Genomic DNA, 144,179 nt, shown 5'->3' on the forward strand with positions numbered 1-144,179 from the left:
TGCTGAACTTTTACCCACAGCTACGTAACTAAGTGCTGCAATTTGTTCAACACACCAACACAACTGACACAGGGATAGTGTTTTGCGACATTTCTTCACTTACACCACAACAAAGATGAGAATTTTCTCCACTGTTTTATCATTGGGGACATATGAAATTTTCCAGTAAGATGCACTATCCTTTTGGGGTTCACAGAGAGCCCTTGTTAAATTTTCTATTTTTATTTAATTACTTCTGACAAGTGTAGACCACATATGCACTACAGCATTGGTAGACCTTGAAGAAACTGCAATAGGAATTTCAGAAATTCCCATAAAGGTATTCTATTCTTACATGGAGACTTTTTATCCTCTGCAGTTTATTGAACAATGGATTATTCTGCTTCTCTCAAATAAGAGGACTTTTACAATTAGTATACTTCTGGCACTGTACTAAGCAACTTTCACTTCCATTTCTTCAACAGAAGATATTTCTTACAGAATGATATGTAGACAATGACACTACTGTACAAATTCAGGTAAATTTTTTATTCCAGTCTTTGGCATACAATTTACATTCCATCAGTGAACAAGAATCAGTGTGTGGCATCTCTCGCGCAGAGTGCCGTATCTATCACTTTGGCTTCTTTGGACCACTTTTGTTCTAGTCTTCACTTTCGGCTCGTAACTTGTACTACAGCCAAATTTGTAATGTACCAGTGATTAATAAATGCACATTCAATACTTAGCGTGTGTTATCTCCAACCGATTCTACGTCGTAACCACAGTGGTGACACTGACACCATCGTCATCTCATCGCGAGTTATTTTGGGCTTGTTTTCGTCATTTACGAACTTCGTGTGCCAGCCCACATTGTTCCACCACAACAGCTCTACCAGTGTCTTTTGGTGCAAGTGGCTAGTGAACTGATCGTAATGTCAGCTGTGAAGAAATTCCAGAAATAGGCCTTTGAAAGTATGTCATTCTTCCACAATACAACATTCCCCCTCCTTTTGGAAAATTTGAAAATTTCGTCCCTGAATTTTACATCATAGTTAGTTCTAAAGACTGCATACATGTGTGCTGGGAACAGGCTCAGTTATTTGCTACATCTATACGTTTTGGCTCCAACTGTTCTCACTGTCCTCACTTACTACTCTTACTTCAGCTATTTACACTGTCCCACAAAGTCACTGTTTAACACTAGTCCATGCAGCAATGGCACTGTGTCAAATTCCCTTGCCTTTATGCAGCAATGTCAGTGTAGGCTTGCAGAATAAAGGTAGCTTGGATTTTGACTCGTGGGGGGGGGGGGGGGGGGGGGGGGGGGGTTTCCTTCTCTACCTATAATTACAATATCTCTACATCAGCAGCAGCAACAGCACCACCACCACCACCACCACCACCACCACCACCACGAATGCTGCTGCTGCTGCTGCTGCTGCTGCTGCTGCTGCTGCTACTACTATAATATTTTATTTACTTATTTTCATTACAGCCATCTATGGGCTCCGTTTACACAACTTCCGTCACTTTCTAAAGTTCCCTTCCTTCCTCTTTCGCCAGTACTCCTTCATCCATTGGCTCACACATGCACATTCTTCTGCCGAGAACACTCTGTTCTTACTCATTTTCTCCTTGAAGAAATCCTTCACCTCCACAACCTTTTTCCTTAAGATCTGTCTGTTCACTATTTCTTCTGCCATGATCCTGCATTTTTCTAGATCCCAGTGCACCTATGGAACTAGTATCTTCCTGTTTTCCTGGAAGAGAAGAATCTTGTTGGTGAGCCTCTCTGATTCCATTCTTTTAATATGTCCATAGAAAGACAGTCTTCTTTTCTTCATGGTGGTGGTGATATTTTCAAATTGTTGATAAAGTTCTTGATTTGATCTTAGGCACAACATAAATTCATTAGATATTTTTCTGGGCCCAAGAATCTTTCTAAGGAATGTCCTTTCTTTCTTTTCCAAGTCTGAAAGTCCCTTCCTGGCCATTGTCTCTGATGCATATAAATATTCAGCTTTGATGTCTTTGCTGTAGTGTTGGAATTTGGCCTGGTATGAGAGTAATTTAGAATTGTATGTGTTCTGACACAATCTGAATGCTATTTCCATTTTTATTGCCCGTTCTTCAATTGCTACCTTTTTTTATTATTGTTTGGAGTCAAAATCTCTCCTAGGTACTTGAACTTTTGAACTCTTTCGATGTCGCCATAATTGGTCCTCATTGTCCAGTCTGGATCAGTGGCATTTATGTTCATATATTGTGTCTTCTCAAAAGATATTTGCAATCCTGCTTCCACTGCTGTTTCCTTGAGGACTTCAATCTGGTTAGTTGCAATTTGCAGATTCTCTGCGAAAAACACTATATCATCTGCAAACGCGAGGCATTCAACTGTAAGCCCAGACTGTTTGCGGCCTAGCCTGATTCCATTTGGAAAGTTGAACCGACTCATTTCTTTTTGCCATTCCCTGATAAATTGTTCTAAAACACAGTTGAACAAGATCGGAGAGAGTCTGTCTCCTTGTCTCAAACCTGTTTTGATTTCAAAGTGCTCTGACAGTTCAACTAAAAATTTAATTTGTGATTGGGTGTTGGTTAGTGTTTGCGGAATGAGCCTCATTGTCTTATTATCTATTCCAAATTCTTTCAGCAATTCTATTAATGTGTCTCTATCTATGGAGTCCATAAATGTCGTGATCACTTTCTTATCAGCTGCTAGCGTCTTTGTTTTAATTAGGTTTTGATGGTAAAGGTGTGCTCTGCACATGATCTTCCTGTCCTAAAGCTGGCTTGATATTCATCTAGTCGTTGACCTATGTGTTGTTCTATTCTATGTTTGAGAGCAATGGCAAAGATCTTGTATGCTACTGGTGGAAGTGATAGTCCTTTGTAATTATTGACATTGGATTTGTCTCCTTTCTTGTGCAATGGGTGGATGACAGCGTCTCTCCATTCTCCTAGAATCTCTCCCGTGAGCCAGATTTTTTTGAAAGAGTGTTTCAAGTCATTTCTGGAAACTGTCTCCTGCATACTTCAAAAGTTCTGCAACAATTGAATCTTTGCCAGACACTTTGTTGTTTTTCAAGCCCCTGATGATCTCTCGTATTTCCTTGGTAAATATTTGACTGGCCACTGACCTCTATCCACAATGGATCAACAGAGACTGATTACAGAATGGTAAGACAGATTTCAAAACCATATTTTAAACTGTTAAGACTTTTTCAGGGGAGGATGTGAAGTCTGATCTCAATTTATTTTTGTACTTTCAACACTGCAGCACAGTCAGCAACTGTGATAATCTAATATATAAGAAAAATATCAGCCTCAATTGCAGTAATGAAACCAACCTTTACCTATGTTTGAGCCCAAATAATTGAGCCTTCTTCAGAAGGGATACCTGAATCTATAATTTGTCTAAGAGGGCATGGTCTAGAAATAAAACTAACACAGCATGAATAGGCATAGTCACATTTTAAAAATGCGGTACATACATACTAAGTCAACACCAACACTTAACTTAAGCTCTGTCGTGTGCCTCATCTCCATGGACGCCATGCGGTGGGCCTTGGGAGCTCACGTGATTCAGGTACTACTTCTGAAGAAGGTTCAATTATTTGGGCTGAAACCTAGGTAAAGGTTGGTTTCATTACCGCAATCGAGGCTGATAGTTTTTTATGTACTCATTTATTTGTTATGAACTGTAGATTGTAACAGATGAATTTGCAAAAAGGAAGGAAATCAAGGAGATGAGACCTGGGTATGTTGAAAGAACCGGAGGTTGTTGACAGTTTCAAAGCAAGCATTATGCCATAATTGACTGAAACAGGGAAGGAATACAGTAGAAAACAAATGGGTAGCTCTGCAACATGGAGGGCACATGTCCTTGATTGACAACACATCAGTAAACAGATAACACTGTAGAGACCAAGCATAATTTGTGAAGTGTATTTCAGTTGCTGTTGATAGTTTCTCTGACAGTTGTTCACAAATACTATTTGCTCAAACTTGCATCTCATTTAATATCCATAATAATTAGCAGCTGCCTCTGTTTTATCACCCTTTGTTTACAACACAGAGAAACCTTTCTGGCACGTGCTTCCTAATAGCATCTGTATATGTGCAGCTTCCAGAGTACTGTGGAAGCCAATCAATATTTTCAATCTTGTGAAGATAAAATATGAAGAAAATGGTATGCAATCAGAATCACCTACATCTCTTTAAGACCTACATACATTATCTATTAGTTAATTTCTTGGACATTCATTCCAGTGATGTCAACATTTGATTAGAAATTGTGGTAACATTAGAAGAAGCTAGAAGTTACTCTGCCAATTCTGTGAATTGTGGGTCAGACAGTGATTATTGTGTGAAAGTCCAAACAAAAATAGAGTACATTCCAAGCCCAAAAAACAACATGTACAGTAATAGCTTTCAGTAACAAAGAAAAACTCTGTAAATTTTTTGGTTAAATGAAGGGGAGAGAGAACACTTAAGCTTAAGCAATGTACGAAGCCGGTTTCATAAAATCTGAACATGAATCGAGTAAATGGAAGACAGAGTTACACAAAGTACCATGGATGTGCCAAAATGATCCTCAAAAAATGTGAAAGAAAAATTATTCGAAAAATTTAGAGTTGCTAATGAGAGTCAATGCACCATTACCACGGGAAATCTACAATACCGGGTGCCCTGAATTTCAAGTGATATGATCATTTCTGGCATCCAGCAAATTATAAGAGGAAGTTGCAAAATTAGGAAGTTTATCCGAAGTAAATGCATACAGGAGCATCATTAATAGTAACACTGTAGAGGAATTCATGCTGAGCTGAAGCTTCTTGTTATCCTATAAATGCTGCATATAAAGCCAGCCTGTCTGGTTTCATGCAAACTGCACTTTGTCATTTCAAGTGCGAGAGGGGGAGGGGGGGGAAGGGAGAGGGGGAGAGAGAGAGAGAGAGAGAGAGAGAGAGAGAGAGAGAGAGAGAGAGAGAGAGAGAGAGAATGTGCCAGAGATAATTATCAGCAGATTTCTGTTTTTTGCAACTGTATCTCTGTTGCCAGGAACATTGCGGCAGATTAGTTTTTAAAAATAGAAAATAGAAAGGAATATACCGGTTACTTACAAAAGTCTTTTAACTGACACAGCACAATCTGAATAAAATGGGAGAGAATAATTTTGAGTGTTGCATCCAAAACATCATCTTACCATTTGCAAAGAATGATTCGTTGCTTTTGTTGAACTCCTGGCCTGGACATAACGACTTCTCTGTCTTCAGGACAACAGTGAAAATACTGTTAGTGTAATTCGGATTCCAACAGGATACAACAGTGTGATTCAGCCTTTCAATAAGAAAAATTTTTCAACAGTTTAAGACAACACAATTTCTGATAGTTCTTTGCCATTTCAGATTTATCAGCACAACAGTACTGTTAAACTTCTGTCATTTTTGCACCATCAGTTTGCATCACCACATTTCACAAATTTGAGAAACTACACCTAGTACGCAACAGAATATATAGAACAATGGTTACGACCACTTCTTATTACAATCCAATTTTGTCTGAATAAAACTAGTTAATACCGTGAAGCTCCTGAATGCATTAATTTCTCTTATCAGGTGTGCCTGGTGTAAGGAAAATGTTTGTTTTCATCATCCCACATAAGCTTCGCATTTTTGTGATGACTACACGGAATAAAAAAGGAACTATTGCATTTTGGGAATGAAAACATGGTCCAGGTAGGATGTATTCTTTATATCGAGTGCACAATTTGCCATTTTCAACCACGTATCTTAAGCTTTAAAAATGTGCTTGAAAATGACCAAGAGTTGAAACTATCCTAGTGGATGGATAATAAAAATAATACAGTGTACTTGGGCTGTGTTTTCATTCTCAAAACACACTGAGGTTGGGGACCCGATAAAAAATTTGAAGTAGTTTCACTGTTAACAAAAGATACGTTATTCAAAAATTATCATAAGAACTGTGCTACAGGGATTGTTATAAACATATTTAATGTAAACACATTAAAGTCTTGATTGATGGAAGTCATCTGTAATGTAACATCATACACTGTCTTGATTTTATTTCCTCTGCTGATCATATGTGTAAAAATTATATCTTCAACACTTTACCTGTCAATATGAGCTGCAGATTATTAAAAAAATTAATGAAATGAGCCACTTCTGGTATGGTGTAAGTGCTTAAAATTCATGAGAGTTCCTTTGTACTTTGCATTAGGAGGCACTATGTCGTCCTGTCATGGCAACGTCTGCTTATTTGCCGATTTGAGCACTCTACAAACTGCTGCTATAAGCAATTCTTCATGCATCAAAATGGACAACTTTAACTGTTTTTCAAAAATATTTGCAGTGTGCCTTAGTAAATAAATTTTGACAGTGCATTTCTTTCAGTGTATTCTATATGTGTGAAAAATTTCTGGGTAGTTTTCGATGTCACATTAAATCATTTCCTTATAAGCAAAGAAGGGAAAGGTGGAAGGAGTATATAGAAGCGCTGCACAAGAGAAATAAAATCGAAGGCAATGTTATAGGAAGGGACGAGGATGTAGATCAAGGTGAGATAGGAGATACAATACTATGAGAAGAATTTGACAAAGCACTGAAAGACCTAAGTAAAAACAAGAGCCCCAGAGTAGGTGGCATTCCCTCAGAACTACTGATGTCCTTGGGAGAGCCCGCCATGATTGAACATTTCACCTCGTATGCAATACGTATGACAGGCAAAACACCCTCAAGCTTCTAGAATTTAATAATTCCAGCTGCAAAGAAAGCAGGTGCTGACATGTGAATATTAACGAACTATCAGTTTAATATGTCATTTAAAGAAGAATTTTATAGCTTTGGTAGATTTGAAGAAAGATTTTGATAACCCCAACTAGAAAATACTCTTTGAAATTCTGAAGGTAGCTAGGGTAAAATTCAGGGAGTGAAAGGCTATATACAACTTGCACAGAAACCAGACAGCAGTTATGAGTCGAGGGACATGAAAGGGAAGCAGTGGTTGAGAAGGGAATAGGACAGGGCTGTGGCCTATCCCCCATTTTATTCGATCTGTACAACAAGCAAAAAGTAAAGGAAATCAAAGACAAAATTTGGAGAACACACTATAGTTCATGGAGAAGAAACAAAAACTTTCCAGTTTGCCAATGACATCGTCATCCTGTGCAGACAGCAAAGGACTTTGAAGAGCAGTTGAATGGAATGGACAGTGACTTGAAAGAAGGATACAAGATAAACACCACAGAAGCAAAACAAGGGTAATGGAATGTAGTCTGATTAAATCAGGCAATGCCGAGGGAATTAGATTACGAAACACATCACTGAAAGCAGTAGACAAAAGTTTTGCTGTTTGGGCAGTAAAATAATTGATGATAGCCAAAGTAGAAGGGTTAATAGAGACTAGCAACGAAAAAAAAGTGTTTCTGAACAACAAAGTGCTAAGAAGACATTTATGAAGGTATTTGTCTGGAGTGTAGCCTTCTATGGGAGTATAACATGGATGAAAAACAGTTCAAACAAGAAGGAGCTAGAAGCTTTTGAAATATGGTGCTACGGAAGAATGCTGAAGATGAAATTGGTAGATTGTGTAACTAATGAGGTGGTACTTAATAGAACTGATGAGAAAAGAAATTTTAGGAACAACTTGACTAAAAGAAGAGATTGGTTGATATGAAACATTGTTACATCAAGGGATCACCAATTTATTGTTTTTTTTTGTGTGTGTGTGTGTGTGTGTGTGTGTGTGTGTGTGTGTGTGTTTTTGGGGAGGAGGTGGGGTGTACTGCACAGTGAGAGCAAGAGATGAATGCAGTCCGTCAGTAGTCAGTTTATGTTGCAGTAGTTATTAGGAGATGATGAGGCTTGCACAGGGTAGAGTAGCATGCAGTGCTATATCAGACCGGTCTTTGAACTTATGACCACAACAATATCTGTATGTTCTATTTTAGGATAAAAAGACACTTTTGCAGGTTCAAATCCAACAGTGTTACCCAGTACCCATAATTTTTCTGCATCAAACAGTAATCAAAATTTATGCACTGGAATATTGTTTTTGTAATATTATTAACAAGGTTCTGCAAATTTTAGATTGTTTGTATCATTTAAATGATTAATGGAAAATCTCATATAAGATGTGAAACAAATACTAACAAAGAGAGAGAGGGGCTGGCCAGTACTTACCTCAGCTCAGTACAGCCGATAGATACACATAAAACAGAACTGAAAATTTACATTCCTAGCTTTCGGAACTTTGTTCCTTCATCAGGGAGGAGAGAGGGGAAAAAAGGGAAGAAGAGAAAGTGGATTCAGTTACTCACAACCCAGGTTATGAAGCAACAGGGAAAGGTAAACAGGGAGGGTAGCAAGGATGGAGGCATGGTTGTCAGAGGGAAGCCAAAGATATTCTACTGTAAGTACTGTGCCAGCTTCAAACCAAAGAGGATGCATACAGAAGTAAAGAGGTATATAGTATAAAGATAAACACAACCATGTAGGATGAAAAGATGCGTGAATGGCTAAAGAGGAAAGGGAAAGAGGAGAAGACTGAAGAGTGAATGGGAGTGAGGTTGTTTAATGTAGGTTCAGTCCAGGGGGATGGCGGGATGAAAGGATGTGTTGGAGTGCAAGTTCCCATCTCCGCATTTCAGAGGGACTGGTGTTGGGTGGGAGAAGCCAAATGGCACATACGGTGTAGCAGGTTCCTAGGTCCCTAGAATTATGCTGGAGGGCATGCTCCGCTACTGGGTATTGGGCATCTCCTAGGCGGACAGTTCGTCTGTGTCCGTTCATGCGCTCAGCCAGTTTGGTTGTTGTCATGCCGATGTAAAAGGCTGTGCAGTGCAGGCATGTCAGTTGATAAATGACATGTGTAGTTTCACACGTAGCCCTACCTTGAATTGTGTATGTTTTACCAGTAGCGGGGCTGGAGTAGGTGGTTGTGGGGGGATGCATGGGGCAAGTTTTGCAGCGGGGTCGGTTACAGGGGTAGGAACCGCTGGGTAGAGAAGGTAGTCTGGGAATATTGTAGGGTTTAACAAGGATGTTACGGAGGTTAGGGGGGCGATGAAAGGCAACTCTGGGTGGTGTGGGGAGAATTTTGTCAAGGGATGATCTCATTTCAGGGGCTGACTTGAGAAAGTCATATCCCTGGCGGAGTAATTTGTTGATGTTTTCGAGGCCAGGATAATATTGGGTGACAAGGGGGATGCTTCTGTGTGGTCTGGGGGTAAGAACATTGTTGTTGGACGGGGAGGAACGTATTGCTCGGGAAATCTGTTTGTGGACAAGGTCTGCAGGATAGTTGCGGGAGAAGAAAGCGCTGGTCAGGTTATTGGTGTAGTTGTTGAGGGATTCGTCACTGGAGCAGATACGTTTGCCACGAATACCTAGGCTGTAGGGAAGGGAGCGTTTGATGTGGAAAGGATGGCAGCTATCAAAGTGAAGGTACTGTTGTTTGTTTGTGGGTTTGATATGGACAGAGGTGTGGATGTGAGCTTCAACAAGATGAAGGTCAACATCCAGGAAGGTGGCTTGGGTTTTGGAGAAGGACCAGGTGAAATTCAGATTCAAAAAGGAGTTGAGGTTATGGAGGAAATTAAGGAGTGTTTCTTCACCATGAGTCCAGACCACAAAGATGTCATCTATAAACCTATACCAGGCCAGGGGAAGCAGCTGTTGGGTCTTCAGGAAAGCCTCCTCCATTCGGCCCATGAAGAGGTTGGCATAGGAGGGAGCCATCCTGGTTCCCATGGCCATTCCCCTGATTTGTTTGTAGGTCTGGCCTTCAAAAGTGAAGTAATTATGGGTGAGGATGAAGTTGGTAAGTGTGATAAGGAACGAGGTTTTTGGAAGATCTTCGGGTGGGTGTTGGGAGAGGTAGTGCTCAAGGGCAGAGAGACCATGGGTATGTGGGATGTTTGTGTAAAGGGATGTAGCATCTATGGTGACAAGAAAGGTTACATCAAAGACACAAACCACTTCCTAGAACCCCTCAAATCCATTCCCACTCCTCTCCCACCTAACCTCCGTAACATCCTTGTTAAACCCTACAATATTCCCAGACTACCTTCTCTACCCAGCGGTTCCTACCCCTGTAACCGACCCCGCTGCAAAACCTGCCCCATGCATACCCCACAACCACCTACTCCAGCCCCGCTACTGGTAAAACATACACAATTCAAGGCAGGGCTACGTGTGAAACTACACATGTCATTTATCAACTGACATGCCTGCACTGCACAGCCTTTTACATCGGCATGACAACAACCAAACTGGCTGAGCGCATGAACGGACACAGACGAACTGTCCGCCTAGGAGATGCCCAATACCCAGTAGCGGAGCATGCCCCTCCAGCATAATTCTAGGGACCTAGGAACCTGCTACACCGTATGTGCCATTTGGCTTCTCCCACCCAACACCAGTCCCTCTGAACTGCGGAGATGGGAACTTGCACTCCAACACATCCTTTCATCCCGCCATCCCCCTGGACTGAACCTACGTTAAACAACCTCACTCCCATTCACTCTTCAGTCTTCTCCTCTTTCATCTTTTCATCCTACATAGTTGTGTTTATCTTTATACTATATACCTCTTTACTTCTGTATGCATCCTCTTTGGTTTGAAGCTGGCACAGTACTTACAGTAGAATATCTTTGGCTTCCCTCTGACAACCATGCCTCCATCCTTGCTACCCTCCCTGTTTACCTTTCCCTGTTGCTTCATAACCTGGGTTGTGAGTAACTGAATCCACTTTCTCTCTTCTTCCCTTTTTTCCCCTCTCTCCTCCCTGATGAAGGAACAAAGTTCCGAAAGCTAGGAATGTAAATTTTCAGTTCTGTTTTTATGTGTATCTATCGGCTGTACTGAGCTGAGGTAAGTACTGGCCAGCCCCTCTATCTCTTTGTTAGTATTTGTTTGTATCATTTCCCTTTCTACAAGTGGCTTCACAAACTTCCCAGAAAACATAGGATGAATGCCCCATTTCCACTACATTAACAAATTTAAAAAAATATTACTTACATGAAACTCAATAGAAAGATCACTATCTGTACTTTGTGTGCTTATAGTATTAACTTCCTCCTCTTTCTCCTCGTGCTCCTTTACATGGATTAGGTGATTTTCAAATGTTCAGGTCAGTTAAGTGCAGCTGTCAGTTCTGTAGTCTCTCTCTGTCTTGTCCCTCTATGTGTATAGTCAAGAATTTGTTTTGGAAGCCTATTTTCAGGCATTCCATCTACCTGATCCCACCCTCTCATTCTATTTGGATTTATTTTCTCGTGCACTGAATCAACTTGTGATACATTCCTAAAGTCTCATTTCTGAAGTGATGATCTCTGATGCACCCTTCAACACAATGGACAAAATATCATTTCTGCAGCCTGGTTTCTGCTCATATCCTTTGATATGGGAACCCCAGTTCCAGATCCATAGGGCACAGGAGGTACCTGAATGGATTTTGTGAGAACTTCATCTATGTCTCTTTTGTGGCTTGCCTTTGTAGCGTACTTCTAATGATTCCATGGATGGCATTATATTTTAGGACCTTTATATCACTTTCATAATCAAAATTTTGTTCCATTTCATTGAAAACTTGAAAACTGGGGCACAATTATTATTTCTTACAACAATTAACTGCAGTTTGTCAATTAAAAGCCAATGACAATGTTAATAATATCCATGGCTTACAAGAATTCACTGACAGAACATTTCCAATTAATGTATGCTACAAAATTACAGTGTTAATATTTTTTTTTAAACTGTCTCCTATTATTTGAAATTGTGGACCTGCGCATGGCTGATGAAGTATATGAATTAAGAACAGTCACAGAACGTTCCATATGCAGAATAAACTTTTAACCTGTTTCCCTTCACAATGGTAATATTTCAGACATTCCATGTATCAAACAATGGAAACTCCAGATATGAATATCAACAATGTAGGGAAAGATAGATAGTTACTTACCATAAAAGAAAACACATTAAGTTGCAGACAGGCATTTATTGTGCCTCTCTGCAACTTGACATGTCTTCTTTACATGTAAGTTGCACTCTACATTTTCCTATATTGTACACATGCCATTTAATTTCAGATGTTTCCACAAGTATATTAAAACAGTGGGTCATGTTTCAGTATGCTTTTATAGTCGGTAAAAAACCCCATATTACTAGTATGGCAGCCTGGCAAAAATTTCATGTAATTTGTACACAACCAGACCAAATCCCTCAGTCAAGTTATTGCGGCCAGTAAAAGTAAACTGCAGACAGTTTACAACTATACTCTAATAAAATTACATGGTATTATCAGCTTCTCCAAACAACAGCATCTAAAGTTGTAGTATCCTGTAACCTTATAGAATGGGGTAACACATCCTTAGGCACTGTACAGCAAGGTATGCACTATTCAGCAGGCCTTGTTTTTAACATGCTTTCAGCAGAAATGGCAAAAATCTGTGACAAACCACAGAAATGTTTCCTTGTAGCACATTCCTATTCTGCACAAGGAGTTCCTCACAGCAGTTGAGAAATTTTCTGTGTGATGTTATTTGTTTCTATGTGTGTAGCTTTTATTATTAATTCTTTAATTTATTGTTTACATATTTTTAATGTGCATTCCAAGTTATCATCTCCCCATGCCACAGAACAGCTCTATTGCCTGTTGCTTCTGAATCATTCTCCTATGGAGATTGATAATACACTCTTTGTTACCAGTACTTGCCAAACTAAAACTGTTCTTGAAGATTGCTCAGTAATTAAGACACTACAAAGCATTTCTACATTTAAATCCTGGGAACTAGCATTCACTGTTGAGAGTCGTATATACTATTTTCTTGTAAAACCTTCCTCAAAAAACTGCTTACAGTACTCACATCATACCTTCAGCCTTTCTCCCCCCCCCCCCCCCCCCCCATTCCTTCCTTTAGTAATTACTTCTCTGTAACAACAAAACTGTGTCTACAGTAAGACTGCGACGAATTCTGCCCCTACAGTAGCCCTACCAGATTATTAACTGATCTCTATGACATAGTTTGAGAGGTTTTTAAATGGTGATATAAAGGGGAAGAGGGGGGGGCAATCTCAATCTTTCGCCCAGCAAAGGCTTGTATTGTGGGGTAAAACAACTTTATCAAAGTTCTTTTTTTAACAGGGGTTTTGCAGTGTACAAGGCAATTCCTCATATCTTATTAAAAGTCAGAGTGTGGTCCTAGCTTTTAAGCTTTTATAATAGATTTGTGATTATCTCTGACACTGTAATACAGACCCAATCCACTTTAACTTGCAATTCCAATCATGCAGTCTGTACTCTTTATTCATGTCCTCTTTCACTGACCTACTCCCTTCTTGCCTTCGCTTCCCCCTATCTTCTCTCTTTGCATCATCCCCCCCCCCCCCCCCCCAATATGGCCCACATGCTCCTGCGTAACTTTTATACACACAGTTTCACAGTTTTCTTCCAATTCTCACTCTCCTTTGGAAAGACTTCAACCATGTACACAATTAAGTGCAGCACTCATATGCCTGTTACTTTCATTTGTTAAGTAACTGGTGGCTTTTTCCATATTAAAGTTGGATATTTAGTACTCCCTTTTTTCCTTCATTATTCTATCAAGCTGAGGTAAGCTTACCTCAGCATTCTCATTTCAATGCACTATACGTCCACCAATCTCACTGAACCAGCAGAAGCATATCAGTAAATGGACATCTATTCTCATGTGCTGTCACCTAAATCGTGCAACACCAGCATCAGCAATGCAGCAGAAGTCCTGTTTCTGTTTCCCAAAGCAAATATTATATATTTTAAAACTTGTCTCAAAAGCACAGCACATGTAACAAAACAAGAGTGAAACACCTACAATGAATGAAATTTCAAGCTCACAATGAGAACTGAAAATTTACACATGAACCATGTTCCACAAAAACTACAAAAAAACCACTAAGGAGTCGAAGTTTTTCAACACTTGTCCTAACAGAAAGTGAGCATCTGTCAGCACTGTTAAAACTATGCCCTCCTACATGACATTAAGAATAATGTTAATAAAATGATACTGACTTCTAACAAATTGCACATGCTGATACTTGTTAAGAATCATAGGCGTTCTAGATAACAAGTCTTTTATTCAGCTCTCATTTTCAATTTAAGTTTTAGACTTTCATAAAAAAAGTATTATGAAGAGGAAAGATCACATTACACTCACGAAAGTCACACATGAGTAGTTCTGATTAAAATTTCATACTTCATTTTCCAACATCACTTTCAGCAGTATTTACAAGCTTTTGTTATGAAATTCACGAATCATACAGCACAAATCAAATTAACTAAGAGAGATTAAGGTGTTTCTATAACAAGAGTAGCAGTAACAACAAAAATAAAGAAAAAGACACTAGCTACACACAACAGTTTTGCAAAGAAGAGTAATCTCTGATAATATTAAAGATATATGGTGCAATATAATATTAAATTAATGGGAGTTCTCTCTCTCTCTCTCTCTCTCTCTCTCAAAACTACCCTCCCCCCCCCCCCCCCCACACACACACACACACACAATATTTATAAGGGATAAACACAAAGTCTCGTAAGATGATATAATCACTTTAAGTTTATTGATGAATATAACATGCCAAAATGCCACACAGAAAGAACTGCACTGTACTCAAGACTGTACATTTCCATGTAAACTACAGCATATAGCTTTTGTCTTGCAGTACATCTGTTTTAATGCATACATATATTCAATTATTTTAATGACCTTTTATTGGTAGCATTTTGGCATCTATATAGAAATAACAGGAACAACTAAATTTTAATTTAATTTATTAATAAAGTAGAACAAGATCACAATACAGCAAACCTATACGACTCCACAAGTGTATAATGTGAACCACCAAAAATTTATCTCTACTCATTTATACAGTTACAACCAAAGGACGAATTAATCACCAGCATTAACACACCCAAGTCCTGAAGGCAGGAGTAGATCATCTTGAGCTGAAGAGATCCAACTACCTAACATACAGTTAATGATAACACGGCACTGTAGGTTGGGCTCTTGTTCACCGGGAGCACCACACTTTTCCAAGAGAGGGTTTTGAGGTGCACAGTGAAAGGTACATCATTAAATACACAAGGAGCATACTACAGATGTGGAGCTATGTGCAGTAGGCAGGTTGTATTCCAGTTTGTGTTCAGTATGTACAAACCTATGTTTAGAACATCGTCACCTTTGTTGAAATATGACAGAAGAAAGATAAATGTACAAAGCCAAACTGAAGTTTGTGTTTTGTTGAACTGTCCACAGAAAATTTATGGAGATTTTTTGAATTTGCATCTTATAAAACGCTAATGAAACTAAAGACCAGTGTTGAAAACAGAGCAACTTTCCTTCCTGAAGTTATGAACAAGGATAATAGTTCTGTGATAGGCATAACATACTGCATCACATGGATTATGTTTCCAACAATGCACAAATTCTCCCGAAGTGTAGTAGATTACCCTGTAATGCACATGTGCTTGCAATGTGAAGTGCAATGCAGTTCACATTTATACTACACACCTCTGATTTCTGCATGCTTTTAGCATTTTAACTACAGACTAACGTGGGTAATGACATACAACTGTTTCTTTCCATTTTCTTTGCTCTTTTTCTTAAGGACTTCTCAAACAGTAAGCACAAATACTACTACTAGCATTATGCATTACAGAGATACAATCATGGACATGAAATTGTGACCTGTCAACCCCCTCCAAGCACTCTCCCTTGCCATGCTGTTTCGCGACACCAGCAATTTCCATTGACTGGATACAAATGTCAACAGCAAACACACGCCAAGACGAATGTCATCACGACTCGCCATTTCCACTGTCATCTGCATCACCATCACCGTCCGCATCACCATCCTCTTCATCATCGTCGTCATCATCGTCGTCAAGATCGTAGTCATCATCATAAAAGTCTGTCATATCGAGCACAGGTTCGGTGGCTGGCTTTGACACCTGTGTCTTGATACAATAGTCCTCTAATGTCGTAGGCACTACAACCCCATCTTTCTCTGCTTCAAGTCGGGCAGCCAACACTTGTTTCCTGGAAGTTAACAGATATTTACAAATATAAAACAGATTTGTGTATTATTCCATGGCACAAGAGATTAAGTATTTGTTTTCCGTTTTTGAGGCTGATATGTACAAAATCTCTACTGCCTGATCACTGCTTACATTGCATCCCACCACACATCACATAAAACACAAGGTATCAATATTAGTTTAGTGTAGAAGGAATAGTACATAATTTTAACTCCTCAGAACCCCCAATTTATTTATTACTTCATAACAACACAGTTTCTCCATCAAGTACAATTTGAGAAAAATTTAGGAGTTGAAAGATAGTCAGTCACAGGGAGGAGGTATGTAGTAGCAATCACCTACATGGCAGTCAGGAAACTACTAACAACAGAAACTATACCGTACAACTATTTCTTCAATCAGTGTCATTATGAACAGTGATTTACTCCCAATGTCTGAATTCTTGGAATTTGGGGAGGTTAGGGTGGCTTATAGTAACACAGTAACCTTTATCTCTTAAATGAGGACTGTAGAGAACAACTTGCCCTCATTGTAAAGTTAAGCTGAATTTATTTTTCGATCACAAGGGGTGAAAAAAAGCAACTGTATTGACAGCTATTCACTGAACTTGTAACTTGCAAATTTCAGTAAGTAATGATACAGTCACTACTGTATATCATCCAGCTACATCAGTAAACACCTATTCGTATCTTATTCCCAGCTGCAGTTCTGTCTATTTTACTAGACCAAAATTAGGTTCCACATACGACATTTGCATATGCCCTGAACCTCTGATTACCCCCATGAAATATCTACAGAGGAGTGACCCCCATGAAATATCTGAACAGGAGTGACCCACTGATTGAGCAAGCACTTGAATAATTTAATTTTTTTCCTTCGGCAGTGCTAAAGACCAATTACTGCGCCCAGAAATGAGGACCAACCAAACCACAAATTTTCCCACCCCTGCCACAACCTTATTTCACCACTCACCCCTCTCAATCTACTCCTCCACTGAGCATCGCACACCTTATCCCACTTGTGGCCAGACACAGCCCAGCAGGTACCACATTCCAATCCTGTGCATCTGCTGCCTCTGTCCCAGCTGTTTGCCACCTCTTTTCTGTATATTTTACAATATTTATATAGGCAGAATGCTCTTCATTTCTCTGGTATTATTAAGCTTACCCTGTGTATTTTAACTGAAGATTCAATGTTCTTTCTGATAATGATTCTAATTAGTTTTTCAAGCTTTCTTCTCCACGTGGATGTGAAGACTGCAGAGTGAAATACCTTCCAACAACCTTTAAACTTTTCCAGGAAACTTCAGATCCTACAATTTACATATTAGAATAAAAATATCCACAAATTCCATTACAGAAATAGAGGAAGTTAATAATAAATTGAAAGGTGGCCAACAGTAAAATCTGGCCAAACATTAGGTAGCAGTGTGGACAGATAAACAAAAACCATTTAAAATCACTTCCTACTGGGAGGAAAAACTAAAAAGAACTCTCTCTATGTGAAAAAAAGATACAGAACACTAGATAGATCTCAGTGGAATGGAATGAAGATTAAAAGCATCCACATGAAAGAATAAGAAAGTATTACAGGCAATGACAGTATAATAATATTAATAAATTTTGACAGTAACATATCATAGTTACATAAATAAATCATGACTATTAGCTCATCCGACACTAATGAAGTCCCATGGTGTGTAGTATTTACAGTTTAGGCAGCATTCAGAAAAATGCAGCAAATATTATTTGCCATGTTCAGTGAAACAGTAAATCATTAGCACTAGTGGATACAGCAGATCTCAATTTCTCCCCAGCAAACTAAAATACCTTTACAAAATTGTTAAGGCTTTCGTGGCCACTTGTTGACAAATTGGCCATTTGGTTCTATCTCTGGTTCTTAGGCCAAAGTTAGTCTGATGATTTTTCTGACTTTTGCCAGAACGAGGGGTTGTCATTGTCAAAGCTTCACTCTCCCCTGCTGGTAGCTCACTTGTGTCAAGCTTGCAGCTGCAGATCATATGAGTGTGTACTTTGTGTGTCAACATCTGGGGCTTTTCCGTGGTCACGCTGTGGTTCTCCCCTTGCTACCTGCAAAGGTCTTTCACTGCAGTGCGGGAATCCAGGATTCATTGACCTTGAGGCTTTCCTCTTTCTTGTTGAACCTATTGTCACGTCTGAGGATTTCTATAGCTTCCCTCAAGAAGTAGGGTGGTAGTTCTTCTTCACAGCAAGACCTTAAATGTCACTGAATTTTATAATGTGGTCAGGCTCACACGACTAATTTCTGCAACTGTGCCAACCGGCAATGCTGCTTATGTTCGATGATCCTGGTGTTGATTGATGATCCAGTTATTCCAACAGACTTTTACATGCATACATGGTATGTGGTGTATTCCCAACATTACATGTCTGTTTCTTTTGTACCTTGCCAATCTAAAAACACTTTACTCCTCTGTCAGTTTATAGAATGCTTTCCAGGTGTGTGTGCAGTGCTGCAGCTCACATACTCATCTTGCTTGCATTACAAACATATTGATCAATCCTGTTCCTGCACTTGTTAGTGCAGGTATTAGTCCGTGTGTGTGTGTGTGTGTGAGAGAGAGAGAGAGAGAGAGAGAGAGAGAGAGAGAGAGAGAGAGAGAGAGAGAGAGAGATGCACACTGTTTCCCAGGTTTTCACAACGCCTCGTATCCAGCATATTTAGAAGAGGTAGCTGGTAGTCCTTTTCCATCTCCATAGTAAATTTTATGTCAGCATGGAGACTATTTGGATGTCTTAGGTAGTCACCAAGCTGTTCCTCACCATCACTCCAACCAACAAAGGTATCATGACATTAACTATACCACAGCTCCGAAGTTGTTTTTTGAGAGATCAGCAGTACTAGGATTGGATGTGATGGTCCGGGAAATCTGATTTTGAACTGGGCTGATGGGGTAGTTACGTCCAATGAAGGCCGAGATGACAACGGTGGTGTATTGCTGTAAAGGGTCTGCACCTGAACAAATGTTTGCCAGAAATGCCAAGGCTGCCTGGGAGGCAATAATTGATATGAAAAGGATGGCCACTGTCAAAATGTAGGTACTGTTGTTTGATTGTAGATTTAATGTGGACAGAAACGTATAACTGGCCTTCAGTGAGGATGAGATCAGCAGCAAGAAAGTGGCATGGAATTTGAAACAGAACCATGTGAAATTTAACTTTGAGAAGGTATTTAGATAAAAGGAATTTTAATACGTCATCCTCACTGTGAGTCCATATATCAAAGACGTCATCAATGGTGTAAACCAAACCAAATGCTGAAGGCTTATGGATCCCAGGACAGCCCCCTCCAAGTAACCCACAAGAAGGCTGGCATACGAAGGAGCCATCCTGGTTCTCACAGCCATACTCCTAATCTGTTTGTATGTCTCCCCCCCCCCCCCAAAGGTGAAATACTTGTTGGTAAGTATAAAGTTGATTAAGGTAAGCAGGAAGCATGTCAAATGTCTGCCATCAGGTAGGAGCTGAATGAGGAAACGTTCAGCACCAGATGGACCATTCACGTGGGGGATGTTGGTATAGACAGTAGAAGCATCAATGGTGACAAGTAAGGTGTGTTGTGGAAGTGGGATGGGCACGGAATTCAGACAACCTGTACTATGTGGTGCAGGTGTTTATCAACTACAGCAGATATATGTTCGGTGGGGGCTTTGAAGCCAGCAACTGTAGGATGACCAGGATGATTGATTTTGTGGATCTTAAGAAGAAGGTAAAAGGTGGTTTGGGTGGGTAAGAAGTTGCATAGATTGAGATGGCAGTCCTTGTGAGGGGACTGAGTTTTTAAGGATGGACTGCAGGTCAGTTTGAATCACAGGAATGGGATCTCAATGGCAGATGATGCATGCAGAGGTGTTAGACAGCTGGCGTAAACCTTCACTAATACACTCCTGTTGGTCAAGCATGACAGTGGTAGATCCTCTGTCTGCTGGGAGGATAATGATGAAGTTATCAGCTTTTAGGGAATTCAGAGCCTGAAGTTCTACAGAGGACAAGTTAGGTCATGTTGTAGGGACCTGAGGAAAGCTTCTGAAGCAATGCTGGATGTTTGGAATTCTTGAAAGGCTTGTAAGGGATGATTCTGAAGTAGTGGTGGTGGATCAGGTCGGGATCGTGGTCTGAACTGTTCAAGGCAGGGTTCAATGTCAGGTTTCCTGTTGGAAAGGTTTTGGGATTGGATTGCAAAGTGATATTTCCAGATGATATTGTGTGTGAAGAAAAGTAGGTCCTTCACCAAAGCAGCACAGTTAAATGCAGGTGTAGAGCTGAAAGTGAGACCCTTGAATAACATGTAATTCAGGTAGGGAAAGAGCTGCAAACAAGAGGCTGAGAACATTGTAGTGTTGTGACTGGCTCTTGTGATTGAGTTATTACTGGTCTGGCAGGTAGTGGTGAAGGCTGTGGGATGTTAAGGAGGTTTGCCAAGCTCTGTTTGATAGAGAGGAGTGGTGGTTGATGGCGTGGCTGTTTAGGAAGCTGCAGAGAGACACAGGAAGGGTAACACCATAGTCGAGGTAGTTTAGGAGAATGTGGGACAGCCTTTTTAGGTGAAGTCTGGCATGTTGTTGCAGTTTGTAGTTGGCTTAGTGGATGATACAAAAAAAAATATGAGAGGGCAGATAACTGCAGGATTTTGTACAAGGAGAGAAGACTGGTGGAGTGTAAACTGGCAGATGAGGCACACAGGTGACAGATTACCAGGGTAGGTGCATGGGATTGCTGTATTGGAAACTGTAAAAGATCCTGGTGTTGAGCAGGGTTACATCCTGGAACAGGGACTTTCAATATCAGGCCTTTGGGAATAACTCCAAGGGAAAAGTAGGTTCCCAGAAACAGAATGTGTGACCTTAGTTTTCGCAGTGCGAAAGAGTGTTTTCAAAAAGATGGGATGTAATGTGTGATGAGATCATCATGGCAAGAAAGGATGATTCAGTGTGTTAGAAATGGCAGAAGTGGCAAAGAAGATAAGCAGAGCATGGTAAAGGACAGAAAAACAGAAGAACAGCAAGGAAAACTTCAGAAAAATCAGAAAAATTTGTATTAAAAAGTGAGAACAGGCAACGGTTAACAGAAGATAATGAGTGGGTGACAATTTCTCACCAGAAAACTGGACTGGAAAAGAAGAAAAGCATTGGGGAAAGTCACAAAAAGAGAAAATTTTAATTTAAAAATGGGGCACTGGGGAAGTCAGAGGAGAAAATGTAAACTACTGCTTGGAAAATAAAGAAATGTAGGAGGCAGCAGTAAAAGTTGATCAGAGTGGTTTGGCGAAAAACAAAGGCATAAAAACGTGAAAAAAAAATGACATATAAACAAGATAAGTTGAGTGGAAAAAAAAAAAAAAAAAAAAAAAAGCAGTCAAATTTACAAATAAATCAATGAAAGACAATCGCGAGAAGGCCCTCGAGTGTAGTGAACTGTAAAGAAATTGTTATCAGCAAATTTGTAAACAACAATGGACCCATCCACGTCACCGAAATCCATTGGCCTCATATTATGACTGTCAATAATTAACTGAAATACTAAAAAACTGGCAGCTGTTAGACAGGTAACCTGCAGCTGGGATTGGGTGACCATTTAGTAATGTAGATACTATTGTAACATCAATACACAATTAGATTTTCAAAGAAAAAAATTCTTCTGAAAGCAGAACTAATATCTTTGTTGACCTCATCCCATGAAAAATAATAAATCCAATAACATCAAATACATAGGTGGTTGTCGGTGGTGGTGGTGGTGGTGGTGGTGGTGGTGGTGACAATGAAGTGGCAACAACAAAGAATTCTGACACCTTAAAACAAGGACCTAATACAGGTACCCAAACTGCAACACATGCTCAAAACAACAACAACAGCATGTAATAGAAATGCCATTTGCATTCCTACATGTTGCACCGTATGTGGTGGCTTCTCAGCTGAAGTATGTGACGTACAATGTCTGTGACGTGCTATCAAAAGCTAATCAAGTGTCATCCCGTTCCCAGGGTGTGTTAGCAAAGCCTTTGGCCTCTAATCACCAACCTTTTAGATTTAACAATCTTTCAGTGACATACCAGTTACAGTCTTTACTGAATTGTGTATAGACACTGAACTGCTTATGAAAAAAACTGATAAGCCAGAACATTATGAGCACTGTACACCACGATGTTTGAGGCTTCCTGGCAGCGCTGCAGGCACATGACGCACCAACGACAGCAGAGACAGAGCAGAGGCAGACTAGGAATCACCCTAGCAAATATATGGGCTGCAAATGGGGAAATCCAATGGCATAAGTGACTTTGACGAAGTGCAGATTATTGTTACTCAGAGCCTGTGAACGAGTGTCTTGAAAACACCAAAGCTCGTCGAACATTCATGTGCTACTGTCTCGAGTCTCAAAGAGAGGTAGGGAGGATAGTGAAACTCCCACTAGGCACTAAATGGTTGGACATCAATGACTTCATGGGGATATGAAGTTCAGAGGCTTGTCTGCTCCGTAAAGTAGGAAAGAACACAATGCTGGTGCACGCTCAAGTGTTTCGGTGCACACCGCTTGTTGTACATTGTTGAACTTACAATGCCACAGTTGACCATCCCTTCGTGTTTACATCTTGACCCAACGACATCGTAATTACAACCATCTACTGTTGATCAATGGAAACTTGTCCTCAGGTCAGTCATATTTTTGCTGTACTAGATTGATGGTCATCTCCACAAACTCAGCTGTCTAGTTCAATGGCAGCTTGAAATGTGCAGCGCGGGTGGGAGCAGTATCATCCTATGGGAGACACACTCCTGCGCGTGTATGGGACCTGTGACAGTAATCGAAGACATGCTGATAGCTGTGAAACACCCACATCCCTTCATACACGATGTCTTCCTAGACAGCACTGTCATCTTTCAGCAGTATAATCGTCCATCTCTCAGAGCCAGAACAATGCTACAGTGGTTAGAAGAGATTTATAGTGAACTCATTGATGTGTAAGTCACCAAATTTGCCCGATATAAATCCTATCGAACCCATCTAGGTTGCTATTGGGCACCATCACCATGTACGAAAACCAGCCGCCCATTTACACAAATTACATGACCTGCATGTAAACATCTAATGCCGCATGCCTCCACAAATGTATCAACAAACTTTCAGATCCCTGATAAGCAGAATCAGTGATTTATTTTGTTTCAAAGACAGATGAACAAGTTATTACACAGGTTGTCATAGTGTTTTGGCTCATCAGTGTGTAATTCAGCTCAGACATTTAAAGCATTTCTCCACTGAATACTATTTTATTCTCCTTGAAAATGAGCAACCTACGTTGGTGTCAGCTGTGCAAATCAAGCACAGTGTGGCCACATAAACCACGTCAACGGTAGACAGTTGTTTGATAATACTTGTCTCATTATGATGGTCCTTATACAGCAGCTGTGATGGAAATGTGGCACCAGTGACAATTTACACTCTTGGCTTGAGAGAAAGCCTTCTCATTTCCAAACACACAAGAAGAAAACATTGTGGGGAAAGTTGATGTTTCTCTCCCACCTAACGCTGTTGCTACTCTGTGGTATAATACTGTGGCCATTAACTTAATCCCTAAAAGAAGTTATTGTGGTCACTAAAGAGGTGCAGGTTTTTACAACCTGAATAAGGATATAGGATTGAAAATGAAGAGGATGCACCATAAATGGCAGGGGGGTTTGAAGAAGTGAAAGTATTATACATAATGTGACAGTTGCTTGCATGCTGGCTTTACCTCAACACGTGACAATACTGATAGAAGAGACTACAGTGTATGCCGAGTCTCAAATTTTGGCAGCAGTATGTATGCTTCAAAGCAAGTTAAAATGTCGTTCCGAAGCCATTCATTCCAACTAGGTTGATAAACGTTTCCACTTCTTTACTAGAAAGCCTACTGAATTAGAAGCACAAAAAACAAACTTTTGTAAGCAAAAAGTGCTTTGCAATCATCATACAATGTTGCATATAGAGCTACGAAGTGCAAAAAGCGCTGTATCATTGGAGTGCAACTACTCCTACCGGTTGCTACTGATTATATGAATATTATGATCAACACCTCGCTGGGGAAAACTGAGGGCATTGTTTGACACTGGCACATGAGAGCAGAGACGCAGAATTTAAACATATGACACAGTATACCAATGCTGTTACTTGAAAAAGTAAAACAAATTCGGGTGCTGATGACCTCACTGTTTAGTGCTCTAAGCCATAAATCATCAAAACAAAATCAATATGAGTTGTAGCTCGATGAGGCTACAGACAATATTAAAGTTTCACCTTTTTTTTGTATGGTTCTCAGATGTTAATTCCATTGTGGAGGACTTTCTCTTTTGCAAAATTGTCATTACAAGTACAGAAGCTGAAGGCTTGCTTGTGACACTGAACAAATTTATGTTTGAAAGCAATTAGGAGTGGTCGTAGCGCACAAGTTTCTACTGAAGGTGGTCATGCAACTCCCCACATTTGTAGGGTTGCAGGCCTTATTCAAAACAAAATTTCAGTTTCTGTGTGGATATCTGAATTGTTCATAGAGAACCACATGCACCCAAAGCATTGGAGACCTCTACTGAACCTGGCTGTAGAGTATGTGGTGAAAGAAGTGTCATCAACATAGCGGTACCATTTAGCAGGCTTTTTACTGGCATCTGCAGTGCTCGCTGTTCGAAGATCTCCATAAATAAATTGGCAACAGTGGAAATAAGTTGTCGTCAGGCAGTGTTTAAATGAAGCCTCTATGTCAGTCGTAAAAATATCTGCTATCTATGAAATATATAGCAGATATACTGGAGGGACGGCGCAAGAAGAAAGCACAATAACTGTGTACGCTTACTTCCCTTTTTCCTGCTACGCTGCCAGGACACCGCGACAGTGCCCAAGTTTCTGAAGGTGAGGAGAATGTTTCACTCGGCGCAAGCGCACCGTATTTACAACTGAATGGAACTAGCGATGCTACGGGAACAAATTCACTAGACGCGGTGAGAACTAGCGGAAACTAGCATTAAGCTATTATATCTCCATTTATATATATCAGTAACATAATGAAGTGTTATGACTGGAATAAGGTGGACTGTCTAACGCTCAGGACCATGGAGCTCAGTGCAGAAATGGCAACTAATAGGCAGAAGAGGAAATTCGATGGCCTACAGAAAGGCAGAGGTGAAACATCAGTTGCTGGACACTCTTGAACTGTGATTAACATGTCTGGGAGAGAATTAACAAAAGAGGAACATTCAGTTTTATCGAAAGGAGGCAACTTTGCAGTCACACCACTAAAGGTTCCTACGGAGGACATTATAGAGAATGTGGAGGTAGAAATCCATTTATCATCGCATTCCGCGGATGAAATCAGGACTGAAAGAGCCAGAATTTTACACCAAGCGAAACCACCTACCAGCAATCTGTCTGAAGCGGAAAAGAGGGCATTGAGGGAGATCAATGTGGATAAGAACATTATTATACTTGCAACTGATAAAGGAAATGCTATGGTTTTGCTGAACACCGAAGATAATCACAAGAAGATTAGTGACCTTTTGGATCCCACTACATACAAAAAGCTTCAGAAGGATCCTACAACCAAAATTTTGAGAAATACCCATCAACTAGTGAAACAATCTTCGCTTTCTTCAGAAGATAAAAAACAACTCTGCAAAACGAAAGCTTCTCCACGCGGTTTTTATGGACTCCCGAAGGTACATGAACACAGAAGTCCAGAGCAACAACGGTAATCTACTGGAAACGTTTTCCTACCGTTCATTAATAAGGTCACAGACCGTATCGGGAAAGTTCTGACTGAGTATGGGATCAAAACAATCTTCAGACCCACTAAGAAGATTAAGGAATATTTAAGAACTGCAAAAGACGCCAGACATCCCCTAGCAACACCTGGGGTGTACAAAATTCCATGCAGTTGTGGACAAGTATATATTGAAACAATGAAAAGAAGTGTAAACACCCGATTAGCCGAACATAAAAAACTGTCATTTAGGACACATCGAAAAATCGGCCATAGCTGAGCATGTCTTTCGGGATGGGAATTACGAAATAAAATTTAATGAGACAAGCGTTCTAGCACGAACATCCCATTATCATGCACGCATGTATAGAGAAGCAATATAAATTCACAAACACCATAACAATTTTAATAGAAAAGAGGAAGTTTTAAAGTTGGACAAGATATGGATGTCGACGTTGTGCCAGCAGAATGACAATCGATTACTCTTAATCGAGAATGATGATGGCTTCCAAAGATAGGCATACTGTCAGCATCACGTGATGAATGGTGGTGCCCCCTATGCGCTCTATAAATGTGAGAATCAGTGGCAGTAGCCGGACGACCTCAGAAGATGTCTCCCACAGATGGAGATGAAACTTCAGGTGGAAATTTTATACATCGACCACGGCCTCTCAGCCCCGAAGTTTCAACTGAACACCAACAACACTATTGTGATTACAATTATTTGTAACTCCTTTTGAATGCAAATTTCAGTTTTATGTATTAAAGTGATCTCTGTATTAAGGTAGTCTCTAAGGATGTCAGGTTGGTTGTTAGAGAACCTGAAGGTACTATTCGGATCAGAAAACTAATTCATGAATAAAAATAAATTTATAGACATACCTGATGATATTTTCATACTCCTTGTCTTTGCCTTTTGAATCTCTCCAGCGCCTGAACATTACTGACGCATCAACATTGGCAGGACTGAATGTGTTGGGCTCATTCAGTAGAGAAATTACCGACAGCAGGATGGTCCTGTTAACAGAATTATTGTTCAGTATTTAAACCATTATACAGTTAAAGTAAAACTAGTTATCATTTAATATGAAAAGTTTAATAATTGCTGTAACAGAGGCAAATGAAGACCAGAAAACGAATTAAGAAACTGTGAAAGACACTGAATACCTTAGCTTTGGAGATTTTAAAGCTGTTATCAATGTTCGAAATATATTTCCCCTTCCCCATTTCTGATTCATTCCATGGTTCCCCGTTATTGCAAACAGGAGATTATCCTCTTTTCTCCAAAATAGTGTAACTACTCACTTTTATGTGGCACTCTGAAGTAGGGTAATACACAACTACTAAAATAAATCACATAGTATGTGTAAATATGTAAACAAATTTTACATGAAATAGATGTGTTACCTGACATTCTGTGTAGGGTTCCACATCTCACAAGGAAGTTCTCCACTCTGAGGATCATGGACTGGAGGATGCAAGATTGAAATACACAGATCACCATTCTGCAACATGAGAAAAACCATGTTTGCATGAAAGACATACAGAGAGTAATTACTTTGAACATTACAAATAACTAATATAGGCAGAAGTGTACGATTTCTCACTGCATGGATACTGAATAAAAGAAGAAAAACAGGGAAGGGTCTGACTATTTGTTGGCAAGGCTGTTGTAGACCGAGCACAAGCTCAGATGAGGAAATAAATCAATGCTGTACTTTTAAAGTGAACCATTTGTCTTTCGGAAAAAAACTGAATGCCTGGGAAGCTCAGTTACAGCGTTTCTTAAAAAGGAGGGGTCATAGTTAAATTCTCAGTTAGACACGCAGATTTAATCTGTGAGAAAGTTTACTATACTTCCTCCTTTATTTAGTTATTCTGTGATCAATAGATTAGCAGGTATCGATAAGGTGTGTGTGCGCGAAAGGGGGGGGGTATTTTATGCAGAAATGTATCACCTCGAAGAATGTTTTCTTAACATTTATTATATGCACATGTACCATCATTAAAGTTGCACATCAGTTGAAAATTAGTGGTGGCTTAAAATGAATTGAACATTTCAAATCCACCTGTGGTTACCTTCTATCCTGCAGTATCTCCTTATATGTATCCCCTACTTTTCATTAGTTCTCTTAGCAGCGTTTTCCAAAATACCAACAATCTTAGAAAATATTTACACTCTGTAGCTTTATGGATAATACAGAATACTAGATCATTAACTCACCTCATACACATTCGGATGCCATACTTTTGTAAGAAAGCGAATGCTGGGTGGTGAATATGGATAGTCAGGTGGAAACTTCATGTGTGCCTGCAACAGAGGAAAATTTTACATTAAACAATGGAGTAAAGTGGCCCATAGCTGTACATATTTTACTACAGTTATCTTTACAAAGAGCAAATATTTATCGCTCTTCAGTGACTCAACTTTTCTTTCAAATCTCATGCATTATAAAGCTGAAACTTCCTGGCAGATTAAAACTGTGTGCCCGACCGAGACTCGAACTTGGGACCTTTGCCTTTCGCGGGCAAGTGCTCTACCAACAGAGCTACCGAAGCACGACTCACGTCCGGTACTCACAGCTTTACTTCTGCCAGTACCTCGTCTCCTGCCTTCCAAACTTTACAGAAGCTCTCATTCTGGAAACATCCCCCAGGCTGTGGCTATGTCTCCGCAATATCCTTTCTTTCTGGAGTGCTAGTTCTGTAAGGTTCGCAGGGGAGCTTCTGTAAAGTTTGGAAGGCAGGAGACAAGGTACTGGCAGAAGTAAAGCTGCGAGTACCAGGCGTGAGTCGTGCTTCGGTAGCTCAGTTGGTAGAGCACTTGCCCGTGAAAGGCAAAGGTCCCAAGTTCAAATCTCGGTCGGGCACACAGTTTTAATCTGCAGGAAGTTTCATATCAGCGCACACTCCGCTGCAGAGTGAAAATCTCATTCTATTATAAAGTTATCACATACACAAAGTCCTCAGAAAACCTGCTTTGGTCATAGACCTTTTTATTTGATACTAAGGCCTTCGAAAAATACAAATATCTTTCTGTCAAAACAGCTAACTTTTCAGTCTTACAAATTAGTCTAAATGCTTACACTTGCGTAGCTTTATATTATAGAAAAGTTCTGCTTGAAACAATCCTCTTAATGGTAGTGATAATGAGCAAAATGACAAATTTGAACAATAGTTTTCTATTCTCAAAGAGGATCATACATCTCACTAGTTGTTGGCATTTGACACTGTCCTGCTTTGCCGTCTAATGAAAAAAATACAAGCTTACAGAGTATCAGAGCAGACCTGTGAATGGATTCAAGACTTTCTTGCTGACAGAACTCATCAAGTCGCTCTTAATGGAACTAAATCGACATATGTAAACGTAATATCTGGAGTACCACAGGGAAGTGTGATAGGTCCATTGCTGTTCACAATATAAGTAAATGATCAAGTAGAAAGCGTTGGATGCTCTTTAAGCCTATTCGCTGATGATGCAGTTGATTATACCAAAGTAGTAACGCCAGAAGATAGTAAGAATTTGCACAACGACCTGCACAGAACTGATAAATGGTGCAGACTATGGCAGTTGACCCTGAACATAAATAAATGTAACATATTGCGCATTCATAGGAAAAGAAATCCATTACTGTACAGCTACACTATTGATGACAAACAGCTGGAGACAAAGTCTGCCATAAAATATCTAGGCAAACTATCCAGAGCGACCTTAATGGAATGACCATATAAAAGCAGTCATAAGACTCAGATTCATAGGAAGACTCTTAAGGAAATGTAACTCATCCACGAAGGAATTGGTTTATGAGGTGCTTGTTTGCCCGATTCTTGAGTATTGTTCATCTATCTGGGATCCCTATCAGGTAGGACTGATAGAGGAGATGGAGAATATTCAATAAGGAGCAGCACGTTTCATCACAGGATCGTTTAGCTGGTGGGAGTGTGTTACGGAGATGCTAAACAAACTCCATTGGCAGACATTACAAGAGAGATGTTGCACATCACAGAGAGATTATTGCTGAAATTTTGGGACAGCACTTTTCAGGAGCAGTCAGACAACATATTACCTCCTCCCCCCCCCCCCCCCCCCCCCCCCCCCAACGTACATCTCGCGTATTGACCACGAGGAGAAAATTCGAGAAATTAGAGCCAATACAGAGGCTTAACAACCACCATTGTTCCCAAGCACGATTCGTGAGTGGAACAGGGTTGGAGGGATCAGATAGTGGTACCAAAAGTACCCTCTGCCACACATCATTAGGTGGCTTGCAGAGTATGATTTAAATGTAGATGATGTCCATTATAGTAATACATCATTTACATTGCTTTCCATAAACAAGGTTCAGAAAAAACATACACAAGCAAAAGTTGACTGTGCAGTTACAACAGCAATTCTGCACTAGTCTACAACAGATGATTCACGTGCATCATGAATATATAGATAACTATGTTTAAGAGTAGGCCAACAACTGTTGGAGACAGTAAGAGACAGCTGTCACACATAATTTGATTGAAAGGTCCAGAGTGAAGGCAGGTCAACTCAACAGAATGATGGCACGTCACTTCTAGTGTTCACCCTACTCTTGTTTACAGACAGTAAGAACAATTACTAACCTCATGTTCTTTATCTGGAAGGTTCTGCCAACAACATGTTAAGGCTGCAAAGTGCACTGAAGACGGAATGAAATTCTCACTCTGAAGCGGAGTGTGCGCTGATATGAAACTTTACAGAAGCTCTCCTGCGAGGTTCACAGGAGAGCTTCTGTAAAGTTTGGAAGGTAGGAGATGAGATACTGGCAGAAGTAAAGCTGTGAGACCGGGCATGAGTCGTGCTTCGGTAGCTCAGATGGTAGAGCACTTGCCCGCGAAAGGCAAAGGTCCCGAGTTCGAGTCTCAGTCGGGTACACAGTTTTAATCTGCCAGGAAGTTGCACTGAAGACCTTTATATGCCATTATGGGCATTAATGATTACAATCGCAATCTCATCACAGTTGACCCTTGGAGCAACCACAAGATGAGTGATGTCATCAAGCACTGCACATAAAGACTCAATGCAGCTGATGTGCACACAAGCATGACAGCCGTAAGTTTACTGCTCAATGCTTACCCAAGAAGGAGAGTTTGCAGTGGCCTTGTCATCTTCATTGACAAATTTAGTTAGCTAGCAAAATAATAACAGATGTATTTGATTTGACATAAATCTCAGACCTCTTATGATACACTGTACACCTATAAAATTGAGTCATTCATGTGAAGCAGAATGGGTACGTTTGGAGAGAAGGGTTTATACAAATCTACGAGATACCTAATAATTATACGGACACGCAAACCTACTTGTATCTGCATGTGATATGGTATAACTCCATGCACTTCTAAATGAACTGACATCCTTGATGCTTACAAACAATCTTTAAGTGTTATCAGTAGGCCTACATGATTATTAAATAATATATGACAATTGTCAACCACATGGGGCTTTTTTTCCAATGATAAAAATCTCCAAGAGCACACAATTCAGCACTTTTGAATGGCCAGCTACCTCACAATCAGAATTCCATGAGCATACCTGGCACACTACCGAGCATTTGTGGGTGTTCACAGTCCGAGCATTTGCGGGTGCTCACAGTCCTCCTTCCTGGACTCTAGAAGTGTTGAGAATAGCTTTGCAAGAATAACAACGTGTTTGAATGCAGTCTACAGATGCCACCAAAAAGCATTAACCCACTACAGCATATGCTGCATTGCTGTTATGAGGACACTTAAGTAACTCTATTAAAATTGCTTGCTTCTTCCCTTCCCATTTGCGTTTTCTCACTTCCTTGTTCTCTACATCATGCAGTTACACGGAAACGACGCGACCACAAGGTTAGTCCTTGATCCATTCTTCCATCTTTCCTTCCTAGTTTCCTTATTAAGGACTGTGCGCACTTCAAAAGGTGGTCACGGCCACAAGTATCACGACGGGGTGAACTTGGATTTCCTCATTTGGAAGCAAATAACCCCATGAGACTTGTGGTACCACTACACCTATCGACCGATTAAAATTACTTCATAGTTTACGTCCGTCACTTGCCGCTACAGTGTTGCCACATCGACTACCGGCTACCGCTTATAGTTTACACGAACACAGCGGGCCACTTGACGAAGGTTGTTAGGGTTCTAATGTGTAACGCGGAGCAATGATAGAAGTGACCGCCGCGAGGTATGTCGCAAATGCGAGATGCTCTGCCAACAGCTGGTTTAAGTGACCAGTGATTAAACTGCAGCAGACGACGTGTGTTGTAGCTCTGAATTCGAACTCTTGTCTTAAGCTAACCACAACCTCCTTACATGCAATGTACCCGAGAAGACGGCGGTCAATAATGTGCGGCATAAGTAAAATCACGATCGCTATGTTCACAGCGATTAATGCTAACCTCTACGATTAAACTCCAGACAGAAAATAATTAGTTTCAGCGCTAAAAGCAAACAATTTCACGCTATCATTGGTTACCTGAAACTATACATACGAACTGACGCGTTACCATTCGATGAGAAATCCTCGTTGGCACTTTGCAAATTATAGGCAATACTGGCAGATTCGAAACGAAACAATAATAGTAAGAAAAATAAGAGCAAAAGGAAAGTCAACACGACGATGAAATTGACGCAAAAAACTATCAGAAAAAATTATATTTAAGCCAATAACAGAATAACAATGAACACTTTTGATTATACTTAGAAATAAAGTTCCGCTACATTTAACGAGACTCGAGCCTCGGACCTCCTTCAAGTCAGCTTTATATGCTAACCATTACGTTATGCCACAACACGGTTCAGTAATTATAAATGTAGCAGTGGTCATCCAGTCACAACGATGAACTGATTGCAGCCTTCAAAAATTCGGCTTCACGCAATGTCGTGGGAAGCTTTTCAATCCAGTGTAAGCCGATCTGTGTGATTATTGTAACAGTACATGTGACGCTGAATCGCGTCTTGTGAGGAAATATCCGGTAGTGGTGTGTGTGTGTGTGTGTGTGTGTGTGATGAAATACGAAATGAAAGGGCCAGACCCAGAATGCAGGATACGAACAAAACAAGAAAAAGCCGGACAAGGTAGTGGAAGTGACCTGAACGATTGTTGTGGCAGTCTGGCTACGGCGCACGGTTCGGACGTGACTGAGCGCTCTGACTAGGCAACCAACCAGCTCCAGCGTCAACTAAGAGGTGATTTTAATCGAACTTCATTTGCTTACACGTAGCTACCTGCCCACGTCGAACGGCCCAATTGGACCGTTGTGGTTGTGAGACACCGCCAGGGTAACTTGCACGCAGATAATTTTACGTGTGCGATTTCATAGAAATTTATAAAGCTCATCAGCAGCCAAAGCCTAAGCGCATCTACAATGGACACCGTAAAGTTCCTGTTTATCGGATCAGACGATTAGCGGAATCGTTTAGAATACAATTAAGAAAGGGAAATGAATAATTTTTTTTTCTATTTCCTATCATCAGTAGGCCTATTACTCGCTAGGGAATACTTGCCACAGGCAACCTAACTGAACCCAATCTCCATTATAATATCATGGTCCAACCCGCGTCAACCTTAAATACCATGTCGCAGCTTCTACACCGAGTAACCAGCCGCTATTGATGGAAAACAATGCTGAAAACTGGAGACTAATGCGTGAAATGCAACGCATGTGAACCATTTCAAAATTTTACTGGTTGCCGTGCAACGACATAGGAACAAAATACGATCAGCAACACTGTTAAGCATATGCTTTCTGTTCCCAAAACTGCTCGGAAACATAATAGCAGCACTCTGTAATCATATTCTAACTGTTAGGACTAGATCAAGTTTTGGTATGCAACCGTAGCTTCTTTTTGTTTGCTTTAATTTTGTGTCAAACAATTTCATGCAACTGAAGCGAGTTATCTCTAAAGGATTGTACTTGTAAAGAGTATTTACACACTAACTTCTGCACGTTGGCTTTCTCAAAATTTCGTAGAACGCAGTGTATAACTAGTTTTTAAGACACAAGAAACTTTTAGATTTGACAACGTCGAAACAACACACACACACACACACACACACACACACACACACACACACACACACACACACACACACAGAGAGAGAGAGAGAGAGAGAGAGAGAGAGAGAGAGAGAGAGAGAGAGTGGGGGGGGGGGGAGGTATTTCCTATTTGTTGCACACTCCTCTCACATCAGAAAAATTTCCCCACAAGACTACTGACTCGTTATTTCTGACTCATTTCGCTTCATTTTCAAGATTTTGCTCTGCGTATTTCAAAGTTTGCAATCTGTTTCTCGCATTTCGCTGAGTATCCCCCTCCGCTATCGCATTTGGTGCAATATTCACAAAAAAATATATGTAGACGCTTGCCTGGTTCTAGCTGCTACAGAAATGAACGTGAAAATTAAGCTATTCCTGCCTTGAAAGACTCGCCCGAGTCTAGCAGGGTTGTATCGTCAAAGAGGGCCCATATTTCGGCGGACAAACGTCATTAGCATGAGTTTTGGCTATTCTACCCGGCCAGACTCGTTTGAACTTTTCACGGATGTGAATTTTTCGCAAGTTTCGTTGTTAAAGTTGCTAATCTACTCTACGTTAGCTGGGTGGGAAGCGGAGAAGATACATGTAAAACACGTTGGCGACGACGGAAGAGGGGGAGGGAGTGATCGTAGCGCCTGACCACCGCAATGCGCTTTGCCACGGTTCTCAGAATGGGACACCGATGAAGCCTTGCTTACGTAATCAATTATCAGTATACTGTCCCGCTTAAGCCACTAGCAATTGAATCGTGGCCATACTTCTCGTCATATCCTCTGGTCAATACTATTTTAATGTTAATCTCGTTCCAAAAGAATTATAAATTCACAGTTCCTTATTTGCGTAAGCTTTATTTCGTTACATGCGCTGTTGTAAAAATCTTATCTAAGGCTGAATTATTTGCTGTGTGAAAAAATAATGACTAACAAAGAAATTATTTGGCTTTCACTACTTATACAGTTCTTGTTATGGTACGCTTTCTTCGGGTGTAATTCCTATTGAATCACGAAATTTTCATTTAAGAACTCCCATCGATTTCAATTAGAAAGATAAACTATGTTGACATCTAAAATTCATTTTGATTACTCCTATCGACGGCACTCGCACGCAAATGGAAGTAAAACCCTTTTGATAGAAGACCAATTTATATTTAGTTTTTACTGTCATGACCTATTGTGCCGAGTGAAGTAGTACTATATCGTGTGGAAGAAAGTAGTGGTACATCCAGTGGACACCATGTGTCAACAATATCTAGTGTAGAATTAGGATGTTTTGTGGTGATACAAATGAAATTAACTTACGAGTTCATATTAGTCTTTGCAGATGGAAGAGTCCGAGACGACCAAGAGTGACTGATGAAGGTGCTGAACGACGTTAGAGTCTTTCATGCGTAGCCCCAAGGAATCAAGTTCCGGAAGGCTAGTCGTGAATTAGCAATTCCAGTAGCGTCTGTAAGGAGACGCAAGGATTCGCTTACGACGTTGTTGTATGCATTTGCTACAAGTTCTAAAGTACGTTTTACGTGCCAACTTTGCAAAAGAAATGTTGCTGCATGCCGCCAAAGATTTTTCTGGATCGTGTCGACTTCAGAGATGAATTGACATGTAACATAAATGGAAAGCTGAAAAAACAATGTGCGCATCTGAGCGTCAGCAAATCCCCACGAGATGGTACAATTTCAAAAACTCTCCCTAAATAGATTGATCTTAGTGATTTATTCCGGCGGAAAGTTTAGGTGCCTTTTTTTCGATAAAGCAACTGTAACTGGTGTTCTTGTCTTTACGCGCCAGAACTATGGCTCTTTCTTCAACTGGAAGAAGCTGAACTACAGCACTATTTGGCAGAAAGATGGTGCGCTGCCTCACAGCAAAACTCAATACGCGATGGGTTAAACGACGTTGCATCCGACCGGTGGATTGGCTGCAATGAGTCTGATGACAGAGCTTGTTTCGCATGGCCTCCATGTTCAGTCAATCAGACGCCATGCGATTTTTTACCTTTAGTGGTTCATACAGGATGATGATGTGCCTCCGCAACCAGCTGACCTACCCGAGTTAAGAAACAGGACTGAAGCAATTGTTACAACAGCTACGCCAGAAATAGTGATCAAGATTTGGGAAGAACTCGCCTATCGACTGTTTGTGTTGTGTGGCGAGCGGTGTTCATGATGAACACTTGTAAGAAAAACTGAGTTGTTCTTTCATTTAATGTATTATTTATAATTGTAAGTTAAACATAACATATATTACAAAGCCTTAAAACATCGATATTTATTTTGAAACACCCGGTACAGTCAGTATCTGGAAACTGTCCGTCCACGAATTTGAGAAGTAAATTACAAATGTTCTGGAAGAGATCTAAGAACTTAAATAACAACAAATTTTAAAACTTTTGACACCATTAAAACTTACGATATAAAATTGAAGTGTGCATTCATCAATATCAGTATTTCACTCAGCATTGCAATTTATTGTGAAAACAGAACTATAGACCGTACATGTGCATGTACATGACAGGAACGCTACTCCTGCCAGCCATTTCTGTCTACATTCGGGTAGTCAGTCCTTCTTATTCTATTGGTGTGTGTGTGTGTGTGTGTGTGTGTGTGTGTGTGTGTGTGTGTGTGTGTGTGTGGAGGGGGGGGGGGGGGGGCGACGACGACTCTGTTCCCTTTCTGTCTTCGCTTATTCAACTTCCTCTTGTTTGCTCGTCGTACCTCTCGACACAAAACCGTGGCGGATTTGTTGCAGATAAACGTACAGCCAGGCTGTGAATAGATGTCTTTACCTGGCTGGCATGTTCCCTACAGACGGTCAGAAGGCAAGCCTATCCATTTGGGAAAGTATCCTACGCTGAACATAGCTTATAATTTTCTAACAATACTTCCTGTTTACGAGAGGTTTTCATGTTACTTTGTTCTCTCGTATTTAGATGACAAATTTGGAAACTGCTACGTGTAAAAACATAAACCATACTATTAAAATTTATTTTTCTGTGCATTCCCTTCCGACAACTTACAGTTCTATTCACCGTATAGTCTTTTCAGAATCCCTGAGTTTTCTCCGAAATTTCCAGTAAATTCAATTTTCCTGAGCATTTCCGAGTTTTTCCAGCCAAGTCGCCAGCGTGATAAAAGCTTCCCGCTGCACTTATTTTGAGCGTTTCTGCCAGTGAATCTGTCGAGCAGGCAGACAAACAGCAGCGGAGGATACTGCGGCCCGTGGTGACCCGGGTGCACTGCCCGCGCCGTCCACGTGTTATCGACCGGAGTGCGGAGCGAAGCGGACCCCGAGCTGCTTTCGGCAGGCTCACGTTCAAATCTGACAGACGGGCAGTCCCCCCGCCAAGTGACAAACGCACAGAAATAAACGCGCAAACAAAAACTACCAACAACAAGGGTTCTTAAGGTCTTGTCGATCGTTACGGTACAAGTTGCCTTGCTACCGTTTCCTCGGGTAACCTTGCCCGTCTCTTCTGAGGCTTCGTGAGTGACGCGCGAGATTACGTAGTTGCAACAGCAGCGATACTTTTCGAATCAGCGTCAGCGTCTCTATTCCTCCCCATAATTTTAGATGAAGGTGGGCCTGTTCTTTTTCATGACTTTCCACTCTCGCTGTAACTTAATTAAATTATTGTTTGAAATGTCACACCTGAGTCTATGGTTCACCAATCCGATGACAGCATATTTCTTGTACATAGATCGCAGATGAAACGATGATCTGGAGGAATTTCGACGTCTTCGTGGGGAAGTTTTTGCTTCAGCTTATCCAACCAAGGTCCGTTGTGCCATTGAATCCGGAAAGTCTCGCCAACTAAGTCTCGCATTGGCGCATTTCTTTTAGTTGATGTGAAAGGTGTGTGTGTGTGTCTCTCTCTCCCCCCCCCCCCCCCCACTTTTCTCACATTTGGCAATGACTTATTAATATGAAAAATGCCGAGCTGCACAGTGGTTCAGAGTCCAAGTAAAAATGTTTGTTCCCCTGTAACTGGCAATATACGCTAGTTGAAAGGTCAGAGGGAGACAAGGGCATATCGTCTTCAAATGCACATTCAGTGTGACTACAGTCTTACTTTAAACCTATCACAAGTCTGTTTCATGCGTGCTGTCAAATCGCGAACGCGTCTGAAACTAAAGTTTAATACCTTGCAGTCTATTACAGAAATACAGATGATTACACCGAGATCTCTGCTATGTATTTCACAATGGTTTGATGGTTATGAATGTAGATGTTGAAACAGATCACTGCAAGCGTATGTGTGCATCACGGACCATTCCATTTTTAACCTATCTTGCTTTGCAACCTGCCATAACGAACCTGAAAGGTAACAAGACATGTTTTAAAACTAAACTAAAATCATCCCGCACAACTCTCGTTCCATGGACGAATTTCTATTTAAAAGATGGTAGCCTGTAAGAAAAAAAAGTGTAGTTGCATGAGTAAGTTTAAAAATGTGTTCAATTGCAACAATTATCATGTAGACAAACCTTGTAAACTGACTCGTTCCACATCATTTCGATAGGAGTATCGTTCACATGATCTATGGAACGTACGAGGTACGTTCAAAAAATTCCGGAACTCTGCCCACAAAATTATTCTTCGCATACGTTTTACTTATTGTGCATGGTCTCCTTCGAACTACTCTCCTCCACAATTGATACACCGTTCCCAACGTCGTTTCCACTCCTGGAAGCAGTCTTGGTACGCCTCTTGCTAGATCGCATGAAGAGCCGTCTGTGAATTTTCTTTTATCTCGTCTATCCTTCCATATCTTCGTCCTTTCAATGGTGTTTTCAACTTTTGAAATAAAAGAAGTCCGCAGGGTTCAGGTCTTGAGTGTACGGAGGATGAGGCAGCACAGAGATTTCGTTTTTTATGCAATAGTCACGCACCAGCAAGGATGAATGTGTTGGTGTGTTATCTTGAAGCAAGAGCCATGAACTATCTCGCCAGATTCCAGGCCGTTTCCATTTCACGTTTTCTAGCAGGTGTCGCAACACGTTCCGATAGTACCATCGATTAACAGTTTGTCCCTGTGGCGCGGATTCGTGATGAACTAATCCTTCGAAGTCAAAACTATCAACATGGCTTTGACGTCGTTGGACGAACTTTGCGACAACACGAAGCATTCCAAGATACACTACGTGATCAAAAGTATCGGGACACCCCCAAAAAATTACGTTTTTCATATCAGGTGCTTATGTGCTGCCACCTACTGACAGGTTCTGCCAGGTACTCCCATACCAGCGACCTCGGTAGCCATTAGACATCGTGAGAGAGCAGAAAGGGGGGGGGGGGAGGGGGCGGCTCCGCGGAACTCGCGGACTTGGAACGTGGTCAGGTGATTCGGTGTCACTTGTGTCATAAGTCTGTACGTGAGATTTCCACACAAACATCCCTAGGTCCACTGCAGTGAAGTGGAAACGTGAAGGGACACGTACAGCATAAAAGCGTACAGGCCGACCTCATTTGTTGACTGACAGAGACTGCCGACAGTTGAAGAGGGTCATAATGTGTAATATGCAGACATCTATAAACACCATCACACAGGATTCCAAACTGCATCAGAATCTGCTGCAAGTACTATGACAGCTAGGCCGAAGGTGAGAAAACGTTGATTTCATGGTCGAGCGGCTGCTCATAAGCCACACATCACGCAGTAAATGGCAAACGACGCCTCGCTTGGTGTAAGGAGCGTAAACATTGAACGATTGAACAGTGGAAAAACGTTGTGTGGAGAGACGAATCACGGTACACAATGTGGCGATACGACGGCAGGGTGTGGGTATACCGAATGCCTAGTGAACGTTATCTGCCAGCGTGTTAAGTGCCAATAGTAAAATTCAGAGGCGGTGGTGTCGTCGTGTGGTCGTGTTTTTCATGAAACGGGTTTGCACCCCCTTGTTTTGCGTGGCACTATCACAGCACCGACCTACGTTGATGGTTTAAGCACCTTCTTGCTTCCCACTGTTGAAGAGCAACACGATCGAGCACCTGTTCATAATGCACGGCCTGTGGCGGAGTGGTTACACGACAGTAACATCCCTGTAATGGACTGGCCTGCACAGAGTCCTGACCTAAATCCTATATCACACCTTTGGGATGTTTTGGAACGCCGACTTCGCGCCAGGCCTCAACGACCTACATTGATACCTCTCCTCAGTGCAGCAGTCCGTGAAGAAACCTTCCAGCACCTGATTGAACGTATGCCTGCGAGAGTGGAAGCTGTTATAAAGGTTGGGGGTGGGCCAACACCATACTGAATTCCAGCATTACCTATAGAGGGCGCCACAAACTTTTAAATCATTTTCAGCCAGGTGTCCGGATACTTTTGATCACATAGTGCACTGTGTCAGAATATCATGACATAATCCAACTGAAATGTGATATTTTTCTGCAATCCCTGATAGTCAGTCTTCGATTGGCACGCATAATTTCGTTGACATTCCTAACACAAGCGTCATCGGCAGACGTCGAAGGCGTCCTAAATGAGCGTCACCTTTAACTTCCGGCTGGCCGTTTTTAAACCGTGTGAACCATACGTAACAACGAGTACGGCTTAAGCACTCATCACCGTATGCTTCCTGCATTGTTTGCTGTGTCTGTAACGGTTTTCACGATTTTCTTGCGTTTCACGCAAAATTTAATGCAGACGCGTTGCTTCTTTAACTAATAATCTCGATATTCGCAAGCTGTGTGTGGCAACGTTCTGCTCAATACAGCATTGTACAGTAACTAACTGACCTAGAATAGAACTTTCCGTAGTTACACATTACACACAGGCGTTTGCAAGGATGCCAATCTCATCTCGCTCCAACATATCACTAGCGCGAAATTACAAATGTTCCGGATTTTTTTTTGAACAAACCTAGTATAATAAATGCGGGTATACTACACACAGGACAATTCAGCCTGATCTCAACTACCTGATATCGGTGGGAAGTCGCTCGTGGTGAAAGTAACAACCAAAGAAAGTAAACTGAATTTTCGGAATAAACATTTTCTTAAGACGACTTTAACCACGACACAGTTTGTTCTGCGGTGAGGTATCACATGTATGTTCGCGCCGGTAGCATAGTCATATGGCCGAGAAGCCTTGTTGGGTTCAACTAAGCCTTGTACAAACAAAACATTGTGGAGGACCTCACATTTAGCCAGCAGCCCCGGATCGAAGTGCAAGAAGTTCACATAACAGAGTGCGCGCCAGCAGTGTACCACATCCCTTTCTGTGTGGCACGCTTGCTTTCTCTCCCGAAATTACGTCGTTGGTCCGACAGCAGTAGTGTCAACTGCAATGACGCTATGAATACAGAAAGGGACTTGCTGGCTGATAAAATATTCTATTCCGACCAATCATTCGGGACACAAAATTGTCCCTGTTTTTAATCGAGAAACAAAATGCGTGCAATCATATTTCTCGATTAATTAAGTATGTGTGAAAAGCAAGTTTCCTAGAAGTAGAACGTTATAGAAACATATTTTCACAGTATATAGGCCTACCGAATTTGGTTTGCTGGTCATGCACCCTAGAGTAAGAGAGGTGTTGAAAAGAAAAACAGGTATTACCCACCCCCGCCTCTAACTTGACGACCTTCCACTTTACAGCCATCAAGACAAGTAAAAAAACCAAAGAAGCTATAAATCAGCTTCACTTAACATTTCTCCTAACGGCACTTCAGCTATCTGGAAGTTTAATTTTGTGGGCTGTGGCGTGTGTTCGCAGTGCTCATTGGATACTGTTCGGCATGTATGAACGCTTGTCCTAGAGGGCTACTGTCAAACGAAACTTTAAATTTTAGTATGAAATGTACAATTTGTATCTGATTACTGATTAGCAATATTAGGCCTACATAATTGTTACGGTTTACAGTTAAATTGTACCTAAGTACCTAGTGAGTGAAAAAATACATCCAAGGAATTAAAATAAAAAAGTATGTATCTGCCTTTTTATTTCTGAAGGAAATAATTTTATTCATGTGTAATGTAGGTACATTCCCCTTTCCAACTGACAAAGATACATTCTTGCTACGGTGTTTTTAACTGCCGCATCGATGTAGAACTAGTGCCGCTTTCAAAAATATGACGGTAACTGACAAGGAAGGTAGGAGTGAATGTAGTAAAGAAGTTAGGTATAAACACAAGTGTCCCGGTTTTTTCTCTTTGATATCTTGTCAGCCTAACCATAAATATCTCGTGCGGCACCGGTTCTTCATGCCGTGCACCGATCGATAAGGCGATGTTAAACATGTGACGCAGCTTCAAGGTTCGTGGTTACGACAGCAGATAAGGAGACCACGATATCTGTATAACCCTACAAACTGGAGAGAGAACTACGCAAAGTGAAGTGCGGCTAAACACTGTGCCTTCGAACCGCATCGGTCTTCGCCCAGCTGTAAGCAGACGACTGTGTTAAGCAGATTCAGAATCATTTACAGACGTATCGCGCGCTGCAGCAAGCAGTCTATCCCTGTGTTTGCGGGTACGGCATGAGCGCCCACGGCTGATGAGAGAAAGCTAGAGCGAATCCGCCACTTTCCTTTGCCCCTCTGCTTCGCTGCTCACTGGGCCGTAAGCTTCTCTCTCGTTTCACACTACGGCCATCGCGCAACTCAACTCACGTATTCTACCAAAGAGCACGCTCCGCAATGACCAACACGACACACGTACTGCCCGAACCATCAGTTCCTGGACAAAGGCAGCGCATCCCGCGACGACTTAACTGCTATGCGAACCACACACACACACACACACACACACACACACACACACACACACAGAGAGAGAGAGAGAGAGAGAGAGAGAGAGAGAGAACATTTTCCACTGTTTGCATATTTTGGCTGTGTTGCCCTGGTTGTGTGGTACTTTTGTATGAGGACAGGCCACCACGCCGTCGCCGTCCTGTTACCGGTGTATGTAAAGTAAAGTCTGTGGCGCAAGCCTGTGATCGACTGCTGGCCTGACCGCAGGTAGAGTGCACCCTTTCTTCGCTGCGGCACCAAGAGCGCGTGGCGGGCTCATCGCCACGACCGCCTTTCGCCCCTGGGAAAGATACCTGGTACTCGTCTGATAGCTGGATGAGTGGACCTGAGGGCATACTAGAGAGACTGTCACGAGGGAAAGTGCCGCCCCTATCCAAAGTTGAACCCGGGACATCAACGGCCGGAGTCAAGTGCTCCACCGCTAGAGCGCCACGGCCACACCAGCAGGTGGCAGGCAAATAAACGTATGACAAGTTGTCAAGTGGAAAACGGTACAAATGTGAGTCAACTGTGGTCAGTGTTCTCGTTTTACTGCTTTTACATTGTTTTCATACCGATTTTACGCAAGACTACTTGTCGTAAGTTTTATGTTTGTCCGTCATATGCTGACGGTTGGATAGCTTGTGGCCTGTCATCATGCACGGCAACTACCACTTGACGGTTGCGCGACAGACGAAATTTGCAAATAGAGGTAAACAAGCAGTAATTACAGACGAGAAAATATTAGAAATATTGTAGGATTGTGGCACCTGCTCAAAGAAAAATTTAGCATTAGCTTTTTACATTATGAAGTACCATCTTTGCAAGAACAAGTGAGTAGCCAAAAAAAGCACTGTACAATAGGGATAAATCTATTGAGGTCGCGTGTTTTGAACAGACTGGCCATGTTTTCACCACCACTACCCTGCAGCCTAAAAACTGGGAAGTCTAACTACTATTCCTGACCGTTGAGTATTCATATTAGAAACGAAGCTTTTATAGTTTTTATTTTTATTTACAAAGATCTCTCATATATGCACATGAAGTGCTACAGTAAGACTTATCCAACTCTAACAGAATTAACAGGGGTCAGGCAGTAGGGTTCTGTCAAGTTATCCCACACATTCCGCAGCGAAGAATGTTGAATGTGGACCAATGAAACTGTTTTACATTAGTATGATAACGGAAAGAGCACTTATCACGGCATGTCAACTGGACACACAAGAAATGGAGAACTGCTCAGGTATCAGAGTAATAGGAGCCGTCTGTTTTCGCAACGAGTGTTCGCTTCGCGAAGGAAACATGTAGATCATCTCTAAAGCGGTATTTAGTGGAATTTGCCCCACAATATGTCATTGGTAGAATATAAGGTCAGCCACGGAGCGTTATGTCGCATACTGTGTGTGTTTACGGTGTGGATTCGCTATTAACTCTAGTTACTACATGCTCACAACCTGTCTCAACATGGCAGCAGAATTTAGACCGCAAGGAACTTTGCAAACAGCAAAGGGGCATAGATAATCAAACCAAACTATTCGTGAAGTGGCCCCTATGAAAGTTAAGTCCTTGAGCAGCACGGCACCATAATTTTACATCACACAAAAGAGTTTCTAAGAGAGTCGTGTTTTGTTCTGAGGCGGCGCGGGTTAGTGTTGAGTGGCAATCGACGAGTTTTCGCCTAGAGATAACGTGATACGCGAAGCAACGTTGGCGAAATATTCTGAATTGTTGAGGCTCAAGTGTATACGAATGAAATACGCCGATCTTCAGTTCCAGAGTATAAGGGTGACATTGTGCTAACAGGTGCGTCAGATTTCAGTTCCCAAATGTGGAGGTTCGATTCCAGTTTGGCAACAGATGGTATTTTTCTGCCGTGGCTTTCATCACACTTGTAGATGTGAGAAATTCAAATTACACTTTCACAACCTAGAATATTTAACTCTACGTCTTCATATAAGAGACAGGATAATCCAGTTATATGGTTGCAGGGAGGAACTAAACATCAAATTAAATAGGAGCATGTCTAGTTAAGTACTATGGTGCTGAACAAAACTTTCAGATACATGACTTCTTTATTTTTTGATTAGACCATTTGCGATTCTTTCCTTATCATAGATGACAATGGTTCTCCACATATCTCAAATGGTAGGTGGTATGCTACAAGATGAGGTGGTCATTCGAATGCTGTGTGCGGACAGTGGTATCACCAAACTTTAATCGTATGCAACACTTCACTTCAGGGATTGGAGCACTCACTGTGGTTAGCCCAATACGTCTAGTGACTGCTGATAAATGTCCTTGAATCTCACGGCATCCGTGACAGACCGTAAACACATGAATGCTTCGCCTGTTTGAGATAATTACTGTAAAAAGAACTACAAAGCCATTTATCACTCTCTTATTTGAAACAAAATACGCTTGTTTAACAAATGACTCAGAATATTTTTACATGTGGTGACAGATCGTCAGATTCCGTAACAGTTTTAACCAGTTTTCCTTTGTTCCCAATCTTAAACAGTAGACAACTCAAGTTTCCCTATGCCTGATGGGACTACTTCGTCCCTGCTTGGTACGCACAGACTGTCCATTCAGCACCACATACAAGGGTCAGTCAAAAAGTAATGCCTCCTATTTTTTTTTCTACGTTTAATTGTCAGGAAATTTAAATGCAATTACATAGGTTGAAAACCACAACATTGAGGATCATTTTGTCATTTTTCAATGTAATCTCCGCCCATCTCTACAGTTTTGGTCCATCTTTGAACAAGGGCATGTATCCCAGCACGGTAAAAAATCACAGCTCTGCTTCCTAAGCCATTGACGCACGGATGTTTTGACGGCCTCCTCATCTTCAAAATGAATCCCACGATGAGCTTCTTTTAGTGGCCCGAACAGATGGAAGTCTGATGGTGCCAGGTCAGGGCTGTATGGGGGATGAGGCAAAACTTCCCATCCAATTTTGACAATCTCGTCAGAGGTGTGACGACTGGTGTGTGGTCTTGCATTGTCATGCAAAAGAAGAACATCTGCCATTGATTTTGTTGGGCGAACTCGCTGAAGACGTGCTTTAAGTTTGTTGAGGGTTGTGACGTATTGAACAGAATTTATTGTGCATCCCTGCTCCAAAAAATCAACCAGAATCACACCCTCTGTATCCCAGAAAACTGTTGCCATAACTTTCCCTGCCGGTCGCACAGTTTTGAATTTTTTCTTCCTCGGCGAGCTTGTGTGACGCCACTCCATTGACTGCCTCTTTGATTCGGGTTCAAAAAAATGCACCCATGTTTCGTCCCCGGTCACAATTTTTTTCAGAAACTCATCTCCCTCCAAACGGAAGTGCTGCAAGTGTTGGGAGGCTATTGTTTTCCTTGCCTCTTTATTCTGATCGGTTAACATTCTTGGAACCCACCGTGCACAAACTTTTGAGTACCCCAATTGTTTAATAATCGTGATCACACTGCCTTTACTAAGAGAAATAATGCGACACACTTCATCTGCAGTCACCCGACGGTCACCACGAATGATGTCATCAACTTGCTGAATGTTGTGTGGAGTCACTGCACTCACCGGCCTGCCGCTCCGCTTTTCGTCAGTCAACGGTGTTTTCCCTTCAGCTTCCTTACAACGACGAACCCATCGTCTAACAGTGCTGACATCCACTGTCACAACACCATACACCTTCTTCAGTCTTTCATGAATGCGTATGGGCGTTTCACCTTCTGCATTCAAGAATTCAATCACACAACGCTGTCTCAAACGAACATCGATGTCGGCCATCTTACAAACTTCTGCTGTGCTGCCACCTGTTGACACAGAAAGTTACTACTGCAGTGGATTGCAGAAGAAGGTTTGAGGAATGGCGCCAAATTCAAATTTTTCACTTAACTTAATTTCTTTAAGTAGAAAAAAAATGGGAGGCATTACTTTTTGACCGACCCTCGTACATGTGGAACGAATGTCTACACTACATCCATACTCTGCAGATCAATGTGAAGTGTACGCCTGAGGGTACTTTCCACTGCACGACGTATAAGGGTTTCATTGCACTCCATTCGCGTACGGAGAGCTGTTACAAATCCTGCCTAAACGCTTCTGTGCGCTCTATAATTAATCTTCTCCCCGCGGTTCCTGGAGGAGCAATACGTGTGGGGTTTTAGAATACTCCTGGTGTCCTAATTAAGAGTGGTCCTTGAAACTTTGTAAATAGGTTTTCGCGATATAGATTGCGTCTATCTTAAAACATCTATAAGTTCATGTTTTTCAGCATCTGCATGACACTCTTCCAAGTGTCAAACAATCCTGTGAGCATTCGTGCTGCCTTACTGTGTCTTCGGTACGCCATGTTAGTCCTATTTGGTATTGGGTACCATACACTAAAGCACCATTCCAGGACGGGTTGCACGAGTGTTTTAGAAGCAATCTCCTTCGTAGACTACTATTTCCCCAGTGTCGTAACGCTGAAACAGAGCCTTCCCATGTGCTTATCGCAATAACTGCAACTAAGGGACAAGAGAGACTTATTGATTTGTTTATTTGAGTCAAAAACATTTTAAGTGCCATAAAAAGCAAATGAAAGAACGAATTATCTAGCGTCGCTACTGTTGACCAAAATCTTGCGACTTCAATAGCGCCTGTGCTTCTCCGCAGTCAATGGCTCTAAGCACTGTGGGACTTAACATCTGAGGTCATCAGTCACCTAGACTTGGAACCACTTAAAGCTAACTAACCTAAGGGCATCACACACATCCATGCCCGAGGCAGGTTTCGAACCTGTGACCGTAGCAGCAGCGCGGTTCCAGACTGAAGCGCCTAGAACCGCTCGGTCACAGTGTCTCCGCAGTCACAACTGATGCTATACACAGAGAACAGTCATTTAAGAAGATTACTTCTGAATCCTTCAACTCCAAAATGAAGATGGCCGAGTGACCACACGAAATAATTTTGTTCGCGCACTTTAGGAGGGTTACGAAGGCACAGGCCAGGTAGAGTTATTCTCAATTCGAGAAATCTAGAGTTATTTCCTTGCTGTAAACACTGTTGGTTGCAAGACTTATGCAGCTTGAGGAAGCTGCTTCCACAACCTCAACCTTTGGGCTGTTCGAAAGTACCCCTGTAATGGACGGTTTTCCTGGCTGGCCCGATTTCTTCTACCCGCAGTGACAGCTATTTCACAACGAGTATCTGTTGGAGCTATAGATGTGACCCGGTAACGTTTTACAAGTGGCTTAGGTTTCAGACAACCTGTAATAAGCCTATATGTTTCGTTTAGCACCTTGTTAGCTATGTTTTAGTCGGTGAATTTGTACCACAGTATGCACAGACACACCGCAGCATTATTAACATGTTGCTAGTGTGGTGGTTCTCGGGCTTGTGGTCTAGAGCTCCTCGTGATACTAACGATCTAGCGAAGGATAACAGACTGAATACGCAAATGCAGGAATTCTGGGTAATGGAATTGGAGAGTGAAGGGTATATGATAGATAGCAAGCAGCAGCTGTGGCAATAAATCGAAAGGTGGTCTTTTCAGCGAGTAGAAAGCTTACCAAAACGCTGCATCCAGTGTGGATATCTGATCATCTGCAGGATGTTGGAGTTGGTGGAAGACTGAAGGTTCAAGTGGTGGGTTCATTTATGGCGCTAGAAACGCCTCCGAGAAAAAGCATTAAATCTCCCACTTACGAGATCATAACCCATGTTAGGCTGGTCCTTGTCATCGTCTGACTTCTGAACGGGGACACGCACAGTACCGTAAACTAAGGGGCAATCTGGGCAGAGAATCTAACTTCCTGTACAAGACAGCGCAGAGCAGTGGCGGGCGACCTAGAGAGTCAGAGCGCAGCGCTCGCCTTGAATCGACCGGACAGCGAGCGAGTGGGCGGCCTTGGCTGGCCGAGGCTGGCTGGCTGGCATTGACGCCGACAGAGCCCAGCGAGGCTTCACAGCTCAGCTCACAGCTCCCGGCTCCTTCCTAGCGTGGAAAACTTTCCCGTTAAGAGCGCTGCCTGCCTGCCTCCGGGCTTCCCAATCCTGCTATCGCCGAGAGCAGCTTTACGACGCGAGAAGCGAGGCGTGAGAAGCGCTTTCGCCACACCGTAACTGGTGAAACTGCCAACATCAATTTGTGTCGTCATACTTCCTCAATATACCGGCAACGACAGTCGCTAAAATTATCAAATCAATAAAACAAGTGTTTCGCATATTTGGTTTAATGAAAGGTAATCTCGTTTCGATCTGCATGTATGTTGTTCCTCTTTTCGTTTAATATGTCCCCCCTCCCCAAAACACCCCGCTACCAGGTGCGTCAGTTTGCTGCTAACAGCGCGTGTGGTCATGGGAAGTTATGATGGCAGAACACCTGATTCCTATAGCCAATGACACTACGATGCTTTCGTTTCGATCGCGGGAGAAATACTAAGTATCTGTATAACGTAACAATCATACTATGCACTGGAGGGCGATCAAATGGAATTTTCTAACAAAAACACTTCGTCTATTCTGGGACAAATGCAAACAGACATGCATAACTAATTTAAAACTGAGTTTTTATTTTCTGCTTTTGTCGCATCGTTGTGTTTCTGCTATATACATATACTGCAACTCTGGACGCAAGTAAATAGGAAATATTACAGAATTAAAACTATTAGATTCCAAGCGAACATAGATCCCAAGCAACATCATAGATCAGTTTGTCGCGACAACGTAGATTCTGCCTTCGAGACCAATTGATTAACAATATTTCAACACAGACAGTGTAAAAGTGCAGACCCATGCAAGAGGCAGAGGCAGAAAAACAAGCAATGGCTGTTCACAGTACGAGTAATTCGCTTAACTGCAACACCCAAGATTTGTATTCCACACAAAATCAGTAATCACCTTTCAACATAAAAGATATAGACAGAAACGTCATATGCGACAAAAATCAGAATGTGATGGAAAGGCTGTCCACAAAATGCAATTAATTCGGATATTAGCTGCACAGTAATGCAGCTACGCTAAAGTTGTTCCCTGGCTGCCACTTCCTCCATTGGCTGCCTCCAACTGGACACGGAGATGCATTTGCTATTATTGCGAACGACGCCAGCCCGCGGACGTCCATTCCTAATTTTAGTCCAGTATCCTTCACTCCCAATCCGATAACAATCTCTGGAAAGCATTCAGGGCACCAAACTATATTGGCGATAAAATTTCTACACCAAGCGTCATTTATTTCAACTGGAGCCATCCTACACATCACTAAGATCTAATGAATTATGCCGTTACAAACGAAGTTGAACGTTGGAAATAAGTCTATGAAGTCGATCCCAAATATAATCTTCAGTGCTAAGACTGAAATACATTTTCTTCTTCATCCTCGTTCTATCCAGCGTTGTGTAAATTATTTGGGTCTTTTACTTTCGCCCCACGATGAACTCAAAATGCAAATGGACGACGTCTATGGAAAACGAGCGATTTTTCGGCACAAAAGCGTGACAAACTGGATATTGGACGTTTAGTTACTTATAGAATGTTTAAGAAGTCTCATTCGTTTCTAGAAACTTCCTGAAATTTGTATACGGTTTTATTAGACTAAATGTCAAGGGCACTGTCACCAATTAGAGTGGTGATCACTATGGTTTCGATACTGATATCAGTTGTTTTGAACTATTTTTGCAGCAGTAACGTAAGAACGCATTTACACGTACATATGTGGGGGTCTTTTCGTAGTGTCCCCTTGTTAAATGTATGTCCACTGTAGTGTTGAATGTAGCCATTAAATACTATAAACAAGCTATATGTGTTTACCAGACTAAGGTCGGTTGAATCTTCATCCAAGTAACTAAATCTACGAATGAACGATTTTTGTTATTTTTTGTTCGACTGATTAGCCGGACATCATCAAGGCGTTAAAGGTCAGACACCTAATGTTTTAAGAGGAAGAGTGACTTTTCAGGGGCTAGGGAAAAAACCTCATACTTTTGCTTTACAACACAGTAATTTCAATGTCACACAAAATGAAAATTAGAACAGGCAGGAAATGATGGGAGAAGGATGTACAAAAAAACAGAGACGGAAAAGGAGAAGAAAGGCTTTGGGCTAACGAGAGACTGAACTTGCGGGCGGTCAGTAACTCCTAACTGCTAGACTATATTTTAAGGAATGAAGATGTTTTTTATATGGGGGGGGGGCAATTTGTAACTTCTTGTTGTTGTTGTTGTTGTTGTTGTTGTCGTCTTCAGTCCTGAGACTGGTTTGCTGCAGCTCTCCATGCTGTGCAAGCTTCTTCATCTCCCAGTACTTACTGCAACCTACATCCTTCTGAATCTGCTTAGTGTATTCATCTCTTGGTCTCCCTCTACGATTTTTACCCTCCACGCTGCCCTCCAATGCTAAATTTGTGATCCCTTGATGCCTCAAACCGCATTAAACCATAGTAAAGAGCGTGGAACACGGAATTCTGCGTAATCAGCTGTGCTCTGAGGCTGTACTAGAGTGACAAGTGACCTAGTGTTTCATGGGTGCTGCTATGAGATTTTGGGAATACTGAGATCTAAAATGCTTAACAAGAGCTGGGATAAACCATTAAAAGGAGCTATAGAGAAATAGAGTAGTAAATTATGTTACGTTAAGTTTGTCCTCGCCTGTCATGTTGTGTGCTTGCCTCCCTCCCTATAAAAGGTTAACTCACACAGGTTACTAAGAGCAGTGTAGAGAACACGTAATCCTAACAACGGCGCCGCTTCATATTTTCATCACTGTGATATGTACGAAGCGCAGGTTTTGCCCCAAGAACTGACGAATTGACAACGACGTTATTTTGACGCCGAATGAACCCAGCGTGCACTCTCAGCGATGGAGCAATGGGCTGCACACAGGCTAAGTTCGTAGTGAAAACCTTCTGATTAGGGGTCTCCTGTGAAGCCGCAACGATCCGTCGCTGTTTTAATACAGTGCGTCATGGTTACGTCGTAGCCGCAATAAGATATTGTTGTAGCTTAGGAACTTTCGGGAAATTACTTCCACTCAAAGAAAAAATCACAAGGATCCACAATAAATATAAAATCGATACAGTGATGAACACACTAATGATCCAGTATTCGCTGAGCCTTTTAAAATATTTGAACTTTAACCTGACAAAACCGTTGGGGTGCAGCAACATAGTAATGTGTGGAACAATCCAACCAATTACATTATATGAGTGTTACTGTAATGTACAATGCAAAGCCAAGATTCTCATAGTAAGGAAGATGATTTTTCACTTATTGCGTGCGATGAAGAGAAAAAAAAAATGTTCGTCAACGGTCTAATTTAAATCCCAGCTCCTGCAAGTCACTGTCCGGGACGATACAACATACGTTGAGAAAACAGGTCCATGTATTTTTGCAGAGGATGGTAGAGTTGTAAATTCCTGTCATACACGGAAGATGTTACACAACTTCCTTATTACGGAACTGAGCCGCCGTATATCTCGTCGGGGAAAGTGGTTTCAGTAAGTTGGCGCCACATCACGTACTTTCCCGAACGCCCATGGCTGTAGTTTCCTAATTGGAGGACGTGTGTGTACCTTGGGGATTCCTGAAATAGCAGGTGCACAGCAGCATAAATCTGAACAGTAACTCGCTGGAGACAGTTATTCACCCAGCGGAATGGTGCAAGCGGCGATGCGCAGTTAACTTGTGAGGCTAACGGAGTCGCAGAATTTGTGCGCCACAATGAATAATAATTGTTAAAACTGAGGTTGCTTGTAATATTGAAACTGAATTCTACTTCTTTTTCCCCATCGCTTACCTAACTGAGGAGCGCGACTGAGCATTTCATCAGCTGAGTCTCCCTTTCTCCCGGTATCTCTTGATCTTCTCGCTGAAGTTTCTCTCCCGATCTTCTCACCTGGTCCTGTTGCAACCAGTTCTCGGTTTGTCAGCAAACTGATGTCTACCTAAGTTCATAACAGAGCGCTATCTCACATTGTGCTACAGTTTAGATCAAGATCTCTTACAGTATCCAACACTGTTGTGAACTTTCACTGAGATAACAAGAATGAAAATTCTTTTGATCAACGTTTCATCGTTCATTTCGAAAATGTCACCGTTAAATATTAATCTTCTTCCTCATAGTGTCAAATTTTTTCTGTGTGTTAATTTAACTCCTGAGATATCCATTTTATCCAAATTCGATCTACGTAGACAACGCTAAAAATTTTCCTTATTTCCTTTCTTGCATTTTCTGTATTGCACAAGTGATCTGACTAATTCTGAAGATTTCCGTTATATATAAAAGCTGAGGTTTGATTACTGTTTTGCGTATTAGCTTGAGTTACACGATATGGAGGAGACATTTTTTGTTGCATCTGTTCAAGGTTTTGTTCTTGACAATTCGGCTGTGTAATATCAGACATTTAATGCTCATGGTTTAATAATAGGCATATGAATTTAGGTTTCAGAGATATTTTGCCTACTTGAGTTAGGATAGGCTGTTCGTCAGGGTACGTAAGAGTTTAATGAATCAAGATTTGGAGTACAGTTTTTTCCTATTGCCGGAGAGAACTTCTAGGTCATCTGCGATAGCCACACTACAAACGAATTTTGAGGTAGTACGTCGATGACGTGACTCGGTAGTTAAGTATAAGACTGGAGCTCTATCACCAGTCAGTTCTCAAATTTTTTATCCGTCACTAAGCAAGTGTTTCACCAATTATGAAAAATGAAGGGTTGCATCGACGTAGGTTCGAAGTCCAAGTGAAACCGTAGATCATCGTATATCTGTTTAATGAACTCTGTTCGCGGTCCTAGGAAGACAAGGGCATACCACCACCACGTGAGCCCGTCTGTCAATTAATTCACATGTCTTTTTGATGTCTACAACGGTGATCGTAGTAAGTATGTCTTTGTGGATTTGTTAAAGAATCTATATTTCTAGAGGTGAATTACAGTGATGTTAAATGGCAGACGATTCCCAAAACAAGAATCAAACGGGACATTAGTTACACTACTGGCCATTAAAATTGCTACACCAAGAAGAAATGCAGATGATAAACGGGTATTCATTGGACAAATATATTACACCAGAAGTGACATGTGACTACATTTTCACGCAATTTGGGTGCATAGATCCTGAGAAATCAGTACCCGGAAGAACCACCTCTGGCCGTAATAACGGCCTTGATACGCCTGGGCATTGAGTCAAACAGAGCTTGGATGGCGTATACAGGTACAGCTGCCCATGCAGCTTCAACACGATACCACAGTTCATCATCAAGAGTAGTAACTGGCGTATTGCGACGAGCCAGTTGCTCGACCACCATTGACCAGACGTTTCCAATTGGTGAGAGATCTGGAGAATGTGCTGGCCAGGGCAGCAGTCGAACATTTTCTGTATCGAGAAAGGCCCGTACAGGACCTGCAACATGCGGTGTTGCATTAACCTGCTGAAATGTAGGGTTTCGCAGGGATCGAATGAAGGGTAGAGCCACGGGTCGTAACTCATCTGAAATGTAACGTCCACTGTTCAAAGTGCCGTCAATGCGAACAAGAGGTGACCGAAACGTGTACCCAATGGCACCCCACAGCATCACGCCGGGTGATACGCCAGTATGGCGATGACGAATACACGCTTCCAATATGCGTTAACCGCCATGTCGCCAAACACGGATGCGACGATCATGATGCTGTTAACAGAACCTGGATTCATCCGAAAAAGTGACGTTTTGCCATTCGTGCACCCAGGTTCGTCGTTGAGTACACCATCGCAGGCGCTCCTGTATGTGATGCAGCATCAAGGGGAACCGCAACCATGGTCTCCGAGCTTATAGTCCATGCTGCTGCAAACGTCGTCGAACTGTTCATGCAGACGGCTGTTGTCTTGCAAACGTCCCCATCTGTTTACTCAGGGATCGAGACGTGGCTGCACGATCCGTTACAGCCATGCGGATAAGATGCCTGTCATCTCGACTGCTAGTGATACGAAGGCGTTGGGATCCAGCACGACGTTCCGTATTACCCTCCTGAACCCACCGATTCCATATTCTGCTAACAGTCATTGGATCTCGACCAACGCGAGCAGCAATGTCACGATACGATAAACCGCAATCGCGAAAGACTACAATCCGACGACCTTTATCGAAGTCGGAAACGTGATGATACGCATTTCTCCTCCTTACACGACGCATCACAACAACTTTTCACCAGGCAACGCCGGTCACTGCTGTTTGTGTATGAGAAATCGGTTGGGTACGTTCCTCATGTCAGCACGTTGTAGGTGTCGCCACCTCGTGTGAATGCTCTGAAAAGCTAAATCATTTGCATATCACAGCATCTTCTTCCTGTCGGTTAAATTTCGCGTCTGTAGCACGTCATCTTCGTGGTGTAGCAATTTTAATGGCCAGTAGTGTAGTGGCGCTGCCCCCCCGGAGCTTGCCGCGCCACGTGCCCGCCCTGTGAACTGGGCGCAGCGCGGCGGTCGTTGTGCCGCGTGAGTCAGGCGGGCAGGCTGGTCGCTGGCGCTAGGCAGGCGCTGGCTGTCGGGAGCGTTCACCCGCGGCGCTAACTGCGCACCGGCTGCGCCGAGGCGGGACGCGTCGCGGCGCGGCGCGCTGCCTTTGTTCCCCGCGTCGCTTTGCGTCGTGGCAGGCGGCCAGCGCGCGTGCAACCCACCTAGCGCGGCCCGCGCTCATTCGCGGAAGTGGCAAATTGCGCCCGCTGCTGGGAAAAGCGCCAGCTCATGCGACCGACACAGGTTCCAGCGGAACTCCCCATTACACGATGGACGTACTCACTAAAGATATACGACGTATTTGCCTCGACTTTATTTTATAGTCCTGCTGCTGAGTACAACTAACGAAAACAATGACATTTCAATTCAGTGTGCCTGGTAGCCATTGACAACTCTGAGTCACAACACAGTAACTCTCACTAACTACACGGAGGTGACAAAACTCATCGGATACCTCTTTTGCTCAGCTTAGTGCAGCAACTCGACGTGACATGGACTGAACAAGTCGATTTAAGTCCCCTGCAGATACTTTGAGCCACACTGCCTCTACAGCCGTCCGTAACTGCGAAAGTGTCGCCCGTGCAGGATTTTGTACGCGAACTGGACTCTCGATTACATACTATAAATGTTCGTAGAATTCATCTCGGGCAGTCTAGGTGGCCAAACCATTCGCTCGAATCGTCCAGAATGTTCTTCACACCATACGCGAACAACTGTGGCCCAGTAAGATGATGCATTCTCGTCCATAAAAATTCCATTATTGTTTGAGACCATGAATGGCTGGAAATGTTCTGTAAGTACCCAAACGAAACCAGTGCTTTGTTGACAACTTGGGACAATGGCTTCGTGATGTCTGCGCCGCACTAACTCTACCATTAGCTCCTACCACCTGCAATCGGGACTCATCTTGCCAAGCCACGGTTTTCCAGTCGTGTAGGGTCCAACCAATATGGTAACGATGCCGAGTGAGGCGCTGCAGGCAGACGTACTCGCGTCGGTCGTCTGCTGCCATGTCCCATTAACACCAAATTTCGCCGCACTGTCCTAACGGATACGTACGTCGTACGTCCTACATCGATTTCTGTGGCTGCTTTAAGCAGTGTTGTTTGTCTGTTAGCACTGACAACTCTCCGCAAGTGCCGCCGCTCTCGGTCGTTAAGGCCACTGCATTGTCCGTGGTGAGAAGCAAAGCCTAAAATTGGTATTCTCGGCACACTCTTGACACTGTGTGGAACTAGAAATATTGAATTCCCTAACGATTTGCCACGCGGGGTAGCCGCGTGGTCTTGGGCGCCTTGCAAGGTTCGCGCGGCTGCCCCGTCGGGCATGAGTGTGCGTGTTGTCCTTTGTAGAAAAGTTAGATGAAGTAGCGTGAAGCCTAGTGACCGATTACCTCGCCAGTTTGGTCCCAGGAACTTCCCACAAATTTCCAGTTTCCTAACAACTTCCAAAATACAATGTCCCATGCGTATAGTTCCAACTATTATTCCGCGTTCAGTCTCTATTCCACGTCGGAAACCTTTTCACATGAATCACCGGAGTACAAATGACTGCTCCGCCAACGCACTGCCCTTTCATGCCTTGCTTACACGATACTACTGCCATCTGTGTATGTGCGTAAAGTAAGGCATTTTTTAACCCACTACTCTCACATTACTGTCAGAAAATAACATTTTAGTTTTAACCTCCTGGCAGACAAATTGAGTGCCTGGTGGGTATTCCTAAGTGGGCCCACTGGAATCCCTACCCAGCACTTATTTTTAAACTGGCAGCATACTTTCTACACGAACACGTTAAGTGAGGAACAGACTGTAAAACGTGAAAATTAGAGTTAAAGTAATGCGTAGCACATTTTCGGTTTCCTTCTGTAAGTATATTTTACTACTGTTAGAATTTTCACATCATCCATCACCATCAAGGCTACACACGGCGTTTTCCCACTCAGCTTGCTGGACCGAAATATGTTCCTCACTAACAAATACTATGTATCTTTAGGAATTTATAACACGACAATTATCGTGTGTGTTACTTCGACGTGTAGTGCCTTAATGAAAGACAAAACAGTCATGTGTCTGTCCCATGTCGTGAGGACACCGTTAATACTGCGCAAATAGTTTGATATATAAAAAGAAGGTTTTGAATAAGCTACAGTACGCAACGGTGGGAGGTACATTTTGTTTCAATGCTAGCAACTTTACTTACAAAAATTACAAAGAAATATGATTTTTTTAAACAAAATACAGCTTTAGACAGCTCTTGATAGATACGACATTCCTGATCAACTGTTTCAACAACACAAACACGATATAGGCTTGACAAACACGATATAGGCTTGACGCATCCGTGTTTTATAGGAAACGGAAGATGCCGGCCAGAGTTCCGTAACTCTGCAGATAGCGCACTGCGCATAGCCTTATCTTGCTAAAGACGTTCTTCCAAGGAGGAGACAAGGTCAGAATTTTACGTGCCATCGACGAAGTCGTTATTACAGATGAAACCTTTTTGTCTCTTTAGATGCAGTTTCCCCCACATTTGCTTTTGTACTTTGTCGTGCTACAGCAATAAATGGAGTACACCGGCGTAAAAACTAGTGGAGCCATGGAGACAGCAGGAGCGCGGAAGTAACACACAGAGTACAGGGCATGTCGTACACTGTGGATGGGTTCGGTCACTATCGTGTGTGTGTGTGTGTGTGTGTGTGTGTGTGTGTGTGTGTGTGTGTACTTACGCTCGAGGTTAAGTATCATCCTGTGGGCAAATTTTAACGGGTGTTAATTTTCGCAGTGAAACTTTCGGCAAAAATATTCCAAAAATTTCATAAATTTCGCAACAGCAGGGGCACCCCAATGAAGTAACACTAGAGGCTGTGCTGCAAATCTGTCATCAAATACAACATTTTTCCGGAAAGTTTCCGGAAACGATTCCCTTAAAACATCGATAACCTTGTTACTGTTTAATGGTTTCTGAGCTCTCGTGCGCCCTTATAAAGATGACTGGAAATCCACTTCAAAATTTGTTGATGCTGCAGTATCTCTAAAAGGAAGTTTAGGTAATGAACGATACTTCATTTCGAGAGCCAAAAATATTGTTCCTTATCTCTTACGTTTAACTAATTACGCGCCTTATACGACACATACTGTGTTAAATCATCTTGACATTCGAATTATTTTTTCTACTCCCGTCTGTTCTCTCTCTCTCTCTCTCTCTCTCTCTCTCTCGGGTGATCAAAAAGTCAGTATAACTTTGAAAACCGAATAAATCACGGAATAATGTAGATAGAGAGGTACAAATTGACACACATGCTTGGAATGACATGCGGTTTTATTAAAACCAAAAATAAAATACAAAAGTTCAAAAATGTCCGACAGATGGCGCTTCATCTGATCAGAATAGCAATAATTAGCATAACAAAGTAAGACAAAGCAAAGATGATGTTCTTTACAGGAAATGCTCAATATGTTCACCAACAATAGCTGTAGTCGAGGAATAATGTCGTGAACAGCACTGTAAAGCATGTCCGGAGTTATGTGAGGCATTGACATCGGATGTTGTCTTTCAGCATCCCTAGGGACCTGGGAGGCCAAGCATGACGGAAGTGGCGACTGAGCACACGATCGTCACCAAACTGCGCGCTCAAGAGATCTTTCACGCGTCTAGCAATATGGGGTGAAGCGCCATCCTGCATAAACATCGTACGTTCCAGCAGGTGTTTATCAGCCAGGCTCGGGATGATGCAATTCTGTAACATATCGGCGTATCTCTCACCCGTCACGGTAGCAGTTACAAAACCAGAATCCCGCATTTCCTCGAAGAAAAAAAGGGCCCGATAACGGTAGATGTGGTAAATCCAACCCATACGTGACTTTCACGTCGTGGAATGGAGTTTCCACGACAGTTATAGAATTTTCGGTAGCCCAAATTCTGCAGTTGTGGGCGTTGACAGATCCTCGGAGTGTGAAATGAGCTTCGTCGGTCCACATCACGTTACTCAACCAATCATCTTCCGCCATCTTTTAAAATGCCCACACCGCAAATGCCCTCCGCTCCACTGAATCGCCAGGTAACAGTTCATGATACCGATGGATTTTGTACGGATAGCATGGGAGGGTATGCCTAAGTGCCAACCAAACAGTAGTGTATGGAATGACGTGCGACTGCACGAGCGCTCACTTCCCCGTGCATAGGCAAACCCGCTACAGTCTCCATTTCTTCCTGAACTGTCTCAGCAGCATTACGCCTTGTGCTCGGTCGGCCACTACGGTGTCTATCGTCTAAACAACCCGTGGCTTCGAACTTCGAAATAATTCTCGCCACAGCTGCATTTGTCGACGGACCTTTACACGTTCGAATCCCCTTCCTATGGCGATAGGAGCGTAACGCTGAACTAGCACATTCCCCATTCTGATAATACAGCTTCACTAAAAGCGCCTTTTCAGGTAACGTCAACATGCTGCGACTGCTGGCGCATCTGATTCTCTCTCTCATTACAGCTCCTTTTATACACGATTGTCATGCGCAGTCACTGAAGTTTTGCTGTCCAGCACCATCTGTCGGACATTTTGTGAACTTTTTTTTGTTCTAATGAAACCCCATGTCATTCCAAGCATGTGTGTCAATTTTTACCTCTCTATCTACATTATTTCGTGGTTTATTAAGTTTTCAAATTTATACTGACTTTTTGACCACCCGGTATATATATCTCTCCTGCTACCTATTAATTGTAAAAGTCTTTGTGGAGGATGGCTTTCGTGTATAGACTACTTGTTCTACGTACATGTATTGCAAGTATTTCGAAAAAATGATGGGTGTTGCAGGCGGCTTATTCTTGAATTGTTTCTCCCATATACAGGAAATACGGAAAAATGAAGTTGAGAGCCGTCTAATGTCTCACTAATTTGGTCTACAGACACAAGGCTGCAGTAAAAATTACGGAGGACAATTTAATCACACGATATAGACTGTTTTCTTTGAACTTCAGCTGCACAGAATTACGCCTTGAATAAACTTCACTTAATCTCACGCTGCCGTAGTCTAGGGACTGATGACATCAGTTTGGTCCCTTAGAAGTTTACACACATTTGAACATTTAATCTCACGCTTATGGGACTCTCAAGGCCGATGTTCGGAAGTGCACGTAAAAATGTAACACGCATTGGTATCATTAAATAAGACCCCTTATGATGATCAGCAGCACTATCTCCCCTGAGTCACTCAGTCAAATCAGTTAACATACAAGATTTGACTTACCGCTGCGGCTCGCATTTCGGCCGTCATTTTGCACCCAATATGGGAGAACAGCGGTCTGTTTATTAATATGTGGACAACAAGAGATAATTATTTTCACTACGCTGTTAGCGTACTAGTTGAGCGAAAGCAATACTTTTTTTACACATCGTCGCGGTTTCTATTAACTTTTTCCAAAAACTGTTACAATGGCTTCCTTCGAAATCCCGCGCATACTGGAATCCATGCGACTTTCTTCTGCCCTGAAGTCAAGTTCAGATATCAGTGGGCATAATATTCCGACTAGTTTTATTCACAGCAGAAACTATTTCGCTTAATGATGATTAGCATCGCTGGTGAGTAGCTTCCCAAAGCGGCTACTTTCTAAGTACGTGGTCCTGATCTGTTGATTAATTCACAATTGTGTTTTGCAAGCAGCCGGGGTGGCCGAGCGGTTCTAGGCGCTACAGTCTGGAACCGCGCGACCGCTACGGTCGCAGGTTCGAATCCTGCCTCGGGCATGGATGTGTGTGATGCCCTTAGGTTACTTAGGTTTAAGTAGTTCTAAGTTCTAGGGGACTGATGACCCCAGAAGTGAAGTCCCATAGTACTCAGAGCCATTTGAACCATTTTGTGTTTTGCAAGTGGCAACTTTTCTCCTGCCCGTACAATCACAAAACGTGGTATCACATACCTAGAGACACTTCGTTCACCAGAAAAAGCAGTTTACATGCGTCATAATATTCTGAAGGAAAATGATTAGCACGCAAAATGAGCTCAAGTTTCTACATAATTGGAACAGCAATGCGCAGTACGTTCTTTTTCCTGTTCTTATGCATCTTCATCGTTTAATCGTATGCAGCGTGATCAGAGTATAAGTGTTCCAGTGAGCAATCCAACCGGAAAGTCCGGGAGAGAGACCTTCGGCTCAGCGGAGGCCACAGTTTGGCACTGGCCGACCGCTTGGTGGGTTTGACACACACCGGCACGATGGGCCATGAGCCAACAGGAACTACAAATTGATCAGTTCTTCAGGGTCTTTGAATGATGCCACCGAACCTACGGGCACCCACTGAGCAAACCATAGAAATTATAGTCTAGTAACTTCCCTTAAATTATCTCATCAGATTTGTGTGTGATTTATATTTAGGCCGGTACAAATAACTTTGCCTTTCAACACAAAAGTGAGAGGAATTTGTTAACAGTCAAACATGAACATGCTACTTTATATGCTTTCGATGTTTTGCGCATTTTCACTTTCATGCGTCACATACGATTAGTACAAAAACAAATGTATAATTGCATTACTTCTCCTGAATAGAAGGCAGATCCTGAAAACGCTATAAATTCATTTGTGACAAGTTTCTGGGTCAGGGTTCTGTACGCCGCATATATCGAATGCAATAGGAACACTTAAGAGAAACGTCCCGTCGATATCGTATTCATTGGAGACGTAACACTAGCTCATATGACTAAAATGTTCGTTTTACAAACTTTCGGGCAAACAATATTGAGAGTGTGATCTGGAAACAGCACAAAATGTACTTTCACAAGATTACTACAGTCAGTCGGTACATAGCCTATAGAGGGTGATTCTTATTGAAGTTTTGAAACCCCCTAGCGACGTACCTGTAGATGACGCTCAGGCAAGTAATTTGAGACGCATGGGGCCACAAATGTCGGGAAATGGCCCAAAACTCGCTCAACCATCCCTCCACACACACTCCCCAATCTAGCCTCCAAATTTTGTTCAAATGTGTGTGAAATCTTATGGGACTTAACTGCTAAGGTCATCAGTCCCTAAGCTTACACACTACTTAACCTAAATTATCCTAAGGACAAACACACACACCTATGCCCGAGGGAGAACTCTAACCTCCGCCGGGACGAGCCGCTCTGTCCTTGACTGCAGCGTCGTGGACCGCTAGGCTAATCCCGCGCGGCTCCAAATTTTGTATTTTGGACGTGACGTCGCATGTTCAACATTTCTTATCCACTTTTCGGGTATTTCCTGATATTAGCGACCCCGTGTATCTTACATTAAATTACTTGTGTCAGCGTCCTCTAAGTCGCTTCGGAGATTTTTGAACGTTAGAGTCACCTTGTACATTTGTATTTAAAAATCGTCGACGAAATGTGAGCTCAAGGCATGTTATACCAATCACAAGCGAACAATTTAAAATGTTTCCGTGATTATAGCGTGGCTTAATCTTCGAAAAACCAATGTTCCATTTTCTGATCCATGATAACACCTACGTTACTGTTGGTGTTAATTTTTGTAATTGTTTGAAAATTCGGTCGTGAAAATACTCGTCGGGAGTTGGTGTTATACAATCACTGTATGTTAGAAGCGCAACGGCAGTTATATCTGCGAGATAAGCACATGATAACACGACGGCCGCGCGAGCTGCGCCATGCGGCAGCGCCCTAATCTACGCTGAACTGTCGCAACCACGGTGCGCAAATACTGCGTCCCATTAAATTCACTCACCGAGACCGACAAGCCGTCATCCGAGCACACGTCCCCGAGTCTGTTGACCTGTTCCCCATTTTCTGTTCGCAGTGGACTCTTCCCTTCCGGCCCGCGGTGGTCGAGTAAATATAGCCCGGTCGAGGCGGCCAACATCCAGAATAAGCGAGCCGTCACCTTGCAGACGGCCACCAAGTCATGACGTCACAGTCACGCACACTGCGGAGGTCCAGCGCGCGCATCCTGCAGATGTGTCTCATTACGTGGAGAAGCGACCACACTGTATTTTACGCCTGCCGGATTACACTGTGTGCACCAGAACATCTTGCGCTGCTTTTTTTCATACGATATATGACGGAAAATGTCAGTTTCTCCTACCACTCATTTAAAAAAAGCTACGCCAAAACTGTACAAATAAATCCTTTTTCCTACTGTCAATTATTTCCCAACAAATAAAATTCTGTAGCGTTAACTAACTACAGCAAATGAATATTAATGTTCCTTTACGGAAAAGAAATTGTAACCGCATTAAGTAACTACTAAAGTCATTTTGAAGGTAGACAATGACTGACGAAGGTGGTATTTACAACTTTTATACGGAATGAAATCGCATCTGCTGAACGCAACATGCTGTCGTAAAAAAAAAAAAAAAAAAAAATTGTAACAGCGCCGATGACGAAATGAAAGCAATGGTAATAATGACACCTCGCTAGCACGTTCTTCTCTGCCGAGCTGTAAGCGAGAAAACGAAGCTTCTAAGACCATATATTCTTATGAAATACGATGGTTATTCGCAAAGTAAAAACAGTTCTATTACAAATTAAATGAAGCATTACTTCGCAGTTGGCAGTTCATCAATCGTGTATGTGGTACAGTTCACTAGACAAGTTATGACACTAATCTGAACGGGAAGTAAGTTCAAAATGACTATGTTCCAAAAAGATGCACAGATTGTAAATTGATGATAGCTTATCACACACCTGTGAGTAAGTGCACTCACTATGAACATCTCTACAACATAAATCTTTCGACCGGTTCAAAAGAGAGGCATCACCAGGTAGTGATCCGAACTGATTGCCTTGTACACTGCAGAAAGTTTGAACCTTGTAAGAACACTATTACTTAGGAGTCGAGAACTTGTGGAACCACAGATTCTCAGAATGATACTCTGACCCCTGTTCATACAGAAAGTGATCCAACCAAGAACTGCACATAAGGATGGAAAGGATCGACGATATAGTTAGGGAAATGGCAATGGTCTTCAGACATAGATAAGAAAAGACTGACTCACCTCACCAGATAGTGCAGCTTCTTGCGGAAAAAAGGAAAAAGTTACGCTGGTTCCAAAAGGTACAACAAAATTTGGAAGAAACGACAATACAGTAAAGATATTTAGAGATTTACAACAGTTTAACATTCAAAAGGGAAACTGAATTTGCCATCGTTTTCAGGACAACTGTATCCCTCTACAAATCATCGACAGAGAAGCGAAGAAGAGTGCAGAATTTGAGAATGACAATACTACACAAGGATGAACATCGGAAGAAAAGCAGCCACCGCGAATTAACAAATAACTGAAGCCAAAAGAGACATGTTGCGACGTTTCCCTACAGTACAACGCCCGGCCGCCAACTGTGGTTGACAGCTGGTTGCTCGCCTAGCGGTAACGGTAAACAGTCATCGTTCAATTCAGAGCCAACGAGCGATTCACACTTCAATTTCCGAAGTTGAAACGATGCCCGGGTGGAAGCATTTTTGTAAATGATGATGTGATCCAACAGGTGGTTATGAAATGGTTGAGGGAACAAACGGAACAATTCCACAACGATAGAGTTCAAACACACTTAGCCAACTTTTCAAACTGTACAGACATCAGTGGGGACGCGGCAAATACGATCCAAATAAAAACCTCATATGATATATAGTATTTCTGGAACACTTGTACTTTGGAACACTAGTAAACTTTGGCTGACCAGAACAGGCATCGTGAAAAACACCTATCTTATTGTTATAGGTCAAGCTGTCCCAGAACGTGTGACGAGAGGTTATGTTATGAGGTTAGTACTGTCTACGAAATTAACAAATACATTCTTAGATCCAATTTACAAATCCGGTGATAAATTAGTAAGCCGGGTCACAAAGGGCAAGTGAGCGAGTGTCATACTAAATTCTGCTTCGACAGCTTGTTACTATCTCATGAACTCCTGTCTTTTGTCAGAGGCCCTCTCCCTCTCCTGCGTTCTTGTTTCACTCTTAATCCCTGATCATCATTTGCATGTATTAACCTGTTCTCAATTGGCTTCTGAAATTCCATTTTGTTGAACTTCTGTGATGTAATCTTGAAATCACATAGATTTGGTGTTAGTTCTCAGTTAAAAAGATTCAGATCCTCTGGTCCTAGTCCACTTTGTGTATATGCCTACAGAACAACAGCGTTACTTTTCTACGTGACGTTATCGCCTCTATCTTCTGTAACATTCATTAGACCTGAATCACATTTCTTCATCAACCTATCTATTACTCAATATTGTCCTGCGTTCCATTTTTAACAGTTGACTCACTGGTCCCTTTGTGCCCAATATCAAACTGTTTGATACACGTATTTCCGATTTGATAATCTTAATTTTTGTCGCAGAGTTAAATACATTCTTACATTTTTTTCATAGTTTGATAAGCGCGATCTAATTTTTGGATCATAACATTAACTGCTTCTTGTTCTGACCATTCACTTCGACTATCTCACCGAAAAATTTGAATTCTGGACCCGACAGATTTTTCCGGAGTCAGTGTTCATCCTTTATGGGCCGCCACTGAGTATTTCCATATATTTCTAAAGAAATCGGTAGACTCACTATCTCAGCCACGTCATTTTGACGATCGAGTTTTTAATTTTTGACGCTATGTTCCTTACGACATCCATGTCATCGGCAAAGGCGAAGCAACCAAAGTAGACTCCCTTGAGTTTAGGACCAAGTCTGAATTGATTATTAGCCATCGCTCAATATCTTTCTCCACTCGCGCGTGACAGCTTCCACGACAAAGGCTTCGAGATATTAAGTTCACCACCTGTCTTTTATTAAGTCAAAATTCAGCTACGAGTTCAAATGATTTAGTCCTTAGGCCACCCAAAAACACAAAGCATAAATAAATGTGATTCTAACACGTGCTTGCTGCGTGAGGCGACTGTTGCTTCTACACGTGTTCCGTTCTAGAACGGCCTTCGGCGAATGAGATCAACCAAGCGATGGCGTAGCCTTTGGCCGCAAGCCAAACCGACTACTGCGTTCGTGGATCACGAAACAAAACGCGCAAATATTGTCATCCGAAACAAAGATTTTAGAAATTATCACGTAATCACTCAGTGCTATCAGTACTCCATGTGTTGTTCCCAGCACACAAAAAGGATCTCTACAGGCAAGCTGTAAGATATAGCTGGGGTCTACGCAAAATTAAGACACAAGGGCATGGGAGACTAGCTGAGTGCAGTTTCCTTCAATGCTGATGTGGCCTCTATATGATTTAGATCCAAGTGATTGCAATTCCGTTAGGTCAAGCCGTAATGTACGTAGTCGCTTTTCGCATTCCTATCTTTAGCAGTTATCGCGCTTTCCGAGCGAAGTAAACCTAGCTGTCAAGCCAGAGGTTCCCACTAACGTCTTCGTATTTCGGTATTGAGTTTGTGAAAAGGATTTTCTCAACCGCATCTCAAGGACAACTGCGTAAGATGAACCCGGCACACGTCACAAATCTTATTTCTGGTACACAATGCGGTTTCTGAGGGCCAACGGCGGTTACAAAATATGGAGTCGGGAGCCAAGAGTTCGTCCATCAACTGTATCTGAAGGTCTGGGCCAAATGAGCGTGCTCACCCCCTCTCTGGTTCGATAGTCTCACAAAGCTTTGTAACGTAATTCATACTTCTTTCTGAATGAAACAGAGTAGTTAATGAAACGAGTGTCTCACAGAGAAAGGCTATTCCCAAAATAGATTTTACTTTCCAACCCGTATCCACAACTGACTAGTTCTTTATTTACTCTCCATTCATGTACTACAGGCCAATCTATTGGGAGTTTTGAGTTTCCAGAGTTTTGAGTTTCCGGCTGTTGTATACAATAAAAAGCTTACTCAATCTTCAGATGCTTTAGCTAGCAGTGTCGGTGGCACAAAATACATTATTTCAGTTAAGAGTGAAAACAATGGGAAGGAAGTGAATATCTCCATACGGCTTGCAGATGATCACGGTACAGCAGCTTTTAGTGAGTAAGTCTCGTGAGGAAAGAGGAAAAGAACAAAGTGTCACGTGCTTGCTGTGTGTCAATCAATGTGACTACCGTTAACACATTCAGATACCTGAAATCATCTTAGATCATTCCGGCATTAAAACTAAGCGACAATATTCACAAGTCAAATTCATGCCCCCATGAAATGTACATTTCATAACCGCATACGAAGCGCGAATTCCATCATCTCCGTAGATCAGAGTAGCGTTTACACTGGCACCATATACCAGTTTCTGACAAGTAGTTCGTAGCCTTAATGCTAGCAATCACAGAAAAGTAATAAGAGGCCGAGAAGTACTGCGGTTATTGGCCCCCAACCACCGTCCATACCGATACTCTCCGATAGTTCTACCCCTTCAGAAGAAGTGTGCTCGGACAGCTACACGTATCCAGCTACAAATCCGAAAGCCAGCGGTTCATTCCCGGGCTATCTTAAGATTTTCCTAGAAATTAACGATGTTTTAAACTTTTACAACTCGAGTACTCAGAAACCTCAAGTCGCATAGCATTTCTGATTTGGCATTTACCTGGAAGACACAACTAAGTGAGGTGGTTTACAGGTTGGTGAAAGCGAAGAGCGTACCGATACCACCTTCAATAGCACCCTTTCAATATGGACTACTATAATTCTATTCTATAATTAATTCTGCTTCTATAATTAAGGCACAGGAACCAATGCCATCAACTGCAAAAACTGTTATACTATGCCGCGGAAACACTATTAATAGTATTACTTAACTGCCACTGAAACTAAATAACTAATAGCGTTACGTACAAAAGAAAAAGAAGCTGTAGCGCCCATTCTGGTACTTTTCTGTTAACTCGAAAGACTGCGAGTGAGAGTAAGTCGCAGGAGTGGGATCTTAGCCTGCTTTAGACTGTTGTCTTCTGATTGCACCAATGATTTCTGACCAGGTAAAGAGGCCAGCAATTTAAGAAAGGTGTTTGTACTCGTCGCTTTCAGTGTGTGTACACTTTTAAAAGGAAGATAGATTAGGGTTTAACGTCCCGTCGACGTCGAGGTCATTAGTGACCGAGCACAAACTCCGACTGAGGCATGGGGAAGGAAATAAATCAGACACCCGACATTCGCATTACGCGGTTTTCGGGAACTCACAGAAAGACCTCAATCTGAATGACAGTACGGGGATTTAAATTGTCGATCTTCGCGCACCAAGAAGGAATATGCTTATCAGCGACTCAATGCAAAATGTTGTAAGCGTAGAAGCCCGCCGAACTGAACAAACAACAGGGAAAAAAATGCAGATTAACGTAGCGTTCTTGACCTTCGGCTACTGGACCCGCTTGTGCAGCCTTCGACAGTGAAGTGAAAATGGGGCAGAATTGGTTTTCACTCTGCTAACGCGACAGCAATGTGCTGACTTACGCAACTTCTTCCGGCAAAGCCGTGAGACTGAGCGCCGCTTGTATTGTCAGGCGTTGGGCCAAGTCACCTGCTCCTGCTCCGGTTGCGTACTGCTACGTGAGCCGGTCGACTGGCATCGATAACTCATCTTCAGCGGTAACCGATGTCTTGGTTTGAGTGCAGTACCACCACATTGGATTGTGAGATTAAACTATGCTAACACAACCCTTTCCAAAGCAACGCTTTATGTCCTCGTTTTGAGATTTATCACTGAATGCAATATTCCGAGAGACTCATTAACCGTACAGCAAAACTTGAAATTCACAGTGTCTAACAGACGTTATGCTAAGTGACTGACATGAACTTCGTTGCACACAAAAATCAATAAGCTAGTATAAAATTTTATTTATTTCCAAAATAGAACAAAAGAGTTCCGTTTACTCTTTTTTCACCATGATGAAACATGGGGGAACATAAGACTCACGCTTACTGTTAACAGAACGTAAATTTGAAGGGGCTTCAGCTGAAAAACTTCTGTTCCAACAGCATCGTTATTTCAAATTTCCTCAAATCTGAGTAGTGAAGCGCCCGTAATAATAACCAACACAATTTACAGTATCTGGGGTCAGTGAACTACGAGAAGTCTACGAGAACTTGGAAATAAAAAGGGTTGAGGATGAAAGTAGGTCAATGACAGAATGCCTGACACTGACAAAGCCATCAAGAGAGAAGAAAAAAACTGTGGTCCCGTGTGTCATCTAAAGCGGAAAGGAAGCGGCTCCCAGCTTTGAAAACTAACCTCAAAACACAAATGGCTCCACTAATGGAGGCTGCTAATGCTGCCATTACAGCTATCCAAGTAACAACAACCGAGAAATGAAGCTGATAGCCGTTAAACAGCAGGAACTGAAGAGTCGGGGTAAGTGCAATTAAGTGCCTGCCAGAAAATCGACTAGGAAACCAAAGTGGAAATTTCGACTCGAACTGGAAATCAAAAGCTTGAGATCTGATGTAAGCAGCTTTAAGAACACGAAAGAGCACAAACTGAACAACCAGAAGACCTAAGAGTATTGGGTTCAGTAGTGGCTGAAAAATCGATGAAACCTTTGAAATTGCGAAGCAACAAATAACTACAACAATCGGGAAATTCTGAAGACAAGGCCAGGATTATCCTCTACAGGTAAAAATCCAACTTTCCAGTCCAATCAGAGGCAGTTGTACTACAGTCTGAATCGACGACCAAGTACAAAGAAAGACAAACCAGAGAAACAGACAACAGTCTAGTTTTGAAAACATCTCTGGAAAACGGAAACCACAACAAAATTGCAGAGTATACAAAGGACTCTGACAAGACTTGAGCAGCATAAACAACTGAAAAAAGTAATACGCACTTTACCCACACACTGACGTTTACGGTCAAGCCAGCCAAACAGGTGCTAGAGGACTCTTGCAGAAAAGATAGGTAGTGGACGAAGTGATGTATGCATTGGCAGACTACACGAAAAATAACCAAAAATGGGCTGTTTGAAGTCAACAATATAAGGCTTCTCAAGCACAAAGAACAAATAACGGAAAGCTGGACTGCAATGCCAGGCATAGCTCCGCAATGAAGCATTCCATGGACAGCTTTTGGAAAAGATCGAAAATGAAGGAAACTAAAGCACTGATAATTTCTACATGGGAATACACCAACAGTTCTAATGATGCCACCAAGAACATAAACCAGAAATCAACAGAATAGCCAAAGTGCAGTTGAGAAAACAACTGAGCACATTTTCAGAAGGCAAAAAGATCGATCAGTCTCATTAAAAGCAGAGGAACAATGCTGTGGCACAAATTAGCCACTGAGACTCACACCAAAATTACCATCTACCAGATGCAAAGAACTGAGGAGACATGAAAAAAAGTAGTTGAAAACTAACATGCCACACTGCTGTGGGGCTTCCAACAGATCAAATGCTAGAACATAATACTCTAGAAATGACAATAGCGCAGAAAAATATGTGTAGGTAACTAACATTACAGATACGAGGACTTGAAAACCCAACTAGATACTTTGACGTAAACCACTGAAAGTGGTCCCAGTGGTTCTAAGCACATTGAGGGCAATGCCAAGAGACGTTAAACGCCGTCTGAAAACCACTCGCATTGATAAAATAACCATCTGCCAACTACAAAAAGCCACTACTTCAGTGAGATCTGCCGAGACATCACACAGTCTTAGAGGTAATTGGGAGATATTATTATTATTATTAAACTTTGTACACTAAAATGAACAAACTACAAAATATACATAACAAGGAAGATAATATAAATCTTATGTCTTTACGATACAGAGTGACAATTATTGAACTTTTTAGGGTAAAAACATAAATTAGTTACGAACTAAGGCGTGTACACACTTTATTCCAACATGTAAACACTGCTACAGATATTCGGATTTAGGTTATGACCTGTTCAATGCGCCTGACGTCATTGGCGATGATGTGGCGCAGACGAATGGCAAGAGTCTGCATGATCCGCTGAAGTGTCTGAACATCAATGTTGTCGATGAGCTCCTGAATGGCTGTTTTCAGCTCGGCAATGGTTTTGGGGTTATTGCTGTACGCCTTGTCTATAATATAGCTCCACACAAAGGAGTCGCATGTGTTCAGATCCGTAGAATATGGCTGCCAATCGAGGCCCATGCCAGTGGCTCTGGGTACCGCAGAGCCAAAATGCGGTCCCCAATGTGCTCTTCCGGGACATCACTCTCCTGCTTCGATGGGGTCAAGCTCCGTTTTGCATGAATCATATCTTGTCGAAATCAGGGTCACATTGGATAATGGGGATGAAATCATCTTCCAAAACATTCACGTACCGTTTGATAGTCACCGTCCAATCAAGGAGTATCGCACTGACTATTCCGTGACTGTACATTGCACACCACGCAGTCACCATTCTGCACTAGTCGTTGCACGCCGAAACGCGGGTTCTCAGTCCCACAAAAGGGCCAATTTTCTTATTCACGAACCAATCCAAATGAAAGGGGGCTTCATCGCGAAACCAAACCATGCAGCGAATACTAATTCCTATAATGCCCCGCGACCAACCGTGCAGTTTGAACGTTCTAACGCAAACAGTGCAGAAGTTACGTCGATTTTATGTCATATAGTTCAATAACTGTCCCGCTGTATCTCACAGTGAGTCTTCATGAATGATCAACACCAATTCCGTATTCAATAACTCATGTATTTAAATGTGTGGTAAATATTGCAAAGTTGGTGCTGACTCACGTATTAAGTAGTTCTCAACAATTATACATTGTGGTGTGGTTGGTACTGCACTAACTGGGCGTGCATACAGTACCATATGCAGTCTGTTTTAAGCCGAAGCAAGTTAGTGACACCCTTGAACTTGGACCATTTCTTGGCACTTGCAGAGATTTTTTGTCCGGCCGAAGAATATGAGAGACATTTTCTGCATACACGCCATGTACCAAAGAATCATTATATTAACGTCTGTAAGCTGACTCGTATGGACATTCCCTGTACCTGAAGATGGGACTGTTGTCCTGAAACTTCCTTGTGCTTTACATTTTTGAAAAATAAACTGTAGCGGATGTTATCAATCATGGATAATATCAACAACATTTGTGGACGACCCACCAATAGAAACATGAATTATACTTAATAGACTGATCTTTCAGATACACTTGTTCAGAGAGAGAGAGAGAGAGAGAGAGAGAGAGAGAGAGAGAGAGAACACGTTCAACGACTGGAGATAGGACGTTCGTATTCACAGGACATATACATCAGTATGTTCTGCAGAAATGATTAGCATTTCAGTCACCTTGGTTCAGCATGTGTCCTCTTGCCTAATAGGCACAGGATCAGCCATGAGCTCTGATTACTTTTTATATGCGTGATGGCATCGACACGTATAGGATGTGAATGTCGTTCTGTGGTACAGCCATCCATGCTGCATTCACGTGGTTCCAAAGTTCATCTGTGGTGGTTGGCATTGGGTCACAGCGCTGTAACGATCGTTTCACGATAGCCCACACATTTTAGATTGGCGACAATCTGGTGAGCTGGCCGGCCGGGGCAAAAGGCTAACGTAATGGGACACCAAGTAGGCGTGTATTTGTGCAGAAACACGTGGTGGTGCATTGTTTGCTGAAAAATGGTTTCTTGGGCATTGTACAGATAAGGCATGGTTACAGGTCACAAGACATCATTAACGCAGATCACACTGGTCACAAGTGACCTGGACATGCACCAACTGTGATTTGTGGTAGTACCCAACGGCGCCCCCACACCATAAGACCTGGAGATAGCGCTACATGTCTTGTGCGAATGCAGTCACTGTGATGCCTGCGTCGAACCAAAATGCGGCCATCACTTTCAAATAAACAGAATTTAGATTCGTCCGAAAACACTATCTGATATCATTCCCATTCCCAGTGACATTCTACACACCATTGCCCTCTTGCTTGTTGCTTCAATGCCACTGGGATTAGGTGTCGATCTTCTCCGAGGGGGGAGGGGGTCTGGGTGCTACGGTCTTCCGTAAAACATTCTGCACAGAGTCGTTGCACTGCCGAAACAGTTCGTCCCACACGAGCAGCAATTTCCCTGATGTATGCATGGCTTTCTTTCAAGCCAATAGTGCGCCCTCTTTCAAACTGATTTGACGATACAGTTCGCGCTTACGTCTGTGAGGCATGCTGCACATCTGATCAAGTACCACTGATCCATTACCTTCGGTTTACAGCGACAAGCAGAGACACAAGTACGTTATACGGTAGGCGGTGATGCGCCGCGATATACGCGCTGACCTTGAAACCGCCGGCAGACATGGTTCGAAAGCTAAACATTTCAGCGGAACACACTAACCTACATGTCCTGTTAATATGAAAGTCCTATCTCTAGTCGTTCAAGGTGTTTATTTTTTCTGAACATGAGTGTATGATCATTTCTTGAGGTTAACCTGTGATTTAGCACCAAATCTTTTCAAGTGATCAATTACCCTCCAGATTTCCCGTTCCAACCAATATCTTGAGGGCAGGGAGCCACAGGAATTAGTCTGTGAAACGCCACTTCCACTACAGAACTCAAACGCTCTTGTTGAGAGTTTATTCATCACTAAAGACTCGAAAGAAACTCCCTGGAGTTGAGTAATCTAGGTGGAGGCTGGGGAAAAACATTCAGCGCCATAGTGTACAAAATTAATGTCATTCCACACCGTAGAATGTATTCCTTTTTTCATGTAATAAAAGATCTGCGATTAAGTAATCAGGCAATCAGTATCGCATGAAAAATTATTCTGTCTACCTGAAACTTGGAAATGAAGTGGAATACAATCTGACTTAACCAAGTAAACACCTTCCAAACGTCAAACGAAAATAATGAATAATAGAGATGTCATTCCAACGGGGATTTTTTTACAAGTCCATCTCAACTGCGACAGAGGCAAATAAGGATATTCCTCGAACGGTCAGGATGTGAAAATAGTGAAGTTTGTTGAACAGAGAAATTGAAAAAGGGGCAGTCACAAGACTTCTGCTGTTCAAGGAATAAACAAGTGTGTCACAATGACTACGCATTGACGCAACGGACTTTCTACAAATCATGATAAATTTCATGTGTACATCAAATTTGTTTTTAAAAATGCTGATTATCGACGTTGGTGCTAGAAGGGCAGACGCTGTCAGTTGAAGCTAAACTCCTACGTTGTTTGAAACTAGATGTAAGTTGAAGTGTGTGTGTGTATAGTCGCTCTAATTGTGTTTGGGTTGTTTGTACAGCATAGCGCGCTCGCCAGCTGTTAGATGGCACCATTTCTGCGCTTGCGGCAAGTTTCAGCGTTGTCGCATCAGTTCGCTTTGCACTGTTGCGAAGTAAACAAGGTTACGCCACTCTCCGTTTGTACCAATGAAGAACAGCGTTCTGTAATCTGTTTTTGTGGCCCAAAAGAGTACCAGGACATGAAACCCACAAAAGCCTTACGGCACAATACAAGGCTATATTTTACCACTCCGAAGTGTTTTTAACAATACAAAAGCAACCGAACAAGCGTGAAGGATGAGAAAAAAACCAAGATACTCTGTCACATGCAATATTGATGCAAACCTTGGAAAGTCTTCGTCCTTATCTTGAACGATGGACGAGTAAATGTTGTTGAAGTGGCAAACCAAATGCACGTAAGTCATGGTTTACGGCATCATCATCATTAAAACACGTTTCCCTTTCGTGAAATCTGTGTAGGATGGGTCTCGAAACAAATGAGTGAGGATAAGTGTAATCGTGTCAGGATCTGTAACAGCTACTAGACAGTCATGTTAATGGGGGTGAAATGTTTCTGACAAGAATCACCACTGGAAATGAAACACGGGTTCATCAATTTGATCGGAGCGCACAGACCAGAAATGTGTAAAGCAAACACCCAGCATCTCCAGTTCAAATGGCTCTTTTTTTTTGGGGGGGGGGGGGAGGAGGGGAGGGGGGGGGGGAGACATGGCCAAATTTGTGGCACTAAATGCAGAAGGTGCCAACAGTAAACTGTCAATGTTACAGTGATATGCTTTGCAACGAATGTGAAAAAGGCAACACCAAACGGCGCTCTTTCCTTGCATGATAATTCGCGTCCACATATCGCCGTCCGCATCTTTTAATTAAACTCTTCATAATATGCACTTCTATGTGGAGGTACCCAGGATACACTCCTGATTTCCAATTTTTTTTTGGTCCATTTAAAGATGATTTAAGGCGCCGACGACTCATCCCCGACAAGGTCGCGGTGCAAATGTGTTTTGATGCTAAAAAAAAATTTTTTTTTAGTATTTGAAAGCTTGTACATCGATGGGCTACGCGCTACAAAAATCCAGATGACTATTGGAGAATGTGATTTAAAATTTTTACTGTAGAAATAAATTAGAAAATTATGTGCAAATACTCTGACTTAATCCTCCTGTGTAGACAGTTCTGCAAATCGATTTTCGTTTGAGACAACTTTATGACATCGTACAAGTCTACATGTGTTCATTTTTTTTCCACTTGCATTGGGCAGCCTACGTCGGGTAGAGAAAGAGTGTACTGTAAAAATGAGGAACCTTCAAATTTGTTTACACTAAAATAAGCTACACAAGTTCGCTGACAAAAGGCTATAAGCTTCCAAGCAATTTGAACCTACGCTTAAAAGAGAGCTTTCTCATTTACAAGGTCACACAGTTTCAGCCACAATCAACCGACTCAATCTTCTCCCTGCTCCCCCACTCTCTCATCAAAATACAAATGATACTTTTTCATACTACTTTTATTTGTTTACAGGTCGCCACCCGCTTACGTGTCGTTTGCAGTTTGATACAAAATTCGCACCGTGATGTGACTTGGCTTCGGGATTTCCGCATGGACGAAGTATTTCCAAACTGTGTGTCATACTCTATACCAATGGAAACAAAAATAAATTCTGAGAACAAGCAAGGTTTATCCCAGCTACTTTAGTTCCGAGCTAACATAAAGCTGTTGGCAAGAGACAAATTTTGGCAATGAATGTTGGTGAAACGCAAGTTGGCAAGATGTGTAACCGGACAACAGAGTCAGTCTACTACCGAGATTATTTTCGAGAAGCCTGTGCGTCACTGGTAAATCTCAGCTCGGTTATGATAAGGTCCGACTTAAATGGTTACAAGCAAAATCTTTTATCTCCTTCTGAACAAATCTGCGTACCAGAACTGCCCACATGTCTCCGACATTAGACTACAGTAAATATTTTGCAATAGTCTTGGCTTTACTCACATTTAATAAAGATTAATACGTCTACGCAAATTGGGCTCCAGTTTTTTCTCAGTATACATATTGCCTGTCTAGAAACCGAACCGCTTTTGTAAGAGTCGAAGGAAATGAGAGGAAAGCAGTTATTGAGGAGAGATTGGGAGAAAGTTGTAGCCTACCTACATCTTTAATAATCTGTACACTGAGCAACAAGTAAAGGAAACCAAATATGAATCTGGACTACGACTTAAAGTTTAAGACAAAGAAATAATAAATTTGAAGTCTGTTGATGATATAGTAATTCTCTTAGAGACAGCAAATGTCTTGGAAGTGTAACTGAATGGAATGTGCAGTTCTTGGAAGGAGGACATAAGATAAAACATTAACAAAAGCCAATAGTGGTAATGAAATGTAGTTGGATTAAATGAGGCAATGCCAAGGGACTTAGATTAGGAAACGAGACACAAAGTAGATGATGAGTTTTGCTATTTGAGCTGTAAAATAACTGATGACTGCCAAGGTAGGGAAGATATAAAAGGTAGACTGGCAATGGCAAGAAAAGAAGAGAAATGTAAGAGTTGAGAAGTCATCGAAAGTGAAACATCGACGACAAGCAGTTCATATATGAACAGTTAGCAGCTTCTGAAATGTAGTGCTATACAGAAATGCTAAGGGTTAGATGGGAATGAGTTGCTGAGCAGAATTGGAGAGAAAAGAAATCTGCGGCGTTACTTGAGTAAAAGAAGGACTGTCAATAGGAAATTCTAGGCATCAACCAACTGTCAATTTAGGTATTTGTGGGAATAGTGAGATGAGAGGGGGGGGCGGGAATTTAAAAGGAGACCGAAAGATGGATACAGTAAGCATGTTCCAATGGCTATAGGTTACAGTTGTTATTCGGAGATGAAGCCACCTGTATAGAATAGACAAGCATGAGAACTGCACCAAACCAGTCTTCGAACTGAAAACTACAACAGACATTGCTAACCAGTATGATCTATGTTTACAGCTACACTCTTCTGACGAATAACTATGCTAGTTCGATAGTATTCGTTTTTCACGTGTTTTTGTATCACCGCTGCCTATGACATGCTACCAAGTTCGGCAGTCAATAAAAGCCATGAATATGTCAAGAGCATGTATACCTTAATATTCCATTAAATCGGACGAAGAAACTAACTGGTTTCACAATGGCGTCTCCGAAACACAGAGAAAGCTTCCACAGCAACGGAATCACGGTAACTCTTCCACCTATGCAAACACGAAATCCAAGTCATTTCAGTTATCCCGTGTCGCCACTCGACCGAGGAAAGGGTGACATCAATAAAATTATTTTTTCCCCACTTCAGATCGAAGAAGGGCAAACAGACTAGCGCACTATTCCGATTCGGTCATTTGAGGCAAAAATGGAGCAGCGATAATGTATGTGAAAGATATTGGCATTCAAAAGTGTACCACAACGGGAAAATAAGACAGAAATGTCGAAGCTGTCAGTGTAAAACTCCCGCCACTTTATCTTATCTGTTCCTTTGTTCGTGTGAAGTACAAGGTCTGCTGGTAAAGTTTTCTTAATTTATTTTAACTTAGTCACAAGCACACCACTTCCCGTACAAATCTTACATTCCGTAATCGCAAAGGAATGATATCGATCAAATATCTAATAGTAGTACCAAAAGTTATTTATCTCCTGTATCCAATACGAACAGAAAGCAAGCTTGCAAAAAGTTTTTTTTTTCCTTTGCCATGCAGCGGTTGAGTTTTCCGATGTTCTCCTCCTCTACCAATTGTTCCCATAGCACTCCACGTTCCAGTACCACGGCGGCAGATTCCGGAGCTACTATAACGCAATTACAGGGACATACGTATATTTAAACATTAGTTAAATGCCAGGCATCATTTCGTCGCAGGCTGAAACTTTCCTTCTAGATACTTCATACACGGTCTTCGTTAATTCCTGCGAAGTACGTGTAACGACATCGGGAAGATCTCTACTCGGTAGAGTTAATTTTGCTGCATCCGCTTCGGGCAGCTTTTAAGTCCCCGACGCAGCGCAAACCAGGGAGTAATGCGCGAGATGGATGAGGATGATGAAAGCGAGGGTGGGCTGCTGGCCGTGGAGCGCCGTCGTATTGATCACGTGGCCGGGGCCAGAGTGACTAACAGCAGCGCAGCGGGGCACGCGTCCTCTGCCAGTAGCGGGTGGTGTGGGAGGCGAGAAGGCGGCCGCTGTACCGTTTACCGTTCCACCGTTTGCTCCGTAACGGGAAGCCGTCTGCGACGCACATACAAAGCCCATTGTTTCGTGCATGTTCGTCTTCTGGTAGCTGACCCGATTACTTCCTCTGATTAACCCACTGTGTCTCGTAAGGGCAATGAGTAAAGCTGAAACAGCAGCTGCATTTGCATGCGTCCCTTTTATTCTTACATACACACCGGCCTCTCTGGCAGGAGGCTCACAAGCTACATGTTCTTCACCAATAGATGTCGTAACTGGTTCTTTCATAACGCGGGCTACGAACTGCGTCCCTATGCACATATGGGCACTAGGTCAACGTTATAGTTGATCACTTTTTTGGCGATTTCGTAAACAGATTTGAAACACGACTCCTGTTCTGATAACTGTCAATCATTTGAGAACTGCACAAGGGCAGGTGATGGTTATTGGAAGTAAGATTTCTACATCTATTCTACGCAAGCACTTTTCTGTATACCACTGTAATTCCCTCTTTTCTGCTACAGTCGCGAATGTTAAGCCTCCGCGTAGGCTCGAATCTCGCTGATTTTGTCTTCGTTGTCTTTCGCGAGGTATACGTAGGAGTAAGCAATGTATTGTTGTCTCTTCTAACAAGGGAACCTCCCCATCGCACCCCTCTCGGATTTAGTTATAAGTTAGCACAGTGGATAGGCCTTGAAAAACTAAACACAGATCAATCGAGAAAACAGGAAGAAGTTGTGTGGAACTATGAAAAAATAAGCAAAATATACAAACTGAGTAGTCCATGTGCAAGACAGGCAACATCAAGGACAGTGTGAGCACAGGAGCGCCGTGGTCCCGTGGTTAGCGTGAGCAGCTGCGGAATGCGAGGTCCTTGGTTCAAGTCTTCCCTCGGGTGAAAAGTTTACTTTATTTTCGCAAAGTTATGATCTGTCCGTTCGTTCATTGACGTCTCTGTGCACTGTAATAAGTTTAGTGTCTGTGTTTTGCGACCGTACCGTAAAACCGTGCGATTAGTAGACGAAAGGACGTGCCTCTCCAATGGGAACCGAAAACATTTGATCGCAAAGTCATAGGTCAACCGATTCCTCCACAGGAAAACACGTCTGATATATTCTATACGACACTCGTGACGTTGTGTGTGTCACACGACAGGAATATGTTGTTGACCCACCTAACTTGTACACTTGGCGAATGGGTAAAAAGATTCTTCTACCCGATTTAGGTTTTCTTGTGGATTGATAATCACTCCCAAAAAAGTGATGAAAACATAAGCGTTTGTCACATAAACTGAAAATAAAAGGTTAAACTTTTCACCCAAGGGAAGACTTGAACCAACGACCTCTCGTTGCGCAGCTGCTCACGCTAACCACGGGACCACGGCGCTCCTATGGATACACTATCCTTGAAATTGCCTATCTTGCTCATGGACTACTCAGTTTGTATATTTTGCTTATTTTTTTCATAGTTCCACACAACTTCTTCCTGTTTTCTCGATTGATCTGTGTTTAGTTTTTCAAGGCCTATCCACTGTGCCAACTTATAACCAAATCTGAGGGGGGTGAGATGGGGAGGTTCCCTTGTAAGAACGGACGCTCTAGAACTTTTAAACTAAATCTCACAGTGATCCAGAACACCTCTCTTGCAGCGTCTGCCACTGGAGTTAGTTGCTCGTCTCCATGACGCTTTCGCGCTCCGTCTGCCATCTCCCTTTCCTGCGATTCGTTTTATATGTTTGTTCCACTTTAAATCACCCATTTCGCGTTCTTTTATTTTATGAAAGTCACTGCTTCCAGTGACTTCTGCAATTGTGTGAACATACAATAAATGGCTATGTATTTGCAATATATTACATTTGTTTATGTTTAGGGTCAATTACCATTCCCTGCACAAAATGTCGATCCTCTACAGGTCTTCCTGCATTTTGTTAAAAAAATTTTGCGACTTCTCTGTATATAACACCATCACCCGCGAAAAGCCTCATGGAACTTCTGACGTTGTCTAGTGTATCATTTATACATATTGCGGAAAGCAATGGACCTGTAACGCTCCCTTGGGATACGCCTTAAGTCATTTATACATCTAAAGATTCTCCCCTGAGAATGACTTCTTACGTTCTGTTTGTTAGAAACTCTTCAATCCAAAGATACAGTGTCTGATGTTCCGTACGCTCGTAGTTTGTTCAATAAGCGGCGTGCGGAACTGTACGGAGTGCCTTACTCAATCAAAGAACACTTCTACCAGGGCGCCGGAATCTATTTTGCGTAACTAGAGGTGCGATGTAGTCAAATTTAACAACAGTATTAGTTGGTTCTTCTACAGAGGCAGAATGGAGGTTTATTCGGCGCAGGAAACTGTGCATACCTTCAGCTCTGGCAATAACGTGGAAGACGTCATTATGCAGAATTATCCTATTAAATTTAAAATAGTAACAGCGTTCTCGCTCATATCAGGATATGATGATACTGCTCGGCTATCACACTTTCGAACTATGCGATCAACAACTGGACATAAATATATTCGCGTGCACATTTTCCTATTCGCACGCACATTTAACCTATCCTGTCTACCCTCGCCTTACACATACTCATCTGCTGGTGCCACAGTTTTGAAATTTGCTGAAGGGTACGAAAATCCAATATCCTGACTCGAGAGTTACAGGGTACAGAAAACTTCAAAAATTACAACTGACTACCATATATGTGTTTCTGGATACTACTAATAATGAAGTGTTGGTGATCGATAAGACCAAAATGACAGCTAAATTCAAAAGGAAGTTAAATAAATGCAGAAACAACCCTGAGCAGAGCTAAAATAAGGTGAGAGTCACATCAGAGGAAAATATGTTTATTACAGTTTCTTTGTTATACACAAAAGAAAACACACCTGATGCGCACAAATATTCGAAAGCTAGATGCCAAAACCCCTTCCAAATTAACTGGGAACTTTCTTTTATCGCCAATATAATTAGTGCTGATCATTTTCCTTTTGAACATCAACTACTTGGATGTAAAGTAGGCTATCCATTAATAAGCGTTCAAGTGTCGGCGGCCATTTTACCATGCTCGCAATGGGACCATACGAACTTCCCCTCACGCACGACTAGCACTTCAACATACGTAAACAGGAATACGCCAACTCTCAATAGTTGGCGAGAAAACATACTCTTTAAAGTTGTAGGTGTGCTTGTAAGCATATGTTTTGTATGGTCTGTAATATTGAAGGAGTCCACAGCCGAGCAAGTAAGCGTTTTGTTTCATAAATGCGAGGTGTCTGGATCGAATCTCGCTACCGGTACTTTTTATTTTCACGTAATTCTAACAGCACACCACGAAATTGTGTAATGACCGAGAACTGTTTATGAATGCAAATCATGTATGTTAACAAATACACACGGTGAAAGAACCACGCACAAGCAAAACATCGGCGTTCTTTACGTTTCACACACGTCGCACTAAGAATTATTTTACGTCTTTCAACGATCAGTAACATCCAGATTTGTGCTGTGCTCCGTAGGTTACACATAGTTGTTACAAATGTAGATACAATAATACAAATAAAACGACTGTACTTATTCGATCGAAAGTTCTTGCGCTTTGTCTTATTTCCAATCTACTTACAAAAATTTCTCTCTGCATTTTTGGCTGGGAATGGAAACAAATCAAATACTGACAGCGAGTTTCGAACCAGAAAGCTTATGAAACCACGCGCTTACTCGCTCGGCGGCGGACTCCTCAAAAACAAGCGCTCACATGAATTACGAACTGAGATGACCGAAGTCGTGGGATAGATATAAGCACATATACAAATACATAAGGTATGAAAGGGCTGTGCACTGGCAGAGTAGTCACTTGTATTCAGGTGATTCATGTGAAAAGATTTCCCGCACGACGGGAATTAACAGAATGGAGTTAGACGCATGGGACTTTCCACTTCGGAAATCGTTAGGGAATTAAATATTCCAGGATAGATAGTGTCAAAAGTGTGCCGATATTACAAAATTTCAGGCATTAGCTCACACCACGAACGAAGTGCTGGCCGACGGCCTTCACTTAACGACCGAGAGCAGCGGCGTTTTCGTAAAGTTGTTAGTAATAATATACATGCAACAATGTGTGAAGTAAACGCAGAACTCAATGTGGGACGTACGACAAACATATCCGTCAGGACAGTGCGGCGAAGTATGACGTTAATGGGCTATGACAGCAGACGACCGACGTAGTGCCTTTAGTCATCGCCAGAGCGCCTCTCCTGGGCTTGTGACCATATTGGTTGGACCCTAGTGACTGGAAAACCGTGGCCTGGTCAGATAAGTCCCGATTTCATATCGTTAGAGCTGATGGTGGTATTCGAGTGTGGTGCAGACCCCACGAAGCCATGGTTCCAGGTTGCAACAGGGCACTGTGCAACCTGGTGGTAACTCCATAATGCTGCGGATTGGGTCCTCTGGTCCAACTGAATCGATTATTGTTTATGATCGGCTACTTGGAGACCATTCCCAGCCATTAATGGACTTCATTTTTATGGACGACAATGCGTCATGTCACTTAACAATTGTTCGTGATTGGTTTGAAGAACATTCTGGACAATTTGGGCCAAAGATTTGGTCAACCAGATCGCCAGACATGAATCCTATCGAACATTTATCGAACATAACAGAGATCAATTCGTGGATAAAATCCTGAAACGGCAACGGTTTCGCTGTTACAGGCGACTATAGAGGCCAGCATAGCTAGATATTTCTGCAGGGGACTTCAAAAGACCAAGTCCACGCCATGTCGCGTTGCTGCACTACTCCGGGCAAAAGGAGGTCCGACATCACATTAGGAGGTATCCCATGACGTTTGAGACGTTGGTATATAAGCACGCCCCACATTTTCGAACATGGATTGTCGAAAACGGCTGAGAGTTGCATATGTTTCAAGTTCTACTTGTGCTCTACAAACCCCATCAACATAAATCAGGTCGGTGATGGGAAATTCGTACAATCCTTTTAGACTAACAAAATGGCAATTCGAGGGCAATGTGGACAAATGGTGCCAGCGTTTTAAGCTTACGTGATGTGGACATACTACATGCTTACTTTGATACGATGTGTACAGGACGAAGGAAACGACCCGAAGAACAACATCGGTTGTCTAGATTTTATTGCTCTTGAGTGTGTCAGCTGCTGCGGCTATCACAGTTTACGGACTCTGGCCGATCTGGCACTAGTCCGAGACCCAAAACACAACAACAAAGACGACGACCGGTAGGGGGGAGGGGGGGGGGGGGGGGCGCACGCACTGTACGTATCGTAGTTTTCGTAACTGCCCTGCTACATCACTTATTCCTAACTTCTCGACTAATGCAAAAAAACCAGTAAAATTGTAGATGCTGTACAAACAGCGCTTTGTGTCAGAGGTAACGTCGCTTAGCTACATTTGCTATATGCCGTTTTCGTTGCAATGCCGGGGACGTGGACGACAGACAAGTTTGAATAGGACTGGAACGCTGTGACATCTGTACCTTAAATACAGAAAGCAGCTGCTAAGTGAATACACAATATTCTTTGGAACATAGGGGTCAAACGAATTTAACAGCTGGAGTTATTAGAAAGACACAGGTCAATTGTCACTGCCGCCGCTACAAATTTAGTTGCAATTTCATAATACAGTAAAGTCAGAACAGCAACCATTTTTAAGAGGCCATCGCTCTCAATTATTCTAGAATTCCTGTTAGTCTAAAATATACACCTGGGGGTGTACCATTTTCTTTTCAAGAAAAATGTTCCTTTTTATATAGGCCACGCAGATGTGTAAGGCGTCTGCGTAGGCCACCAAGAATCCGCTTACAAGCAACCAAGCGGTATGATTAATATGACGGGCAGCCTTCTTATTAAGGATTGTATTGTATTCCATTCGTTCCATTCGCCTCCCGTGTTTTTGTGCTTTACACGATAAAGAAACAATGACGATTCAGTAAGATGAATCTAATGCTGTTCCTGGGAACAGCTTCATAAGAAAAGGAGGAAGAATATGAAGAATTTTCAGTTTAAATGCACTGCAACAAGCTGAAAGGCTGTTTCATAAATTAAATACAGAAATACGGAAAGAAACAATTGATTATCGCGATCGACACGGCTTATAGGCATACACCTACCGTTACCGCCGAGTCTGCCCTCGGCAAAACTTAACAATCGGCTGTTAAACTCTGGAGCAATGGTCTTGTCAGACCAAAGAGCCCCTTTGGCGCTGCAATAAAACAGACATGGTTTGTTGCATTCTGAGCAAATACAATCAGAGCAAACCTAAATTATGAAGGGATTTCAACTCAGCTCCACATTTCCTCTGTTAACAACTGCACCATTTAAAATCTGCCATTGCTGGTCGAAGTGGTTTGTAGAAGTGTAGGTTGTCATGGGACATAGTCGTTTACAATCTCTACTGACACCTGGAGGCGTTTAAGCGGTTTGATCCCGCAAATTGACAGTATTTAACGATTATGTTCAACCAATTATACATGGAGTCCCATGGGAAATGATCAATATTCAGGGAGATGACAGAAACGACCAATCAAAACAGAAAACTCAATTAAAAACGGGCTCTACAATGTATACCATAAGAGGTATGACCATTTGCTCAGAAGAAGAGATGTTTTACAGTAGCGAAGATGATCAAATGCTCATATCTCTTAAGGTATAAATTTTGGAGCCCATGTTTACTGGACATTTTTGCTTCTAATGATTGTTCCTGTCATGTCCCTAAATATTGCCCATTCGTCCTGGGACACCACATATCGCCATAAGTTATTACATATACCATTTGTTGTTGTTGTTGTCTTCAGTCCGAAGACTGGTTTCATGCAGCTCTCTACGTTATTCTTTCCTGTACAAGCCTCTTCAAGCCATCTCTCCATACCTACTACAACCTATATTATAATCTTCACGTCTTTCTTGCAATGGCTTGGGGCACTGCACTCTTACAGTGTCATTAAATTTATGCACAGTCCCAAATAAAGCTGGAATACACGCCTAGAAACAGAATTGTTATTCATTTCCTCTTCGCTCTCAGATCACAACAGCAGAGACAGTTAAATTTAACACAGCGCTCACACTAATGCAAGTGGACGAAAATCCAGCAGCAGAATCTGATAGCTATTTCCCGCCCAGAAAATACACTCGTTGTTATATTCGTATATAAACCGATAGTCCGCAACTATCGACATATTTTGTCGATATGTATCAGAAGCATCACTTATCGAGGCTGGACTATTTTGTAGTTTCTTGATCGAAGCAACTTGCGCTTTCACGAAGTACTTACCAGCCTACATTAAGGTCCGCATTTGATCAAAGAAGTTTAAAAGTATCTTCGTCAAAATGAACATAATTGAGTTTAACCTGGGGTCTTTGAAGCAATACCGTTACTCCGGATCTCAGAAGTCACGCATGCCACCATGGATCGATCTTCAGATCATAAACGTTTTCGATGTCACTGAAGTGGAAAAAACGCTGGAATGAACATTCATACAGAACACTCACCTAATTCAAAACAAATCGACGAAGCCTGCACAGGCGTTACGAATAGTCAAGACAACAGCATCCGAGCGGGACGAGGGAAATGTGGCCACATTTTGAAAAAGTGGGGTAGTCGTGAGGTGCCGCCCGTTTGTGTGATGCTGAACAACAGACAATAAGATATATTGTGGAGAACTGTTCGCTCCACGCTTTTAGAGGTGGTCTGAAATACTTGCGTGACGTGATACCAAGTATGAAATTAGAACATTAAACATATTGTGTACGTATATATGTATGTTCTGAAATGGCGAACGTGAATAATTATGTAAGCTGAATGAGTGGGAAGTAAAATCTTAATTTTTGTGATTCGTGTATTCTCATTTCCCTTTTCTCATTTTGTTTTCTCCTGTCTCCAGTATGTCTGATGCAATACCTTCAGCTATGTGGAGCTAATAGCGTGCATCTATTGCTTATGGCACGCAACGAACTGAGCAAAGAAAGAAAAAGACTGATTCAATTCAAGTTAAAAAGCAAGTAACCAAACAAAATTAACACCTATTTTCAACGAGGAAAGTGGACCAGGAAAGGAGTGTCTTAGGATTTTCGAAAGAATCACGACCGTTTTCGCCTGAAATGTTTAGGGACATCGTGGAAATCAGTGCAGGTTGGCCTAACTTACTCTAATCCTACTGTTTCCGCAATAGTTTTGTTTTTCGCGGCGTCTACAACTATTATGCAGACTTGACTAGAGTTTGTGTTGTTTCTGGTTTACTTCCTGCCTTGTATTCCAGGAATTCATAAATTGGCAAAAAAAAACAGGACTATACAGAGTGACGGTCAATCACGAAACGGGTCATGAAATGTCTTATTTCCAAGGGTATATTTTACGCGAGCAATTTAGCAACTTGTCACAGTGCGCATGAACTGTTCTGATTACCGAAAGACGTTACCCAGAGTAACGTTACATTAACTCCACTACAGACTGACGTTTTCGTTCTTAAAGGGCTCTAGGCACAAACCATAGAGCTCTTTGTTGTGTCTAGTACGTAATTCGTCACCTAACTAGTTAGTGGCACACGATATTCAGGAACCATCAGAACAATACAATACACGCCCTAATCTTCCGTCGTCTCATTCGCGTGTAGCACGCAACTCTAAACAAAAGCTATGCCAGCCATTCAAACGCTGACACGCGTTGCTATTCTTCACGAAGTGGAACGGCCGCACTACCCTACATGTAAGAAATGACGAAGAGCAAGAATGTGTTTGGTAAGACACGATCAGAAAAACGAAACCCTTCCGCGAATGTGGCTTGCACAGCATACTGCTAAGTTGTCCGAGAACGTCGACCCGGTGCAGGGTTTGTCAGACTTCATAAACATCAGATCGAGATGGATGGAAGAAAGGACTGCGAAACATGAGCAATGACTAACGGAGTAGCGATGATTTGTTCAAAAAATTTGAGATGGGGAAAGTGGTTTGGTTTGATACAAAAAATGGTTCAAATGGCTCTGAGCACTATGGGACTAAACAGCTATGGTCATCAGCCCCTAGAACTTAGAACTACTTAAACCTAACTAACCTAAGGACAGCACACAACACCCAGTCATCACGAGGCAGAGAAAATCCCTGACCCCGCCGGGAATCGAACCCGGGATGGTTTGACAACTGCACAACGTTTATACCAGAACAAAGTTTTTATACTCATCGAAAACATATTGTACAATGGCTTCAACGACTATGTACTAGACAGCACACAAGTGAGAAAACGAGTCGAAGGAAAGCCCTTCCCGAAACCCGAAAAACGTCAGTGAAACTTCGATTGTAAACTTGTCAAGCGTAGTCGAGAAGGACGCTTCTTGTGTATTGGAAATCGATAAAAATGCTCTGACGCATCATCTATGAATATTATGCAGAATTACAAGGTGATTCAACCAGGAAGTCAGTGTATCATTTGGGTAAGGAATTAACGTTTACAGGAAGACAGCAAGTTCAAAATGGTTCAAATGGCTCTGAGCACTGTGGGACCTAACATCTGAGGTCATCAGCCCCCTAGATCTTAGAACTACTTAAACCTAACTAACCTAAGGACATCACACACATCCATGCCCGAGGCAGGATTCGAACCTGCGACCTTAGCGGTCGCACGGTTCCAGACTGAAGCGCCTAGAACCGCTCGGCCACTCCGGCCGGCAAGACAGCAAGTCCAAGCATATATAATGAGAGGTGGTAACATACACAGTCTCAGTATTGCCTAAGAAGTGAGGGCCTAAGTTTTATATGGTCCCAAAGGGAGGTAACTAGATAGGTCTCTATCGCATACGAAAGGCTATAAAGACATCACAATTAACATCACAATTACCAAGTTCGTTTAAAAGATGGGATCCTATTCAAACATGTGCTGCAAATAAGGGTTTTGTTGTTCCTATTACAATTGCTTTAGGAATCTGGTCAGCGAAGAGGAGAACATTTCTCACCAAGAAGGAAAAATAAGGATTTTTTTGTGGGAGGTGGACGACTTTCGAGGAAATCTCTTCCTCTGCATCAAGACTGTACTCATCACTTTACCTTATCTACAAAGTTTCAGAGAGCTTCAGAGTGGCAAATTCAGCTTCGATGATAATCATTGATCATGTGAGAGAGACTGGAGTATATCACAAAAGATAGTAAGAACCAGCTATTAATACTATGGCGTACGACTACATTAATGTTAGTAAGCTGTACTCATTTTGGGGTACCAGAAACCTTGAGACCGCGAAGTATTTCTTAGCGTCGAGTAACTACATCATACTCCGTAAGCCACCTAATGGTGAGTGGTGGAGGGTAATTTTGGTGTCACTAACTGATCCTCCATTACCTGCTTCACTCGTGAATGGTGCGTGGGAAATATGGCTGTCGGTAAACATCTGTATTCGCTCTAATTTCTCATTATGATTATTTCTAGAGATGTATATGGAAGTAACATATTGTCCGGCTCTTCCCTGAAAATGCTCTCTCGACATTTCAGTAATAATTTCTCCGTGATGCACAACGCCCCTCTTGTAACGCCTGCCACAGAAGTTTGTTGAATGCCCTGAAACTTCAAAATTGGCACGTCTCTGTGGATGAGTAGTGTAACAGGCAATGAACGGCGGTTTTATCCTCACGTTATTACAGCAGAGTTGCAAGCAAGGACTAGGTGTTCGAAGATCACGGAGTCCTTTCACAATCTGGAATTCTGATCATCATCGAAGGTGTATGTTGAAACATACTGTACTCAGCCACGCAAATAAAAGATATCACTCAGTAAGCTTTGAGAGTAAGGTTTCAACCTTGTCACGTTCACTAGAAATGAAAATCCAACGTTGAAAAAACTGACTGACATCACTGAAAGCACCATCTCAAACAGGGAAACCGAAAAGAGTTTTCAGAATGAGATTTTCATTCTGCAGAGAAGTGTGCGCTGATATGAAACTTCCCCTGGCAGAGTTTTGAAAAGAGTTTTGTTTCCAAAAATAGCAACCAATTTTTTTTCTGTTTTCTAGAGCGCCAATTTGTGCAGTTTGTCAGTTATGTAACAACTAATACACCCAGCAGCAATATGTGCAGATTGAGATATCACGGTTATCAGTTTGCTATAGTAAAAGTCATTATGGCAAGCAGCATGAAGAGAGAATACGTGTCATACGCCAGCATAATTCAGTGGATATATTCTCACTACCCTCCCAAGTGAACATCTTTTCCAGTGCAAGGCTAACTAATGATAGTACTTCAGCGTACGCTAATGACAGTGCCACTTCAGTCACGAAATAGTTTAATAGTAATTATAGCTAACGAGCCATGAAGACCCTTGTGTTGCTACGATACATTCGTTTGATCGAGCACTACGTGACATCGCGCCTTACTTCTATTGTACAGGTTAGAAACAACGTTTGCGTAAGTTCCAAGAACGGTAAAGAGGAAGGCCATGTCAAATTCGATGCACACTGCTAAACTAAGCCTACTTCCCTACCACTATGTGCATGACTCAATTATAGTCAGACGCAGTATAGATGATTACAATATTAGGTTCTCGAAGGCTGAGAATGGAGGAAGCAACACGGAGAATAAAAGATTTTACTCCCTTTTGAACGCGTACTCAAATAGACAAGCGACCTTGCGAAATATCTATTCTTGTATCCGCCTGAACTCATTAAAACCAATGAAAAGTCAAAATTGGATTATAAGACAGGTAAATTCACCGTGCTCTTAGCATAAATAGGCCATTTTCTTGGACCAGCCTGATGAATTTTTATAAAGGTCGCTGGGAATGAATACTAGAAAGGTAGAAGACGCGTAGATTTTCTTGTGTTGCCATCAGTATCTAACGAAAGTTTTGGCTGTGACGGCAAAAGCATTATTAGTACCTTATTACTGGACCTGTACTTCTTAAGGTACAGTTGTAAACTTACCACTGACTAGGCATGAAACCTATAAAACGTGAGATTTTTTTCCCATGCGCCTGTGGAAACATCAGTCCTGAGAGGGTAGAATGGAAGACCAAAATAAGACACTGATAATTTTAAAAAATATTGTTTCAATAGAAACTACTCGTGTGTTACTGTTACGTTACTTTAAAAAAATAGTATTTCATTTTGAATACTTAGCTTGTTAGTGTTTCTGTGGTATGGCATAGCTCCATAACGTTTTGTACAGCTCGCTTATGTCAGGAAGACTGCGTTTTTATGATGGTTAGTAGCACTTTTCTGTCTTTTATGACTTTAAAATTTTCTTTTGTGTGTTTCTGTAACTATGGCTTATGGTAAAGCGGTCAACGATTACCGCATTTTCTAAAAAAAAAATTTGATATGCATGGCGTGTCTTATTATAAAATATGATTCTAAATAAAAGTAATGTTATTTCAAAAGTGTTTATAAAAGATTTTTAAAAAATTGCTACTGTAATACTGAAAAAATGCAAAAAATAAATTACGCGGGCACTAGGCTTGTACAAAAACGGAAACGCAGTAGGTAGCGCATTGCTGACGAAAGCAGAAAATGTCTCAAGAACCGTAAAAAAAACAACAGGAACTAAATGTCGAAAAACTAACAGATTGGGCGTTGCTCGTATGTAAGCCGAAGGCTTGGCTTACTCCAATTTCGATGTGGAAATCTATGACGACGAATCATATTATTCTGCATCAGTCACGACGGCGGGCCGTACCGCCGTCACCTGGCACGCGGCCAATGTACTAGTATTAACGGGACGGCCTGCTGCACGATGGCACAAGACAGCACCGAGCCAGTCTCGACAAGGCTGATAACATACGCGTACCAACTACCGCATTCGCAAGGTACTCTTTACGGCTGTAACTTACTTGTCGCTTCACCCAGCAACCAAAAATTCGCACGGCAAATTCTTTTCGTGTATGTTTTTACTCATCTCAAGAGTGAGCAAGTGGCTGTTATTTTCTTTCTTCACGCATCATAACTTTTGCGAATAAAATCCTCAAATGCAATAAGATACTGTACCCTCCGAATTCAGTGATTATATGTCTTTCATTCATGTTACAAACGTTGGGCTAACAGTTATCCAGGTTCTGAAAATTATGCTGTTCCATACCTTCCCACACAACTGCTATCAACCGGGATCAATTGTGTGGGCGAGAAAGGGACTATTAATAATCTTCCAAAGTGAACTAAAAAGAAACTACATTAACATTGTCCATTTCTTGCACTAAGTAATAGATATTAAATGGCGTAATCAACTGAATGAAGCATGAACAGAAACAGTCCTTCCTTCCTTCGGTTATAGTACCTTACTGGGAAGCCTAACGGCTAATCTATAAAATGGCAGCTTATCTTGCGTTCAGTTTATGTTGCAAATAGATCTTATTAATCTGTACATTAGCAAGTTCTAAAAAGGAAGAGCTTGATAGCTTATACTGATGTGAAATGGATTCGAATTTTACAAATTTGGATTGAAGTCAGCGGTTTGTGACTAAGATTTGTACCAAACCGCGACTCAAACGCGGATTTCCTGCTTATCACGAGCAGTTGCCTTAACATCTCCAGGACCTAGCCAAACTGCCACATTTCACGAAGTCCACAACACTTACCTTTGCACATTTTTTCATTTTCACACAGGGAGAACCAATATTTCATTGTCATTTTAGCCTATCTAGGCAGCTGTAATCGTCAGAACAATGTCTGTTCCTTCAGGCATGCATGCATATCTGAAGGGCATTGTGATGTGTAAATACAGACACTGGAGAAACACCATCATTCACGTATTACACTAATGCAATGGGGCCGTGCATCAGCAAATTTGCAAAAAGAGAAGAGGTGTCTGATTCGTTTATGAAACTCTTAAAATATTTGCTTTAGTGCCGTAGGAAAACAACGAATTCAAATAAAAAACAACCCAAAGTAAAAAATATTCATCTCACGTCTCCAAAATAAGACTCCAATGCCTATTATCACTGAGTCACCTCATTTAATCCTTGTACTATGCTATCAACCTAAACAGTGAACACAGTTCATTGTGCAGTTTGTGTGTGAAAATGATCTACACCAGCCGCAAATTGTGTGTCCGTGCATGATGCTGCCTATTATACGAAAATCTTTACAGCTCACTTACTAAATTCATTATTTTTTTGCAACTCCTGCAGCTTGTTTACCTCCCTTGACAATTGTCAAACATCCTCTATCTTGAAAGTTAAACATTGAAAAAAAGCTGTTGAAATCCACTAAACGTATCATAAAATAACAATGTGAAGCAGAATGTTGTTGTTGTTGTTGTTTACTTAAAAACAAAAATGAGAATCACACAATATACAGAAAAAAGGGGGTGAAGGAAGCTTCTAAGTGTATCACAGAGAGACCATGCAGCCTCACCTTTTCTACAAACCAGCTGAAACTCATCTGGAGGCTACTGCAGAAAAGTTTGATTCAAACAAATTGTGAAGAAAACTAGTTACTAGTTTTGTGACAAATAATGCCAGAAAATGGTAAGGGGCGAGAAGGAGAGACACGTGGCAATACCTAGTTTGAACTGCCATCCTTCTCGTAGATTTTTTTAAATTAATTTATTTAAACCTCTAGAGTGATGCTTCCTCTATTTACAGGACTAATGGACCTCTATTGTGCAGTTCTCAGTAATTTTATTGTTACAACATGTAAACCAATTTTTCAACACTCAATTTTTTCTTAGGTGTATAAATTTTAGTTACACTGTCACTATCGTTGATGCAAAACCTGACAATCTGTAAATTATGAACTTCCTTACGAACAACTAGTGTCAGATTTCTTTTGTCTTGACATCAATGCTTCATTTTGTATTAATAAATGCTCTGTTATGTATAACATGCTAAAAATGTGTAGAGACACAGGTATCAATTGAAGACATGTCATTTTGAAACAATATCCAAGAACAAAAATGAATGTGGCAGGAAACAATTTGCAGTACTACAAACGGGAACTGTAAAGATGAATTGCAGAAATGGTTGGTGCTGTTATCCCTATTCTGGGTGTTATTTCTTAATCTCCTCAACTTCTGAGAAAGGCATGAAAAATTTACAGGGATGAAATGAAAAAACTAATTTTATGTAGGATTTGTTCATAAATTACAATGCAAAGTAAAAAATAAAGAGCATGAAGATGCTTCTGCAAACACACAAATAAGGGTATAACAACACATTTTTATAAACAATGATACTGTGGTATACACAATGAACTAATACTACTATTTCACAATCATACGTATGTTTATAAGTTGCAGTGTAAAAAACAGTATCTGTAAAGTCATTTTGATTGTTACAATTTCTCTTCTGTGTGCCACTCTCAGTGGATGTTTACTTTCATGGTCCCTGTCACATCTAAGCAAGTGTTTAATTCCCAACCTTCAAACAATAACAACTTATGACCAAATATAAACAAACACAATTTCAAGAATGGCAGACAGCAGCAGTTTTCAATATATGAAATACACAGCCAACTGGTTGCACAAGTTTATTGTAAAAACACCAACAAGTTTTCAGTACCATAAAGAGTATCTTCTCAAGAAAGAAAGTCACATAAATTACTTGATGCTAAAATTGTAAACATACATAATGAGCTCAAAGTATGCAATATGGAATAAAGTCCTCCCTGCCAATAGAAATACTGTTAAACAAATATGGGTTGTTATAAAGGCAGACATTAGACATGTTTAAATGAGACCCCATCACAGCCTATTAATTAAATCTAACAATTTGATTTAGCAACTGCTGACCTAAACATACCACTTTAGTCCAATGACTGCTCTTAACTCACTGTTCCTGTGTGTCAACCCTAAGAAAGAAACCATTACCATGGGTACAGGACTTTTGGTGGGACCAGTAGTGGTTTCACAGAAGGAATCAGTTAAAGTGAGCCAACAAATGGATGAACTGTTTCCAAGGTGGACTTTATTCCATATTTTCTACTTTTTGATTTGAGCTATTTAGCTCATCACTTGTGTTTACAATTTTAACGTTAGGTTATTAGTGCCTCTTTCCTTCGAATAAAGATACCCTTGCAATGCAATCAGTTGACTGTATATTTCACATATTGAAAAATCCTTAGTTGTCCACAAGCCTCTATAAGTTACTACGCACTGAATTGCAAATACAAGTCCAAGCCGCTTTTTTTACCTTCGTATACCTATGAGGTTTTTAACGCTCTTTACTTTCTATTTTCTTCGTACTGTAAAATTAGTTACTTATGGCAGTCTGCAGGATTGTCATAATGCTTCAAACTATTTTACTGTCTCGGAAGATCACCAAATGAAATGCTACTATAATGGTAATTTTCAGCTGCAGGTGAACTATTCAGTGGTGTTTATGATGTATCACATCTCTCTTCTTCCCTTACAGCGTAATTTATATAACATAATGAGAGAACTACATTCGACAGTTCAGTAGTGTCAGCAGTCGATTAAAGCACTGCATTGTGAGATTTCAACAGCGAAGAGCTCCTGATCCTGGTAAGGTACCTCGGAATATAAATATGTTATGGGCAGAAACATATTTAGCGAACTGGAAAATGTACACAAGGGGGGTTAATTATCAAAATATTCTACCTCTGCTCTTGTTTGTATTTCTTGTACATTCGTCAGTTCATTAAGGGCAAGTGGACGTATTATATACGTATCACTGCGATCTCCATGCAATCGACCGCTGGGTTTGTCATAACAATACTTTGCTTATTAGAAGCGATAGCTCCTAAACTATTAAAATTTTTTAAAGAAAATTAAGGTCAAGTCAAACGAACCTAATCAAATCTTGCTGACTAGTTCTTGATAACTCGGCATTAAATAAACAAGATTATGGTTTAACGTTTGGTCGACGTCGTGGTCATTAGCGACGGAGCGTAAGCACAGATCGAGGAAGGAAATCGGCCGTGTACTTTTTCCAAGGAAAAATAGTTATTATTAAACGTCCACTGAAGTCATTACAGATGGGACAAACTCGGATTGGACAAGGGTGAGAATATAATCGGTCATGACCTCTGCAGCAGTGAATTCTGCAATCGACTACAGTGAATCACGGAAAGCACGTAAAACTTAAATCACGATGACCGCGTGTTACGAATTGCCACTGCGTCTCAAAAGTAGATTTTCAACAAAATATTCACTTGGGACACCAAATATCTATTGGAAACGAGGCACACTCTCTCTTCATACCCTGAAGTGCATACGATGCAAAAAAAAAGCGATGTAACTTTATACAGTGCATTGTTCTGAAATAATAATGAAACTTCAATGTAAATCTGAAACCATGTCACCGCCCCTAAGTCAACAGAACGTTCGGTAAAATACAGTAAGCCTTTTAGCAACGAACAATCGAATCTTTTACTCTTTTCCTTCGAAATAAAAAGAACACTGTTTTATACTATTAATGGTGCTGTTGGAAGCCACTGTGAACAACTTCCGTATTCAGGTTTCCTGTGCCATATTATTCTCCGTACCACGTAGTAATAAATGTCTAAACAAATGTACAAGCTGACTGCAGACTAATATCTGAAAAACGCACTGTAGTTCAATGTTATGATCGCAGCACTACTCACCTTGAAGTATCCACCCTGATAAAGAGTCTCTGGGGGTCCAAATATCGCAACTTCCCATTCGAACATATTTTCTTCTCTAACAAGTTTCACCCTGAAGCCTTCGACTGGTTCTTCCTGTAAGCTCTTGTATTCAAGCGCAAGGGCTCTAACTGCACTGCTTGTGGGTTGCTGCGCCATTTTAAATTTGTAAAACACAGTCCAATTTTGTCACGAATTATGTTCACCACAAAATTTTAAAGGGGGGATATTTCGCCAGTCCCCAAAACTCCAGTTTTTACACTGCGACTGAGCAGATCCCCACAGCAATGGCTGCCAGCTTTTGTTCTCTCGTGCTTTCTGTTACGTAGTCACAGAAACTTTCTCAAACTCTCCTCAGTACTTGGAGCTCGTCTTGCGCCAATTACTTTTCGGCGCGACGCGTCAGCACACGAACGCGTCACGTAAAATAACTCCGAAAAGATAACTTTGTCGCACACGAACAATAGCAGCTGAGCAAGAGCTCAGAGAAATTCCCTAACCTGCCAACGCCAGCCACAACGGCTACTGCGGCACTGCTAGGCGATAGTGCTGCCGCCTGACAGAAATACCGCTTCAGTCAAGATCACAACGCGCATTGATACACAAGCGGCATTCTGCGAACAGCTGTAGCTCTAAACAAAGCGCGACAGTTGTCATTGCGTTCGAGTTGATTGTGATAACGTCACAAGCAGCGGAATCAATGCTTTTTTTCCATTACTGTAGATGAAAATCACACATTTTCCATTCATCGTCGAGTTTTAATATGGGAATTGCTAACGGCGCGGCAGATTACCTTTCGTTCTCGCAGGAAAACAACATGCGAAGGCCGCTGTACTAAAAGGAGCGTAAAAGCCATGATACGCAAGGATACGTTTCGGAAGACGATATAAATTACGGAATACGAAACTAACAGCGAACTAGTCGCTTATTCTTTATCGTTTTGCAAGTGGGCAAATGCTCTGAAACAAGTTTGTTGGGTGTTAAGCCAAACAAAATTCTAATTGGTTCCTCTAAAATATTTTTAGCTGCTCTTAAAGCTTTTTTTTTTAATTAATACGGCTTTTGTGTCAATAAGTGTAAGTGGTGTAGCAGTTCAGCCACATTATTTAAAGAAATTGAGTATGTAATAACCTATGCTTTTCACTAATTTCTTCTGTATTTCTCAAAAATTTGCCGATTTGAATCCGACACTTTTGCGACCCACGGTATGTGCAAGACGGGTTTCCCGCGTATCTTCAAGTTACACATATAATGCTCAATCGGGGCAGTAGCTAATATCATATCACCTCCAGCCTTACCCAAGCCGTATTAAGCAAATGAAATATTTTATTTTTCTTTATTCATCCCCCAAGAGCATCTCACAATGATATAAGATTTGTCAAAGCCAATCAATAGGCCAAAATACACTCCTGGAAATTGAAATAAGAACACCGTGAATTCATTGTCCCAGGAAGGGGAAACTTTATTGACACATTCCTGGGGTCAGATACATCACATGATCACACTGACAGAACCACAGGCACATAGACACAGGTAACAGAGCATGCACAATGTCGGCACTAGTACAGTGTATATCCACCTTTCGCAGCAATGCAGGCTGCTATTCTCCCATGGAGACGATCGTAGAGATGCTGGATGTAGTCCTGTGGAACGGCTTGCCATGCCATTTCCACCTGGCGCCTCAGTTGGACCAGCGTTCGTGCTGGACGTGCAGACCGCGTGAGACGACGCTTCATCCAGTCCCAAACATGCTCAATGGGGGACAGATCCGGAGATCTTGCTGGCCAGGGTAGTTGACTTACACCTTCTAGAGCACGTTGGGTAGCACGGGATACATGCGGACGTGCACTGTCCTGTTGGAACAGCAAGTTCCCTTGCCGGTCTAGGAATGGTAGAACGATGGGCTCGATGACGGTTTGGATGTACCGTGCACTATTCAGTGTCCCCTCGACGATCACCAGTGGTGTACGGCCAGTGTAGGAGATCGCTCCCCACACCATGATGCCGGGTGTTGGCCCTGTGTGCCTCGGTCGTATGCAGTCCTGATTGTGGCGCTCACCTGCACGTCGCCAAACACGCATACGACCATCATTGGCACCAAGGCAGAAGCGACTCTCATCGCTGAAGACGACACGTCTCCATTCGTCCCTCCATTCACGCCTGTCGCGACACCACTGGAGGCGGGCTGCACGATGTTGGGGCGTGAGCGGAAGACGGCCTAACGGTGTGCGGGACCGTAGCCCAGCTTCATGGAGACGGTTGCGAATGGTCCTCGCCGATACCCCAGGAGCAACAGTGTCCCTAATTTTCTGGGAAGTGGCGGTGCGGTCCCCTACGGCACTGCGTAGGATCCTACGATCTTGGCGTGCATCCGTGCGTCGCTGCGGTCCGGTCCCAGGTCGACGGGCACGTGCACCTTCCGCCGACCACTGGCGACAACATCGATGTACTGTGGAGACCTCACGCCCCACGTGTTGAGCAATTCGGCGGTACGTCCACCCGGCCTCCCGCATGCCCACTATACGCCCTCGCTCAAAGTCCGTCAACTGCACATACGGTTCACGTCCACGCTGTCGCGGCATGCTACCAGTGTTAAAGACTGCGATGGAGCCCCGTATGCCACGGCAAACTGGCTGACACTGACGGCGGCGGTGCACAAATGCTGCGCAGCTAGCGCCATTCGACGGCCAACACCGCGGTTCCTGGTGTGTCCGCTGTGCCGTGCGTGTGATCATTGCTTGTACAGCCCTCTCGCAGTGTCCGGAGCAAGTATGGTGGGTCTGACACACCGGTGTCAATGTGTTCTTTTTTCCATTTCCAGGAGTGTATAACATGCAGCATACACAACGTGCTTTAAGAGGATTGATCAGGTAGCCTATGGGGATAGGAAAGGTGTTTGGCAGTGACCTAGAGTAAATGAACCATCCCATCATTTGCCTTAGCGGTTCAGGAAAACCCGGATCAGGATGGCCGCGCAGAGCAGCTCCATCCTCCCGAATATGAGGTCAGCGTCCTACTAGCTAGACTGCCTCATTCGGTAATTCTCTACTGAGGTAAGGGACACTGATCCAGAGACGGCAGAGTCGAAAATTACAAGCGAAACTAGTTTTGATAGCTCTGCAGTGGATTTTTTTTTTAAAGATTATCGCGAAAATCTCAGTCGCGAGCTGTAGCTCTGTAACTGACATGACCGTTCCCAACAGAGTTTTATAAGCCACCAAGACAATCACAGTTCCCTTCCCTTCTGTTATCTGTCTGTCTCCTTGCCCCCTCTTCTTAATCTTAGCACGCTTCTTCCCACTGAAGTGTCATCTTTTTATGATTTTCGTATGGTCCATACCTCACTACCAAAGACTTTTAGGCAGTTTACTCTCGTCACCAACTTTCGGTTATGGGTGCACTAGGAATTTTCTTAAGTATGCAATGCTTAGCTTCCTACAAGAATTTTCTGTTACCGTTTTTCATATCTAACAGAGTCAATCCTCTTGTTTTTGTTTGGCACACACATAAAAACCAGTCATCTATTTCAGTAACGCTTCTGCAAATTTCAAAGACGTTTGCCAACCACTACAGTAGGATGTAGAAGGAACACAAATAACGGACCGTATCTGAACCATTTTTGGTCATGAACGGGGTGTTTTAATTCCTCTGATTGCTGAAGAACAATAAGAGCAACGAATGGAAAATACCCATAGATCATGTGAGACTGAAAATTAACCATAGTAAGGCTCTAATGGAATATAACATATATGCTGACAGGAAGACAGTAAGGGTTGTCGATAATTATATTTAATGTCACCCAGAAGGAAATGAATTTTGGGGTTTAACGTTCGTCGTCTGAATGGTCATTAGAGATCAGGGAAGGAAACCGACCGAGACCTATTCAAACGAACCAACTCGGCATTTGGCGTAAACGATATAGAGAAATCACGGAAAAACCTAAATCTAGATGGCAGGACCCGTATATTAACCGCCGTCTTACCTCTGACAATGGAACACAAGTACTGGTACTGTTCTTGCTAAGATTGTAGGGTAGGCGTGTTTCAGAGCTGGCGGTATGGACCAAACCAAGAAAAAATTTCAAGTAAACATCCTACTTTTACATTCTCATTCTTACTGTTGCCAGTCCCCCAGAAGCTATACGCAACTATATGTCTAGTATCACAGTGACTCCCGCCAGCCTATGATCGTGTTTCCTGAGATTTATATCTGGTGACGATGCATTTAGCTACATTAAGAGAGTCGTAGTTACTTCTGGCAGTTGCTCCCCCTTTTTGTCCACCTTTATATTCTCATTCTTACTGTTGCCAGTCCGCCGTAAGCGACACGCAACTATATGCCTAAAGTCTTAGTTAGTCCCTCCAGTTGCTCTTCGAGTTTGCTAAAATTTTTGGTCGTGTGAACAGGCATTTGGTTATCTTAAGAGAGTCATAGTTACTCCTGCCAGTCGCTCCCTTTATTTTTGCTACCTTTACATTCTCATTCGCCATAAGCGATACGCAACTGTGTGCCTACAGTCTTAGTTTCTTGCTCCACTTCCTCCTCGCGTTTGCTGAAATTTTTGGTCGAGTGACGCAACTATATGCCTAGTGTCTTAGTTACTCCCTCCAGTTGCTCCTCGCGTTTACTAAAATTGTTGGTCGCATGACATGGCATTTGCCAACCTTATGAGAGTCATATTTACTCCTGCCAGTTGCTCCCCCTTTTGGCCACCTTTACATTCTCATTCTTACTGTTGCCCGTCCGCCACAAGTGATACGCAACTTTATGCCTACAGTCTTAGTTACTCCCTCCAGTTGCTCCTCGCATTAGCTGAAATTTTTGGTCAGATAACGAGGCATTTGGCTACCTTAAGAGAGTAACAGCTACTACTGGCATTTGCTGCCCCTTTTTGGCCACCTTTACATTCTCATCCTTACTGTTGTCAGTCCGCCAGAAGCGATATGCAACTAACTATATGCCTAGAGTGTTAGTTACTCCCTCAATTGCTCCTCGCGTTTGCTGAAATTTTTGGTCGGGTGACGAGACATTTGGCTAACTTACGAGAGTCACAGTTACTCCTGCCAGTCGCTCCATTTTTTATTTTTATATATTTTTTTTTCTTACTGTTGCCAGCTTGCCATAAGCGATACGCAACTGTATGGCTACAGTCTTAGTTAGTCCCTCCAGTTGCTCCTAGCGTTGCTGAAATTTTTGGTCGGGTGACGAGGCATTTGGCTACCTTATGTGAGTCATAGTTACTCCTGCCAGTTGCTCCCCCTTTTTCGCTACTTTTACTCTAAAGTGCATCACTTAAGACTATTAAAATTTTTTGCCAGTCGCGTAAGAGTGGCTCTAGTAGCGACGCTCTGAGGATGCAAAGCAGGTTTGCTTTAAATAAACTGTCGTGACTGTTAGTTATGTTTGGGACTGAACCTGGTGAGTTGATGTTAGTCAACGGCAGTCAAGAATGCCTTGAGGCGATAAAAATGCCGTTATCAACACCTCACTGAGTCTGAACGAGGTCATGAAACAGGGTTATGAGAAGCTGTATGTTCCTTCTGCGATGTTGCAAACAGACTTGGCAGGAATGTAGCCGCTGCAAATGACTGCTGGCAGTGGTGGTCACGAGAACGCACGGTCGCAAGAAGACCGGGCTCCGGACGCCACATGGCACTACCGAGAGGGAAGACCGTCGTGTTCAGCGTATGGCTCTGGTGCATCGTACTGCGTCTGTAGCAAACAATCTGGAGCAGCAGTTGCCATCACATTGACGCAACGAATTGCTACAAATCGGTTACTACACTATGGCCACTAAAATTGCTACACCACGAAGATGACATGCTACAGAGGCGAAATTTAACCGACAGTAAGGAGATGCTATGATATGCAAATGATAAGCTTTTCAGAGAATTCACACAAGGTCGGCGCCGGTGGCGACACCTACAACGTGCTGGCATGAGGAAAGTTTCCAACCGATTTCTCATACACAAACAGCAGTTGACCGGTGTTGCCTGGTGAAACGTTGTTGTGATGCCTCGTGTAAGGAGGAGAAATGCGTACCGTTACGTTTCCGACTTTGATAAAGGCCGGATTGTAGCCTATCGCGATTGCGGTTTATCGTATCGCGACATTGCTGCTCGCGTTGGTCGAGATCCGATGACTGTTAGCAGACTATGGAATCAGTGGTTTCAGGTGGGTAATACGGAACGCCGTACTGGATCCCAACGGCCTCGTATCACTAGCAGTCGAGATGACAGGCACCTTATCCGCATGGCTGTAACGGATCGTGCAGCCACGTCTCGATCCCTGAGTAAACAGATGGGGACGTTTGCAAGACAACGACCATCTGCACGAACAGTTCGACGACGTTTGCAGCAGCACGGACTATCAGCTCGGACACCATGGCTGCGATTACCCTTGACGCTGCATCACACACAGGAGCGCCTGCAATGGTGTACTCAACGACGAACCTGGGTGTACGAATGGCAAAACGTCATTTTTTCGGATGAATCCAGGTTCTGATTACAGCATCACGATGGTCGCATCCGTGTTTGGCGACATCGCGGTGAACGCATACTGGAAGCGTGTATACGTCATCGCCATACTGGCGTATCACCTGGGGTGATGGAATGGGGTGCGATTGGTTACACGTCTCGGTCACCTCTTGTTCGCATTGACTGCACTTTGAACAGTGGACGTTACATTTCAGATGTGTTACGACCCGTGGCTCTACCCGTCATTCGATCCCTGCGAAACCCTACATTTCAGCAGGATAATGCCCGACCGCATGTTGCAGGTCCTGTAGGGGGCTTTCTGGATACAGAAAATGTTCGACTGCTGCCCTGGCCAGCACATTCTCCAGATCTCTCGCCAACTGAAAACGTCTGGTCAATGGTGGCCGAGCAACTGGCTCGTCACAATACGCCAGTTACTACTCTTGATGAACTGTGGTATCGTGTTGAAGCTGCATGGGCAGCTGTAACTGTACACGCCATCCAAGCTCTGTTTGACTAAATGCCCAGGCGTATCAAGGCCGTTATAACGGCCAGAGGTGGTTGTTCTGGGTACTGATTTCTCAGGATCTATGCACCCAAATTGCGTGAAAATGTAATCACATGTCACTTCTGGTGTAGTATATTTGTCCAATGAATACCCGTTTATCATCTGCATTTCTTCTTGGTGTAGCAATTTTAATGGCCAGTAGTGTACAAGGATAGCTCCGATCCAAGCGCCCCATAGCGTGCGTTCCACCAACCACAAACCACAGCCACGTGCGACCTCGTTGGAGAGCTGGGTCTGTTGTGTTTTCTGATGAAAGCTGGTTCTGACTCCGTGGCAGTGATGGCTGTTTGTTGATTAGAAGGAGGCCAGTTGAGAGCCTGCGACCAAGCTCTCTGCGTGTGAGAACACTGGACCTACACCTGCAGTTATGGTCTGGAGAGCGATTTCGTATGACAGCAGAAACCATCCCACGCACACTGACCGTCAATTTGTACGTCAGTATGGTGATTCGACCTATTGTACTGCTATTCATGAACAACATTCCAGGGGGTGTTTTCCAACAGGATAACGCTCACCCACATACCGCTGTTGTAACAAAACTTGCTCTAAAGTGCGTCGACATCTTGCCTTGAACTGCTCAATCACCAGATCTGTATCCACTCTGGCATATATGGGACATCATCGGACGAGAACTCCAGTGTCACGACAAACAGAATTAACCGATCAAGTGCGACTGGCATGGAACTCCATCTCACAAATTGACATCCGGCACATGTACAACACAATACATGCACGTTTGCATACTTTCATTCAAAATTCTGGCGGTTACACCGGTTTTAGCGTACCAGCATTTTACATTTTCAGTGGCTTACGGCTCTAAGCACTATGAGACTTAACGTCTGAGGTCATCAGTCCTCTAGGCTTAGAACTACTTAAACTTAACTAACCTAAGGACATCACACACATCCAAGCCCAAGGCAGGATTCGAACCTGCGAGCGTAGCAGCAGCGCGATTCCGAACTGAAGTGCCTAGAACCGCTCGGCCACAACGGCCCGCGCAGTGGCTTATCTCGCGCTTTGTCTGCAATGTTAATCGCCTAAATATGTTACCTAGACAAATGTATTCCCGAAATTTCATTACTATACATTAATTATTTTTTGGTGTCGCGATTTTTTTGCTTCAGTTTGTGAGCACTTGTTCATCTCCGCTACTGTGAAACACATCTCTGCTACTGAACAATTGCTCATAGCTCTTAAGGTATGCATTTTGGAGCTGATATTTATGGACATTTTTACTCGTTGTTGTCCATACTACCAACTCTGAAAGTTGTCTATCATACAGTCTTAGCAACAACAGTACCGGTTCAAATATTCCACTGTCAAAAGTATCAGAACGACTTTCGGTTATAATTTTCGACTCGCTCGTTTCCCGACCAGGATCCCTTACCTCAGACAGATACATTTACTCTTCTCAATCATCCCTCAAAGTTCGTAACATCATCAAGGAACCACCCCAAAGAACTGGACATGGTCCTATCGGAAGTGATATGCCCTTGTCTCCCTACTACCTTTGAACTGGCTGTGTTGTGGTCTTCAGTCCGAAGACTGGTTTGATGCAGTTCTCCACGCTAGTTTATCTTTTGTGTAAGCCTCATCGTCTCTGAGTATCTACTGCATCCATTTAAACCTGCCTGCTGCTGTCAAGTCGTGGCTTACTAAACAGTCCGTTACAGAGGAGCCACCAGTTTAACATAGATTACGAACCCTGTTGCGGACTGGAATTTTTAACGCTGAGATATCGTTACTAGAGGTGAAAGAACTCTAATTATAATGGAATTAAAGGAGTAGAGTCTTCTGCCATTTAAAAAGAAAGGGTGCTCTGCCTAAAAGGAGGTAGAATTGCGAGATTAGCAGAAACCAGATACAAGGGTTGAAGTCCAATACCGATAAAAAGATTTATAAGCCCTAGATGATTTTAGATCTATTTTTTTTATCGCGAACAAGTTTCATGTTTGCATTTGAACAAACTCGCTGGAGACAAGAGCTGAAGATATCTAGGACTTACGGCGAAACTGCGAACCACAGTCTGCCGTCAGACAATGGTTCGCTTTTGAAAGATACTACACTGGTGTGCAAAACTTACGGATGAAAGTAACTTTCGTATGTTGTGTTGCTGCCAAGTCACTTAGTTCGATGAAACTTAGATTATACAAAGGAAGAACTGCTATGGTATAGAACAGGGCTTCCCAACATTTTCGGCTGGCGGACCCCTTCTTCAGTCGAAAATCCATGGCGGACTCCTAGTCAGTCAAGAGCACAGTAACTTTAAATTTCAGAGCGAAACCCATGGGAACTGAAAGCTTCTTAATGCAAGTGTCATGTTCCCAATGACCCCTATCCCCCCCCCCCTCCCCCCCGAAGTATCAATGGTCTTTGGTTTAGAGATGAATCAAAACCGCTTGAAATTAACGATCCAATTTGAATTCTCACTGTATCCAGACACTTACTAGTGGATGTACTCCCTTTGTTCAACACACTATAGCCTGATTAAAACTACTTGGTAATTGACATTTCACACGTTGGAGCTGCCTTCCTGCAAGAGCAATCAACGTCACGTTCGCTGTTGACAAGCTACAGCTTGTGGTCTGTTCACTTCCACTATTTGGCTACTGTTGTGTAAGGAGCATGCATATTTCGTAACAGTCGTGCGTTCGTGTGTGTGTGTGTGTGTGTGTGTGTGTGTGTGTGTGCGTGTGTGTGTGTGTGTGTGTGTGGTTTTTCGTAAAATCCGAAGAAAAATGTTCAAATGTATGTAAAGTCTATGGGACTTAACTGCTCAGGTCATCAGTCCCTAGTCTTACACACTATTGACCTAAGTTTAACGTCCGCAAAGGACAACACACACACACACACACACACACACACACACACACACACACATGCCCGAGGGAGGACTCGAACCTCCGGCGAGATAAGCCGCACAGTCCATGACTGCATCAACTTAGACCACTCGAAACGTCGTTAGTCCTTAAAAAATCATCCAATAGACGGAATATTTCAGCTCCTGTTGTGTTGGCAGGTAGTGGTCTGCACAATAAGAGGTCCTCCTCAAAAGATCCAGAATATTCATAACGGACAAAAGCCAATAAAATCTCTAATCCTGCAACATCAGTGGATTCATCTATCTGCAGAGAAAATGAACTGTGTTGGATGCGAGAAACAAAAGTGTCTTTGACATCATTTGACATGTCAACAATGCATCTCTCGACAGTATTGTTTGACAATGGCACCGAAGATACAAGCTTTACTGCCTTTTCGTCCAGCATGCAAGAAACAATATCATTAACTCCCGGCTTTATGAGATTTTCTGCAATGGTATGAGCTTTGCCTGTTTTTGCCCTCGATAACTAAACAAGAAAGAAGCTTTTAATGAATGTTCATTAATTGTTTTTGCATGAGTTTTCATGCAGTGCTGAGAAGCAGCTAGTTCAGCACTCTTCCTTTTGAAAAAAAAAAAAAAAAACATGTCTTAGCCTGGAAATCCGGGGAGTACCTTCAAAATGACAGCGCAATTTAACTGGAACCATTGAACTGTTCGAAAGGACTCGCGCACAAATTACACACTGAGCTTTCCTTTGTCTCCGTAAAGCCCATTTCTAAATAGCTTTCGTTGTACTTACGCTTCTTGATTATTACACTTCCACAGGATATTGCAACCAATGGAGTACTTGCAGCGTTTTCACATAATAAATCCGGCTGTGGAGTTTCTTTTGATTGTTCTTCCTTTGGTTATCCTCGCTCCTCATTCATTTCAACTGGGAACTTCCCTTGTTGTGAAGGCGATGGAGAAACTGCACCCTTCTTCAATGATCCTGACTTCAGCCACCGATCCATGTTAGAAGTAATAAACTGGTCAAAAATCGACTTATGAAGTAGGTAGTGCACTGACAAAGCAAGTTTAACATATAATGATGCCTGGGGCCGCATACGTGCCAGCGAGCGCTGTGATTGGTCGACAAAGCTCGCTCCGCGCATCTGTAAAAGGTTTCAGCGCATCTAGCGCCGTGAGCCGGCGCGCAAACGACCCCCGTATTGTTGCGAAACAGTCGATCAGAGAAGCCGCATTCTCCGGCACTAAACTGAGTCTGCGTTCTCACTTAGGAACTGCAAAGGCTGCTTGAGAATACGACCTGAAGTAAAAGTATGAAAAAAAAGTGATGAATTTGTTTTTCACATGATTATTTAATAATTTTACTCCTTATTTTACAAGATTTGGTGAAAGGTGGCCGCGGACCCCCTAGAAAGCGCCGGTCCGCGGACCACACGTTGGGAAGCCCTGGTATAGAACAAAAGGTAGCTGAAAGAAACACGCTCTGAGATGAACAGGAATGTCTTTAATATTCAACGGCAACAATTACAATGAAGTCACCACGATTAATGATGGTCACCATGGACTCTACAAATGCTTCTTAATAGGATTTGTTATCACCACGGACGGCTCTGCCAAATGCGCTCATGCTGGCCACAAGATTGGTATGGAATTGCGGTTAAGAGCTCCAGTCCACAAATATAGACCGATTAAAATTACTTGACAGTCGACATTTCACTCGTAGGGGCTGGTTTTTCCTCCAATAAGAGCGCCCAACGTCCCGCCCGAACCGTTTGCCTTTGACAAACTGCCACGACATTTCGTCAGTTTACTTCCAATTCCGTGTGTGTCATTCTTTCTTGATGTGTTTGGCTCTTGAATCATGGGTCTAGCAGTTTTATTTCGTATTTTGTCACACGTGGTAACCATATCAAAAACAAAACACACACATACACGCAAAAATGCTGATGAAATATACACGTTTCATATGCAGCACTAACCAAACACTGCTCGATACCGCCGCACAAGACACGATTCAGCGTCTCATACACAGTTATTATAATCACAGAGATCGGCTTACACCAGATAAGTTGCGCACGACATTTCTTGAAGCCGGATTTTTGTAGGCTGCGATTCATCGTTGCAAATGAGTCACCACAGTCACAAATATGACGGTTAAATCCAGTCTTGCAGGGAAGCGCAACGGTTAGCGTGTATACCTGATGTGTAGAAGGTTGTAGGTTCACCAAATGTAGTGAAATATTTTTGTCTCTATATTTAATCAAATGAGTTTATTATCTTTATTCAATTAATTGGTTTAAACGTATTTTTCATCCCTGATTCTTTGCCAAGTCATTTCCATAACAATATTGACTTTTTTATTTGCTCTTATTTTTCTTCCTACCGTTCTTTTTTTGTTTTGAAACCTGCCTGTGTTACCTACAATCTGCAACCAAGTACCAAGTGCCAATGAGGACTGCTCATCAGTTGGTAATGCGGTAACTCGTGTAGCCAATGTGGGAATGCTTTCAGGAAACCAATGATAGCGAGAAATTAATGTTTGCTTTTAGAGCTGAAACTGAGTTTTTTCTGTATCGATTTGCTCGTGGACGTAAGCTTTAATCGCTGGGAACAAAGCCACTGCGATTTTGGTTCTGCGGCAGATTGCAGATCGCCGTTTTGTCGGATACATTGCACATCACGATGTTGTGATTAGGTTAGGACATGAGTTTAAATTCAGGGCTACAAAACGAGCCGCCTGCCACACTTCAGTCACTGGTCACTTAAAATCAGCTTTTGATGGAGCATCTCCCATTTCCGATATTCCTCGTTGCGGCCGCTTCCGACACTGCTCTGCGTTACGTATCAACAGCATCTGTGAAGTTACCCTTCGTGTTCGTGTATCACCTATAACCGAGTTGCAGCCGGCAGCCAGTGTGGCAACACTGTAGCAGTTAGCGGCAGACGTCAACTATCAAGTAATCTGAACTAACTACAGCGCGGTTGACAACTCTTGGGAGGCAGTTGTTGAAGTGTACGTGTTGCAATACATCTCCTCATCGCATCCCCTACGTTCGTTGGGATTTAAGTAGGGGAACGACAGACCAATCAATTCGCCCAATATCATCTCCTTCCAAGAGCTCCATACCTGCGCTGCTGGATGTGCAGTCGAGTTTTCTTGTCCAAAAAAATGAAGTCAGGACCGAGTTCATTCGCGTTAAAATGCACACAGGGAAGGAGTATAATTCACAGTAACATTGACCATTAGACCAATAAGTGTGCCATGTTCAAAGATATGGAGGTCAATATGCCCATGCAACATTATGCCTCTCCACATTGTAACACCCGCCCCATCAAACTGATAATGTCTGACAATGTTGGACGTACTGTGTGAAGAAGCTTAGTGTTGCATGGACACACTGACTTCAGAATCGTTGAGTATTGTACACTAACAGGGCAACGTTTTTTGTGACACTGTATTCTTTTCCTATGTTTCAGGCCTGCATTCGGCCCTGACTTCATTTTTATGCAAGGCAATGAAAGACCAAATCGAACAGCCCACACGGAGAAGCTCTTGGAACGAGAAGGTATTTAGTCAATGGACTGACCTGCCAATTACACGACTTCAAAATGGTTCAAATGGCTCTGAGAACTATGGGACTTAACTTCTGAGATCATCACTCCCCTAGAACTTAGAACTACATAAACCTAACTTACCTAAGGGCATCACACACATCCATTCCCGAGGCAGGATTCGAACCTTCGACCGTAGCGGTCGCGCGGTTCCAGACTGTAGCGCCTAGAACCGCTCGGCCACTCCGGTCGGCAATTCCCCGACTTAATGGATCACATGTGAGATGCGTTAGAGATCCAGCAGTTGTCAACCGCAATGGTGGAGGAATGGAACGTCTTGTGGCCAGCAAGAGAGCATATCGCAGAGCATGAAATGCTGTCCGTGATGATCACACACCCTATTAAGAAACATGTCCCACCTTTTGTAATGTCCAGGGTACCATTCAAATCGGGGTGACTTCAATATGATTATTGTCTTTGAACAAAAGTGTCATTTCTCTTCGTCCCACTGCGTATTTCTTTCAATTGCCTTCTGTACTATACTGTAGCGGTTGTTCCTATCCATGGTCCAAGTTTCGTCGAGCTACATTACTTTGCAGTATCACATCATGTGGAAGTTACTTCTGTCCTTCGATTTTGCGTAGCAGTGTATTATTATGCCTCTGAGTGTTGCAAAGGAGGCCAGAAAGTGGAATAATAACATTGCTTTATTGTGATCATGACTAGTATTCTCTCTTCCTTTTTGTGCTCAGTTGCTGTCAGGCGTCTAATCATAACAGATATTGCCTGTTTATTTTTGTATGTACATGGGTTCGTCATAAATTTTTAATTATCACCTAGATAAATAAAATTACATCAGACACTCATATGCACAAATTATCGTACATATCGCAAAATTATAGTACATAACTTAAGATTTTTAATGCGTAATCAAAAGCAATAGCCCGATCAGAAAAATTAAAAAAAAGCCTCTCTAGGGGTTCCATAATTGCTTTCTTCATGTTTTTTCCATTGTTCTATTGATTTACCATTAACGCACCACCTTATACCTCACTACGCAAATCGACACGTGATTTGGCTAACACCTCCCGTACGCTCCTCACCGTCGATCTATCATTATCTTACATTCAATTGTAACAAATCATACCAATACCGACGCGTTATCGAGGGCTCATCTATATCTGAAGAAGCGTATAGTCATAGAGCATGTGTTATAACATGAAAACCCTAAAATACAAGTTTTAACTAAAACAATGAAATCCAAAATGGCTTCGCCTCAGAACTTGATACGACCACGAAAGTCGATAGAAATCCCAAATGAACGAGACGCGGCATGTATACGTCATAGTGATGTCATTGAGAGGTATTACTGTGGTGAGCCTATCGTCTCCCACTAAAGAAGATTGCTTTGAAGGGATAGCGACATGTAGAGAATATCTGGAAAACTAAGTGCGTGTTGTTTGGACTCAAATAACAAGAGATCGCACTAATATTAAGCCTAGGCAGATAAAATACTTGCTCAATCTCCCCAGTACCGAAATTTTCTTCCTCAAAAATTTCCCAAGGGTTTCCATTTCCCCGAAAGCTCCCCCCAAAAATAATTTTTCTCCAAATTGTGAAATACAACCAATCTGGAGTCACTGGGCAGTAATTTGTTTTCTGTGTTTGATGGGGGACAACGCTGCAACAATCCATGCTGAGTTGGTGGAAATGCACAGCAACAATGCACAGCAACAATGCACAATCCATCACATGACACAATGGTTACGTGACACAGACAGTGCTAGTACGCTCAGAGAAGTTGTCATGACGAAGAGCGAAGTGGCAGAGCATTTCTCAGAGAAGAACTCGATGTTGCAACAGAAATGCAGGCATTGGTGCTCGAAAACCGGACAATTACAATTGAGGCAGTTGTGAAAAAAGTGAAAATCAAAGTTGTGGCAGATATAAATATCTAGCACGACATGGCACTAACATGGCAAAGGCCTCTGCCCGCTGGTTTTGCTAGTTGGCATAAGTTGATCCCCGACAGTAGCAGTGGCATGGTTGTGGCAGCTTCACGAGCCTGTTTCAACAAACAACGTAACACAGTGTTGAAACGTCTCAATGGCATTACGTCAGTGTTGTCACAGCTCTGCAGATGGCTACTGTTTTCGCCTGTGGGCATTAACACTTCACAGTTGAAATCTGGCAGGGATTTTCTTACTCTGTCTCACAATCCTTCTAAACGCCCACTCACCTTAGGCAGCCACAGAAATGTTGCAGTTGCATCAAGGCATTCCAGAGGACTCCTTTAGCCACCTAATCAACATGGACGAGTGCTGAGTGTATCATATTGAGCAGAACACATAAGTGCAAAGCAAGCAGTGAAAACATGTTGATGCATGACCACCTAAAAAGACGATGATCTGACAATCGTGAAGCTGAACGTTTTTTGGGACTGCCATGGTGTGGCGCTAAGATATTGTGCCGTTAAGGGCAAACCGAACATGAGTGTGCCACCGAGACTGAGGTTGTGGGAGGCTGTTAAAACGAAGCACTGCAGAAAGCTGTCTGAGGATTTTTTGCTCCACAGTGCCCCAGTTCAGGACATCATGACACACACTGGTTCTTTGGGCTATCAAATTTTGCCTTATTCATATTTTCTGCTGATGTGGCATCCAGTGATTTCTACCTTTTCTCTCGAATGAAGAAACAGTTGTATGGCAGGCATTTCTATAATGACATCAACAAGATATTCCAGGTGAAGCATTTGCTGAACAGCTAAGATGCAGACTTCTACAATCATGGGCTCCGTGAAGCCATCCATCGTTGGGAATAATGTGTTGCATTGAAGGATGAGCATGTAGCCAAGACTACTAACATCGTCAGCAAGGTTCATGGCAGCAGATTTTTTTTCTTTTTTTAGGTGTTAATTGGAGGGTCTTATGCCAGAGTAAACCAAATTCAGATTTTGACATTTTGAGTTTGCTATGGTAATTGATGTTGAATATCGTAAGTATTCATGTGACCAACGGAACCAAGTCCATAGTTAGACAGTAAGTCAAATCTACAGTTATTTCTCTTGTCAAAACTTCATGGTTGGGAAAAACTAGTCTTTTTTTAAAAAAAAACCTGGTGCACAAAATTGGGTTTTTATAGCTGTTATTGCTTTGGAAGATTTTTTGTATTGAATATTAAATAGCTTAATTTCTATTCCTATGATTAATTTATTCAAAACACTTACTCATTCTTACAAGTACTTTACTAGTGCCTCATTTCTTGTCTTGTCAGCACTGCATCTACTGAGAGAATCTTCCTCACCTACACGCTTGTTTGGTCGAAATTAAGAAATAATTTAGGACAGAAAAGACTTGGTAAATTAGTGAAGATTTATATATATATATATATATATATATATATATATATATATCCAAAAAGGAGTACATTGTACTTCTCAGTCATTAAGATTCTACACCGACCTAAACTATTTTTCTAGAAGTGTAAATATTATTTTACTGTATTTTTATATTGCAAGAAAAGTTAAAACACAATATTAATAAAATAATTTCTTGTGACAGCAAAAAATTGTTCAATAAATATCATGGCACTATATATATGTATATATGAGAAAGAGATTGGTGAACATTGCAGACATGCAGAAACATTGCTACCTTGACCTGGAACAAAGATCATCATCATCACAAAGATATACCAGCAAAAAGCAAAGAAGTAATGTGAAGAAATTACTACATCCCAGTACTGACCTATGCATCTGAAACATGCATAATGAAGAAAAGAGATGTAAGCAGATTATAGGCATGTTAAATGAAGTTCCTCAGAAGAGGACGGTAGCAGCAAGCAGAGATAGGATGAGGAATGAAACGGTAAGGAAAATAGTAAAAGAGAATACCTTGCAGAACAGGATAGAAACATCAAGGCTAAGATTGTATGGGCACTTAAAAATAACGAAGAACAAGAGGACTCCCAAGAAGTTGCATGAAATGTAGATGGGAAAGACATGATTAAGAGGAAGAACAAGGGATAGACAGTTGAAAAATATGGAGGAGTGTGTTGGAAAAAGAGGTGTGGACTGGATCAGAGTGAATACAGAAAGATGCTGGGAAAATAGGACTAGATGGTGAGGCTTATATGCCAAACAAACCCCGCCTGGGGCTGAATGATGATGCTGAAATATAGTTCCATTTTATTGTTTTTGGCGTTTTTTAAACTTTTATATAAACTGAAGGTTTTTTTGGATCCAGTTAAATTATAAATACTCTGGAAATTGTATTAAATACTGTGACAAGATGGCGGAGCAACTTATAGACGAAAGATCACGCAAAACAAATGACAGTGATGTTGATATCGAGTATAGTTGTACTGAAGAATACATTCCCTCCTCTAGTCAGTCAAGGGAACTACATAAACTTGCTTAAAAAAAGGATTTCATATGTTGTTTTGTTGCACACAGTTTCATGTAGTAGTGAATATGCATGAGGGTGTGTTATAGTGTCATCTAGGCAGCAAAATGAGAATTGTATAGGGGAATGCGCACAGCCATCCATAGAGATATATTCTCTAGTGATCATTACAGCTGTTGAACATTATTACAGCTGAGAACATCGAACATGTCAGGAATATAGTTGGTTGACTTTGGCATATGATAATTGCGACAGATCATTGTTTTGAATCTAAATCTGTTGTCGACATATATGAAAAACTGTGACATATTCAAACAAAAACCAACTCTCTAAGTGCACTTGACAGGAATCCTGAAAATGAGAAAGCTATAGCTGATGTAATCTAAGAAAAAGTATGTAATCACAGTCAGGTTGATGTATCAAGGGCAACATTGTCAAAAGATGAAGAGAAACCACTAATAGGAGAAAGCACTGTACTGGCATTTTGTCTACAAAATACAAATTTCACACCCCACAGTTCTCACTGCTATTGTTTACTGCAAACGATAAATTTCTTGATTCAGTTTGGGGTATCCATGGCTCAGGTGCATCTTTGATTACGTAACTTTGGCATGAGCGAACAGGAGGCCAATGACCTGAACGGACAGCATCATGTCTCTTGAAGCACTTGGATGGTAATCCTACAAAAGAAAGTGTAGTACTTTCGTCAGACTCATGCTTTTCAATCTCAGGCCACAGTTTTCTGTTCAGTTACACTGATTTTAATCAAACTGAGAGCAAGCTAGAATGTAACCAACACATTGACCATCCACACGAAATTCAGAATAGAATCAAAAGACGCAGAGTTAAGAACAAAAATGATAATGTCGTTAGCTCTGACAATTTAACGTAAGATTAAACAAACTGGAAAAAGCTGGACAAACTATAGGTTGGATGAACATGAGATGCACCACGATCAGTGAAGATAAGCCAAATGTAATGCAGTTTAAGGACACAAACAAAATGATGATGTGAGCTGCTATGAAGTGAATTTCACTAAACGAGTAAGGAGCTGGCCAGCTAAGCTTCCCAACATTGCATTGACCCTCAAGTATCCAAGAGAAAAACCATGCGCAAGTGTAATAAGAAATAACTATAGTCAATGCTGCGCCTCATTCCACCTATTCACCATGATTTTTAAAAAGTTCTAGTTATAGCGCTGGACATTCCAGTGATGATACAATGTCATTAGTTCAGTGGGAATTCCAAAGCTCCACTTAGAAATGTAAAAGGAGTTGTCTCTAAAATAGTATACAATGCAGCACTTAGTTGAATTGAACATAACTGGTGTATATGTAAAACATGTGATGAGACAGTGTTGTTCAATTTTCATTTCACGTACATGTAACAACCACAATTTTTTCTGGCCTGTAATGCGTGAAATATGTTTAAAAAGTAAATAAATAATACTGAATAGATGTTAGGAGACTGCTAAATGCCATTTATTATTCTCATTATTCCAACTGATTTTTTCTTGTGGTTGAATTTTAGAGCTAAATATATGGAAACATACTATTTATTATTCGTTCATTTCGGTATGTGAGCCTCCAATTGTGACTTTATGACCATCCCCTGTGAATTTGTTTGACCCTTTGGACGTGACAGAAAATACAGAAAACCTTATTTTCGTTTCAGGGTGTGAAGTATTTTTCAAACGAGAAGGCATAGTGTGTTTTATAAATGTTTTGAGTTTCAAATTTTATTGGCTGTTCAGTAGCTGTTAACTTCGTAGTCCACATCATTACAAAAGGCTCAAGAATTTAGCAGTCTCTTCATGTAGTTGTACAATGATGTATTAACATGCTCAAAATTGGTAACTTCTGTTATTTTTCCAACGCAACAAAAATAATCCACATAATGGCAGTAAAGTTATCTAAGAGCAAGTCATAATTTCAACTTTTCTGTAACCTGAGTAAACGCCAAACTGCTTGGTGTGACAAAGAATTACGATATAAAGGTTGTAGAGAAAAAAATACCGACAGTATATAATATGTTCTGTGGGACAGAAAATTGGTCTTTTTCAAGAAGGAGCCCCTGTCCAGTAACTTATACTCAGGACCGTCTGGAAAGTTGATGCTTGAGGAGTACTGGATCAAAGTTTTTCCAAGTTGTGTTTTGCATCCCAGTTAGTTACATAGCCCCTTCAGCTGTTAATGCGAGGTGAATACATGGACTGTATCTAATAGCATTTCTGAATGTGCATTGCTCCTTTCCACAGTACTTCGTTCTCGCCATAACTTGGTTTTCGCCAGCATTTTACATAATACACAAGTATCAAAGTGACTGGCATGCTGCTTGCTTACAGCGTAGTTGATTGAAACAGTAGCGGTGCTTCACGTTTATATGTTGAACCGTTTTCTCATCAGAAATACTCCACATTCTCTAACATTTGGAGTAACCGAGAGAAGAATGAGTGTGACAGATGTGAAAGTTGGCAGATGCCTATTGACGTTAATGGAAATAGAACAGGTCCCACTCTATTACTCCATTGATCTGGACATGAGACATCCAGGTCGTGCCGCACATGTACAACAAAATCAGCTGGCGTAATGACGTTTTGCGTCATATTATGTTGCAAACTCATAGTGTCTCCATACTCAGTAGGAAATAAAATCTCTGAGAAAAATGAGGTATGAGGACATTGTTCGTGGGAGTCTTGTTGGCAATAGATACAGTCAGATGATTTGGTCACATTTTATCCGAGGTCATATATTCACAATTAACCTATGTTGGTTACTTCTAATCACTTGTGCACACCTCTTTTCGTCTGCCTGAATATACAATCTGATTGAAAGTATCTGGACACCTTTTGCTTTACATTAATAGGGGGTGTGTACGCGATTTCACTTTTATGACAGCTTGAAATCTGCTGGGAAACTTTTCAGTGAAGTGCTTGAATGTCTGAAGGCATGTGAGCCCAGTCTTTCTCAAGGACCGAAACCAGAGAAGGTTGTGATGCTGGACATTGAGGTCTTAACGTTCTAATTAATTCCTAATGTTTGCATTGGGTTCAGGTTGGGACTCTGGTCAGACCAGTCCATTTCAAGAATGTTATTGTCCGCAAACAACCTGCTTCACAGATGCTGCTTTATGACGGGTTGTATTGTCATACTAATGCAAACAGTCATTGCGTCTGAACTGTATTCCTCTACCGTACACAGTACATAATGCTGTAGAATTTTTTCATATCCTTCCACGTCAGCGTTTTATTAAGCACAATAAGGAGACAACAACGTAACCACAAGATCATAGTATGAAAGCTTTCATGACCGGATGACATATCTTATGGTAAACCTTCTGGGATGTAAGGTCGTGGTCCATGAAACTCTTCAGCTCCTAACGTTTTGTCCAGAGCTGCGCTGGACATCTTCAGAGGGGTGGAGGAGAAACACCCCTCTGAAGATGTCCAGCGCAGCTCTGGACGAAACGTTAGGAGCTGAAGAGTTTCATGGACCACGACCTTACATCCCGGAAGGTTTACCAGAAGGTAACCACAAGAAACACCCACCTACAATAACACTACTTTCTCTATGCTCCACTTTTGATATAGACGTGATGACAGGTAAGGTCCTCCAGGCATTCACCGAAACCAAACCCTTCCATTGGACTGCCATAGAATTCAACGTGATTCATCATTCTAAATCACTCGTTTCCAATCATCCACTGTCCAGTGATGTTCGCTCTTTACACCATCTCATCCATATTTAGCACCGACCACAAAAATAAAAGTCTTATGAGGAGCTGTTCAACTATTGTAGAGTCCACACAGGATACGGTGGCCAATGTGCAGTGACTAATTTTTGTATAAAGTATTGGGTGAGTTCATTCGTTTGTTCTAAAGGGGGGACCAACATTGTTTGCCCACTTTCGGCCACTTGGCGACATGCTGTGATGACTGAATCGAAACACATGACTTGCAATCTTTCTCAAACGATTTTACAGAAGTTATTGTGTAAAATAACTTCATTTTTGCGTTACTTATAGCCTCATATGGCAGCTCGATGATGATGTGCCCATAATTTTGTTAATGGCCATACATATTGTTATATTTGCCAATAAGTAAGACAGTGCGCGAAACTCGAAAAAGTTTGCAATGAAAAACAGGGGCGCTGCAATTTTGCATTTGGTACATATTACATACTGTGTTGCTGCGTATGAAATTTTGCTAACATATTGAATTTTGATTTGACATAGTTGGAGGTCTCTGTCTGTCACCAATCTCGAGGAATCTGATCTTACATAGCCCACTCTTTTGTGACTGTACACGCCAGCGATAAACTGAAAGGAAATACCCAAAACATTCCTATTATTTCATAAATGGTTTGAAATATCGAACTGAGATTTTGGCAAATGATAGCACACAAAGAGGAGAGTATTTCTCCATGTGGTTGTTATGTGAAACTTTTCATTATCTACCATGTTATTCCACTAACAACAGACTTTTTAGATGAAAGACTATAATTTTTAAGGGCCATCAATAGCTTGGGAAATGAGAAATGCTGTGGGTTTTGGAATAAAATATATGAAGACTTTACACGTTTATTTTTGTACCAAGGATGTGCTTTTTCATAAGCTCTTGACCTTACTTGTTCTCAGTTCCTCACTTAATAAATTTAACAAACCACTTGTAAGAGGTCCGAGCAGATGTAATTTCGATGTATTGCTCATGCGCTGCCTGCGATATGCAAGGTATAAGAAAATCTCTGACCAGAGAGCAGTGTTAACTGCAGTAGCAACTGTGTAGCTGTAGCAGTAAGTTGTTGCTAGTCTGGAGTCTGCTCTGGTCTGGTCTGGTGTAGCATGTTGGCTGGCCCGGTCGCGGTGCAGCGATGCCAGAGCCTGAGTATTATTGTATAAGGTAAAAAGCAGCCTCGTGCATATGTATAAATGTTATCTCAAGTCGCATGTAAATGTTTTAAAACTCTCGTAATAATAATCTTCCTCATAAAAAGTAACTTTTAACAACCATTCATTTCAATTTAAAGAATTTACTAATTTCTCCCATCCATGATCATCCCGATTATTGCAATAGAAAAATCAGTTGCTCCCTTTCATAAATGACAAATCAGTCGGCCAGCATTGCATAGAGCAGTGCCGGAAAAATTTATTGTAAGAGCAGATATATCCGGCGACTTCATTGAGGTAAGAATTTTTCCTTTTTTTATTCAGAATGATCTTTCAGGGCCATGAAGCAGCACTGCTGTCGTCCAAAATTTACCAGGTTAAATTCACAGTGAATTATTGAAAAGTCATAAGTGAGCGACAATTTATTTGAGAGGTTAGTTACATTGTTTTATTACCAGGTTACTGAATTTATTTTTTTATTGGGACATTACACTGAATATGAACGACATAATTATAATTATTACTGTTGAGAGGTTTAGGAATTTTTCTGTTTTGAGCTTACATTAAATGGGAACGAATTTTATGGTGAAGAATTTTGTCTTGAGGTTACACTAAATTAGAATCATATTCATATTATTTATTTTTATTTTGTGGGGAGGTTACACACTGTTTCAGAATTCTCTTGCAGTTGCGTGTGCACAATACGTTAGTGAGATGACGCTGTGTAAAGTCCACTGTGTTTTGGAAAAAGAAGCAAATTTTAACATGTCAACAAGAGATATGTAGGTACTAATCAGAATTCGCAACTCGTGACGGTTCTCTGAAGTTATAAATGATTAACCAATCAGATGAAAACAAATCGTTGCATTTGTTGCATTTTCAGCAGAACATTTTTAGATACTAACCAAAGCAGAGGTGAGAGTAGATTTTTTTGGATGGTTTCCATACAAATGTGTTTGTGGAGGGGCATCACTTAATGTTTACAAAAAAACATCAAACTAGCCAACCAATGAGATCTGTGAAATGAGAACACATTCTATTAAAGGCACTGAAGTAAACGTACTGCCTCCATTGGGTACTGAATGGATTTGTCATGCACAAGTAATATTCAGCGAAATGCATGGTTTTCTTCTCAAGTATTTTCCAATTCTGAAGGCCCTGGTACACTTACTGTGTCCAAATTTCATGTAGCCGATTTCTACAAAAAATGGAATTGAAATGGCAGTAGTCCCATAAAATATAAAGAAATTGAAAAAATGCTAAATAGGAGCTACCATGAAGGTCAATTATATCATCCCTCAGCCGTGATTAAAATAAATAGCCAGTTATAATTCATTAACAATTACTATATCTCTCAAAGGTAATATATTTGCCCTTACATCGTAAAATATAACTATGACAAGCAGGACAGTGTTGTAATCTGTGCAGGAGCTAAATACATTTACGAAAACAATGCTATGAAAATGTATAAACAGCTCTTGACTCTTTTGCTAGTACTGTCAAATACAAATATTTTACTGGTGAACTTTACCCACAGGCATGATTTACCTGAATAGTCATGTGTGAATAAGGAAATTCACAGAATTAATGCGAAACTTAAAAGTAGTTGTAGGCTATTCAGCAATGTGAAATTAATTGACTCAAGCACACTTGACAGAGAATGTTTTACGAAACATGGGCTTCACCTTAACAGAAATGGAAAGGCCAGGTTAGGAAACTTAATAAGGGAAGCAATTAAATGCAATTACAAAGTGACAGCCACTGAACCGGGATGGTATAAATCTCCAATAGCAGAAACACCAGCAAAAACAGGAGCAGCACGCAAATGGACCATCCAAAAACAGTAGCAACAGAGGAACCTACTACTGAACCAACATTAGCAGCAGCAGAACTAACAACAGAAGCAATAGTTACAGCATCAAAAACCAACCAACCAGAATCATTAGCAGTCACAGCAACATCAGAAGCAGTAGTTCCAACATCAATAACCAAGCAACCAGAATCACTGGCATTCACTGCAACAGCATACAGCAGCAGCAGTGGTAATAGGAGCAGTCATCACACCAGAAGAAGGCAGCCACCCTCGAGAAGCCAGGATTTTTGCTGGGGCAAAGCAGTGAACAACAGCACATAACAGGGAAAGAGATAAATGCTTGCAAGCAGAGGAATCTACAACAAGGATTTTTGGTACCCAGCCTCAGTTACAAGACTAACATGAGGTAGATACCTTCAGATACACCAACTTCCAAGTCTAACTGGCAACAGACTCTCCTCCACTGTCATCAACAGAAGAATAACCATGCCACCAGCTCATCTAAAGGATTTTTTAGCATCAGGTCTAAAGGGAAAGGCGCCACCAAGATAAGTGAAAACAAATGCCTAACAGTGTTTCACCAAAACATTCAAGCCATAAAGAACAAAGCACAACAGCTAGAAGTAGAATTGGAAAATTTTGATAGCCAAATTTTGTGTATCACTGAACACTGGTGCAAAGGGAAGGAAACTGAACACATTGCATTAGCCTCATTTGACCTTGCATGTTACTATAGCAGAATCTCAATGGATGGTAGAGGTTCATGTATCTATGTAAAAAAAGGTATGTCATTTAAAGTTAGATATGATCTTTTAGATCTAGGTGAGGACAAACATTTCGAACTTTCCCCTGTTGAAATAATAGGACCTGGCATAGCAAAAAAATTAGTCATATTTTGTGTGTACTGCTCTCCCAGTGGAGACATTGATATATTCTTCTCAAAACTGAATCAAAGCTTAGACAAGGTTTCTGGACCAAAAACAAATGTAATTATCTGTGGTGACTTAAACATTAATATGATGAAGCCTGATAAGGCTAGCAACATATATGTGAATATTCTAAGCTGTTATGGAATATCCTCCCTTGTTCATTGTCCAACTAGAATAACGAAAGAATCCTCCTCATCTATAGATCATGTAGCTACAGATATTTATAGTAAAAAATGTCATATTGTTGTCCAAAACCTGGGCCTATCAGACCACCTCTGCCAGATCTTAAAAACTAACATTCATGTAGAAACTCCTCCTAAACTTTGTACATACAAAAGAATGTTTTCCAAATCAGCTATGTATCAGTTTAAATCCCAGCTAGAATATGAAGATTGGAGGGAAGTCTATGCAGAAACCAATGCAAATCAGAAATTTATCAAGTTCATGTCAATTTTTAAACTTAGATTTGAAGAGATGTTTCCCAAAACTCTTTATCAAATTAAAACTACAAAGAGAAATGAATGGGTGACTACAGGTATCAAAAAATCCTCAGAAACTCTTAGATATCTCAACTCTATAAAAAATAATCAATCTAACCCAGAAGTTCTGCAATTCTATAAAAAGTACAGGAAAATATACAGAAAGGTGTTGCTAGCCGCAAAAAAACTTTCAAACAACAAAATATTACTTGAAGCTGAAAACAAGAGCAAAGCAGCCTGGAACATCGTCAAACAGGAAACATCCAACTCTGCTAAAAAGGACCTCAATTCACATATTAAAAACAAAGATGTACCAGTAGGTAACCCTAAAAAATTAGCTAATTTTGTAAACTCATATTTCAGTAGTATTGCAAAAAAATTACAGCAGAAATTTCCAGATACGTATGATTTACCTACTCAGAACCAGCCAACAAACTCAATGGTGCTCTTGCTAACTACAGAGAGGGAAGTGGCACTAGTAGTACACCAACTAAAAAATAAAACTTCAGTAGGACTTGATGAAATCCCAGTCTGTGTAATTAAAGATTGTATAGACTCCATAAAGGGCCCATTAATAGACATAATTAATGAATCTTTCGAATCTGGATACTTTCTGGAGTACCTAAAACAAGCAAAAGTTACACCTATCCTTAAAAACGAAGATATGAAAAATGTAGAGAACTACAGGCCGATCTCTATACTGTCTATCATTTCTAAAATAATAGAAATACTAGTCAAAAAGAGACTGCTAAATTACCTGAATAAATATAATCTTCTTTCCAATGACCAATTTGCTTTTAGGCCCGGAAAAGGCACACAATCTGCTATAGCACAGTTCACAAAAGTAATTTTAGAAGCACTGGACAAAGGTGAAAATGTAAGTGGTATCTTTTTAGACTTGTCCAAGGCCTTTGATACAGATGATCACAAAATCTTACTTCATAAATTAGGGCAAATAGGAATAAGAGGTGTGGCAAAGAAGTGGTTCAAATCATACTTGGAAAACAGAGTTCAACGAGTTGAGATATCACAAGTTTCAAACAATTCCCTTATAAAACACCTGTCTGACCCAGAAAATGTGAATATAGGCGTCCCACAGGGAAGTGTATTAGGCCCAATATTGTTTCTTATATACACTCCTGGAAATTGAAATAAGAACACCGTGAATTCATTGTCCCAGGAAGGGGAAACTTTATTGACACATTCCTGGGTCAGATACATCACATGATCACACTGACAGAACCACAGGCACATAGACACAGGCAACAGAGCATGCACAATGTCGGCACTAGTACAGTGTATATCCACCTTTCGCAGCAATGCAGGCTGCTAGTCTCCCATGGAGACGATTGTAGAGATGCTGGATGTAGTCCTGTGGAACGGCTTGCCATGCCATTTCCACCTGGCGCCTCAGTTGGACCAGCGTTCGTGCTGGACGTGCAGACCGCGTGAGATGACGCTTCATCCAGTCCCAAACATGCTCAATGGGGGACAGATCCGGAGATCTTGCTGGCCAGGGTAGTTGACTTACACCTTCTAGAGTACGTTGGGTGGCACGGGATACATGCGGACGTGCATTGTCCTGTTGGAACAGCACGTTCCCTTGCCGGTCTAGGAATGGTAGAACGATGGGTTCGATGACGGTTTGGATGTACCGTGCACTATTCAGTGTCCCCTTGACGATCACCAGTGGTGTACGGCCAGTGTAGGAGATCGCTCCCCACACCATGATGCCGGGTGTTGGCCCTGTGTGCCTCGGTCGTATGCAGTCCTGATTGTGGCGCTCACCTGCACGGCGCCAAACACGCATATGACCATCATTGGCACCAAGGCAGAAGCGACTCTCATCGCTGAAGACGACACGTCTCCATTCGTCCCTCCATTCACGCCTGTCGCGACACCACTGGAGGCGGGCTGCACAATGTTGGGGCGTGAGCGGAAGACGGCCTAACGGTGTGCGGGACCGTAGCCCAGCTTCATGGAGACGGTTGCGAATGGTCCTCGCCGATACCCCAGGAGCAACAGTGTCCCTAATTTGCTGGGAAGTGGCGGTGCGGTCCCCTACGGCACTGCGTAGGATCCTACGGTCTTGGCGTGCATCCGTGCGTCGCTGCGGTCTGGTCCCAGGTCGACAGGCACGTGCACCTTCCGCCGACCACTGGCGACAACATCGATGTACTGTGGAGACCTCACGCCCCACGTGTTGAGCAATTCGGCGGTACGTCCACCCGGCCTCCCGCATGCCCACTATACGCCCTCGCTCAAAGTCCGTCAACTGCACATACGGGTCAAGTCCACGCTGTCGCGGCATGCTACCAGTGTCAAAGACTGCGATGGAGCTCCGTATGCCACGGCAAACTGGCTGACACTGACGGTGGCGGTGCACAAATGCTGCGCAGCTAGCGCCATTCGACGGCCAACACTGCGGTTCCTGGTGTGTCCGCTGTGCTGTGCGTGTGATCATTGCTTGTACAGCCCTCTCGCAGGGTCCGGAGCAAGTATGGTGGGTCTGACACACCGGTGTCAATGTGTTCTTTTTTCCATTTCCAGGAGTGTTGAAAGGTGGCTACACTGAGCCACTGCGCCAGAGATTGCGCCAAAGAGTACTATTAAGCCGCCTCCACAGTGCTTGTCGAGAGCTCGTAGAAGTCAGTGCCTGTTAAGAACTCGTGGTAGTCTGTGCGTGGGCAGAGCTCGTAGTGTCAGTGCTTGTTGAGGACTCGTAGTAGTCAGTTCGTGCCGAGATGTGCTAGTGGGCACTGCTTGTCGTGAAGTCGGAGTGAGATGTGATAGTGGAGAGTGTTGTTCCATGTTTTATGCAGTTATTTGATGGGAGAGATAGCACATGTTATTCTAATGGAAATACTGTATCGATCAGAGTGCTTTTCGTTAATATATATGAAGGTGAAATATTGCGTGTTTTTTCATTAATTCCATATTTTAAATAATGCGTCATTACAGGTTCAGTCAACAAAGCATCTGGTGTGTGTTCTTGTATTAGAGTTTAATTCTGCTTTCCTTACGCAATTGTAGTATTTGTAATTTTCTTTTATCACGTTAGTATAATTGGTATTTGAAAGTTCTTGTCTTGTTGAAGAATAACCGTGCCAGATGTATACGTTGAGTCACACTCCCACATACAGAACAGTTACATTTGTGCTTTGGTTTTGTAGGTTTTATAGTTGCTGGGGACTTAATTAATTAACTGTGTTTATGAAAATTTTCATTTCATTCTTGTTGTTGTTCTTTGCAGTCAGATAGCGTAATAATACTGGTCAGGGCCAACCGATTACGAGACTTACGTAATCGGACAGACAGCTACCAAAAAATATTTTCAAACTATTTAATTAAGCCCCCATGCAGTGTACATTAACGACTTCCCACAAAGTATCAGACATGGCAGAAAAATACTTTTTGCTGATGGCAGCAACATAGTAATAACAGGTGAAAATCCAACACAACTGTCAGAAAGAGCAAACGAGGTTCTCAATGATGTCCACAACTGGTCATTAAAAAATAAAGTAACCCTAAATGTAAAGAAAACTAACTATATTAACTTCCAATTGAACAAAAAACACAATGCCACTAGAATAAAAGTTAATAATAATGAATTACAATATGTAACAAGTACCAAATTCTTAGGGATGAATGTAGACAGCCAACTGAAATGGACAAACCATGTCAACATTTTGGCAAAGAAATTATTCACAGCATGCTATGCTCTTAGAATCCTTGCACCGGTATGCACCTGTCTTAAAATAACATATTACGGATATCTACACTCAGTCCTCAGCTATGGGATCATGTTTTGGGGAACAAGTGCCGGTAACATAGAAACTGTGTTCAAAGTATAAAAAAGAGCCATAAGGATAAAACAAACAGCAACAACAGGGCCCTCTGTCTAGAATTATTTAGAAAGCTAGGAATTCTAACTGTTTCTTGTGAGTATATCTTTCAGAACATAAAGTTCATTAAGAAAAATCTCAACATATACAACACAAACAGCCTAATACATGACCATGAAACAAGAGCTTGTCACCACCTCCATCTAGATAGAAAGAACAAGGCAAAGACGCAAAAAAGTATATTTTATAATGGGATAAAACTGTATACAAATTACCACAAGAAATTAAAGAAATAAATGAGCCCCTCACTTTCAGACAAAAGCTTAAAACCTTTTTAGTAAGTAAAAGTTGTTATACTGTAAAAGAATATTTAACATAGATGTAGATTATTAGCAACATATGACATTATCACCAAAATATTATGTAATTATAAATGTGTGTATGACTAGTTATAAAAACTACACAAAATATGAGAAACCCGATTCATTGTAAATGTAAATGTGTGCTCATGTGTTGTAAACTGACAACATCCATACAATATTTATTGTTCCATGGATGAATAAATAAATAAATAAATACATAATTCACAGAAAAACTGATATTTCAATAACAAGCTGACATTGTTTCACTTATACTTAATAGGTACTGTTTACCCAGTGTAACTTGCTTGATATTTACATAAGTAAACAGTTAATTGTACTCGTAAAAGAACCAAAGTTATCTACATGCTGCCAAAATAGAGGCCAAATTTACAGTGAGATTTGTTATTTCTCAGTTTGCTAATAGAACTCCTCACTCAATTAATATATGTACATTATTTATGAGAGGAGTGACTAATATAATATATTTGTTATTTTATTTTGAGTATACAGAATTTCTCAATGCTATTGTTTCATTTCTGTCGGCAGCTTGTTAAGGATTTTGGATCTGTACTGCATAATAATTGTCTGAACCCTAAGTAAGGAGTTAACGTCTAAAATTAACTTATTTCTGTTTGCTGTATTGTGAAGTAAATTACAGACCTTGTGAGTAAGATAAGCTATCGTTCTTTATACAGTAGTGTATTGTTGCTGATGTTGTGATCTTCACTCAGAAAACTGTTTGATGCAGGTCTACATGCTAAACTGACCTTTGCAAGACTCTTCAGCTCTGAATAATTACCGCAACTACCATCCATTTCTATCTGCTTATTGTAATCAAGACTTGATTTACTGCCATTTTTGCCCTTTGCACTTCAGTGCATATGAGGTGAACTATTCCTTGATGCATATGATGTGTCCCATGAACCAATCCTTGATTTCATCAAGTTGTGCCCTAATTGTCTTTTCTCAACAGATTAGTACCTTCTTATTCGTTATACAATTTACTCGTCTAATCTTCAGCATTCTTCTGTAAGATCACATTCAATTATATTCATCTGAATTGTTTAATGTCAGCGTTTTACTTCTGTAGAAGACTACACTCCAGAAAAATACTCTCAGAAAATACTTCCTAACGCATAAGTTTATATTTGATATTAACAAATGTTTCTTTTCAAAAAAAAGTTTTTCTTGCTCTTGCTGTTCTACATTTCATATTATCTCTACTTTGGGGATCTTCATTTATTTTACTGCCCAAAAAACAAAAATCATCTACCACTTTTAATGTGTCATTTCGTATTCTCACTCTGTCAGTGTGGACTGATTTTATTTGACTACATTGCATAACTCTCCTTTTGCTATTATGGTTGTTAATTTCATAACCTCTGTTCAACTCACTATTCATTTTGTTCAACTGCTCTTACAAGTCCTTTGCCGTCTCTGACAGAATTGCATGTCACTGTCACATGTTAATGTTGTATTTCTTCTCCACGAACTTAAATTCCCTTTCCAAATATTTCCTCGGTTTTCATTACAGCTTGCTCGGTGAGTAGTCTGAATAACATCTTCGATAGGCTACAAACGTGCCTCACTCTATTCTCAGCTACTTCTTCCATTTCATATCCTTCGACTCTTTTAAGTGCATTCTGGATTCGATAGAAGTTGTTGATAAAATTTCACATCCTGTATTGTATCCTTGCTATCTTCAGAATTTTAAAGACTGCACTTCAGTCAACATTGTCAGAAGTTTCTCCATATCCACAAACGCTGTCAGTATAGGTTTGCCTTTCTTCAATCTATTTTTTAAGGTATGTTAAAGGTCCAGTACAGCCTTTCACACCAAAACGTTTTGTAATGTTAAAAACTAGTAATATGGTGGATTATTGATATAATGGCCACCTACCTGTACATGGGGTACACAAAATTCCCTACTCATCTTGCAGAAACTCCAGGTCCTATTAATATTACAGTTTACGAGGTTCTGTCTTTTTACTTACCTAGCATCACTGAATTTGGTTTGCTAACCTCATGAAATCTAAAGTTGTCTTGGAGACCTAACTACAATTGGATTCCTCTCCATACAGGTGCAGGATCCAACATGCAAACAACAAACTGTGCTAAACTGAACTGGCAGTGTGGGAGAAAATCTATTGCTACAAAACAGAGTTATCAAAACATAGAATGCGACTTGATTTCTTTTCATTAACGTTTATCGGTAATCAAGACACATAAGTTAGAGCCTGATTATGTTCATTTGTTAAATCAAATTTTGCGGAATCTATGTCCAGAGCACCACAACAAGACACAGTCTAATGATTCACAGTATTACAACATGTTGAACATTAACACAACAGTTCACCAAGGCACTGTTCAATTCGAGAAATGATTTTTAGTTCTGGGTACACTATACCTTTCAAAGTGCATACTACATTTGTTCATACCTGTACAAAACTTCTAATGAGTTGTTACATAGAAACGTTTTCTGAGACGCTGTTAATTGCATTAAATAATTATCAGCACCATGTTATTGTAACATTTTGTCAATTGCCAGTGTGCAATCTTTCACCAGTAACGACTAAGTTAAAACGTTCTCCTCATTTACAGTTTTACTTTAATTAACATCTGTATGTAATTAGTATTAAACTTCAATTAGTGCAACTGCTGTTGACCAGGTGGCTGGAGAAGCATGGCAGAGTTCAAATAAAAAATATTAACTAACAACATTGTACTACTTCGCATGATGCTCAGTATGTATATGGTACTCCAGCATGATACAGTCACTGATAGCAGGTGCTTTCCCACTCTCAGAAATTACCTGCCGTACAACTCTATCTACATCAAAATGTACATAGGATGTGACGAGAATCCAACAGACGCAGCTGTTTAGGCAGCTTGATGCCTTGTGTTTTGCTATAACTCTTCCATATTTGGTACTATAATTGGAACATAGACCTTGAGCTATGTAGCGGTACGAAAGTCGAATGAATAATGATATATTTGATAGCTAGGCAACAAGCAAATTTACGGCCTTCTACTCTTTGGGTAGAAGACAGGTTTACCTTGCTGCAATCAAGCACCAACTATTTAGAGTGATTAGATCTTTAGTATCTACGACTAAATGCTGATGCATGTGGACTTCGAGCTACAATGGTGTAAACAATGATTTAGTAAATGTAACCTACAAATATTCTAATATTAATTATTTGAGCCAATGCTGGATCTCTGGTGTATCCTGTGAGGTATTCAGAGTTCCATCCACACTGGATTGCCTTTTTGTAAGTTGATGGGTGAGGACAGACTCTTGGTTACATGACAATAATCCAAGACGTCGTTATATATTAGTTCCTTAATTCATGTTCATGTAATGAAATGAATCAGCTTTTGTAGGGTCATGATTCAGGATCAGAATTTGTTTTTTGTTCAGTATTATTTGGCTACAAACGTCCAAGTGCTCAATTTAAGAAGCAGGCTGTAACTATTTTTGACAGCTTTCTGTTGGCATGCCCTATTGTAATTACGGCGTTGGTGTAGGCAATCACATCGTCTAATCTGTCAGTGCTCTAAGCATGGTGTGTTGCACTGTAATGGAATAACTTTAAGATTTTTTGCGCTAGCTCCAGACTTTGGGTTGAACACCGCTTTATTTTAATAATTTCCTTGAAGTTTTTTGGCATTCATCTAACTTCTTTTTATAATGTTTAAAAAGTTTTAATTTTCTTAAGTGTTTCAGTTGGCGCTTGCTTAGCTATGCTGTCATAAAGGTACTTGTAGTTTTGTGATGATATAATGTATTTATCGTAAACACAATGTACAGGATGTCTTAAATATGTTATGTCAGGAAGAAATCATCAAGAATTTTTTTAGCATTTTAGAATTTTTATATTTGGAATCATGATTAGTTTTAAATTACATGTTTGACTTTTAAAGGTAGAAACTATGAACTGCAGCGACACCTGTCATACTTGTTGTCAGTTCATCTCATGAATTTACTGTTGACCATCAGTCTTGTGGCGCCCTAGTAGGAATGCACTGTTGTGGTGATTTGTGTACACTGTAATTTCAGATTTAACTTTTGACATGCCGACATATGTTCATATATATGTTGTTCATTTGGAGATTTAATGGAAAGATTTTGTGTGCATCTGGCACAAGATTTTTATAATAACCCGTATGAAGATATATTGTCATTGATTATTCTATGGGTCAATCTGGCATTGTTTGTTAAACAGTTTGTAGTACCTTTTGTGATGTTATTACAGATCTGATTGGTAACAGTTTACCAAAACCGATTATCCACAATACAGTGTTTTATTGCAATCTTGGCTAAGTTTTTCTTCTCCTAAGGAATTATTAAATCTTCTACTAAATCATCTTCTAATGCTCTATCCAATGCTCTTATGAAAACAGGTGCTGATATATTGAATCCAAAAAGAAGCACTCGGGACTGATAAGACTTCCCTTCAAACAGATATGCTGTAAATGGACTTGAGTCATTATGTAGTTTCACTTTCCAGTACCCGTCTGTGAGATCCATTGAACTAAAGAAACTGGTTTTCTAAAATTTGAATAGTAATTCGTTTATTCCCTCTGGTCAGTGTCTTTCTGTTTCAATGTGTTTGTTTAATGTGCAAACATCTAATACTAAGTGCACACTACCAGTAGCTTTCTTTGCTACAATGGCTTGTATGCACTTAGACTACCTTCCATGATCCCATTTTCAATCATTTTATGTATCTCTTCCTGTACCTCTTTCCATAAACTCATACAAATAGTACTTGGCATAATAAAATATGCCCTATTGACTTTTATTTTAAACTTACAGGCATAACCTCCTATCACTCTACGCTTATCAGAGAAAATTTCCTTATTTTTAATTAATGTATCATATAATTCTTGCTTTTGTTCTTCTCTCCTATTATCTGATCCATGAGACTTCAATTGTAGACTTTCATGGACTTCAGCCATTTCATCTACAGCATTCTCCACTGCTACTGTTTTTAGCAGTAGCTACCAGATATATCTCGGCTACCTCTTTTAAATCCTGACGAATTTCTTTTATTTTATTCTTAAATGGTGCATTGTAAGAAATAGCTCTGCTCCTTGTTGATACTCTGTTAGTACCAAAATCGAGTGACACTTCATGTTGGTACAACAATCAGTCAAGCCCAAATAATAAATGAAAATTTAAATTAGGGATGACTAATAAGGTTTAATAAAACACAGAACTGTTGTTTCTTTTTTTACATGTTTACTTGTACTTGCTGTTATGCCTGTTACATGAAAACCAATTTCTGGTAGTATAAGACATTTCCATTTATTACGGATCAAGGACATAAATTCCTGCAAAATTATTGATACCTCACTACCTGAATCTAATTGAAAATCTACCTCCATTTCAATAATTTTTCTCACAATTATAGGTTTTATTTGTTCCTCTTCTACTGATGCATCTTCTTTTAGTATCTAATCATACATGGGAATTGAATGCGTAGGAGCTCCTACTCTTTTCACCTGTGTACCTTCTGCTCCTATGGTATCATGAACATCATCTCCAGGTGTTACAACGGTTGTTGGAAGTAAACTTCATAGACTGTTCATTCGTGTGATTGTTTCGCTTGCTATTACATTATCACGTGAACACACAAAATTCACTATTATTCTTCTGTTGAAATCTGGGAGGATAACGATTTCTGCCATTATTCCCCAATGCCTGACTGTCTCCATGGAAGTAGTCCTTCCTTTCTTTTTTCTTTAAATTATCGAATCGCTCAATAAACTTTAACAAACACTAACATTTGTCTATCCTCAATACCAGACTTCTTTATTTACATGGTAAGGCAATCATCTTACCAATACTTCCCCTAAATGTCCTTCTTCTATTTTATTGTCTATATATTTGGCCTGTGCAAGGTCCCATTCCACACATTTCTTGTAAGATTGCCAACTATTATTGTAATTTTTAGGCTTAAGTAAGTCAAGCATTAACTTATCCTGTGTGCTAGCTGATAAAATTTTTCTCTTGAAACTTCTTTCAAAGATTTGAAGTCTTTAGAATGGGTACTGCCTCATTCTGCTGCATCTCCTATTAAATAGCCACATGCAAAATCTATTATTGAGAGTCTTTCCACTTACCTAACAATGGTGTAGAAAATGCTGGTAAGAAAGAAATGGGGTATGCCTAGTCCCTAGTCTAAAATTATGAAATTGCTGCGATAAATTTAAACCTGATCCTAACCAGAATTCCTCCAACACTTCTTTAGACACAACTACATTAACATTGTGCTCTCTTTTTTCAACATCTAATACATGTTTGTGTATTCTCTAAAATCACCTAACATTTACGAAATAGTACTTGTTGTTGTGCAGTACTAGCCACAGGAGTGGTATGTCCACTAGAAAATTCCATAGTGTCCTTCATCTTTCGCTCTATAAAATCTTGCAGTCGTTTCTTTAAAGTGGTTAAGGTAATTTATGGATTTAATATGTACTTATTTTCTAATATTTCAACTTTTTCTTACATCATTGAGATTTCATTGCTTACTACTTGTAAATTGTCTTTGACCTCTGTCAAAAGACCTGCAAATTTAGTAGTCACTATAGTATCTACTATTACTGGTAGATGTCCTATTAAAGTTCCAACTTTATTTTCTAAAGATTCTACTCTCTTTTTTGTGGTTATATGAGACAGAAATTTTATTTTAATCGTATTCTCCACTCCTTATCTATATTTTTCTCTAACTTCTTAATACATCCTTCTTATAAAGTCAATTTACTCTTTTATCAGTACCTTTAATTTGTTCATAAGATTACCTCTTAATCCTTGAAGCCATTTAGGTTTTTCCGGTGGTGCTAAAAATTCAATTGCTTTTCTTCCATAGCAGGAAACCTCACTGTTTCGCCTGTCACAAAGTTTCACCACCAGTACTGTGGAAATACGTAAAAATGAATTCATGGTGGGTTTTGCAAAGAGGATCGTCGATTTGGTTGGTAATGTATGGTTAGGAGCCAACGTACATTCCTAGACTTTGGCATAGCTTCACCAACCTGGTGGCAGCAGTTTGTCAGCAGCCTGCTACAGCTCCATGATGCATTGCAGCCAGCTGAAGCCCATTGGCAAAACAACACACTGAAAGGTGGCAGCCGATCGCCAGTGTGTCAACAGGTAGCTGTCAATAAACACCGGCATGCGGTTCTCTTCATCCAGTGAGCTAACTAAGAACATATGGATTCCTATTGATTTTTTGTTAAAAACTTTTCAAAACTCGTTCGACTTGTTTTTAAAGTGTTTTTTTTTAAAATCATACACCATGCTTCGGACTCACTGTAAGGTCGCCACAAGGGATGAAATGTACTCTCTCGGTACTTGTGCATGAGTGTGTAACATACACATTGGATCTATGACTGAAAGTCAATGTTACCTTTTTGCTAATTCTTGTTGATAATTACGATCGCCATTCTAAAATTTTTTGTGGTCCAGCCATTCTGTACCATGATTGTGTATAATGTTCATTTCATCAGAGTTCTTCTTCCTGTAGAGTGGTGCTGAAAGAAAATCTTCACTACTCAGCACTTCTGAAATAATCAGTTTACTGCTTTCTTCAATGATTCTTCTGTATTTGAACAACTCAAGTCAAACAAATGACAGATCCATTTTACGATAACATTCTTACTATTGACAATCACGCAAGTGACCATACATTGAAGCTTGTCGACCAATGGCTACCATCAGAGCATGTTAATTTAAAGATAGACTTCATTTGTTCTGGGTGTACACAGTGCAATCTTTTTTTTACTTATTTACACTGCACCTCGTTAACATAAAACATGACACCTCTGGCTACTGTAAGAAATCATAGCGGAAAATGATATTCTAGTGAACATCATATTACACTGTAAGTTATATTGCTATCTTCAGCTCATCAGATACATGAATTATAAAGCCACTACGTGTGACACATTGCCATCTGGCCATTCAGAACACGGAGATAAGATCGTGAAAAAGAAATATTCATTTTGTGAATGAAAACCGCCTTTTTCTTGCTGCATTGTATTTTGTTTGTTCCAAATGCGTTTCACCTTTTACGTTAAGGAATCTTGAGTGGAATTTAATATTTTACAGGTTTCTTTCGATATGCGATATTTGTAGATTATAAAACAGTTTACGTCTTGTTTTTTACGTAAATAAGATATTACTGACAGTTTTTGGCTGTTTTCTACTTTTCCTCTCATTTGGTCACCTGCTGAGGTTGCACTGTAACTTCACTTATGAAACTGGAGGACATTTTCTTGTCATGAACTTTTTTCTTCGTAATTTTTACGTTCTTTGTGCTAATTGCTGTGGAGCGCTAATGGTCTTCTGCCACTAGTTGTAAATATATTATCGAAAACTGAGCTATAAAATCGTAACTACTGTGTGTCTCTTCCTGTTTGATTTGTTTTCGTGCCTGTTGCCAATTTAACGAAGTATATGTTGAAAACTAATATCTCTCACTTCTGTTCTCGTACATGTATGACTTTCGTGTGTATTTGGGGGGGGGGGGGGGGGGAGGGGATCTGTCAGTGGTTATTCAGAGCGAGTTGTAGAACACTGAACAAGAATTTAATACCTGTGAGAGACAGGTTGAAAGTTTTGGTATTCATTTGATTTGAGTTTTTGTTTACTAAATGTTTTGTGGAGCGGTTCATGGACGAGTGAGTGGAAATGGGTTGGGTAGTATTACTATTACAATAATAAGCCTGTGGTGGAATGTTACTCTATTATTTTATCGATTAATGCAAACAGTCAGTAATTTGTCATGTGTACTTGATAAGTCAACAGCGTTTTCTTTTCTACTTTGGTTTTTTGTATGTGTTAATTTTTGTACAGGGTTAGGAGGTACATTTTATCATTGATTGTAATTATTTTCATGACTACTTCTCTAGAGGTTGGTTTGTGACTATGTTCTCTTATGTGTTCTGCAAATGTGGAGTGGTTTGTCCCATACTTCCAGCCTCTCAAGTGTCCTTTGAATATGATACCAAATATTCTTCCATCTATTCTATGTATCTGCTACCACAAGTTGTACACTGTAATTGATATACACCTGTGTTCTGGTATATGTCTACGTCTTTTGTAAGTTTTGGAGTGTATTTTTGGATAGAACTGTCTGTTGTGTATCCTATGTTTATGCCATGTCTTTTGAAAATGTTGGCGATTTTATGTGGGAGTTTGTGTTTGTATGTCATTGTGTACCACCTTCTATCTTCTCTTATATTTTCCTGATTATTCTGTATATTGTTACGGTACTGAGTGTTTGTGATTGTGTTTGGTTCTGTTGCATTGTTGTGTGTGGTTTTACATTTTACGTTTCTGTGTTTCTTTTAATTTTGTTGTTTAGCTTTGTGACCATTTCAGTACTGTAACCATCATTTTAGGCTGTCTGCATTATTATGCCAAGGTTTTTTTGCTAGTTTTCTTCGTTGGGTGACGCTGTGTTGAGTGTATGGAACAGGTGTTGAAGCCTGCTCCCAATTGTAAGTGGTTTAAAGATTGGGAAATTATTACGTCAGTTGCTGTGGGTTTGCAGTGTAAATTTGATATGTGCTCTATTCTTCGTGCTCCATAGACACAACACAGTGCCACTCATCCAAGAATACTACCGAAAACCTAGACATAATAATGCAGGTAGCCAAAAAATAGATAAAGTAACAGAGCAACTCTATAACATAGGATTGTTATAATAATACCACCCAGCCCCCTTCCACTTACTTATCCATGAACCTGTCCACAAAAAATTTAAACCAAAACTCAAATCAGCTGAGCACTAAAATTTTCAACCACTTTCTGACAGCTATGACATTCGTATTCAACTCCCTGCAACTCGCCCTCAATAAACCACCCCACACACACACACACACACACACACACACACACACACACACAGAGACAGACAGACAGAGATCAGAAATGAACAGACGTTAGTTTTCAGCATATACTTCGTTAGGTTGGAAACAGGTATGCAAATAAAACAAACAGGAAGAGACATGGAAGTGAACACACAGTAGTTACGACTTTAGATTACAGTTTTCTGTAAAATATCTCCAACTATGACTAAAGACTAATAGTTCTCCACAGTAACTAGCACAAAGAATATGAAAACTGCGAAAAAAAGTTCATAACATGAAACTGTGTTTATGTATCATAAGTGAAGTCATACAGAAGTGCGACCTCCAGCATGAGACCAAATGAGAGGAAACGCAGATGTCAGCCAAAAACTCAAGTAACTGTAAGTAATAACTTACTTAGATAAAAAACAAGACGTGAACTGTTTTATAATCTACAGATATCACATATCAAAGCAAAACGATCGTTCTAGATTCCACCGAAGATGCCTGAAAGTAAAAGGCGAAACATGGCTAGAACGAATAAAGTAATTGCTCCAATAAAAAGGCTGTTTTTATTTACAAAAGGAATATTTTTGTGCTTGCTGTGGATGATGGCCACGCAAACAGACTTGTTGTTCACAGAAAATAATTTACATACACGTTTTCGAACGCCAGATGGGCATGTGCCACATGTAGTGTTTTGTAATTCCCATATCCAATGACCTGAAAATGGAAATATAAATTTGCTGAAACTAGTGATGGCGATAGCTATCAACAGCGATCTGGGCAACAAAACTTCTATTTTGGAAGCTTTTTTTTTACTATGATGCAGAGGTGGCTCTCCTTCTGACAATGTCTAGTGATTAAACGCATAAATCTTTAATTGCAAGTAGTTTCGAACTCCGCCACTAATAGTCATAAGCCTGAGGTCCCATTTCACAAGTCATGAGGGAAGAGGAAGGGGAGAAGTATCACATCATAAAAAATAAACCTGGCTCCATTTGGCACCAGATGGTAGCACCCTGTGAGGGCGCCCACCTATGGTTACAGGTGAAACCATTCAACACTCTCGAAGATGGAGGAGTAATGCTAGCTCCCGAAAACAGGAAGAGTGGAAGGATCTAATGGGAAAAACCGTGAAAAATAATCATTTAGGATTAACTATCTGATCTTATGTTGGAATTTATTTCCTACCATATAAAATATATTATTTCAATTGCAGAATGGAAAATCTGTTAAAAGTAACCACTACCATAGATGGTACTCTGAAGATCAATGAACCACTGCTGTATGCAATACATCGAACCTAGGGTTCTGAGGAGTCCCAAAATCTGCAGTAAGGATGAGTCAGAGTGTCTTTGGTGTCACTCCATACTCAAGCCTGCCATTGCTTTATGCAATACATTGGACCTAGGTTTCTGAGAAGTCCCAAAATATGCTGTAAGGATGAGTCGGTGTGTCCCTGTTATCGTTCCAAATTCTAACCCAAAAGGAAATTCTTCACAGATATCTTGAATGTAAACTCATTACTATAAATTGTTGAAAACAAAGAACTTGAAATTCTCTTAGATATACATGAAATACAAATTTTAACAGTACAAGAAACACGATTTTTCCATGAGAATGTTACAGAAGTAAAAAACCACAGAATACTTAAGGGTAAATCCGCAACAAAAATTATGAAACACATGCCAGTATGTGGTACAACATTCTATATTCATAAAAATTTAGTAGGCAATGTTATCCAGTTCAGAAAGACTCTCTCTTCTCATAGCAAAATGCAAAAATAAACAGTAAACCTCTGTTAATTGCCATGTCCAGTTAATAACGACAATAAGAAAAATCCGAGTAAAGTAGAAGAATTCTGGGAACTTTTGGAAGAAGAAATACCAAAAATTACAAAATCAAATGTTGTGATATTACTGGGGGATTTTAATGCACAAATAGGAAGGGAAAAACTCTTCGAAAAATAGTAGGAAAGTATCCAACCAATAAAAAATGAACGAAAATGGCATCAGACTAATTAATCTTTGTAAAGGTTTTCAGTTGAAGTTAATGTCAGCTTCCTTTAAAATATTTGCCAAGAAAAGTAAAAACATGGATATCTCAAAATATAATACTAGGGGAGTTCCAGTTAGATCATGTGGCTGTTTATCAAAGCAGTATTAAAGAAATCATGTATTCCAAAGTAACAAGAAACAGGGAATTTGACTATAATCACTACCTGACTAAAATTAAACTTAAACTCCTCCATAATAAAAACCAAAAGTGACAATAAAAACTGATTAAATATGACCGCAGATAGGCTCAACATTACAAAAAATGCAATAAAATATTTTCAGGTAGAAATTAAAACAGTTAAATCAGGGAAATGTGAAGAATTATCTGAAAAAATCAACAGTGCAAGATCAACAAAAATTAAGAAGAGAGTCAGGTGGAATGAAACCTGTCACAAAGTAGCTGTAAAACAGTGGAAAAATGGGAACATTCCAGGAAGACTGAGCACCTCGATGAATTAAAAATGCAAAGGAAAGAAACACCAACAATAACGAACAATTCTAAACGACCTTTCGAGAAATCACAATTTCTTGACATTCAAAACGGCTTTGTTGAAAATAATTCCCAGAATTCATATCAGATGTTTAAAAATCAACTAATGGGCTACCACGTATTTGCTTACAAAACGAAAATGGTAAATTAGACCTCAGCAATACCCATTACTGTGAAATACTAAGAAAGTAGAAGCAACTCCTGACAGCCATTTGGGAAGATACCAGAATGGATTTAGTGAGGGCAGATCCGGCTCAGAACATATTTTCATCCTAAAGTCCATAATTCATCACAGACTTTCAAACTATAAACACATAGTTGTAAAATTTATAGATTTTAAAATGGCATTTGATTCAGTTGTAGGGGAACACTAGAAAAAGTGATCCAAGAATTTGGCATTAAATATTAACTAACAAACCTTATTGGTGAAACCCTCCCAGACACCAAATCAAAGGTAATGTTTCAGGATGAAATATCTAAGGCATTCAAAATAAAAAGAGATGTAAAGCAAATTGTTTCCACTCGTCTTCAACGGAATCCTAGAGAAAATAGTAAGAGAGTGGAAACAAAAACTAAAAGAACATTAGTTACCACCAATAAGACAGGGAACTAAGGACAAAAGCACTGAAATTCAGTGTCTAACATTTGTGGATGTTTTTGCCATTCTTTTATCTGGAAACCTAACACATAGAGAAATATGAATCAATATCTTGGAAGAAATAACCAACAAAGGGAGTTTAAGTACTTCTGTAGAAAAATAGCAAAATTTATGACAAACATAACATGGCTCCAGAAATCTAGTAACAGATACTGCATAAATAAGAGAATTAATAAATTTAAATGTTTGGGAGAAATGATTCAAGAAAATGCCTTAGAAAAGTTTGCTGTAGAAGAAAGAATATCTAAAATGTAGAGAGCATATGGTATAACTAAGAACATTTATAACAAAAGGTCTCCATCTAAAAATTTTAAATTACAGCACTACAATACAGTAGTAAAATCAGAATGTCTTTTTGCAAGAGAATTCTTTGAACTGAATTACGAATTACAGTCTGCTAAGAAATACAAAGGTATGAAATCAAAAAGTAATGAAGAAGAATGTAGCAACATAGAAAACGAAATTAAAGTGCTACGGAAGGGGCAACTGCTATTTTTTGGACATTTATACTGAATGACTGGCAACAGGTTAACCAAACAGATTTTTAAATGGTTATCACTGTTAGCATTCAACCGCGATTCTTATACATATATTTTAACAATGCGTTTCAAGACACAATGCTCTCATCATCAGGTTGTAAAGTCTATGTCATGAAATTAAACGGACTAAAAAGACAAAATACCATCACAAATAGTTGGGAAGTCCATAGAGTAAAACAGAATTAAAAGTATATTGGACTGTGGGTCCTCGTCTTACATTGAAGTTGTTGACACAAGTCGATGGCCGTCCCATAGCTACCAAGTATGCTGTCGCACTGTGCCGGCTCGGGAGCTGTTGTGGACTGACGTGCCTAGGTGTTGTGGCGTGGTTACAGCCGTGTGCTTGACGGTAACGCTATGCTATTGGGCGCCTTATTTCCTTATTGCTTTGTCTGCCATCGTTAGCCTCTCGCAACTCCGTCAGTGACATGCTACAAGATTAAAGTCGCATACCTACCCTAAAATAATTCTAAAAACCCGCTAAAAAATCTCATTTCTTTAAAGTTATCTTGTGCATTTAGAATATTGCTTTGTTTCTTTTCATGGATAGCTATCTCGAATTCCTCTAATAAATCAAGTTTCCTCCCTTTCTTTTCTACATGTAATATTTCTACGTTATCTTCTATGCTATTAAGGGGATGGCCCGTTTCATATATATGGTTCGCAACAGCTGATTTGTCATAATTTCCTAACCTGAACGCATCTTTATGTTCTTTATAGCGGATCGCGAATGATCTTCTGTCTGCCCTATATACACTCCTGGAAATTGAAATAAGAACACCGTGAATTCATTGTCCCAGGAAGGGGAAACTTTATTGACACATTCCTGCGGTCAGATACATCACATGATCACACTGACAGAACCATAGGCACATAGACACAGGCAACAGAGCATGCACAATGTCGGCACTAGTACAGTGTATATCCACCTTTCGCAGCAATGCAGGCTGCTATTCTCCCATGGAGACGATCGTAGAGATGCTGGATGTAGTCCTGTGGAACGGCTTGCCATGCCATTTCCACCTGGCGCCTCAGTTGGACCAGCGTTCGTGCTGGACGTGCAGACCGCGTGAGACGACGCTTCATCCAGTCCCAAACATGCTCAATGGGGGACAGATCCGGAGATCTTGCTGGCCAGGGTAGTTGACTTACACCTTCTAGAGCACGTTGGGTGGCACGGGATACATGCGGACGTGCATTGTCCTGTTGGAACAGCAAGTTCCCTTGCCGGTCTAGGAATGGTAGAACGATGGGTTCGATGACGGTTTGGATGTACCGTGCACTATTCAGTGTCCCCTCGACGATCACCAGTGGTGTACGGCCAGTGTAGGAGATCGCTCCCCACACCATGATGCCGGGTGTTGGCCCTGTGTGCCTCGGTCGTATGCAGTCCTGATTGTGGCGCTCACCTGCACGTCGCCAAACACGCATACGACCATCATTGGCACCAAGGCAGAAGCGACTCTCATCGCTGAAGACGACACGTCTCCATTCGTCCCTCCATTCACGCCTGTCGCGACACCGCTGGAGGCGGGCTGCACGATGTTGGGGCGTGAGCGGAAGACGGCCTAACGGTGTGCATCACAAGTTCTGCACTGAATCTTATAAACTCCCGATCTTTCAAACTTATTTCTCTTCTCGCCAATATCGTGCTTAAGGCTATACCTCACTAGGTTATTAGTCTGAAAAGCTATTTTAACATCGTATGGCTTAAAAATATTTGCTATCTTTTGTGAGACTGTTCCGTAGTATGGCATCGTGATAATTTTCACTTTCTCTCCATCAGGTTTTTTCTTTTTGCGCTTATTACTTTTCCGTAACAGTTTTTTAACCATATCTATTCTGTAACCGTTATTCATCGCTATTCTCTTAACGGTATTAATTTCAGTCTCCCTATCTTTTTCGCTCATAGGTATATTGACTGCCCTATGCACGAGACTACGGAAAGCAACTTCTTTATAAGCCTGCCGGCACAGTGCGACAGCATACTTGGTAGCTATGGACGGCCATCGACTTGTGTCAACAACTTCAATGTAAGACGAGGACCCACAGTCCAATATACTTTTAATTCTGTTTTACTCTACGGACTTCCCAACTATTTGTGATGGTATTTTGTCTTTTTAGTCCGTTTAATTTCATGACATAGACTTTACAACCTGATGATGAGAGCATTGTGTCTTGAAACGCGCTGTTAAAATGTATGTATAAGAATCGCGATTGAATGCTAACAGTGATAACCAGTATAACGACAACTGCTACCTCGACTCCATAATGGATTATATTAAATCGTTAGTGTCAGGCGAGACATTGAGGTTAGTCTATAAATACAAAAATTTAAGACGTAAGTTATTAAAAACTGTCGCAAACATAAACTTTAACAAAGAATGTGTGAAGAAACATGTTATCCCGAATTACGTGAAGTTGAAACTTTGTGATTGCAAGTCATGGGCGGGACGACTAGCTGTTGAAAAAGCAAAGAAGTTTTGGATACGCGCAGAAATTAAATATCTGTATAAAAAGAAAGACTTAATTAAAAAACAAATAGTTCAAGCAGAGACTAAGGTCAAGGAAATATTACCGGTGAACGTATGGGAAGAGGTTACATGTAGACTTCACAAAATACTACAGAAGGAGTTTATAAAGAAAAAAGAAAAACAAGATAAAAAACTTCGTAAATTAAGTAATAACACGCGCGAAGATGGAAAAGATCAACAACAAAGCCTTTCGTCTTTAGACTTTTATCTACGGGTGGTTAACAAAAAGGATATTTTATTTGATAATACAGAAGTAGAAATGTTAAATAAGGCATTAAAGTTTAATATTGAGCCGTCATTTAACAACAAGATCGCGAAAGAAGTAATTGCCCTCACTAAAATGACAACAGAAATTGCCAAATTAAATAATAATGAAACCGGGCATGTTGGTCATAAGCTACATAAAATAGTAAAAAATGAACTAAATAAGCGAAATAGTGTTAATCATAAGACTAGAGCAGACCGACTAACTGTCGATTCTATAAATAAAAAACTTAATGAAGTGAAAGCTATTGCCACGAAAGCGGATAAGGGGAATACGGTCGTTATATTAAAAGAGAAGGAGTACGTTTCGAAGACCTTAGCGTTTTTTGTTGAAAATAGCATTACGGAAATTCCGAAAGACATAACAGCCAATTTCCAAATTAAACTAAAAAATGGTTTTAAACGCACACACTTCCAGCTGACAGAAGCCGAAAAAAGAAGATGTGTTATCATGAATCCAACGGCCCCCAAATTAAGATCACAGGTGAAGATACATAAAGATCTGCATCCGGTTCGTCCGATTGTTAACGGTCGAAATAGTCCAGCATATAAAATAACGAAATTGTTGAACCAAACTCTGAAAAAGACTTACGTGTATAAAAATAACTAGAGATATGGCACCAAGAGAGGGGAAGAAAACCAATGTGCACTCCGTGTGCATACCGGGGGGAGTCATTCCAGATGTGGAAAGGGTCCTTCCGGATGCCATGAAGGGTGAAGGGTGCACCCATCTGCAGGTGATCGCTCATGTCGGCACCAATGATGTGTGTCGCTATGGATCGGAGGAAATCCTATCTGGCTTCCGGCGGCTATCTGATCTGGTGAAGACTGCCAGTCTCGCTAGCGGGATGAAAGCAGAGCTCACCATCTGCAGCATCGTCGACAGGACTGACTGCGGACCTTTGGTACAGAGCCGAGTGGAGGGTCTGAATCAGAGGCTGAGACGGTTCTGCGACCATGTGGGCTGCAGATTCCTCGACTTGCGCCATAGGGTGGTGGGGTTTCGGGTTCCGCTGGATAGGTCAGGAGTCCACTACACGCAGCAAGCGGCTACACGGGTAGCAGGGGTTGTGTGGCGTGGACTGGGCGGTTTTTTAGGTTAGATGGCCTCGGGCAAGTACAGAAAGTGCAGCAGCCTCAAAGGGTGCGGGGCAAAGTCAGGACATGCGGGGGCCAAGCAGCAATCGGTATTGTAATTGTAAACTGTCGAAGCTGCATTGGTAAAGTACAGGAACTTCAAGCGCTGATAGAAAGCACCGAAGCTGAAATCGTTATCGGTACAGAAAGCTGGCTGAAGCCAGAGATAAATTCTGCCGAAATTTTTACAAAGGCACAGACGGTGTTTAGAAAGGATAGATTGCATGCAACTGGTGGTGGCGTTTTTGTCGCTATTAGTAGTAGTTTATCCTGTAGTGAAGTAGAAGTGGATAGTTCCTGTGAATTATTATGGGTGGAGGTTACACTCAACAACTGAGCTAGGTTAATAGTTGGCTCCTTTTACCGACATCCCGACTCAGCAGCATTAGTGGCAGAACAACTGAGAGAAAATTTGGAATACATTTCACATAAATTTTCTCTTAGGTGGAGATTTCAATTTACCAGATATAGACTGGGACACTCAAATGTTTAGGACGGGTGGTAGGGACAGAGCGTCGAGTAACATTATA

At 41.2% G+C, this 144,179-nt stretch overlaps 1 protein-coding gene across 1 annotated transcript; it reads right to left on the bottom strand.

Annotated features, from left to right (window-relative positions):
- Positions 1-14,797: 14,797 nt before the first annotated feature.
- Positions 14,798-96,518, bottom strand: LOC124798353 (ubiquitin-conjugating enzyme E2 R2). The gene is made up of 5 exons (XM_047261715.1): positions 95,948-96,518; positions 28,070-28,156; positions 27,253-27,350; positions 26,728-26,862; positions 14,798-16,081 (listed from the first exon to the last, which is right to left on the bottom strand). The coding sequence occupies exons 1-5, from the start codon at positions 96,122-96,124 to the stop codon at positions 15,841-15,843; spliced, it is 738 nt and encodes a 245-aa protein (XP_047117671.1). The 5' UTR covers positions 96,125-96,518; the 3' UTR covers positions 14,798-15,840.
- Positions 96,519-144,179: the final 47,661 nt, after the last annotated feature.

The sequence above is a fragment of the Schistocerca piceifrons genome, chromosome 5 (assembly GCF_021461385.2).
Source record: "Schistocerca piceifrons isolate TAMUIC-IGC-003096 chromosome 5, iqSchPice1.1, whole genome shotgun sequence".
Classification (NCBI taxonomy): domain Eukaryota; kingdom Metazoa; phylum Arthropoda; class Insecta; order Orthoptera; family Acrididae; genus Schistocerca; species Schistocerca piceifrons.

Bases quoted from the DNA above. Each gene is read 5' to 3' on its own strand.
- LOC124798353 (XM_047261715.1), bottom strand. From the start codon at position 96,124: ATGGCGCAGCAACCCACAAGCAGTGCAGTTAGAGCCCTTGCGCTTGAA. The intron at 28,157-95,947 runs GTGAGTAGTGCT...CCTCTGTTGCAG, and splicing joins ATCAGGGTGGATACTTCAAG to GCACACATGAAGTTTCCACC. The intron at 16,082-26,727 runs GTATGTCTATAA...GTTAACTTCCAG, and splicing joins GAGTATGAAAATATCATCAG to GAAACAAGTGTTGGCTGCCC.